Genomic DNA, 134,197 nt, shown 5'->3' with positions numbered 1-134,197 from the left:
CTCTAGCTGAGATCCCTATTTTCTGGTCCAGAACCCAGACGCCCTCCACCCAGCTGCTCCTGGGGATCATGGTTGGGAGGAAACAGGATTAATGGCTGTATTAGTCTTAACACCAGCTCATCCTCCCTGGGGGATGAAGGGAAGAGGATTATGGCAGATCCACTTAAGGAGTGCTCAGCAGCTGCTGCTGGGGGAAGGGGTCTGAGGAGTGGGGGCTGCAGGGAGCCAGGTGTGCCCAGAGGCTAGGAGGCCTACATTCTACTTCCAGCCCCGTGGATTACTATGAGACCTCAGTGAAATGAGTGTTGTTTATAAGACTATTTCCGGCCGGGCGCGGTGGCTCACGCCTGTAATCCCAGCACTCTGGGAGGCCGAGGCGGGTGGATTACGAGGTCAGGAGATTGAGACCATCCTGGCTAACACAGTGAAACCCCGTCTCTACTGAAAATACAAAAAAATTAGCCAGGCATGGTGGCGGGCACCTGTAGTCCCAGATACTCGGAGAGGCTGAGGCAGGAGAATGGCGTGAACCCGGGAGGCGGAGCTTGCAGTGAGCCGAGATCACGCCACTGCACTCCAGCCTGGGCAACAGAGCAAGACTCCGTCTCAAAAAAAAGAAAAAAAAAGACTATTTCCTCATCTGGACACCTTAGGGGTTGGTGGCTTCTAAGTTAGGACACTGGGGTTCAGGAGGAAACTGAGCTGAGCCACGAGGGTGCTAGGGGAAATACAAAGACTCAGGGCCCCTTATGCTAGGAAAGGGCGAGAGAAGCAGCTTACCTGGTTGACCCAGGGAGGACACAGGAGCCCCTGATGCGTGGCAAGGGCCACATCTTTAGAGTCAGCACCCTTCTGCCTAAAGTCCTGGCCTCAGGCCTGCACGCTGCCCTCCCTCCCCAACCCCATGCAGCCGGTCTTCTCCCAAAAGTAATGAATGATGTTTCCTGTTCCCTGCTCAAGAACTTTGCATGGCTTCCACCACACCATGCAAATCCCCAGGTCCTTCCTGCTTGTTCCAAATCTGACAAGTCCTTCACTGGAGCACCACTTCCACAAGGAGGATCCTCAAGCATCTCCCCTTTGGGTTTGGCCCCAGTCCCACAAAACTCCATTCTATTCTCACTTGGTTATTTCACTTTTCCCACTAAATCCTAGGGCTTAGCCAGGTGTGGTGCCATGCGCCTGAAGTCCCAGCTACGTGGGAGGCTGAGGCAGGAGGATCCCTTGAACCCAGGGGTTTGAGGCTGCAGGGAACTATGATCGTACAACTGCACTCCAGCCTGGGCAACCTGGCGAGACCCCATCTCTACTAAAAATAAAAATTAGCCAGGTGTGGTGGCATGCGCCTGTAGTCCTGCCTACTTGAGAGGCTGGGGTGGGAGGACTGCTTGAGCCCAGGAGTTCAAGCTGTACCACTGCACTCCAGCCTGGGAGACAGGGCAAGACACTGTCTCAATCAATCAATCCATCCATCCATCCATTCTGGGGCTTGAAGATAAGTTAAAGGGAATGAATTCTAACCTTCCTGATGACTTGAATTCTTCCTACAGTTTCCAAGGGATACCTCCCTATTTCTGGATCAGGTACTCACTACCTCTTCCAGACGGTTTCTGGAGAGTCTGCCTGATAATGTTCTTCCTTAATAAAAATGATAGGTTGGGCAAGGTTCAGTGGCTCACACCTGTATCCTAGCACTTTGGGAGACCAAGGTGGGTGGATCGCTTGAGCCCAGGAGTTCAAGACCAGCCTGGGCAATATAGCAAAATCCCATTTCTACAAAATACACAAAAATTAGCCAGGCATGGTGGTGCATGCCTGTACTCCCAGCTACTCAGAAGGCTGAGGTAGGAGAAATGCTTGAGCCCAAGGAGACTGAGGTTGCAGTAAGCCAAGGTGGTGCCACTGCACTCCAGCCTGGCAACAGAGTGAGACCTCATCTCAAAAATAAATAAATAAATAAATAAATAATTAAAAAGATAGCTCACATTTACTGAGCACTCGCCAAATACCAGGCAGTATCCTAAACTCCTTATGTGTATTAGCTCAGTTACCCTTCGTGGCAACCCCATGAGGAAAGTTCTATTATTCCATTTTCACAGATAAGGGAACCAAGGTCCAGAGAAATGGTTCAGTATTTTGTTAAGTGCCCAGTCCCTGAAGCCAGACTGTCTGGCTTCAGATTTTGCCTCCATCACTTCCCAGCTGATGTGACCTTGTGTAATGTACTGCATGTCTTAGAACCTCAGTTTTCTAATCTGAAAAATGGAGATAATGATAGTACTTACCTGACAGGGTTGGGTGAGGAATGAATGAGTCAAAAATAATTACTGTCCTCAATTATCAAAGAGTCTTCTCAGAGCCAGACACATTGCTGGGTGTGCTAGTTTATTTAATTTAATGTCTTATAGCTTCCTGAGATAGGGATTCTTGTCCCTACTTTACAGAGGAATAAATCGAGGTTCCAAGAGTTAAGTAACTTGCCCATGGTCTCACAATGGGTAACCTAAGCAGCTGGGACTTCAGTCCAGGTGTTTAATTTGCCTTAAGTTGCTGGGGTCTTGCTCAGTGGTCTGGGGCCTCTTAGGCTTGTCTGCTGCCTCGGCCAGCCCCACAGTGACCAGAAGCCTGAGCTCAGGTCATACCCGTGTCTTCTCTCATACTTGCAGAACTGCCTTGAGACCCTGGCCGGCACCCTTTATGTCTCTGCTTCCCTCTCAGAGGGCTTGGCCCAGTGGTTCTGAACTCTGGCCCTTCTACTGCCTCTTGCCAGCTCTGGGTCTCAGCCTCCCTATCTGCGAGTCAGACACCAGGTAGCTGGAGGGGAAATCCCTCCTCCCACGGCACTTCCCAGGGGAAAAGGTAGGGGAGTGCCAGGTTGGTCTCAGCATGGGCCCAGCTACACAAAGAGGCCAGGTAGGCTAGGTCTCTGTCTAACATCCCACTATTAAAAAGATTTTTTTTTTTTTTTTGAGATGGAGTCTCACTCTGTCGCCCAGGCTGGAGTGCAGTGGCGCGATCTTGGCTCACTGCAACCTCCGCCTCCAGAGTAGCTGGGACTACAGGCACCTGCCACCACACCCGGCTAATTTTTTGTATTTTTAGTAGAGACGGGGTTTCACTGTGTTAGCCAGGATGGTCTCAATCTCCTGACTTCGTGATCCGCCCACCTTGGCCTCCCAAAGTGCTGGGATTACAGGCGTGAGCCACCACGCCCGGCCTTTTTTTTTTTTTTTTTTTTTATTAAAGAGCTTGAGGTAGGCCTCAGGAATCTGTATTTTAAATACACTCTGGATCATTCCAGCCAATACTTTCGTTTGTTTGTTTGGTTTTGAAACAAGATCTCACTCTGTCGCTCAGGCTGAGGTGCAGTGGTGCAATCATGGCTCACTGCAGCCTTGACTTCCCAGACTCAAGCAATCCTCCCACTTCAGCCTCCCAAGTAGCTGGGACTACAGGCATGCACCACCATGCCTGGCTAATTTTTATTTTTAGTAGAGATGAAGTCTTGCTATGTTGCCTGGGCTGGTCTAGAACTCCTGGACTCAAGTGATCCTCCCACTGCAGCCTCCCAAAGTGCTGGGATTATAGGCGTGAGCCACCGTGCCTGGCCCAACCAATACTTAAGAACCAAACACACATCCTTAGGTCTCCACAAGTTCTTAGGAGAGGAGCATTTTAAGTGTTCACTACACCTCTTTTTCATATATTGAGATTAAGGCCCCCACAAAGGAAAAACTGTACACAAGGACACACAACTGGTCAAGGAGCCAGACTCGAACCCAGGTCTCCAGGCTCCTGGGCAGGACTCTCTCAACCAGTCTCCATTCTCTCCCTCAGGTTGAATCATGAGACTTCCCACTGCTCCCAGGAAAAAGACCAATATCTTTTCCATGGCCAGCATAGCCCCAAACCATCTAAATCCTGCCTACCTGGGCAGATCACTTGAGGCCAGGAGTTTGAGACCAGCCTGGCCAACATGGTGAAACCCCATCTCTACTAAAAATACACATACCCACACACACACACACCCACACACGTACAAAATCCTGCCTACCTCACCTCCCACTCCTCTCCCTGGCCCACTGGGCTCTACCCGCAGACGCCCCCTTTCTTCTCCTCAAAAAGCTAAATTCCTTCCCACCTCAGGGCTGTGGCACTAGCAGTTCCCTCTGTCTGAGCCACTCTTCTCTCAGGATCTTTGTGTAGCTGTCTTTTTTGGTGTTATTTGGATCTCAGCTCCCAGTCACCTCCTCAAAAAGGGCTTTCTTGACCACCTTTCCTTTTCTTCCCCCCTTATAATATTACAAATTTTTTCCTTTTTTAACCAACCAAGGAGCACTGAATGACTACCTTTCTCAATACTATCTTTAATCGCTCTCTATCTACTCTTTATTATTATTATTATTTTTTGACGGAATCTCACGATTATCTATCAAGCAATTCTCCTGCTTCAGCCTCCTAAGTAGCTGGGACTACAGGTACCTGCCACCACACCAGACTAATTTTGTTTTTGTTTTTTGAGACGGAGTCTCACTCCCCTGCCCAGGCTGGAGTACAGTGGCGCAATCTCGGCTCACTGCAAGCTCCGCCTCCCGGGTTCATGCCATTCTCCTGCCTCAGCCTCCCGCGTAGCTGGGACTACAGGTGCCCGCCACCATGCCCGGCTAATTTTTTTTATTTTTAGTAGAGACAGGGTTTCACTGTGTTAGCCAGGATGGTCTCAATCTTCTGACCTCGTGATCCACCCGCCTCTGCCTCCCAGAGTGCTGGGATTACAGGCATGAGCCACCGCACCCAGCCCGATCCCAGCTAATTTTTGTATTTTTAGTAGAGATGGGGTTTCACCGTGTTGGCCAGGATGGTCTCGATCTATTGACCTCGTGTTCCACCCACCTCGGCCTCCCAGAGTGCTGGGATTACAGGTGTGAGCCACTGCGCCCGGCCCTTTTTTTGAGATGGAGTCTCACTCTGTCACCCAGGCTGGAGTGCAGTGGCATAATATCTGCTCACTGCAACCTCCGCCTCCCAGGTTCAAGCGATTCTCCTGCCTCAGCCTCCCAAGTAGCTGGGATTATAGGTGCCCGCCACTACATCCGGCTTATTTTTGTATTTTTAGTAGAGAGAGGATTTCACCATGTTGGCCAGGCTGGTCTTGAACTCCTGACCTCAAGTGATCCACCCACCTTGGCCTCCCAAAGTGCTTGGATTACAGGCATGAGCCACCGCGCCCAGCCCTCTTTACTTTTTAAAAATTGTTTTTATTTTTATTTATTTATTATTTTTGAGACAGTTTCACTCTTGTTGCCAAGGCTGGAGTGCAATGGCATGATCTCTGCTCACTGCAACCTCCGCCTCCCCGGTTCACGAGATTTTCCTGCCTCAGCCTCCCGAGTAGCTGGAATTACAGGCATCCACTACCACACCCGGCTAATTTTTTGTATTTTTAGTAGAGATGGGGTTTCACCATGTTGGCCAGGCTGGTCTCGAACTCCTGACTTCAGATGATCCACCACCTCGGCTTCCCAGAGTGCTGGGATTACAGGCATGAGCCACCGTGCCTGGCTTATTTTTATTTATTTTATTTTATTATTATTCATTATTATTATTTTTTGAGACAGAGTCTCCCTCTGTTGCCCAGGCTGGAGTGCAATGGTGTGATGTCGGCTCACTGCAACCTCTGCCTCCCGGGTTCAAGCAATTCTTCTGCCTCAGCCTCCCAAGTATTTGGGATTACAGGCGCCTGTCACCACGGCCAGCTAATTTTTTGTATTTTTAGTAGAGATGGCCATGTTGGCCAGGCTGGTCTCGAACTCCTGACCTCAGGTGATCCACCCACCTTGGCCTCCCAAAGTGCTGGGATTACAGGCTTGAGCCACCATGCCCGGCCTATTTATTTTATTTTTATTTATTTATTTTCTTTGAGAGAAAGTCTTTGTTGCCCAGGCTAGAGTGCAGTGGCTGGATCTCAGTTCACTGCAACCTCCACCTCCCGGGTTCAAGTTTCTCCAGCCTCAGCCTCCCGAGTAGCTGGGACTACAGGCGAAAGCCATCACACCTGACAAACTTTTGTATTTTTAGTAGAGACAGGGTTTCACCATGTTGGCCACTCTGGTCTCAAACTCCTGACCTCAAGTGATCCGCCCGCCTCAGCCTCCCAAAGTGCTGGGATTACAGATGTGAGCCACCATGCCTGGCCTTTATTTTTACTTAGAGATCGGGTCTCACTCTGTCACCCTAGAGTGCAGTGGCCCAATCATAACTCACTTCAGCCTCGAACTCCTGCACTCAAGCAATCCTCCTGAGTAGCTAGGACTATAGGCACCCACCACTACACCTCGCTAATTTATTAAAAATTCTTTGTATATAGAGATGAAGGTCTCACTATGCTGCCAACAGTGGTCTTGAGAACTCCTGGCTTCAGGTGCTCCTCCACTTTGGCTTTCTAAAGTGCTGTGATTACAGGCATGAGCCACAGTGACCAGCCCCCTCCTCTCTAGTTTCCTTTATGGTGTCATCTGGACAATACTCCTTGCAAGCTTACCATGGGCAAGGTATCATTCTAAGCATTTTGTGCATAATACTCAACTACTCAAGCCAATTGCACAGCTGCCTAGAAGTTCATTATAAGTGAATATGTTCCCTGTCCATTCATATATTGAAATTCTAACTCTCATTGTGACTGTATTTGGAGATAAGGCCTTTATGGAAGTAATTAAGGTTGAATGATGTCATAAGGGTATGGCCCTGGTCCAACAGGATTAGCGTTCTTATGAGAAGTGACACCACAAAGAAACAAGCTAACTAGCCAGTATTCAAATCCCAAACACCTGCTCTCTGAGCCCTGACTATTGCTTTGCTAGCATTACACATCTTATGGTTTGGTTGTTAATTCTTCATCACCAGCACCAGAGTCCAGGCTGGCAAAGGGCTAGGAAACCGATCATCTGCCTCCTCTATACCCAGAACCCTGTGTGGTGACCCAAAACAAATGGAAAGAATCAACCTCAGATGAAATTTGAACCCAGGTCTGTAGCCTCTGCCTCCTCCACAGTAGGAGTTTGTGAGAATGTCCACCAATAACTGTTTATTAGCTAAATTCTTCCACCTTTCCAAGTCCACAAGGCCCAACTATTGCCCCAATATCCCACAGTGGGCTTCCTGCCGTGGCGATGAAGCCTTGCTTTGCCTCACTACTGGCTTAGGAAGGGGATGAAGTTCTGCTGTCTCACTAGGCAAGCAGAGATTCAATTTCCAAAAATCCTAGGCTAGGACCCTGGGGCAGGGATGAGGAGAAAAAGGAGGCACCTCAATCTTCCCATCTCTAAACAAGCAGTCACCACACAGGTCTCACGGCCAGGAGTGACCTAGTGAGCGGATGAACCCTGCAGAAGTGAGCGCTAATCATATCCTAGGCCTCCAACCGGGCCAGTTCACAACCTGATCCCAACCTACTTTTCCAGCCTCAGCTCCAGCGACAGAGTCCTCCTCCCGACAGCGACCGAACCTCCAGCCACAATTCTCAACCCTCCACCTCTAGATGCAGTTTCCTGGGCTCGGGAGCCCTTGCCTGCCTTCTCCAACGGGAAAGCCCCTTTACATCCTTCAAGAACCCCCCTTCCCCAGTGCCCTCAGAAATACTTAATGGCAGTAGAGAGGTAAGGGCCCCACGCCGCTCTGGGCCTCAGTTTCCTCATCAATAAAATGGGGTCCCTTAAGTTTGTGGGAGTTTGAAGGGCGGTGGGGCCTATGAAGCGCGCCGAGGAGCCAAGAGTTGCAGAAACCCGGAGCTCCTCGCTCCTCGCAACCGTCTGTACGCGGCGCCCCCGCCAGCCAGGCAGCCCCTGGAGGGCAGGACCCCGGTTATGAGCCTCAGAAAACGTGGCCTCGGAGGACGTGGCAAGGAGGACTGAACGAAGGATGAGGAGATGAACAAATGAATGGACGGAGGGCCGAATGAGGGACAAAGGCTTGCAAGATGGCGTTCTCTAGGACCGCGGGAGTGGTGGCCCGGCCTCGGCAGGGGAGGGGGGCTGCCGGCGCCGGGGATCTTGCAGCGCGTGCCGCGCGGCCGGGACAAAAACCCACAACATGGCGGGCTCTAGGACCCCCGGGACCGCACCGCACCGGGCCGGCAGCCGCGCGGGCCGAGCCTGGGTGTCCGCAGCCCAGAACCGCGGAGACAGCCGGCGGGTTCTAGGACCTGCTGGGCCCGCAATGCGCCCGGGGCCGCTCACCGCCCGCCCCGCCCGCGCTGCTCGCGCTGGGCCAACCCGGCCCGCCCTCGGCACCCGCAGGGAAACTGAGGCCAGCTCGGATCGCGGCCGCGTGGGGGCTGCCCGGGGCCCTCGCGGCTTCCCGCCGGCGTTTCCTACCCGATGAGACTTGTGCGGACTCCGTGGCGTCGGCGTCGTCTCCTCGCACCGAAGGAGCCCGGACCCTGCCAAAGAGGGGCCGGCGCTAGGACCCAGCGGGGGGCGGGGAGGCGGGACCGGTGGCCCGGCGAGCGGAAGTGAGGGATATTCCTCAGCTAGGAAGGAAGGGAAAGTTCCCGGGGAACCTCCAGCCTATGGCGGCAGAGAAGCATCTTGCAAGAGGTCTCTGTGCTGAGGCAAGGGGAAGCCGGGCAGGCTGACGGTATACGCCGGCCTCGTGTTAGTCTGGGGCCAGGTCACCGGCAATGTCTTCAAGAACCAGAAGGTGGGAGGACAAAAAGGCCATGCTCAAGCTCTGCAAAACCTAAGTCCAATTATATTCCACAACATTTCCTTTAATAGCAGGGAGTGGATTTCACGAAGTTTTCTCCATCTGCCTTGGGAAAAGTCCTCCAGGGAGCCCCACGAAAAGTGTCACCAAAGTACTGTGGCCAGGGCTGTAGAATCTTTTTCTCCCTCTTCTGCGCCTATTCAATATGCACCGGAACAATTCTAGCTGCTCTTTCCGGAAGTGTGGCTAGCATAGCGTTGCAAAGACGCCGCGTTGTGACCTACGTGGGCGGAGTCAGTCCTGCAGAGCTAGAACCTAGCGCCGGAAGTGTGTCTGCGTAAAACGGCGGCTTGGAGGCGGGGCAGGCAGTGCTCCCGAAGCGGAAGTTTCGCGGGGAAGCTTTTGCACCTAAGGACACTTCCTGTTTCCTAGTAACAATAGGAAGTGTCCGCAGAGCTGGGGGTAGACTCCTGGCTCATGCCAGCTGCGCCCTCTTTTCTCTACCTCCTTCCTCTTCTCCCCTTCTCCTTTCCCTCTTTCCCTTCCCTCCCACCTCCCGGGAACCCTGGCTGAGTGTGCGTGTGTGGGAGCGCGAGAGCCCCCCGACAGCCACCCCTTGCGGCGCGCGGCTGCAGTTAGGGTAAGGGTCCCAGTGCGCAAGCGCGCTCCCGTTCGCGGTCCCCAACTGACGCGCCCGCGGCGGGAAGGAGAGGGGGCCGCCGGTGCGAGGTAGGCGTCCTGAGAGGAAATTGGCAGAGGAGATGAGTGAGGTCAGAGGACTTCATTGGTGGTTGACTAGGGGAGGGGACTTTTGATCAAAGGGGCTTTGTGAGGTGAGAATTCCGGGGGGCAGGTTCAGTGAAGGGGTTTACGGTCGGAGACAGTTGTATTGGGGTCCCATGGGAAGAAGAGTCAGAGTTGGAGGACAAGAGGATGTAGGAGGTATGAGAGAGCAAGGGCTTTGGGATGAAGACCGCCTCAGTCAGTGGGTTTGCTCTTACGTGAACTAGGATAACGCATTGCCGTGTGTTCTGAGGATTGAGTGACACAATGAATATAGTTAGCACAGTGCCTGGCACATGGTAATATAATACTCTTCATGAGTTGCTGTCATCATCAGTATTAAGAGAGGAGGCAGAAGAAAAAAATGAGAAAGACCGGTGAGGGTAAGATCAGGAGGCATGGGAGAGAAAAGGTAGGCAATGAAGTGACATTACAACCTGATATTGATGTTATTCCCAAGATAGAAGATAGTTTGAGTTCAAGGGAAGTAGATAAAGGAAGTCGCTAAGAGAGTCTTTTGGGGTTTTTTGTTCTTTGTTTTTGTTTTTTTTGAGACGGAGTCTCGCTCTGTCACCCAGGCTGGAGTGCTATAGTGGGATCTCAGCTCACTTCAACCTCTGCCTCCCAGGTTCAAGCAGTTCTTCAGCCTCAGCCTCCTGACTAGCTAGAATTACAGGTGCCCGCCACCACGCCCGGCTAATTTTTGTATTTTTAGTAGAGACAGAGTTTCACCATGTTGGCCAGGCTGGTCTTGAACTCCTGAACTCAGGTGATCCGCCAGCCTCGGCCTCCCAAAGTGCTGGGATTACAGGTGTGAGCCACCACGCCTAGCCCAGTTAAGAGAGTCTTAATTCTCTTAACTCTCTTGTCACAAGGAAAAGAGACCTTGTGACACTGAAATGACTCGGGGTGGCGGGGGAACAAGCCAGCCCTTTCCCTGAAGGAGGCCTCTAACCTCTCCTCTCAGGTCCTCAGCTATTAACTGGAGGAACAGCTGATTTTTCAGTGCTTCTCAGCTACTCTGTTTAGCTGAGAGATGAAGGAGGAAGATTTGGACTTCTCTTACTGAAAGGCCTAGAAAAGGTTCTGGTGTCCTTTTAAGATGTCACAGAAAATTTTTGTTTCAGGATTGTAGGGAGCAGATTCGTACTGTTCTTAAAGGACAGTAATGCCTTTTGAGTCGGGTCTGAAGAACATGATAACAGGTCTGTGATCAGAAGTAGGTTGCATCTCTCTCGACTTTAATTTCCTTAGCTATTCCTGTAGGGATGACTTAAGCCTAGGGGAGCTCCTATATTTGGGAAGCTTGTGCACAGGGAGGCCTTAAATGATGGTGCCTGCAGATTGGATCTAGTAGAAAGCAGGTCTCTGGGCATGGATGCTTGGGGAACCTCTCAGTGACCTCAGGTGAACTTGTTGCTCGTAGAGCCAAGAGGCGAAGTTAATTCAGGCCTTCCTTTTGACCACTGCCCCCTCTTCCTAGGGCTCGGCCCCTCCACCAGAGGAAGGTGCTGCCACGTGTCTGCTCCTTCTGAACCTCCAGGTTTCTGCTACGTTGCCCCATGGAGGACACACCCGCCTCACTCAGCTGTTCCGACTGTCAGCGCCACTTTCCCAGCCTCCCAGAGCTCTCTCGGCACCGAGAACTACTCCATCCATCTCCCAACCAGGACAGTGAGGAGGCCGACAGCATCCCTCGGCCCTACCGTTGTCAGCAGTGTGGGCGGGGCTACCGTCACCCCGGGAGCCTGGTCAACCATCGTCGGACCCACGAGACTGGCCTTTTCCCCTGTACCACCTGTGGCAAGGACTTCTCCAATCCGATGGCTCTCAAGAGCCATATGAGGACTCATGCTCCTGAGGGCCGCCGCAGGCACAGGCCCCCACGCCCCAAGGAAGCCACTCCATGCCTCCAGGGTGAGACGGTGTCCACTGACTCCTGGGGCCAAAGGCTTGGCTCTAGTGAAGGCTGGGAAAACCAGACAAAACATACAGAAGAGACACCTGACTGTGAATCTGTACCTGACCCCAGGGCAGCTTCGGGTACGTGGGAAGATCTGCCCACCAGACAAAGAGAAGGCTTGGCAAGCCACCCAGGTCCTGAGGATGGTGCAGACAGCTGGGGACCCTCCACTAACTCTGCCAGAGCCCCTCCTCTCCCCATCCCAGCCAGCAGCCTCCTTAGCAACTTGGAGCAGTATCTGGCTGAATCAGTAGTGAACTTCACAGGAGGCCAGGAGCCCACCCAGTCCCCTCCTGCCGAGGAGGAGCGGCGGTACAAATGTAGTCAGTGTGGCAAGACCTACAAGCACGCCGGGAGCCTCACCAACCACCGCCAGAGCCACACGCTGGGCATCTACCCCTGTGCCATCTGTTTCAAGGAGTTCTCTAACCTCATGGCTCTGAAGAACCACTCTCGACTGCACGCCCAGTATCGGCCTTACCACTGTCCCCACTGCCCCCGTGCCTTCCGGCTCCCCCGGGAGCTGCTGGAACACCAGCAGTCCCATGAGGGTGAAAGTCAGGAGACACCCTGGGAGGAGAAAGGGATGCCCACCACCAATGGGCACACAGACGAGAGCAGCCAGGACCAGCTCCCCAGTGCACAGATGCTGAATGGCTCTGCGGAGCTCAGCACCTCTGGGGAGCTGGAGGACAGTGGCCTGGAGGAATACCGGCCTTTCCGCTGTGGGGACTGTGGCCGTACTTACCGCCATGCTGGGAGCCTCATCAACCATCGAAAGAGCCACCAGACAGGTGTCTACCCCTGCTCACTCTGTTCTAAGCAGCTGTTCAATGCGGCTGCTCTCAAAAACCATGTGCGGGCTCATCACAGGCCCAGGCAAGGAGTTGGGGAAAATGGACAGCCATCAGTCCCACCAGCTCCCCTGCTGCTGGCTGAGACCACTCACAAAGAGGAAGAGGACCCCACCACCACCCTGGACCATCGGCCCTATAAGTGCAGTGAGTGTGGTCGTGCTTACCGCCACCGGGGGAGCCTGGTGAACCATCGCCACAGCCATCGGACTGGAGAGTACCAGTGCTCACTCTGTCCCCGCAAGTACCCCAATCTCATGGCCCTGCGCAACCACGTGCGGGTACATTGCAAGGCTGCTCGTCGAAGTGCAGACATCGGGGCTGAGGGTGCCCCCAGCCACCTCAAGGTAGAACTCCCGCCTGACCCAGTGGAGGCAGAGGCAGCCCCGCACACAGATCAAGACCATGTGTGCAAACATGAAGAGGAGGCCACGGACATCACCCCAGCAGCAGACAGGACAGCAGCACATATCTGTAGCAACTGTGGGCTGCTCTTTGAAGACCCTGAGAGCCTTGAACGTCATGGCCTGACTCATGGGGCAGGGGAAAAGGAAAATAGCAGGACAGAGACCACAGTGTCACCTCCTAGGGCCTTTGCCTGCCGAGACTGTGGAAAGAGCTATCGCCACTCCGGCAGCCTTATCAACCACAGGCAGACCCACCAGACAGGAGATTTCAGTTGTGGGGCCTGTGCCAAGCACTTCCACACCATGGCTGCCATGAAGAACCACTTGCGCCGGCACAGTCGGCGGCGGAGCAGGCGGCACTGGAAGCGGGCTGGCGGTGTCAGCGGTGGGGGAGAAGCCAAACTCCTGGCAGCAGAGAGCTGGACCCGGGAGCTAGAAGACAATGAAGGCCTGGAGTCTCCCCAAGACCCTTCAGGGGAAAGTCCTCATGGGGCTGAAGGCAACCTGGAAAGTGATGGGGACTGTTTGCAGGCTGAATCTGAAGGGGACAATTGTGGGCTTGAGAGGGGTGAGACCCATTTCCAGGGTGATAAAGAGAGCGGAGGCACTGGGGAAGGACTGGAAAGGAAGGATGCCCGTTTACTTGACAACTTGGACATCCCAGGTGAGGAAGGTGGTGGGACTCGCTTCTGCGATGGCCTCACTGGGGTGGATGAAGACCAGAAGCCAGCCACTGGCCAGCCCAACTCCTCTTCCCACTCTGCCAACTCTGTCACTGGCTGGCAGGCTGGGGCCGCTCACACATGCTCTGACTGTGGGCATTCTTTCCCCCATGCCACTGGCCTGCTGAGCCACAGGCCCTGCCACCCACCAGGCATCTATCAGTGCTCCCTCTGCCCAAAGGAGTTTGACTCTCTGACTGCCCTCCGCAGCCACTTCCAGAACCATAGGCCTGGGGAGGCGACCTCAGCACAGCCTTTCCTCTGCTGCCTCTGCGGCATGATCTTCCCCGGGCGGGCTGGCTACAGGCTTCACCGGCGCCAGGCCCACAGCTCCTCTAGCATGACTGAGGGCTCAGAGGAGGAGGGGGAAGAGGAAGGAGTGGCAGAGGCAGCCCCTGCACGCAGTCCACCACTGCAGCTCTCGGAAGCAGAGCTGCTGAATCAGCTGCAGCGGGAGGTGGAAGCGCTGGACAGTGCAGGGTATAGGCACATCTGTGGCTGCTGTGGTCAGACCTACGATGACCTGGGGAGCCTGGAGCGTCACCACCAAAGTCAGAGTTCTGGGACTACTGCAGACAAGGCTCCCAGCCCCTTGGGAGTGGCAGGTGATGCCACGGAGATGGTCGTGGACAGTGTCTTGGAGGACATAGTGAATTCTGTCTCTGGAGAGGGTGGAGATGCCAAGTCTCAAGAGGGAGCAGGCACCCCCTTGGGAGACGGCCTCTGCATCCAGGGTGGGGAAAGTTTGCTGGAGGCTCAGCCCCGCCCCTTCCGCTGCAACCAGTGTGGCAAGACCTATCGCCATGGAGGCAGCCTGGTGAACCACCGCAAGATCCACCAGACTGGAGACTTTCTCTGCCCTGTCTGCTCCCGCTGCTACCCCAACCTGGCTGCCTACCGTAATCATTTGCGGAACCACCCTCGCTGCAAAGGCTCTGAGCCCCAGGTTAGGCCCATCCCAGAGGCAGCAGGTAGCAGTGAGCCGCAGGTTGGGCCCATCCCAGAAGGAAGCAGCAGCAAGCCCCAGCACATGGCAGAGGAGGGGCCGGGGCAAGCAGAAGTCGAGAAGCTCCAGGAAGAACTTAAAGTGGAGCCCCTGGAGGAAGTGGCCAGGGTGAAAGAAGAGGTATGGGAGGAGACCACTGTGAAGGGGGAGGAGATAGAGCCCAGGCTGGAGACCGCCGAGAAGGGCTGCCAGACTGAAGCCAGCTCTGAGCGGCCCTTCAGCTGCGAGGTGTGTGGCCGATCCTACAAGCACGCCGGCAGCCTCATCAACCACCGGCAGAGCCACCAGACCGGCCACTTTGGCTGTCAGGCCTGCTCCAAGGGCTTCTCAAACCTCATGTCCCTCAAGAACCACCGGCGCATCCATGCAGATCCCCGACGTTTCCGCTGCAGCGAGTGTGGGAAGACCTTCCGCCTGCGGAAACAGCTGGCCAGCCACCAGCGGGTCCACATGGAGCGGCGTGGGGGTGGGGGCACCCGAAAGGCAACTCGGGAAGATCGGCCCTTCCGCTGTGGGCAGTGCGGGAGGACCTATCGCCATGCCGGCAGCCTCCTGAACCACCGGCGCAGCCACGAGACGGGCCAGTACAGCTGCCCCACCTGCCCCAAGACCTACTCCAATCGCATGGCCCTGAAGGACCACCAGAGGCTGCACTCAGAGAATCGGCGGCGACGGGCTGGACGGTCCAGGCGCACAGCTGTGCGTTGCGCCCTCTGTGGCCGCGGCTTCCCTGGCCGGGGATCTTTGGAGCGGCACCTGCGGGAGCATGAGGAGGAGACAGAAAGGGAGCCAGCCAATGGCCAGGGAGGCCTGGATGGCACAGCGGCCAGTGAGGTGAACCTGGCTGGCAGCCAGGGACTAGAGGCCCAATTGGGTGGTGCTGAGCCAGTACCCCACCTGGAGGATGGAGTCTCAAGGCCAGGGGAGCGCAGTCAGAGCCCCATCAGGGCAGCAAGCTCAGAAGCCCCAGAGCCACTGTCCTGGGGCGCAGGGAAGGCAGGTGGGTGGCCAGTAGGTGGGGGACTGGGGAATCATAGTGGAGGCTGGGTTCCTCAGTTCCTGACCAGGTCAGAGGAGCCAGAGGACAGTATCCACAGGAGTCCTTGCCACACTGGTGACTGCCAGCTCAATGGACCTACTTTGAGTCACATGGATAGCTGGGACAACAGAGACAACAGCTCTCAGCTGCAGCCAGGGAGCCACTCCTCCTCTTGCAGCCAGTGTGGCAAGACTTACTGCCAGTCAGGCAGCCTCTTGAACCACAACACCCACAAGACAGACCGACACTATTGCCTACTCTGCTCCAAAGAGTTCTTGAATCCTGTGGCCACAAAGAGCCACAGCCACAACCACATAGATGCCCAGACCTTTGCCTGTCCTGACTGTGGCAAGGCCTTTGAGTCCCACCAGGAACTGGCCAGCCACCTGCAGGCTCATGCCCGGGGCCACAGCCAGGTGCCAGCCCAGATGGAGGAGGCCAGAGATCCCAAAGCCGGGACTGGGGAGGACCAGGTGGTTCTCCCTGGTCAAGGGAAAGCCCGGGAGGCCCCATCAGAAACCCCCAGAGGCCCAGGAGAGAGTGTGGAGACAGCCAGGGGAGGACAAGCAGTGACGTCCATGGCGGCTGAGGACAAGGAGCGGCCCTTCCGCTGCGCCCAGTGCGGGCGCTCCTACCGCCACGCTGGCAGCCTGCTTAACCACCAGAAGGCCCACACCACAGGGTTGTACCCCTGCTCCCTCTGTCCCAAACTTCTCCCTAACCTGCTGTCTCTTAAGAACCACAGCAGGACCCACACGGACCCCAAGCGCCACTGCTGCAGCATCTGTGGCAAGGCCTTCCGGACAGCTGCTCGGCTGGAGGGCCACAGGCGGGTCCACGCACCCCGGGAGGGGCCTTTCACCTGCCCCCATTGTCCCCGCCACTTCCGCCGCCGAATCAGCTTCGTGCAGCACCAGCAGCAGCACCAGGAGTGGACAGTGGCTGGCTCCGGTAGGGGGCATGAAGGGTCCTAGGAGGAGGTGGGCACACAGTGGAGGGTGAAGTCCGGCCCCAAAGTGGGTGGGGGAGCAAGGAGTGAGAGGAGAGAGCCCCGGGGATTCTAAGAGGTGGGTGGGGGCTTGGCTATGGGGTGAGAGAAGTAGTTTGAGGATGTGCTGAGCTGAGCACCCGCAGGTCAGATATAACAAATAGCAGGGTGGGTTGGGCAGCACATGGGGGCGTGGTCAGGCCGAGGTGCTGCCTGGGCTCCTCCATTACACTGTAGCCATAATGGAATGGTCTTTCTGTTCAGGGGAAGGTCGCTGGGTACCCCCTGGCTGCTGTGTCTGGAAACCCTCCTGAGTCAGCCAGTAAAGTAATGACTTCCAGAGAAAAAGAGGAAGCCATTGGTTTGGCCTAGGTTCCATTCTTTCCTAGAGCAGGCCGGGTGCCAGGGAACAAGGGATGGGGCATGGGCTCCACGGCTTCCCTGCTGACTTGGCCACGGAAACTGGGTCACTGGTTGGCACCCTACTCCCTGTCCCTCTTTCCTTGTGCCTTGTCTCTGCTGCTCCTCTCCTTGGAAACTAGACCTCTGGTCCTTCCCTGTCAGTGTTGCTCCCATCTCTTCTCTAACCTTTATTCAGCCCCTTCTCCCTCTGCTGCCAACGGCCTTTTTAGGATCTAACCAAACCACCCTTTCCACCTGCGCACCCTGCCACCCTCTGCACACCTTTAACTGGAGGACTGAGTCACAGATAATTGTTTCCTTGAAGTCCAGGCCCAGCTGCAGCAACAACAGTCATTAGCCCATGTCACATCGCTGATCAGAGGGCATCTCCGTGGGGAATCGCCTCCACCCAGCACTGCTGGAGGCCGCAGCTGCCAGGGAGTGGGGCGGCCGGTTCCCTCAGCAGGACCTGGGCTGGCCTCTCCACCTCCTCTAGTAGAGGCGGACCCATTCCATCTAGTGGCCACCGAGGGTGGGTGGCCCTGAGATGGTGGGCCCTTGACGGGCGTTGTCAGAGCAGGGGGCCAATGGGAGTCACCTGAAAGCTGAAGGAATGGCTTTAAGGATACAAGATTTCTCATGACCTCAAGGGATATGAGCGAGGAGCCAGTTTACCAGGGCTGGGAAAATAATTAGGAGGCCTAGAATCCCTGTTCTCATCTGGGCCTCCTGGGCCAGGGGTGGGAGAATGGCCTGCAGGGCTGGGAGGGGGTACACGCTGTGCGGGGTCTGCCCCTCAGTCGGTGACCTCTCTCTCTCCCCCCAGGAGCCCCAGTGGCACCAGCGACGGGCAGAGGGGACTTGCCATTGCCCCCTCCACCCACCCCCACGACCCCGCTCCTGGATCCTTCACCCCAGTGGCCTGCAGACCTCAGCTTCTCCCTCTGAACTTCAAGTCTCCAAAGAACAGAATCTGGGGGAGGGAGCGCGTGCAGGGAGGGGCTTGATCTCCACATTTTCTCAGGAGTAGTTCGGGCATCCCCATATCTTCTCCTCTCCCCTTGTGAAGAGGACCCAGATCTGGCTTCTTTCCCAAGGAGGGGGTGGGGTGTTCCTCGCATCCCTGTCCTTGAAGGACCTCCTTCCCCCAGCCTCATCACCGTGCTCTTCCCAGTGCCAGCCTCTGCCGAGATGCCGTGCCACCCTCAGCAGCCAGATTGCAACACCAGGGAGAGGCGGATGCAGAGCCCCACCGGTGGGAAAGTTGCCTGTGGAAGGGAGCCTTTTGCTACAATTTGTAACTTATTTTCTAAAGTCTATTTTGTAACAATTTATTTAAGTTTAAAAAAAGGAAAACTGCTGCCCCCCAAAAAGAAATTTTCAAAACACGTGGCTGGCGTGATTGTATCTGAAAGGGTAAAGGAGGAGGAAAGCTGGGACGCCTGCTTCGGAGCAGAGTTGGGTGTGGGAGTGTCCACAGACACCCCTGTCCTGCAGGGTGGGGAGTGGGCATCTGTGGCCCCAGGCAGGTTCCTTCCCACAGCTGCTGGGCTTCTGGGCCTGCCCTGGTGCGTGGAATCACACATGACAGGGTGGGGAGGACAGGGGCAGTAATGCTGTTTGCCTGCCTGCATTCTCTTGTCCTGAGAACGGCCAGGTCCCCTGTCAGCAGCTGGCTGGTTGGCCTGTGGGGAAGGAAGGAGGGTGGAGTTGTCCTCATCCTCATGGCTTTTGTCCCTCCCTCCCTCCCCATTCCTCGAAGGAACAGATGAGAATACTGAGGCTCAAAGCGGTTGAGCAGCCTGCTCCAAGTCACACGATGACAAAGAACCAGAATCTGAATCAAATGGGTCTGCCTGTTGCTCCACGCTACCCAGGGCAGCTGGAGTGGGCTAGAACGGCGCGTTCTCACTGGAGAGAGAAGAGTCCTGGAGAGGCAGGGTTTGGCAGGAGGCCCCAGGGCCACATACTCATGTTGGCCAGGCAGCTTCCAGGCTCAGCCTCGGGCTCTGGTTCCTCGGCAAAGTAGACCTGCCAGTCCAAACTGCTGACCCAGTCCTCGTAGGCAGGGAGCGCGGTGAAGACCGCCGGCCTGGCGGGGCCTTGGCAAGCATCTCCAAAGCTGTGCAGCCCGGCCAGGAACCATGTGCCCCTCACCTCATGCACCAGTGGTGCCCCAGACAGGCCCTGTCAGGGGTCAGGTGACACTGGGTGACTTTTTATAGGCAGCTGTGCAGGATGGTAGAGCAGGCTAGGGAAGCTCTGGCTGTTTGGGGGCTAATTGGCAAAAAGGCTTAGTTTCAGGTGGGAGGTGGGTCCAGAGGCCAAGCCTGGAAGGTCTGTTCTTGAGCTATTGGGTGCGGGGATGCCAGGGGCCTATTAGGTAAGGCGTGGGGGCCTGGGGCTCACCTCACAGCTGGGCAGCTCACCCACAGCACTGGTACACACCATCCCCGGCAGAATAGGGCTGCCGTCACCCCCAGGAGCTGCAAGCAGCCGGCTGCAGGCCCTAGGCCCCAGGAGGGTCACGGGCACTGTCTGGAGGGAGCTGATGCCTGTGGAGCAAGGGAAAGCTGACTGCCCCGGCCTGCAGGTTGGATGGACAGTGGCCCTGGTCCTGTGCCCACCTACCTGCTCCTGGGCGGGCCCATCCCAGGACCCAGCCGCGCTCCCCATCAGGCAGGTGGTGGTCAACATAGGGCAGGCACAGGGGCCGCAAGCTGGCTCCCAGTGTCACAGGCTGGGCCAGCAGCAGGAGGGCCACGTCATAGCCCCCCTCAGGGTGGGTGTAGGCTCCGTGCAGGATGAGCTGCTTCAGGCCCCACTCCTCCGGTCTGGTCCCCAGCCCTACGCTCCATTCCTCTGGGGCCTGGCGCCTGTGCAGAGGCAGTGTGGACAGCACCAGGTGACAGGGCTGCCGGCAGGGGCAGGGGACACAGCAGAGAGGGGTCCAAGACTCACCCAATGAAGCAGTGGGCAGCAGTTAGCACCGCCTCCTCTGATACCAGGGCTCCGCCACAGGCCAGCTGCCCCTGGTGCATCAGCCTGGCATCCCAGGGCCATGGAGAGGGTGCTCCTGCCTGGGGACCTGCTGTCCTCAAGGATCCACAGGCTGAAACAGATGAGTGCCTCATCTGACTTCTTGCTAAGCGCTTCCCACTTCCCATCAAATCCTCACAGTATCTTTTGAAATTGAATTTTGTTCCCCTCATTACTGAAGGTAACCAAAGTTCCAGAGAGGTTAAGAGACTTTCTCGCTCTGTAACTACAGGCAAGTGGCAGACTTGCGATTCACAAGCCAGGGCCTGAGCTTTTAGCCCTGTGGGTCTGATGGGACCCCCGTCCCAGCCTCATGGGAATGCCCCTACTTGTCACTCCCCTGCCCCACCCATCTGCACCCTCCAGGCTAGGCCTGCCTCCCGTATTCCTGGCTCATTAGTGCATCTCTTACCATCAAGACATAATATCCGTCCCAGGAATTACTTTGCATTCAATTTGCATGCTAGTCACTTAATGCTGGAATTCTGACTGGAAGCCCTACCCTATGCAGGCTTGCTGGGTCCCTGCTGGAAGCCTGCCACTTCCCCAGAAACTCAAGTCAGGTCTCAGAGATTCCTCTTCTCACCTAAACTCCCAACCTGTAGAGTTCCAAAGTGCCTGCGCCTCTCAGCTCTAATGGGGCTGTTCCCATCCCAGGGGGTGAAAGAGCCCCCTAATTAGGCTCGGCGGTGTGGATGCCTGTGCCAGTTCTCTAGTCCTAACTGAGGTTTTCTTCACAGTGGCTTCTACCCACTCCCAGCATGCCCCACTCGTACCTACACAGCTGTCCTCATCACTCATCTCCGGGGTCTCTGGGCTCTGGGCCAGGAAAGCCGCCCCCTGAACTCGAGCCTGCAGCCAGGAACTGTGAGCAGCTGTGTTGGTCAGCAGCACAGGAGCGTCCTCCTGGGCACAGCTTGATGCAAAGCTGATGATGCCAGCCTGAACCCAGTGTCCATCAGGCTCGAGGCACAGCACAGGGCCCCCGGAATCTCCCTGGAGCCAGGCAACAAAGCCAAGGACAGATGCCTGAGCCCAGCTATGGCAGACACCCTCTGATTGCAGCTCTTTCCCCCAGTCCTTTGAGTCCAACCCCCAGCCCAGGGCTAGGCCCCTCCCCTTCTGCTCCTTCTCTTCTCCCCATCAGACCTGACAGGGCCCCTGCACCCCAGGCTGGGGGCCCCCACATAGCATCCCAGGCCGGGCCGGGTTGGACAGGTGTCGCTGGTGCAGCTGGTTGTAGATACAGTTACATGTGGGGCGACTGATAAGACGCAGGCGCAGATTGCGTAGGGTCCCAGGAGCTGGTGAAAGAGACGGGGCTGGGGCTGGAGTCTGGGATCTGGGAAGCAAGGGAGACTGGAAGCCAGGACAGTTGGGAGCTGAGACTGTGACCTTGGGCAAGCAGAGCGCCTCTCCAAGCTTCAGTCTGGGCCAGCACTTACCACCACTGGTGTCCTGATCCCAGCCAGTGGCCCAGCAGGAGGCTCCAAAGGGGAAGCGATGGGCAGGCTGGGGCAGGCAGAGGGGTGTGTGGGTCGTGGGGTGGGCGAGCTGCAGCAGGGCCAGGTCTGAGCCCTGGCTGTAGTGGTTATAGGCCCTGGGCAACTGCAGGGCAGCTACCCCCACCTCCTCGGCCCCAGGGCTGAGTCCCTCACGCTGCAGAGAACCCAAGACCACTGACCAGGAGTTCAGTTCTGTTGCTGCTGCCCTGGAAGGGGAAGGACAAGGTCCAGGCCGCTGAGTGCAAGGGTAGACAGTGACACCATGGGAGACCCCACAGGTAGGTGGAAGATAGCAGAGAGCACTCCACGGCTTTTTCTTTTTGAGGTAGGGTCTCGTCCTGTCACCCAGGCTGCAGTGCAGTGGCATGACCATGACTCACTGCAAGCCTTGATCTCCCAGGCTCAAGCGATCCTCCCACCTCAGCCTTGTGAGTAGCTGGGACTACAGGCGTGCACCACCATGCCTGGCTAAATTTTATAGTTTTTGTAGAGACATGGTCTTGCTATGTTGCACAGGCTAGTCTTGAACTCTTGGGCTCAAGCGATCCTCCCTCCGTGGCCTCCCAAAGTGCTGGGATTACAGGCGTGAGCTACTGTGCCTGGCCTCAGTCTGTGACTTTAAGAAAGGTCATTCCCTTGCAACCTAAGTTTTCTGATTTGTAAATCTTCTACCATGAAAGGTGGTTGTTACAATTAACTTGACAATGTGTACCCAGTACATGGCAGAGTCTCAGTAAATGGTTCTTTATTATTACTCTAGAGGCAGGGACTAGGCTTGTGGGGCTTGAGACAAATCGTCCACCCCCCAGAGCCGGAGACCCTGCCTGATCCCAGCCATGACTTACTTTTCAAAGCAGTGGGCAGCAGTGAGGACCCAGGTGTCCGCCACCAGGGAGCCGCTGCAGATGTGGGCTCCCTGCTTCCTCACACTGGCCTGCCAGGGCCACTCGCCAGGGACTGTGTTGCCCTCCTGAGGCTTGGGGGGGCCGGGGCCATGCTGTCCACAGGCTGTGGAGAGGGGTGGGTCACACTGACAGCAGATCCCTGTCCTGACCTCACCCCAGTCCCGACCCAGACCCAAGTAAGGCCCAGGCCCCGTGTCCCCAGACCTTACCACGCTGAGCGGCTTGAAGACCTGGGAAGAGAGAGACACAGGTGAGACGCAGGGACTCCAGGCCTGCCTAGCTTTGGGGAGGGGAGGGGATGGGCTGGGGGGCGGGCCCAGGGTCCTTGCCTGTGACTCTGATTACCTCACCAGCCCCTCCCAGAATGAAAATATTTATATGAGGTCGAGACAGCTTTTATTGGAACCTATTCAGTGTGCACACGCAGTAATTAATTCTCCTTCAGCTGTGCTCAGCACTCCGGGGCTTGGAGTTCAGCTTGGGAGTAGGCCAGCCCTCCTCCAGGCTTCAGAACCCCCAACTCCTGCCCCTGCCACTGAGTCAGCCAGGCGGCCTCTGTGTGTAGACAGCATTAGCTTAATTGTCCTCTTAGTAGCAGAGGCCTAAGTAAGAGGAAGGATTAGAGGCCTGCGTCATTTCCAAGTGGGGAGGGCCCCAAGAAATGGAGACTTACCTCACGCTGGTTTAGAGACTCAGTCTTCCCCACCTTCCCAGAAACTGCCTGAGAGCCCGCCAGAGAGAGGGCCCCTGCCCACCGCCCCGCACAGGCACACAGGCACCCCATTACACAGCTGAGCCAGGCTGCCCAGAGGATGGATGAAAAGAAAGGGAAACTGAGGTCAGAGGAGCCCAGAGTTTGCCTGAGGTCATTGTGGAAGTCAGGGAGGCAGGCACAGGACACACACAGGCAGCACCACACACACACACACAAGACCACAGGCCCCGCCAACGCAAACTGCAGCTGGCCCGAGAAAATCTCATCCATGTTGACACAGGTGGCCACATATACTGCCCCACAGAGTCCCACAGAGTTACATCCCCACCGGTGGACTGTCGCCCACAGGCGGTCCCCCTACCAAGGAGCAGGGACTGCTGGGGCAGAGATGGCCCCTGAGCCCCCACCAGGCCACCCCCATACCCCAACACACGGCAGCTTACCCTCCATGAGGACCGTGGCACCCGCGATGAGCAGCACTGGGCCCCAGCACCACTTCATGCTGCCCCGGGCCACTCTGCCGCCCGTGCTCTACTCTGAGAGATGCCACCTGGGTCTCCCTGGCTCCACCTCTGCTCCACCTCCAGTTGGCTAGGAGTCAGCTGTCTGCTTGCCCTAGCCAGCAGTTCCTAGCTCTGGGGCTGTGGCTGTGTGACCCTGGGCTTGTCAACACCCCTCTCTGGGCCTTAGCCATGGAGCCAAATTATCTGGGTTTAAATCTGTTTCCTTACTACTTGAGTGGCCTGGGAGAGCTAACCTGCCTACGCCTTGTCTGAGAAACAGTTGTTGAATGGAAAACGCCTCAATGACAGCCTGGCACAGGGCAAGCTCACTCCCAGCATAAGAGCGCCATCCTGGAACCGTGGAGGGCACGTGGGCAGCTCCTCCCAGTACCCACTTTTCATTTCTACTCCCCCACTTCTCTTCCAGCCAGGGCTGGGTGGGTTTCACATGCCTTCTCCCAGGTCTGCTCAGAGACAGTGTGTGCCAGGCTGGGTGTTGAGGGGCCAGCGCCCACTGCTGCTTGCTCGCTGTGAGCCTTTGGCAAATCCCAGTATCTCCCTGGGCCTGCTGGCTTCCCGGGAAACAGGGTGACAGCGGTGCCCACCTTCCTCACAGGCGCAGAGGACTCGGTCAGGCGGGAAGAACACTTGGGTGCGTGCCTCCTCTTCCTCTTCCCACTCCTAACTCAGGCTGGCCCAGACCATTCAAGAACCCTGACCCCAAGACAGAGGCAGCTGTGGGTAGGGTTTAGCATATATTATAGATGCTGGCCGGGCATGGTGGCTCACGCCTGTAATCCCAGCACTTTGGGAGGCCAAGGCAGGCGGATCACCTGAGATCGGGAGTTTGAGACCAGCCTGACCAACATAGAGAAACATTGTCTCTACTAAAAATACAAAATTAGCCGGACCTGGTGGCGCATGCCTGTAATCCCAGCTACTCGAGAGGCTGAGGCAGGAGAATCACTTGAACCCAGGAGGCGGAGGTTGCAGTGAGCCAAAATTGTGCCATTGCACTCCAGCCTAGACAACAAGAGTGAAAATCTGTCTCAAAAACAAACCAACAAAAAAAGCATATAGATGCTAGAGCCAGATGGACCAGGTGGATTCAAATCCTGAGAGCCTCCTGCAGTAGCTGTGTGATCTCAGGCATACTAATTAGCCACTCTGTCCCTATCATCAAGATAGGCATAATAATAGTACCCACCTCATAAATCACTGTAAAAATTAAACGAGTTTAACACGTTAACACAAGTTTTTTTTTTTTTTTCTGGAGATGGTCTTGCTCTGTTGCTCAGGCTAGAGTGCAGTGATCATGGCTCACTGCAGCCTCAACCTTCTGGGTTCAAGCAATCTTCCCACCAGCTTCCCAATTAGTTGGGACTACAGGTACATACCACCATGCCTGGCTAATTTTTTTTTTTTTTTTTTTTTTGTAGAGACAGGGGTCTCACTATTTTGCCCAGGCTGGTCTGGAACTCCTGGCTTCAAGTGATCCTCCTGCCTTGGCCTCCCAAAGTACAGGGATTACAGGTGTGAGCTACTGCACCCAGCCAACACAAGTTCTTAAACAGTGCTTGGCATGTAGGTAAGTGGTCAGGGCATAATAGGCAAAACAAAACAAAAACCTTCACAACCTGGCCCTGGCCCTCCAGGGCTACCAATACTGGCTTGGGATGGTCAATAAGGCAACTGGAGGGGTTAAAGTTAAACTCAAGGAAGAACTTCCCAGCAAGCATTTACAGAACCAGAAGGGCAGCCTGCCCTTCCAGGTGTGTGCTCAGCCTTCCCAGGAGAGGAGGCCTGGCTCCTGCGGGCAGCAGGAACAAGCTGCCAGCCTGTTTCCTGGGGGTGGGGGCTGATGGCGCCCCAGGCCTTGCTGACTCCACACGCTGGAGATGAGACTACCCATAACCACCCTTCCCGGCAGGCCCTCCACTCTCCCTCTGACTCACCCTTCCCAGCTCCAGAGAAGCAACACCAAGGGAGGCCCAGCACCACAGTCCATGGCAGACACATGGTTCAGACTTGGCTGATTGATCTAAGAAACTTTATTGCTCAGAATCTTCCCTCCCTGGGCAGTGGAAAAAGCTTTGGAGACCAGCCCATGGGGACAGAGTCAGAGGCACTGGGTGTAAAAAAGAGCGAGCGTGTGGCACATTTGGTCCATTGTCGTGTGCGGGTATGGCAGGAGGAGGGGGTAATCTAGAAGCCCTGCATCTAGGGCCTTCTAGGGACCCAGATATGGCCCCTTGGGCAAGGCTCACATGCCAAAGCAAAGCAGATGAGGCCAGCCTGGCTTGGATTGAGGGCTCAGTGCCTCTTAGCCTTGCCCTGAGGTTCTTGGACCTTCTGGAAACTGAGCCACATCAGGCTCACGTTGATAGCATAGGTGGTGATGCAAACGATGCAGAAATCATAGAGCACGAAGAACAGGATCCAGGCCAGGTAGACAGAACCAGCGAGAGACACCAGGGAGCTCAGCAGCAGCAGGACAGAGGCCCAGCGTGTCCGCAGGCAACCTGCAAGGCAGAAGAGGGTCCGGTGTGGGCTTCAGGGACTGGCCACCTCCCGAACACTCCATGATGTCACCGCACCACCTAAATGCCAGGAGCTGCTGGGAAGGGTCTCTAAAACAAGAGGCTCCAGGGCAGATGTGGTGGCTTATGCATGTAATCCAAACACTCTGGGAGGCCGAGGTGGGAAGACTGCTTTAGGCTAGGAGTTCAAGACCAGCTTGGGCAACATAAAAAGACCCAATCTGTATCAAAAATTTAGAAATTCAGCTGGGCACGGTGGCTCATGCCTGTAATCCCACCATTTTGGGAGGCCAATGGGGGTGGATCACCTGAGGTCAGGAGTTCGAGAGCAGCCTGGCCAACATGGCAAAACTCCATCTCTACCAAAAATACAAAAATTAGCCGGATGTGTTGATGGGCACCTGTAATCCCAGCTGCTGGGGAGGCTAAGGCAGGAGAATCGCTTGAACCTAGGAGGTGGAGGTTGCAGTGAGCCGAGATCACGCCACCACAATCCAGCTTGGGCAACAAGAGCGAGACTTCGTCTCAAAAAAAAAAAAAAGGCCCAGTGAGGTTGGCTCATGCCTGTAATCCTAGCACTTTGGGAGGCCGAGGTGGACAGATCACCAGGTCAAGAGATTGAGACCATCCTAGCCAACATGGTGAAACCCTGTCTCTACTAAAAATACAAAAATTAGCTGGGCGTGGTGGCACGTGCCTGTAGTCCCAGCCACTTGGGAGGCTGAGGCAGGAGAATTGCTTGAACTCGGGAGGCAGAGGTTGCAGTGAACCAAGATCACGCCTGGTGACAGAGCGAGACTATGTCTCAAAAAAAAAAAAAAAATTAAAAATTAGTTGGGTGCAGTGACATGTGCCTATAGTCCTAGCTACTCAGGAGGATCGCTTGAGCCAGGAGTTCCAGGTTACAGTGAGCTATGATTGTGCCACTCCAGCCTGGGCAACAGAGCAAGATGATTTCTTAAAAAAAAAAAGAAGGCTTCGACAGGTCCCCTCCAAGGGACTGGTCTCTGAAGCTCTTGCCATTGCCCAGGGAGGGAAAGTTCTGAGCAATAAAATTTCTTAAATAAATCAGCCAAGTCTGAACCATGTGTCAGCCGGGACCATGGTGCTGGGCCTCCCTCGGTGATGCCTTCTCTGGAGCTGGGAAGGGTGACTCAAAGGGAGCGTGGGAGCCTGCTGGGAAGGGTGGTAATGGGTAGTCTCATCTCCAGCATATGGCATCAGCAAGGCCTGGGGCGCCATCGTCTCCCACTCCCTTGGTTCCTCTGTCTGTTCAATAATTCCTGGGACCAGATACAAATTTTCCTGCTGAGCACTAAATGAGATAAAAGCTCATGCTCAGCTTCTCCTTAAAAAGGAATTTCGGCATCTTTTCCACAAAACTGGGGTGTTGGTGGGGCATGGTAGCTCACGCCTGTAATCCCCCCAGCACTTTGGGAGGCTGAGGCAGACAGATTGCTTGAGACCAGCCTGGGCAACATGGCGAGACACTGTCTCTACCAAAAAAAAAAATACAAAAATTAGCTGGGCATAGTGGTGCACGCCTGTGATTCCAGCTACTTGGGAGGCTAAGGTGGGAGGATCACTTGGGCAGGGAGGGAGAGGTTGCCATGAGCTGAGATCACGCCAGTGCACGCTAAGGGCATCCTAGACCTCACTTTGGGCAACAGAGTCAGACCCTGTCTCAAAACAACAACAAACAAAAACCTGAGGACCTAGGATGTCTTTAAGGGCCCTTCAGCCTCTAACAGTACTTAAACCAATTAAAAGACTCCTGTTAGTTACCTCCCCACATCCCCACCCGCAGGATGCTCCGCGATGAGCAGCTAGCTGGCTGTCAGCTGTGTGGATCACCAAGATTGCATGGAATGGGGCTGAGCTGACCAAGGGGGATGAGGGGCGGGGCGGGCAGGGAGGGGGCGGGGCGGGCAGGGAGGGGGCGGGGCCACTCACCTAACAATAGCTGTAGTGTGTAGAAGATGCAACCGAATATGCTGTTGGATTGGTTGAGGATACTGTCCTGTCCCAGCACATGCTCCACCAGCCCGAAGCCCCTGCCCCACCTGGCAGAGGGGTGGGGTGGGGTGGGGTGGGGTGGAACCAGGTTAGGACTGTCAACCCAGTGCCTTGGACCCTCCCCGAGAAAGGTGATTTCCAAGAAGCCACCTGAGCTATCCTCTGTTCCCCCACCTCCCATCCTAGTCCAAGGGTCGATGACCTCCAGGCACCGGGCACCTTTGGCCACGTCAGGATTCCATGTCACTGACCCTATCCTCCCCTCTCCCCAGACCAGGCCCGGACGTGGCTACTCCGTAGGCCCTGCTTTTCATCTTAGACCTTAAGTAACTCTCTAATTCTCTTTTTTTTTTTTTTTTTTTTTTTTTTGAGACGGAGTCTCACTCTGGCCCAGGCTGGAGTGCAGTGGCGCGATCTCGGCTCACTGAAACCTCCGCTTCCCGGGTTCAAGCGATTCTCCTGCCTTAGCACCACCCCCCGCCCCCCGAATAGCTGGGATTACAGGCGCCCGCCATAGCGCCCGGCTAATTTTTCTATTTTTGGTAGAGACAGGCTTTCACCATGTTGGCCAGGCTGGTCAACTCCTGACTTCAAGTGATCCACCCGCCTCGGCCTCCCAAAGTGCTGGGATTACAGGAGTGGGCCACCGCGCCCGGCCCTTAAGTAATTCTTAAAATGGCAAGGCTGGTATAACAGTTCACTCGGTTTTGCATCACAGACTGGGAGTCGGAGGCAGATTATCTTTGCCCTGGACCCCAGAATCTCCAGCTCCCTGGCCACTCATTCGCCTCCTCTGTATTCCGTCATTATGCTACCGCCTGGCCATCACGCACAGCCAGACCGGGCCACCTCGTTCCTCGGCGCAGCCATCGCCAACACCCCCCCTTCACCTGCGCGCCGTCCTTGAGACCATCGTCAATCTCTGCCTCCATCCTGCCTCCCCGCCTTTCCCGGTCACCGTTATTCCTTGGCATCCAATTCACGTGCGAGTTCCCGGAATAATCCCAGTCCCCAACACTGTCTGGTCCCCTGCCTCGGACACTTATTTCGAACACCAGTATCTCTGGGTAGCTCAGCCCCTGTGCAACGACCCCGCGAGCAGTCCAGCCCCGTGTCCGTTCCCCAGGCACACCGATCCCAGACTCCAGAATAATCATCTGGCATCCTGGCCGCCCTGCTCCGAGGCCCCACGCCTTCCACTCCCGTGCACACCTGGAGGAGAAGACGCGTGAACAGCTGATGGCGGTGCCCACGTCGCAGAGCGCGCGGTAATCCCGGTCCCGGGCGCGCGCCGCCTTCACGTGCAGCGCATAGAGCGAGAGCACTAAGCCCGTCAGGCAAAGAGCGAGCCGCACCCAGCCAGGGCTCCCCCAGGTGCTGCCCATTATCTCCAGGTTCCGCCCGAGGCGCCCGCGGAGAAAACCAGCCACGGAGCAGGGGCCGGGTGGCGAATGGCCGCGCCCCTCCTGGCCCTCTGACTCGGCGATTGGCCGGCCGGACTCGCACTCCGCGACCCAAATGGCTGTTCCCGGGCACTAGTCAATCGGGCGAGTTAGGAAAACAGCGAAGAATGCCAGGACTAGTGAGGCGGGTAAGGGACGCGCGGAATCGCGGCCCCAGCGGCTGCCAGGCATGATGGGAGTTGTAGTCGGCGCGGCTGCAAGGCATCAAGGGAAATGAAGTCTCCACAGATTTAAAAACCGAGTTGGCCGGGCGCGGTGGCTCACGCTTGTAATCCCAGCACTTTGGGAGGCCGAGGCTGGCGGATTACCTAAGGTCAGGAGTTCGAGACCAGCCTCGCCAACATGGTGAAACCCCGTCTCTACTAAAAATACAAAAATTAGCCGGGCGTGATGGCACACGCCTGTAATCCCAGCTACTCGGGAGGCTGAGGCAGGAGAATTGCTTGAGCCGGGGAGAGGGAGGTTGCAGTGAGCCGAGATTGTGCCACTGCACTCCAGCCGGGCCGACAGAGTGAGGCTCTGTCTCAAAAAAAAAAAGTGTGTTAGTGTGGTAACAGCATTTGCGCTTACCCTATGCCAAGTCCTGTTGTAAGAATTGCAGCATCTAGGACCTAGAGACCAGCGGATCAGGGGATCCAGCAAATACGGCGATCCGATTCGGGAACCAAGCATTTCCCCTGAAACTATTTCAGGCACCATTCGGGCTGCAGCCTCCCATCCTCCCGGGTCCTGCTTCACCAGTGCTTCCTGCTAGTGGATCTCCCTTTCTCCCGTATATTCACAGAACCGCTCCTTTGGCCACACACACCCTTGACAGTATCCTAACCTGTCTACTGTCATGGCGCCCGCCTGGCAACACCTGATCTTGGATCAACTCAATAGTCAGTCTCTCCTTTCCAAGCTGTGGGCCAGCTGAGGTCTCTCCTTCACAGACGTCCCATCTGATGGTGACCCATCTCTCCTACACCTGCAACCTCTCCATCCTCCCCATCTACATTGCAACTTGTTTCTCTTTCCCATCTCAGAAACAGCAACAAATCTCCCTGCACTAAGAGGTCCTTCACCAGCCTCCCCTCCCTGCGTTATCCCACCTACCCCTCCACATTCAAGTTTTTGGAAAGATTCTACACTCCCAGTCTCTACTTCCTCACTTCTTCCTTGCTGCCCATGCCATAAACTAGCTGCTGCCTCCAGCACTGCCCTGACACCTAGTGGCTGGTGTCACCAAGATGTTAGACCCAATGGTTATTTATTTATTTATTTACTTATTTTGAGACGGAGTCTCACTCTGTCGCCCAGGCTAGAGTGCAGCGGTGCCATCTCGGCTCACTGCAACCTCCGCCTCCAGGGTTCAAGTGGTTCTCGTGCCTCAGCCTCCCAAGCAGTTCGGACTACAGGTGCCTGCCACCACGTCCGGCTAATTTTTGTATTTTTAGTAGAGATGGGGTTTCACCATGTTGGCCAGGCTCGTCTTAAACTCCTGACCTCAAGTGATCCACCCACCTCGGCCTCCCAAAATGCTAGGATTACAGGCGTGAGCCACTGCACCCAGCCAATGGTTGTTTTTCCGGTTTTCTCTTGCTTGACCTCCCAGAGGGATCCCTTACTGTTGCACACACCCTTCTGGGAACTCTCTTCCTCTGGCGTCTGTGATATTTCCATCTTCTGCTGGCTCCTCCCTCTCCAGATGCTCTTTCTCACATCTACTGTCTTCTAGAGAGTGTGGTAGACAGAATAATGGTCTCCAAAGATGTCCCTGCATGAATCCCTGGAACTTGTGAATATGATAGGTTAAATGGCCAAAAGGGAATTAAGGTTGCAGATGGAATTAAGCTGACCAATCTCCTGATTTTATTTTATTTATTTTTTTGTTTGTTTTTGAGGTGGAGTTTTGCTCTTGTTGCCCAACTGGAGTGCAATGGCATGATCTCGGCTCACTGCAACCTCCGCCTGCCAGGTTCGAGCGATTCTCCTGCCTCAGCCTCCCGAGTAGCTGAGATTACAGGCACCCACCATCACGCTTGGCTAATTTTTTAAATTTTTAGTAGAGACAGGGTTTCGCTATATTGGCCAGGCTGGTCTTGAACTCCTGACCTCGGGTGATCCGCCCACCTTGGCCTCCCAAAGTGCTGGGATTACAGGTGTGAGCCACCGTGCCCGGCCTAATTATTTATTTATTTATTTATTTTATTTATTTATTTTTTTTTTTGAGACAGAGTCTTGCTCTGTCACCCAGGCTGGAGTGCAGTGGCGTGACCTTGGCTCACTGCAAGCTCTGCCTCCCCGGTTCACACCATTCTCCTGTCTCAGCATCCCGAGTAGCTGGGACTACAGGCAGTCGCCACCATGCCCGGCTAATTTTTTTGTATTTTTGGTAGAGACGAGGTTTCACCGTGTTAGCCAGGATGGTCTCGATCTCCTGACCTTGTGATCCGCCCATCTCGGCCTCCCAAAGTGCTGGGATTACAGGCGTGAGCCGCCGCGCCCGGCCTTATTTATTTATTTTTGAGATGGAGTTTTGCTCTTGTTGCCCAGGCTAGAATGCAATGGTGCTATCTCGACTCACCGCAACCTCCACCTCCCTGGTTAAAGCGATTCTCCTGCCTCAGGCTCCTGAGTAGCTAGGATTATAGGCATGTGCCACCACGCCTGGCTAATTTTTTGTATTTTTAGTAGAGATAGGGTTTCTCCATGTTGGTCAGGCTGGTCTCAAACTCCTGACCTCAGATGATCCACCCACCTGGGCCTCCTAAAGTGCTGGGATTATAGGCGTGAGCCATCACACCAGGCTCTGTTGATTTATTTTTATTTTTATTTTTGAGACGGAGTCTCACTCTGTTGCCTAGGCTGGAGTGCAGTGGCACAATCTTGGCTTATTATAACTTCTGCCCCCCAGGTTCAAGCATTCTCCTGCCTCAGCCTCCCGAGTAGTTGGGACTACAGGCGCGTGCAACCATGCCTGGCTAATTTTTGTATTTTTAGTAGAGACGGGGTTTCACTATGTTGGCCAGGCTGGTCTTGAACTCCTGACTTTGTGATCTGCCCGCCTCGGCCTCCCAAAGTGCTGGGATTACAAGTGTAAGCCACCACGCCCAGCCTATTTTGTTTATTTTTTCAAAGACCTTTGACATCCAGGCTGGAGTGTAGTGGCACTGTCATAACTCACTGCAACCTCCGTCTCCCAGGTTCAAGCGATTCTTGCACCTCAGCCTCCCTAGTAGCTAGGAGTACAAGTACATCCCACCATACCTAGCTAATTTATTTTTATTTTTGTAGAGATAGGGTCTCACTTTGTTTCCCAGGCTGGTCTAAACTTCTGGTTTCAAGCAACCTTCCTGCCTCAAAGTGCTGGGAGTACAGGCATGAGCCACCACCACACCTGGCCTAATTTGCTGATTTTTATTTATTTTTTATTATTTATCTTAATTTTTATTTTGAGACAGAGTCTTGCTCTGTCATCCAGGCTGGAGTACGGTGGTGCAATCTCGGCTCACTGCAACCTCCCCCTCTCAGGTTCAAGCAATTCTTGTGCCTCAACCTCCCAAGTAGCTGGGATTATAGGTGCCGGCCACTAAGCCCGACTAATTATTGTAATTTTTTTTTTAGTAGAGACTGGGTTTCACCATGTTGCCCAGGCTGGTCTCGAACTTCTGACCTCGAGTGATCCACCTGCCTCGGCCTCTCAAAGTATGGGGATTACGGGTGTGAGCCACCATGCCTGGCCCAATTTTTGTATTTTCAGTAGAGATGGGGTTTTGCCATATTGGCCAGGCTGGTATGGAACTCCTGACCTCAGGTGACCCGCCTGCCTCCGCCTCTCAAAGTGCTGGGATTACAGGCATGAGCCACCGTGCCTGGCCCACAAGAGTCCTTAAAAAATGAAGAAGGATGGCAGAAGAAAGTCAGAGGGAGATGTGAGTAAAGAAAAAAGACACAGAGAGCTGCAATGTTTCTGGTTTGAAGATGGAGGAAGGGGATCATAAGCTAATAAATACGGGTGGCCTCTAAAGGCAAGAAAGCGTAAAGAACTGGATTCTCACCCTAGAGTCACCAGGAAGGAACTATCAACATCTTGATTTCAGCCCAGTGAGACTCTGTCAGACTTCTAAGCTACAGAACTGTAAGATAAATTTGTGTTGTTTTACATCATTAAATGTGCAGTAACTTGTTACAGCAGCAATTAGAAATCAATACAGAGGACTGGGCATTAGGCCTGTATCTCAGCTTTCTCTAGTCTGGTGTGTTCCTGTTATTTATTGTTGGCTTCCCCCAGAATGAGTGATCTAAGAGGAGGCAAAATAGAAGCCACAATCTCTTTATGACTTAGCCTCAGAAGACACACACTGGGGCCGGCTGCAGTGGCTTATGCCTATAATCCCAGCACTTTGGGAGGCTGAGGCAGGAAGACCACTTGAGCCCAGGAGTTTGAGACACCCTGGACAACACAGGGAGACCCTCACTCTATAAAAAATAAACAAAATTAGCCGGGTGTGGTGGTGCACACCTGTAGTCCCAGAACTTTGGGAGGCTGAGACAGGACAATGATTTGAGCCCAGGAGTTTGAGACAGGTCTGGGCAACGTGGTAAAACTCTGTCTTTATAAACATTTTTAAAATTAGACAGGGCATGGTGGCTCATGCCTGTAATCCCAGCACTTTGGGAGGCTGAGGTGGGTGGATTACCTGAGGTCAGGAGTTTAAGACAAGCTTGGCCAACATGGTGAAACCTCATCTCTACTAAAAATACAAAAATTAGCCAGGCATGGCTGGGCGCGGTGGCTCACGCCTGTAATCCCAGCACTTTGGGAGGCTGAGGCGGGCAGATCACGGGGTCAGGAGGTCGAGACCATCCTAGCTAACATGGTGAAAACCCGTCTCTACTAAAAATAGAAAAAATTAGCCGGGCGTGGTGGCCGGCGCCTGTAGTCCCAGCTACTCAGGAGGCTGAGGCAGGAGAATGGCGTGAACCCGGGAGGCGGAGCTTGCAGTGAGCTGAGATCATGCCACTGCACTCCAGCCTGGGCGACAGAGCAAGACTCCGTCTCAAAAAAAAAAAAAAAAAAAAAAAAAAAAAAATTAGCCGGGCATGATGGTGGGTGCCTGTAATCCCAGCTACTCAGGAGGCTGAGGCAGGAGAATCATTTGAACCCAGGAGGTGGAAGTTGTAGTGAGCCGAGATTGCCTTCCTCACTCCAAGAGTTATAAAAGATTTTGACCATATTTTCTTCTAGCATTTTATTTATTTGTTTGTTTGTTTGTTTATTTATTTATTTATTTGAGACAGTCCCGCTCTGCTGCCCAGGCTGGAATGCAGTGGTGCAATCTCGGCTCACTGCAACCTCTGCCTCCCGGATTCAAGCGATTCTCCTGCCTTAGCCTCCTGAGTAGCTGTGATTACAGGCGCCAGCCACTATGCACAGCTGATTTTTGTATTTTTAGTAGAGACGGGGTTTCACCATATTGGCCAGGCTGGTCTCAAACTCCTGACCTCATGATCCACCCTCCTTGGCCTCCCAAAGTGCTGGGATTACAGGCGTGAGCCACTGTGCCTGGCCTTTTTCTTTTTTTTTTTTTTTTTGTTAGAGACAAGTTGTTATGTTGCCTCTAACTCCTGGGCTCAAGCAGTTCTCCCACCTTGGTTTCCCAAAGTGCTGCTGGGATTACAGGAGTGAGCCACTGCCCCCAGCCTCTGACAGTTTTTGTGCACTAGGAATTTGGGAAGACAATTTTACCTGGCTATTTCTGGCTCATACAATTGCAGTCAGATAGTGGCTAAAGCTGGAACAATAAGCAGCTAAAACAGCTGAAAGATAACCTAGCACTCTCTCTCCCTTTCTCTGAGTAGTCTCCGGGCCTATCCATGTCGTCCTCTGCATGGGCTAGCTTGGGCTTCCTCACAGCATTAAAGCCTCAAGGCTTTAATAGTCAGCTTCCAAAATGGTCCTCAGTGATTCCTGCTTCCTGGTATTGATACCATTGTGAAGTCTTTTCTCACAAAGAAAGGGGCTGAACTGGCCCATTGGGATAATGCAGAAATGACAGTGTGTGACTTTAGAGGCTGAATCATGAAGATATTGTGGCTTCCATCTTGCTCCTTTGTAGATCACTCATTCTAGACGAAGCCAGCTACCATGATATGAAAGCACTCAAGTAACCCTAGGGAGAGGTATCCTTAGTGAGGAACTGAGGCCCTGTAAGAAACATGGGTGTGCTGCAGTCAAGTGGGCACAGGCCAAAGTAAACATCCAGAGTGACTCAGTGAGTTTAGAGTGCAGGCATACAGCTCCACTTGTTATCACAGCCGTGTAGCCATAACATGGGAAGGCTCATCACTTGGCTCTGAGCCACTGTTGTCTGTAAAAGGTATAATTGCCCTGCTGACACTGTGCACAGGGCTCGGCCCAACATGGCTTGACATGGGACATGGCTCTTGTGCAGGTGCTTGTGCCCAGAGAAAGAGAGAAAGCCAGAGCTGTCCGTCTCGGGGAAGCCAAGACACAGCTCAGCTCGCTCATGCCCAGAGGGAGAAAGAGTAAGGCTGCGGGGCGTGGTGGCTCATGCCTGTAATCCCAGCACTTTGGGAGGCCAAGGCAGGTGGATCACAAGGTCAGGAGTTTGAGACCATCCTGGTCAACATGGTGAAACCTCATCTCAACTAAAAATACAAAAATTAGCTGGCCATGGTGGCGCATGCCTGTAATCCCAGCTACTCAGGAGGCTGAGGCAGGAGAATTGCTTGAACCCAGGAGGCAGAGGTTGCAGTGAGCCAAGATCACACCACTGCACTCCAGCCTGGGGAACAGCGCAAGACTCCGTCTCAGGAAAAAAAAAAAAAAAGAAAAGAAAAGAAAAGAAAAGAAAGAGTGAAGCTGCTGACCCTGAAGGGAGAGCTGGCCACACAGCTGTGTGTGTGTGGGAGCTGCCGGAGTAAGCAGCTGAGACAGAGCAGACAGTGAGAGAGTAAGATGCTGATGATGAGAAAGCTGCTGAATAAAGCCATGTCTCATTTACCTGCTGTCTCTTGAGTGTTCTTCTAGCTCCCTGCCTCACGTCCACTGGTTCGTCTCACACCTCAGCTGGGGCTGGAACCCAACCCTGAGCATGACAGGACTGCCAACAACCAGCAGTAACCTGCTGGGCATGTGAGGGAGCTACCTTGGAATCAGATTCTGTAAAACAGTCACGCCTTCAGATGACGGTAGCATTGGCCAACATTTTGACTGCACTTCATGAGAGACCCTGAGCCAGAACCCCCTAGATTCCCGACCCAAGGAAACTGTGTGTGATAAGTGTTTATTGTTTTGTTTTTCTTTTTGAGATGGAGTCTTGCTCTATTGCCCAGGCTGGAGCACAGTGGCACGATCTCAGCTCACTGCAAGCTCCGCCTCCCAGGTTCATGCCATTCTCCTGCCTCAGGCTCCTGAGTAGCTGGGACTACAGGTGCCCGCCACCACGCCCAGCTAATTTTTTTGTATTTTCAGTAGAGACAGGGTTTCACCGTGTTAGCTAGGATGGTCTCAATCTCCTGACCTCGTGATCCGCCCGCCTCTGCCTCCCAAAATGCTGGGATTACAGGCGTGAGACACCGCGCCCAGCCAGTGTTTATTGTTTCAAGATATTGGCCAGGTGCAGTGGTTCACACCTGTAATCCCAGCACTTTGGAAGGCCGAAGTGGGAGGATCACTTGACCTCAGGAGTTCAAGTTCAAGAACAGCCTGGGCAACATAGTGAGACCTTGTCTCTATTTTATTTTTTTATTTTTTTTTATTTTATTTTTTTCTGAGACGGGGTTTCGCTCTTGTTGCCCAGGCTGGAGTGCAATGGCTCAATCTTGGCTCACCGCAACCTCTGCCTCCCAGGTTCAAGCAATTCTCCTGCCTCAGCCTCCTGAGTAGCTGAGATTACAGGCATGCACCACTATGCCCAGCTAATTTTTGTATTTTTAGTAGAGACGGGGTTTCCCCATGTTGAGGCTGGTCTTGAACTCCTGACCTCAGGTGATCCGCCCGCCTCAGCCTCCCAAAGTGCTGGGATTACAGGCGTGAGCCACCGCGCCCGGCTCGTCTCTATTTTAAAAAAATGTTTTTAAGATGTTATGTTTGAGCCGGGTATGGTGTGGCTCATGCCTGTAATCCCAGCACTTTGGGAGGCTGAGGTGGGTGGATCACCTGTGGTCAGGAGATGGAGACCAGCCTGGCCAACATAGTGAAACCCCGTCTCTACCAAAAATACAAAAAATTAGCTGGGTATGGTGGTGGGTGCCTGTAATCCCAGCTACTAGGGAGGCTGAGGCAGGAGAATCGCTTGAACCCAGGAGGCAGAGGTTGCAGTGAGCCAAGATCGTGCCATTGCACTCCAGCATGGTGCTATGTTTTGGAGGTAATTCGTTACACAGCAATAAATAATTCATACAGGGCACCAGCCTGGCCAACATGGAGAAACCCTTCTCTACTAAAAATTATCCGGGTGCAGTGGTGCATGCCTGTAATCCCAGCTACCTGGGAGGCTGAAGCAGGAGAATCCCTTGAACCCGGGAGGTGGAGGCTGCAGTGAGCCAAGATTGCACCACTGCACTCCAGCCTGGGTCACAGAGCAAGACTCTGTCTCAATTTTAAAATAAAATAATAATAATATAGGGCAGTCAGACTGCCCACCTGGCAGCTCAGGACTCTAGCACATGTGCTCCAGAAAGCCAGGTGGAAGCTACATATTTTATGATCTAAACTCAGAAGTCATATAGCATCCCTTCCACTGTAATCACAAGCCTTCCCAGTTCCAAGGGGAAGGAACATAGACTCCCTCACTTCTTGATACAAGAAGTGTCAAAGTTATATGGTAAGAAGTTGGCCAGGCCCTGCTTTTCTCCACTGCTCATGCCTGTAATCCCAGCAATTTGGGAAGACGAGGCGGTTGGATCACTTGAGGTCAGGAGTTTGAGGCCAGCCTGGCCAACATGGTGAAATCCTATCTCTGCAAAAATACAAAAATTAGCTGGGCACGGTGGTATGCACCTGTAATCCCAGCTACTTGGGAGGCTGAGGCACGAGAATTGCTTGAAGCTGGGAGGCAGAGGTTGCAGTGAGCTGAGATTGTGCCACTACACTCCAGCCTGGGTTACAGTGCAAGACTCTGTCTCAAAAAAAAAAAAAAAAAGAAGAAGAAGTTGGTTGGGCCCAGTGGCTCACGCCTGTAATCCCAACACTTTGAGAAGCTGAGATGGGAGGATCACTTGAGGCCAGAAGGTCCATTGATACCAGCCTGAGCAACACAAGGAGATCCCGTCCCTACAAATTTTTTTAAAAAATCAGCTGGGTGTGGTGGCAGGCACCTGTGGTCACAGCTACTCGGGATGCTGAGGTAGGAGGATCGCTTGAGTTAGGGAGGTTATGGCTGCCGTAAGCCATGAACATGCCATTGCATTCTAGCCTGGGTAACAGAGTGAGACACTGTTTCAGAAAAAAAAAAATAAATAAATAAAATAAAATAAAATAAAATAAAATAAAATAAAATAAAATAAAATAAATAATGTTGTAGGCCAGGCGTGGGGCTCACACTTGTAATTTCAGTGCTTTGGGAGACTGAGGCAGGAGGATTGCTTGAGAACAGGAGTTTGAGGCTGCAGTGAGCTGTGATCGCACCACTGCACTCCAGCCTTGGTGACATGAGCGATATCTTGTCTCGATAAATAAATACATACAGTTCTCTTTTACATCGAGTATATGTAAATTTTTAAAAATACATTGAAAGCGCTTAGAAAGCCACCTGACCTGTATACAGTATTCTGAAAAGGGGGTCGCGAGGTGCATGTCCAACCTCCGCCGCCGGGGGCAGCAGCGAGTCCGGGCCGAGCCGGGGCCTAGCGAGCCGGGTCAAATGGGGTGAGGCCTGTGCCAGACGTCTCCACCTCGGTGGCAGCCGCAGCCTCCTCTGCCTGCGGCTCCTGTCCACGCCGCGGCCACGTGAGCGCCGGATTCTGGCGCACAGACCACTGCCAGTCCTTTGCTGCTTTGCGCAGCCTGTCCTCCCTGCCAGGAGCACCCTTCCCGCTCCCTTCTACCACGGGCTCCAGCCGTGCCTGCCTCAGGGCTGCTGCCGCCTGGCTGTACTCCAGGACGTTGGGAAAGAATGGGTGGGAATGGTGTGGGTGGGGGGCAAAGAGGAAACCCAGAGATGCAGGACACCCCTTTCCCGTGGTCTGCCCCCACTTGCTCAGGCAGGCCAGTCACGGTGAGGGGTCCTCCCTCCAAGTTTATATTTATTATTATTTATTTTTTTTCACCTCCAAGTTTATTATTTATTATTTATTTATTTATTTTTGAGACAGAGTCTCGCTCTGTCACCCAGGCTGGAGTGCACTGGCGCGATCTTGGCTCACTGCAACCTCTGCCTCCTGGGTTCAAGTGATTCTTCTGCCTCAGCCTCCCGAGTACCAGGGATTACAGGCGCATGCCACCGCATCCGGCTAATTTTTGTATTTTTAGTAAAGACAGGGTTTCACCATATTGGCCAGGCTGGTCTCGAACTCCTGACCTCAGGTGATCCGCCTGCCTTGGCCTCCCAAAGTGCTGGGATTACAAGCGTGAGCCACTGCACCCGGCTGACCTCCAAGTTTAAAGACAGCCACCAGGCCCAGTGGCTCACTCCTGTAACCCCAACAACTCAGGAGGCTGAGGCCAGGAATTTGAGACCAGCCTGGGCAACATAGTGAGACCCCGGCTCTAACAAAAATAGGCCAGGCACGGTGGGTTACGTCTGTAATCCCAGCACTTTGGGAGGCCGTGGCAAAACGATTGCTTGAGGGGGAAAAAATCACCCTGGGGATAGTGGTGCACACTTACAGTCTCGGCTACTTGAGAGGCTGAGGTGGGAGGATCACTTAAGTTGGAGGCTGCAGTGAGCTACGATGGAGCGACTGTATTATAGCTTGAGCAATAGAACGAGACCCCATCTCCAAATAAATAAAAAAAGATAGCCTCCAAAGATGTCACTTGCTTCACTTAGCACTTTTTATTGAACATATTTAGGAAATATATAACCATGGTAAAGAAAATTGCAATTAGTACAAATACACACTACACACATATGCACGTGCACACACTGAAACGTGTCCCTTCCAGCGCCTCCTGCCTGGATAATTTTTTTTTTTTTTTTTTTGCAACGGAGTTTTGCTCTTGTTGCCCAGGATGGAGAGCAGTGGCGGGATATCGGCTCACTGCAACCTCCTCCTCCCGGGTTTGAGCGATTCTCCTGCCTCAGCCTCCCGAGTAGCTGGGATTACAGGCGCCCGCCACAACACCTGGCTGATTTTTTTTTTTTTTTTTTTTTTTTTTTTTTTTTTGAGACGGAGTCTTGCCCTGTCGACCAGGCTGGAGTGCAGTGGCGCGATCTCGGCTCACTGCAAGCTCCGCCTCCCAGGTTCACGCCATTCTCCTGCCTCAGCCTCTCTGAGTAGCTGGGACTACAGGCGTGCGCCACCACGCCCGGCTAATTTTTTTTTTTGTATTTTTAGTAGAGACGGGGTTTCACCATGTTAACCAGGATGGTCTCGATCTCCTGACCTCGTGATCCACCCGCCTCGGCCTCCCAAAGTGCTGGGATTACAGGCTTGAGCCACCGCGCCCGGCCGGTTTTTGTATTTTTAGTAGAGACGGGGTTTCGCCATGTTGGCCAGGCTGGTCTCAAACTCCTGAGATCCGCCCACCTCGTCCTCCCAAAGTGTTGGGATTACAGGCGTGAGCCACCGCGCCTGGCCTAAAGTAATTGTCTTCTTACTGGTTTCTGTGCCTTTGGTCTCACCAAACGCCCCACTCTAAATCACTGCAGACAAGGGGTTCTGTCTAAGCGGGAGAGCCCACCAGTTAAAACCCTTCAGTGGTTCCTAACTACCCTAGGACAAATGCAGACTTATCCTTCGCTCTCTGCTGCCGCCCCTCTCCTTCCCAGATCCCATATGGCTCCAGCCACATCCTCAGACCATCTGGGCTGTTGTCTGTCCTGCCACACACCCTTCCCACCCCGCTCCCTTGCAAGTCCTACTCAGGCTGCACCTACACAGCTGTCTCAGTTCCTATCTGAGTCTCCCGCAGCCTCCTCTGAAAGTCCTCATCACAGCCAATGATACTGAAACTGTTTTCTTATGCAGGGCACGGAAAGATCTATTCAACTCACTGCCCGATCTCCTCTCCTGGTGCAGAAAAGACACCCAGTCAGCGACTTGCATTCTCTGCAGGCATGAGTGAATAATAATAATGCCTAACCGTTATATAGTGCTAATTCCACGCCTGGCACTGTTCTAGGCACTCATATAAATTCATGTAATCCACACAACCCCAAAACTGATGATATCTCTTCATCTTACCAAGCACTGAGCAGTTAAATAACTTGCTCCAGATATTAAGGGGCCGAGCTGGGGTTTGAAGCCTGGCTTCCCATAAATGAACCAAGAACTGGAAGGAGGACAAGACCTCCGAGAAGGAGTCAGGTAAGGGCGTGATCTGTGCGCTTTACATCTAAGATCTTCCAGCTCCCAGGGAGCCCGTTTCATAGAGCAGGAGATAGAGGCCGGGAGGGACACGGAGAGCCTCGGGAGCCGTGTGGAGGAAGCGGTGCTGTTTGGGGTCCGGGAGCAAGGGCGTGGCCTGGATGCGCGGGCGCCTGGGGCTGCACGTCCTCAGACCAAACTACAACTCCCAGGACCCAGCGGGCGCTGCCGCCCACGCGACGTCACGGCGGCGGAGGCCGCAGGCGGCTGGGCTCCCGGCGAGTGGACTGTTCGAGCCCTTCCACTGGGACCCGGGCCCTGGCTCCGGCCCCGCGGTAAGTGGGGCGAACCCGGCCTACTCAGTCCGCAGAGGCCCCGCGGCGCACATCCGCAGTCTCCATCACAGCGCGGGCGCGCAGACGGGGCTGGCATCTACCATATGGGGGGCATCCAGGCCAAGCCAAGTGACCCGCGTGGGGGGTCCCGCTGGGGACTCGGTGCCGCACCCTCCCGAGCCAGCCCCAGGGGCCCAGGGCTGGTGTCGCACGTCCGCTGGCCGCGCTCCCAGGGCCCGGGTTTGAAGGCGCTGGGCAGGCAGGGGCAGCCCCGCCCCCTGAGAAGGGTACCCGGGACCCCGGGGCCCTGGGGCGAGGTTTTTGGGCTGGAAGGGTCTGAGGGGCTCCTCCCCCAACAGCCCTCCCACCGCCAGTAGAGCCTCGGGTGGGGGAATAGAAGCCCCAGGAGGCCAGGTCCTTTGGGCGCGGCCTGTGTGCGTCTGGGGAGGCGGTGGGAGGGGTGGGGAGAGGTCGCCGGGGTCTGGGGAGACTGATGCACAGGTGGAGAGATGGTGCGGGCTCTGTGGATTCGGATCCTTACAACTTCCTCTTCCCTGCCCCGGTAGATGGGAGCTGCTCTCCGCGGGCTGAGCCTGTCAGCATCCTCGACGCACACTGGTCCCTGAAGTCGGAGAAGAGCCTCTACCCACCCACACCCCCTTGCCCCATTTTCAGTCGCCTGGGTCCTCAGCCCTAGCGGATCCTCAGCCCTAGCAGCCACCGGGTCTGAAAGGTGCAGGACGATGATCCTGGCGTCGGTGCTGGGGAGCGGTCCCCGGGGCGGGCTTCCGCTCCGGCCCCTCCTAGGGCCCGCACTCGCGCTCCGGGCCCGCTCGACGTCAGCCACCGACACACACCACGTGGAGATGGCTCGGGAGCGCTCCAAGACCGTCACCTCCTTTTACAACCAGTCGGCCATCGACGCGGCAGCGGAGAAGGTGCGCAAGGGGGCGTCGAGCCCAGGGTCCGGGATGTGGGCGCGAGGGAGAGTGTTGGGGGTTCTCTGCTCAAGGCCTCTCTCCCTCTCTAGCCCTCAGTCCGCCTCACGCCCACCATGATGCTCTACGCTGGCCGCTCTCAGGACGGCAGCCACCTTCTGGTAAGATTCACGCCCTCTATTTTCCTCGTGGATCCTGGAGCTCTCCCAGACACCCAGGCTCCAGCCCCGCCTTCCCTTCTCTTTTTCTCCAAGAAAAGTGCTCGGTACCTGCAGCAAGAACTTCCAGTGAGGATTGCTCACCGCATCAAGGGGTTCCGCTGCCTTCCTTTCATCATTGGCTGCAACCCCACCATACTGCACGTGGTAAGGTAGAGAGGACCTTAGGTCAGCGGGCTACCCTGCCCAGGGGGCAAGTCTGGGGCCCAGAGTGGCAGATGATTGCTTGCATAAAGGTGTCAGGGCCACACAGGATTCAACCCCAGGCCTTCAGAAGTCAAAGGTGTGTATTCATGGAACCTGGAAGGGTCGAAGTGGGGGTTTGATCACGTGGTCAACCAGCTCGGTGGTGATCCCCATGGGTAGGTGGGGGTGGCTGTTCTCTGCTCAGTGCCCATGCGGCTTTGTGAATTCCCACACCTCTTCCTTGCAGCATGAGCTATACATCCGTGCCTTCCAGAAGCTGACAGACTTCCCTCCAGTGAGTGCTGGGCCAGAGCAGGGTGAGGGGCTGAGAGGTTGGGCTTGGACCACCCTTCCTCATGACTGTGACCTGCAGATCAAGGACCAGGCGGACGAGGCCCAGTACTGCCAGCTAGTGCGACAGCTGCTGGATGACCACAAGGATGTGGTGACCCTCTTGGCAGAGGGCCTGCGTGAGAGCCGGAAGCACATAGAGGTTGGGGCAGCAAAGGAGAGGCCGGGCCTGCTGGGGGCTGGGAAGGGCACAGGATTCTGAGACCTCACTCTTTACAGGATGAAAAGCTCGTCCGCTACTTCTTGGACAAGACGCTGACTTCGAGGCTTGGAATCCGCATGTTGGCCACGCATCACCTGGCGCTGCATGAGGACAAGGTGGGGCTCTGGGACCTGAAACCCGCCTGGGAATGTTAAGTGAGACAGAGGAGACTGGGCTGGGGATCCGGGTCAAGGGCCTGGGGGCTGAGGCTGTGGGGCTGGTGCTTTGGGGCAGTTCTGAAGTTGCCAGCATCTTGGGGTGGGGCTAGGGGCGTGGATAGTCCTGACCTCCTTTCTCCGGCCAGCCTGACTTTGTCGGCATCATCTGTACTCGTCTCTCACCAAAGAAGATTATTGAGAAGTGGGTGGACTTTGCCAGGTGAGGCAAGAATGGCTCAGGGGGTGGGCAGACGTCTGGGGCAGGGAAGGCTTGGGTCTGAGCCCTTGCCCGGGGCATGGTTTGCAGGGAGCAGGGTTTCTCAACCATGGCATGATTGACATTTCCAGCCAGATAATTCTTTGTTGTAGAGGCTGCCCTGTGCACGTTAGGAAGTTCAGCAGCATCCCTGGCGCCAGCAGTACTGCTTAGTTGTGACAAACAAAAATGTCTCTGCACATTGCCATATATTACTTAGGGGGGCAGAGTTGTCTCCAGTTGCAAACCACTGGTGGAGGGGCCCCTGACTGAACCCTCGCTCCTGTCCGCAGACGCCTGTGTGAGCACAAGTATGGCAATGCGCCCCGTGTCCGCATCAATGGCCATGTGGCTGCCCGGTTCCCCTTCATCCCTATGCCACTGGACTACATCCTGCCGGAGCTGCTCAAGAATGCCATGAGGTAGGGTGGCTGGATGTGCTGGGTGGGGGGCGGCCAGGAACCGGGGTGCTTCTACCTACTGGTCTTTCCTCTCTGCATAGAGCCACAATGGAGAGTCACCTAGACACTCCCTACAATGTCCCAGATGTGGTCATCACCATCGCCAACAATGATGTTGATCTGATCATCAGGTTTGCCCCGCGTGGGAGTTGGGCTGAGGTGGATGGGATGGGGGTGGAGGCACTGTTTCTGACTTGATCTAGGACCTTGAGCCCCTTCCTGCCCCATTCTGGGACTTGGTCCCTGACCAGAGAAACTATTCTCTGGATCCTGAGATGGCCATGAGCTGCTTATTAATGGATCTGGGGCCAGCTGCAGGTGTAGGTATCCTGCCTTTGTCAGCAGTTGAGGAATTTGAAATTGAGAAACAGTCAGGAGTCGGTCTAGGATGCTGGGCCGAGGATAAATGTCACATCCTGTGAGAAGGTATAAGCAGTCAGTGGCCCTGGCAGAGGTGAGGATGATACAAACAAGGCCCAAGGGTCTAGGTGGACCACATTCCAGCTCTGGGTGGAAGGGACAGGAAGGCAGACTTTGCATTGTCTGCTTGGGGGGTGGTGAGTCCCCTGTCAAAGCTGAGCCAAGCCCATTGTTGTTGCCATCTTGCTAGGATCTCAGACCGTGGTGGAGGAATCGCTCACAAAGATCTGGACCGGGTCATGGACTACCACTTCACTACCGCCGAGGCCAGCACACAGGACCCCCGGATCAGCCCCCTCTTTGGCCACCTGGACATGCACAGTGGCGCCCAGTCAGGACCCATGCACGGGTGAGACCCTGCCAGGCCAGGATGGAGGGGTGGGGGACCCCAGGAGACTCAAGCCTCTGAAGCCTCCTGTCCTGTCCCCCTGCCCACCCCCAGCTTTGGCTTCGGGTTGCCCACGTCACGGGCCTACGCGGAGTACCTCGGTGGGTCTCTGCAGCTGCAGTCCCTGCAGGGCATTGGCACGGATGTCTACCTGCGGCTCCGCCACATCGATGGCCGGGAGGAAAGCTTCCGGATCTGACCCCACAGCCTTTGGCCTGCTCGCCCGACCAGCCTGGGCCACATTCCCTGCAGGACCTCCCGGGTCAGGCAGGGCAGCCCCCTGCTCCACACACTGCTGCATCTTGGGTCTCAGGGCCCCAGACAGATGGACTTACATGGAGCTGGGCACCGCTCCGCCTCAACAGGGTCCACTGCCTCCTCGCCTCCAGACCTTGGAGGGGGGACGTGGGCACCCTGAGGCCTCCAGCACCAGCTCCGTCATTCTCGTTCCTGGGGAACCCCCACTCTGTCCTGTTGTTTGTTATTAAAGTTCACATTTTGAATGCCCTCTTGGGCCCCGTGTGTGGGGAGGGCAGGTGAACTTTTGTTTCTGCCCCCATTCAGGTTCACTGAGCCCTTGGGTTGAACTGGTTCGTATCCCAGTCTCTTACCTGCCCTGAGAGCCTGGCAGGCCAGGAGTAGAATGGGCCCCAAGTCTGTTGCATGTTTGATTTGGTGGGAGTGGGATGACTGCAGCACCTTATACAAAGAGCTTTCATTCATCTTGTTGAACAAATGTTTCCGGTTCCCAGATAATATTGAAGGCCCAAATTGACCCAGCTTCAGGCATCAGTTTTGACTCTTCCTTTCCTGGCAGTCACAGTTTCTAGAGGTGAAGGTCACCAGACTGGGCAAACTCCTGAGCCAACTGCTTCCCGAGCCTGAGTAAGGTTAAAAATACTGTGTCTGCTGCTGCTGCCAAGGAAAAGAACATACAAGGTTGTGCCCTGGCAGACCCTAGCAGGGACTGGGTGCCCCACTGCAAGGAAAGGTGGGGCCCTGATAGTGAAGACCAAGGATTTGGGCAAAGATATCAGGTAGGCTCAAGGTTAGACTTGAATCAGAACTCCAGATGACATCTTAGGTGGGAACACCCTACCCACCTTGCCAGGGAAAAAGAAAGGCCTAAGGGCGGCCTGGTGGGGCTGGGAGGAGAACTGGAAAGTTCTCTTGCCTTCACATGTGAGCTCCCACAGCAAACTTCATAAGGCTGGCTCTAGGCCTGTACCATCTCCTACCCTTCATGGGGATGGAGGGGAAGTTGTATCTGGAAGCCAAATGGCAGGGGCTAGGAAACCACAGTGACTTGCTAGACTGAAAAATCCTGCCAGCTGCAGGGCAGGGCACTGAGGCTGGAGAGGCAGGCAGCAGTCAGAGGCCAGGGCCCTGAAACATGGGATTTATCTTGAGCCAGTAGGGATCCATGGGTGAGTTTTCATTTATTTAGAAATGGGGTCTTGCTTTGTTGCCCAGGCTGGAATATGGTGGCTGCAGAGTTCACTGCAGCCTTGAACTCCTGGGCTCAAGAGATTCTCCCACCTCAGCCATCTGAGTAGCTGGGACCATCACGCCGGGCTAAATTTTAAAATTTTTTGTAGAAACAGGGTTTCTACAAAACCCTGTGTTGCCCCGGGCTGAACTCCTGGGCTCAAATGATCCTTCCACCCCAGCCTCCCAAAGTGGTGGGATTACAGGCGTGAGCCACTGCAGCTGGCCCATGGGTGGGTTTTGAGCTGGGAAGGGATGTTTCTGGTTGGAGTCCCTGAGAGGATTCATGTCCACGTGATTTCTTAAGAAAGTGCTCCCAGAACAGAGTAGGGGAAGCAGGAAGGGTAAGGGGAGGGAGCCAAGCAAGGATGTGACCTCAGGCAAAAGCCCAGAACCAGTCAATTATGCCTCAGGGTTGAAGGTAAGAGAGCTAAACCTCAGAGTCACTGATTAATTTCTCCACTTGGCAGTCACTGGTTAAAGTCTGTTGGGAAAGCAAACAGCTCTATTAACCTAAGGATGGTTTTTTAAGAAGAGCCTCAGGTGCTGGTGTGGGCCTTTGAAAGCACATCAAAGGTAATCTGGGCACACAGAAACAGCAAGAACTCCCAGAGGATCTGGGTGGAGCACCTACATTGTTTTTTTGCTTTGTTTTGTTTTGTTTTAAACGGAGTCTCGGCCGGGCGCGGTGGCTCACGCTTGTAATCCCAGCACTTTGGGAGGCCGAGGCGGGCGGATCACGAGGTCAGGAGATCGAGACCACGGTGAAACCCCGTCTCTACTAAAAGTATAAAAAAAATTAGCCGGGCGTGGTGGCAGGCGCCTGTAGTCCCAGCTACTCGGAGAGGCTGAGGCAGGAGAATGGCGTGAACCTGGGAGGCGGAGCTTGCAGTGAGCCGAGATCGCGCCACTGCACTCCAGCCTGGGCGACAGAGCGAGACTCCGTCTCAAAAAAAAAAAAAAAAAAAAAAAAAAAAAAAAAAAAAAAATAAACGGAGTCTCAATCTGTCACCCAGGCTGGAGTGCAGTGGCTCGATCTTCGCTCACTGTAACCTCCGCCCCACCCCCCCAACCCCACGTTCAAGCGATTCTCCTGCCTCAGCCTCCCGGGTAGCTGGGAATTACAGGCGTGTGCCACCACACCCAGCTAATTTTTGTATTTTTAGTAGAGACAGGGTTTCGCCATATTGGCCAGGCTGGTCTCGAACTCCTGACCTCAGGTGATCTGCCTACCTCGGCCTCCCAAAGTGCTGGGATTATAGGTGTGAGCCACCACGCCCAGCCGTTTTTGTTTTTTTTTTTTTGACTGACACAGTCTCACTCTGTCGCCTAGGCTGGAGTGCAGTGGCATGATCTCAGCTCACTGCAACATCCGCCTCCCAGGTTCAAGCGATTTTTCTGCCTCAGCCTCCCGAGTAGCTAAGATTACAGGAGCCCGCCATCACGCCCAGCTAATTTTTGTATTTTTAGTAGAGATGGGGTTTCACCATGTCAGCTAGGCTAGCGTTAAACTCCTGACCTCAAGAGATCTGCCAGCCTCCACCTCCCAAAGTGCTGAGATTACAGGTATCATCCACCGTGCCTGGCCCGGCCTTACTGTTCTCGGAGAAACAGATTTGCAAACATGCAAGAAGATTCTTCTAACAAGAGTCATTGCTGGCCAGTGGATTGGAGGGAGAAGAGTATGGACGGTGATGCAGTAACCCTGGTCAGGGATTTCTAAGGCCTCGGCTAATCCCTAACTAGAAAGGACAATATCAGTAACCGACAATGTCAGGTAAAGTAAAAAGTGAGGTGCCAGAACCCTGGGTAGGTGGAATAACAACCTTGAAGACAGGGTGGTTGTAGTGGGAGAAGGCATTCGAATTTCAATTCTTTTCTTGCTTGACTTTTTTTTTAGAAGCTGGGATGGCCGGGCGCGGTGGCTCACGCTTGTAATCCCAGCACTTTGGGAGGCCGAGGCGGGCGGATCACGAGGTCAGGAGATCGAGACCACGGTGAAACCCCATCTCTACTAAAAATACAAAAAATTAGCCGGGCGTGGTGGCAGGCGCCTGTAGTCCCAGCTACTCGGAGAGGCTGAGGCAGGAGAATGGCGTGAACCCGGGAGGCGGAGCTTGCAGTGAGCCGAGATTGAGCCACTGCACTCCAGCCTGGGTGAAAAAGCAAGACTCCGTCTCAAAAAAAAAAAGAAGCTGGGATTACAAACACCTGCCACCACACCCGGCTAATTTTTGTATTTTTAGTAGAAATGAGGTTTTACTATGTTGGCCAGGCTGGTCTCGAACTCCTGACTTCAGGTGATCCGTCTGCCTTGGCCTCTCAAAGTGCTGGGATTACATGTGTGAGCCACCACACCCGGCCGCTTGACTTTTACTTCTTGTTTCTTATGCTGCCAGGCACCTGGCATTCACTGCCCCCTTCATTTCCCCAATGGCAAGTTAACAGCCCCTCCTACTGCCATCCTAACACAGATATTTCTTTTCTTTTTTTTTTTTTTGAGATGGAGTCTCGCTGTCACCCAGGTTGGAGTGCAATGGTGCAATCTCGGCTCACTGCAACCTCTGCGTCCCGGGTTCAAGCGATTCTCCTGCCTCAACCTCTTGAGTAGCTGGGATTACAGGCGTGCGCCACCACGCCCAGCTAATTTTTCTATTTTTAGTAGAGATGGGGTTTCACCATGTTGGCCAGGCTGGTCTCGAACTCCCAACCTCATGATCCACCCACCTCAGCCTCCCAAAGTACCAGGATTACAGGCATGAGCCACCATGCCTGTCGGATGTATCTTGATTTGTAACCTCTGAGAGACCCATCCTCAGGCCCTGAGCATTCCACTCCTCTCAGAATTGTTTCCAAGCCCAATAACCACATTATAAATCAAACAAGATTCAGAGAATGGCCAAAGGGAATGTTTACTGAGTACCTACCCTGTCTGGCACTTTGCAATACACTTGTTTATTGATAAGATGGATAGTTCAACCATTACATAGCTATATGATTGATAGTTATACCTACTTAACTGCTGGGGATTTGTTCCAGGACCGCCTGTGAATACCGAAATCTGCAGGTGCTCAAGTCCTACAGTTGGCCCTGCCAAACAGCAGATATGAAGTCAGCTCTTCAGATCTGTGGGTTCTGCATCCTTACAATATTTTCTTTCCTTTCCTTTTCTTTTCCTCCCTTCCAACCTCTTTTTTTTTTTCGAGATGGAGTCTTGTTGTGTCGGCCAGGCTGGAGTGCAGTGGCGCGATCTCGGCTCACTGCAACCTCCACCTCCTGGGTTCAAGCAGTTCTCCTGCCTCAGCCTCCCAAGTAGCTGGGATTACAGGCACGTGCCACCACCCCCGGCTGTTTTGTATTTTTAGTAGAGACGGGGTTTCACAATGTCGGCCAGGTTTTGAACTCCTGAACTCAAGTAATCCGCCTGCCTCGGCCTCCCAAAGTGCTGGGATTACAGGTGTGAGCCACCGCGCCCAGTCTTTTTTTTTTTTTTTTTTTTTTTTGAGGCAGAGTTTCATTCTTGTTGCCCAGGCTGGAGTGCAATGGCACAATCTTGGCTCACCACAACCTCTGCCTCCCAGGTTCAAGCAGTTCTCCTGCCTCAGCCTCCTGAGTAGCTGGGATTACAGGCATGCGCCACCACGCCTGGCTTATTTTGTATTTTTAGTAGAGATGGGGTTTCTCCATGTTGGTCAGGCTGGTCTCAAACTCCCGACCTCAGGTGGTCTGCCTGCCTCGGCCTCCCAAAGTGGTGGGATTACAGGAGTGAGCCACTGCGCCCAGCCTCCTTTTCTTTTCCCCCCTTTTTTTGAGACAGGGTCTTACTCTGTCACCCAAGCTGGAGTGCAGTGGAGGGATTATAGCTCACTCAGCCTCGACCTCCTGGGTTTAAGTGATCCCTCTGCCTCAGCCTCCCGAGTAGGTGGGACTACAGGCGAGGGCCCCCAGGCCCAGCTAATTTTTTTCCCCCCAAATTTTTAGGAGAAAGGAGGTCTCTATGCTGCCCAGGCTGGTCTTGAACTCCTGGCCTGAAGTGATCCTCCTGCTTGGACTCCTAAAGTGCGTGATTACAGGTGTGAGCCACCACACCTAAACACTGCATTTTCAACCCGCTCTTCGTTGAATCTTCAAAGGTGGGACACGCGAATATGGAGGGCCAATTGTATATGGTTGGACTATACATATACAAATAGCTTTAAACTTGACTGACTCTCATAGAACCCTCAGTGCAGTGGCGCGATCTCAGCTCACTGCAAGCTCCGCCTCCCGGGTTCACACCATTCTCCTGCCTCAGCCTCCCGAGTAGCTGGGACCACAGGGGCCCGCCACCAAGCCTGGCTAATTGTTTTGTATTTTTTTTTAGTAGAGACGGAGTTTCACCGTGTTAGCCAGGATAGTCTCGATCTCCTGACCTCGTGATCCACCCGCCTCGGCCTCCCAAAGTGCTGGGATTACAGGCGTGAACCACCGCACCCGGCCTTTTTATTTTTTTTTGAGATGGAGTCTGGCTCTTGGTCCTCAGGCTGGAGTGCAATGGTGGGATCTCGGCTCACTGCAACCTCCGCCTCCCGGGTTCAAGCGATTCTCCTGCTTCAGCCTCCCAAGTAGCTGGGACTACAGGCGCGTGCCACCACGCCCGGCTAAACTCCAGCCTGGGCGACAGAGCGAGACTCCATCTCAAAAAAAAAAAAAAAAAGTGGGGGGAGGTGAGCGACATTAGGCCAGCGCGAGTGTGCGGCTCCAGACCACCAGGGCGGCCGGTCTGGCTCTGCCCTGTTAAAAGTGGGGGCAGCGCCCGCTGAAAATTGGCACATCTTGGCTTCCTCAGGCACCAGGGCCTTTAAAAAGGTTCAGCTGGCGGGCGCGGTGGCTCACGCCTGTAATCCCAGCACTTTGGGAGGTCGAGGGTGGCGGATCACGAGGTCAAGAGATCAAGACCACCCTGGACAACATGGTGAAACCCAGTCTGTACTAAAAATACAAAAATTAGATGGGCGTGGTGGCGCGCGCCTGCAGTCCCAGCTACCCGGGAGGCTGAGGCAGAAGAATCGCTTGAACCCGGAGGCGGAGGTTGCAGTGAGCCGAGATCGCGCCACTGCACTCCAGCCTGGGCGACAGAGCATGGCTCCGTCTCTAAATAAATAAATAAATAAAAGGTTGAGTTAAGTCATCGCATGAGGTAAGTCTGTCTCCTCTCCTCAACCATAGGCTGCAGCCACAGGTCCTCACGGAAAACCAAGAGCTCCAAGACCGCCGCACACTCAACATCCAACTCGTCGCGGGGCCGCGGGGACAGCCACGGAAGCCAATCGGCTCCTGCTACATCACAGACCCCGCCCTCAAACCTTGAGGCGCCCGCCCCCACGCACTGCTGACCCGGAGCCAAAAGAGCTGCGTGGCGTCCGATTCTGGCGTCACTTCCCCTCCCGCGATGGCGGCACAGGGAGCTGCTGCGGCGGTTGCAGCGGCGACTTCAGGGGTCGCGGGGGAGGGCGAGCCCGGGCCCGGGGAGAATGCGGCCGCTGAGGGGACCGCCCCATCCCCGGGCCGCGTCTCTCCGCCGACCCCGGCGCGCGGCGAGCCGGAAGTCACGGTGGAGATCGGAGAAACGTACCTGTGCCGGCGGCCGGATAGCACCTGGCGTGAGGGCGGGGCCCAGGGCCGGGGGCGGGGCGGAGCGCGAGACCAGGGGGTGGGGCGGGGCCTGAGGACAGGCTCTCCGTGAGGCCAAGATCCGGGGGCTGGTAGTGGGGAGGAGGAGGGGCGGGGCTTGGGGAAAGAACGCCGCGTTCCGGGCGCTGAGAAACCAGCCGGGTGGTGGGAGGCTGTTGACCTTGGATTATGCTGATTGACGCCTACAAACCCACCACTCAGGCCTTCACCAGGATTGTTCCCATTCCACTTCCTTGCCCAGTCTTAGGCTTCATTCCTTCTTCGTGCTAACGCTGCTTCCTCATCCGTCTCTTGTCCCTGTGTCTTCTCTTTCCATTTGTCCCTGGCAGCCACCCGCAGAGAGACCTTCCAGAAACAACAGGCTTCCCTTTCCTAATGTTCTGCTGCCTTCTGTCATTTTCAAAATTAACCCCAAACTCCTTAGAGTGACATTCATTTTTGTGACCTCTCCAGTTTCTAGCCAACCCTAGCAAAGGGCATTGCCAGGCCAGAACACACTGCCCTCTGAAGACCACACGCCCTTTACCACCTGTGCCCTTTGCTTGGAATGCTTTTTCTTCCCTTTCTCCTTGTTTGCCTGCCTAGCTCCTACTCATCCTCTTAGCATCATATCCTTTGTGATGTCATCCTTGATTCCCCTTCAGGCAAAGTGAGTGGTTCCCTTCTCTGTGTTCCTGCAACATTTTTTTCATACCTCAGTCATAGTTTTTGTAACATTATGTTGTAATTTTCTCTCTCTGTCTGCCTCCATCATACTGGGAACTTCTGGAGGGCAGCACTTCTTGTGATTCATCACTGTGTCCTCTGTACCCGGCAACAACACAGCATAGGGCCAGACACAAGGTGGTTGCCTTACTCATTTATTGAATGCTCTGCTAATTGTCAGGTGCTCTGCTAAAAATTTTGGAGGCGTTAACTCACCTTCTAAGGTTGGCACTATTATCCCTTTTGTCTTTTTTTTTTTTTTGAGACAGGATCTCGCTCTGTCACCCAGGTGGGAGTGCCATGGCATGATGACAGCTCACTGAAGCCTAGACCTTCTAGGCTCAAGTGATTCCCCCACCTCACCCTCTCAGAGTGTTGGGATTACTGGCATGAGCCACTGTGCCCAGCTGTTATCCCTTTTCACAGATGAAGAGACTGAGGCTCAGAAAGATGGAATAACTTGCTCAGTTACACACAGCTAGGAAGTAGGGAGCTGGTATTTTATGTATATATATATTTTTGTTTGTTTGTTTGTTTTTTTGTTTGTTTGAGATGGAATCGCTCTCTGTTGCCAGGCTGGAGTGCAGTGGCGCCATCTTGGCTCACTGCAATCTCTGCCTCCCGGGTTCAAGTGGTTCTCCTGCCTCAACCTCCTGAGTAGCTGGGACTACAGTTGTGCGCCACCACACCCAGCTACTTTTTGTATTTTTAGTAGAGACGAAGTTTCACCATGTTGACCAGGATGGTCTTGACCTCTTGACCTCGTGATCCACCCACCTCGGCCTCCCAAAGTGGTGGGATTACAGGTGTGAGCCACGATGCCCAGCCCTGGAATTATACATTAATGTAGGCTATCTTAATCCAGAGCCAGCACTCATGGTCCCTGAACAAATGAACAACTGAAGGTATATGATAAAATGAGCATTGAATTTAGAGTCAGATTTAAATTCAGTTAAGTATTAGCTCTTATCACTTTTCAAATCTGTGACCCTGGGTAAGCCTCAGTTTTGTTTTGTTTTTTGGGGTTCTTTTTTTTTGAGACAGGGTCTTGCTCTTGTCACCCAGGCCACAGTGCAGTGATACAATCTCGGCTCACTGCAACCTCTGCCTCCCGCGTTCAAGCAATTCTCCTGCCTCAGCTTTACCTCCCGGGTTCAAGCAATTTTCCTGCCTCAGCCTCCGAGTAGTTGGGATTACAGGTGTGTGCCACCACGCCTGGCTTTTTTTTTTTTTTTTTTTTTGTCTTTTTGGTAGAGATGGGGTTTTGCCATGTTGACTAGGCTGGTCTCAAACTCCTGGCCTCGTGTTCTGCCCATCTCGGCCTCCAGAAGTACTGGGATTACAGGTGTGAGCCACACACCCAGCCAGTTATTTTCTCATTCATAAAATAAGAATAACAGCCCCAACCTGATCCACCTCACAGTTGTGGCAGTGATTGAGTAGAATGGCAGAGGTTGACCAGTGAGGTTAGCTGATGTGTGGCCCTGGACTCTGGAAACTGCTTCTCAGTGTGCAGGATTCCTTTTGTTCCAGCCTTACCTTCCTGATGACCCTAGCCTTTTTCCATCACAGATTCTGCTGAAGTGATCCAGTCTCGAGTGAACGACCAGGAGGGCCGAGAGGAATTCTATGTACACTATGTGGGCTGTGAGTGGCTTGGCACATCTGGGTGTGGGTGCGGGGAGTTGGGTGCCCTGGCAGCACTCTCATGGCCCATCCTTACAGTTAACCGGCGGCTGGACGAGTGGGTAGACAAGAACCGGCTGGCGCTGACCAAGACAGTGAAGGATGCTGTGCAGAAGAACTCAGAGAAGTACCTGAGCGAGCTCGCAGAGCAGCCTGAGCGCAAGATCACTCGCAACCAAAAGCGCAAGCATGATGAGATCAACCATGTGCAGAAGGTCCGGATCCCTTCCCATCCACGGGCCCGGGAGGCCCAGCTGCCTGTGCTAGCTCCCTTGGGTCTCTCGGGCCCCAGTGCCAAAACCACAGCAAATCCCATTTCTTAAGCTCCTGTAGCGTGTCAGGGACTTTACGTACTTCCTCTTACTTACTTTTCATAGGTAAGAAAACAGACTTAGAGAGGGTAAGGGCTTCGCTGCAGTCTCACAGCAAGGAAATGGCACATCTGGGACTAGAACTCAGGCCTCCTGCACCAGTAGTCTCTTTTGCCTCCCAGTGGCTGTGTCTTAGTAGAAAAAATGACTTGAAGTTCAGTGGGAAAGACGAGAATGTTACTCGGCAGTTCCTATAGCCAAGCACCCTGCCAAGTCCTGTGTATGTATAAGCTCCTCAAATCCTTCCCAGCAATTCAACACACAAAAATCGTTACTTTTTTGGTAGAGGAGGAAGCAGGCTCAGAGAGATTAAGTAACATGCCCAAGGTCACACAGCTAGTAAAACGGTGGGCTGGAATTAAAATAATAATGCCAAACACTTGTTAGCCAGTGAGCAAAAGTATTAAGCTAATTTTTTTTTTTTTTTTTTTTTGAGACGTTGTCTTGCTCTGTCTCCCAGGCTGGAGTACAGTGGCATGATCTCGGCTCACTGCAACCTCCGCCACCTGGGTTCAAGCAATTTTCCTGTCTCAGCCTCCCAAGTAGCTGGGACTACAGGTGCCCGCCACCACGCCCAGCTAATTTTTGTATTTTTAGTAGAGACGAGGTTTCACCATATTGGTCAGGCTGGTCTCGAACTCCTGACCTCAGGTGATCCACCTACCTCGGCCTCCCAAAGTGCTGGGATTACAGGCGTGAGCTACTGCGCCCAGCCTAAGCTAAGTGTTTTAATACATGACCTCACTGACATTTCACAGCAGGCCTGTGAAGTAAGCATGCAGAAGAGCTACAGATAAGTTTAGGGACCCAGACAGGAATTAGATCTACCAGCTAGATCGTGCTACCTCAGAGCCAGAGGCCTTAGCAATGATTTTGGTTTTTTCTTAAGAGATGGGAGTCTTGCTATGTTGCTCAGGCTGGACTTGAACTCCTGGGCTCAAATGTTCTTCCTGCCTCAGCCTCCTAAGTAGCTGGGACTACAGGTGTTCATCCCTGTACTTGCCTTGGTTTTTTCTTGTATTGATACATAATAGTTGTACATATTATTGTTTTTTTTTTTTTTGAGACAGGATCTTTATCGTCTAGGCTGAGTGCAGTGGCACAGCCATGGCTGACTTCAGCCTCAACCTCGTGGGCTCGAGCAATCCTCCTGCCTCAGCCTCCTGAGTAGCTGGGACCATAGGCAAGTGCCACCATGCCCGGGTAATTTTTTTTTTTTTTGTAGAGACGGGATCTGCTATGTTGCCCAAACTAGTCTCAAACTCCTGGTCTCAAGCGATCCTCCTGCCTTAGCCTTCCAAAGTGCTGGGATTACAGGTGTGAGCCACTGCGCCTGACCAAGTCTCAGTTTCTTAATTTATAAAATTAAAATCAGGAGTGCAAACCAGAGCAAGATTTGTCGAAGTCTCTAGACACCCAGACATTTGTTACTTTCAGCCATTGTAGCTTCATCCTTCTGAGTACATGAGTTCAGTGGGCAAGCCCAACATTTAAATTTCTTTAAATGGAAGAAAGAAAGTGGATAAGATAGAAAAATCAGGGTGTTACACTTTATTAAGGGTAGGTATTGTTTTGAGAAGCTTTTATTTGACACCCAATAAAAGTGTGCAGGATTCCTCTTGTTCCAGCCTTACCTTCCTGATGATCCTAGCACACACTTGTGTGTATATACAGACATGTCAACAGGTTTACAGTGCCAAGTGTACTTCCTACTGTGGTGTGATTTAAAAAATTGAAATACCCTAAACTGGAAGAACTCCTCAAGGTCTAAACTGCCCAGTCGAACTTCCTATTATAATGGAAATGTTCTATAGCTGTACTATCCAGTACAGTAGCCACTAGCCACATGTAGCTGTTGAGCACTTGAAATGTGTCTAGTGTGACTAAGAATTAAGAATTTTAGCCGGGTGCGGTGGCTTACGCCTGTAATCCCAGCACTTTTTTTTTTTTTTTTTTTTTTTTTTTTGAGACAGAGTCTCGCTCTGTCGCCCGGGCTGGAGTGCAGTGGCGCAATCTCGGCTCACTGCAAGCTCCGCCTCCCGGGTTCACGCCATTCTCCTGCCTCAGCCTCCGAGTAGCTGGGACTACAGGCGCCCGCCACCGCGCCCGGCTAATTTTTTGTATTTTTTAGTAGAGACGGGGTTTCACCGTGGTCTCGATCTCCTGACCTCGTGATCCGCCCGCCTCGGCCTCCCAAAGTGCTGGGATTACAAGCGTGAGCCACCGCGCCCGGCCTTTTTTTTTTTTTTTTTTTGAGACGGAGTCTCGCTCTGTCGCCCAGGCTGGAGTGCAGTGGCGCAATCTCGGCTCACTGCAACCTCCACCCCTCCAAGTTTAAGCAATTCTCTGCCTCAGTCTCCGGAGTAGTTGGGATTACAGGCGCATGCCACCATGCCCGGCTAATTTTTTGTATTTTTAGTAGAGACGGGGTTTCACCATCTTGGCCAGGCTGGTCTTGAACTCCTGACCTCGTGATCCACCCGCCTTGGCCTCCCAAAGTGCTGGGATTACAGGCGAGAGCCACCGCGCCCGGCCCATCCCAGCACTTTGGGAGGCCGAGGTGGGTAGATCACGAGGTCAGAAGATCGAGACCATCCTGGCTAAAATGGTGAAACCCCGTCTCTACTAAAAAATACAAAATAATTAGCCGGGTGTGGTGGCGTGTGCCTGTAGTCCCAGCTACTCGGGAGGCTGAGGTAGGAGAATGGCGTGAACCCGGGAGGCAGAGCTTGCAGTGAGCCGAGATCGCGCCACTGCACTCCAGCCTGGGAGACAGAGCAAGACTCCGTCTCAAAAAAAAAAAAAAGAATTTTAAAATTATGGTGAGGTGCAGTGCCTCACACTTGTAATCCCAACACTTTGGGAGGTGGACGTGGGTGTATCACTTGAGGTCGGGATTGAGACCAGCCTGGCCAACATGGCCAAATCCCATCTCTACTAAAAATACAAAAATTAGCCAGGTGTGGTGGTGCACACCTGTAGTCCCAACTACTTAGGAGGCTGAGGCAGGAGAATCGTTTGAGCTCAGGAGATGGAGGTTGCAGTCAGCCAAGATCACGCCACTGCACTCCATCCAGCCTGGATGTCCGAGCAAGATTGTCTCAAAAAAAAATTTTTTTTTAATTACAATTTTTTTAAAAATTTTATTTATTTTTATTTTTTTGAGACAGTCTCACTTTGTCAACCAGTCCGGAGTGCAGTGGTGCGATCTCAGCTCACTGCAACCTCCGCCTCCCAGGTTCAAGTGAGTTTCCTGCCGCAGCCTCCCAAGTAGCTGGGACTACAGGCACGCACCACCATGCCCGGCTAATTTTTGTATTTTTAGTACAGACAGGGTTTCACCATGTCTGACCTTGTGTGATCTGCCTGCCTCGGCCTCCCAAAGTGCTGGGATTACAGGTGTGAGCCACTGCGCCCAGCCAAAATTTTCATTTTTTGAGACAGAGTCTCACTCTGTCACCTAGGCTGGAGTACAGTGGCGAGCTCTCGGATTACTGCAACCTCCGCCTTCCTGGCTTAAGCAATTTTCGTGCCTCAGCCTCCCAAGTATCTGAGATTACAGGCATGTAATTTTTAGTAGAGATGGGGTTTCGCCATGTTGACCAGACTGGTCTGGAACTCCTGGCCTCAAGTGATCCTCCCACCTTGGCCTCTCAAAGTGCTGGAATTACCGGCGTGAGCCACCACGTTTGGCTGAGTATAATTTTAAATAGCCCTATGTGACAAGTGGCTACTCTGTTGGACAGCGTAGATCTAAGGTTAATTCCTCAACTATTTTGCACTCAACAAAGACGTACCTCTGAGCTGGCAACCAGCAGGGTGGATAACGGGCCAGTGGTGATAAAATCAAAGAATAGGTAATGAAACAATCATCCAGTTAACAATCAGCAAGGTTCTTCAGAGCCTAATTAATGTTTAATTCTAAATAAATTGCAACAATTAAGAAAAGTAGTGTTTTTGTAGTTCTTTATTGCATTTGCAGAAGAGTACTGTATTTTGTGAGAATTGGGAAATGTGTTTTAAAGAGACGTGTGAGGAGGAAAATCTTTATTCCTCATCTTTACAGTGGTTAGGTTCAGAATTGGGCAGACCAGGGGCCCATGCCCGACTCTGCTGAGTACCAGTTCTGTGACCTTGGGCAAGTGACCTCACCTCTTTGTGCCTCAGTTTTTTCTCTTACACAGCAGGTACAATGAGCACTCTTATTTCAAAGGCTCACTGTGAGGACAAAATGAAATAATGTTGGCTGGGTGCAGTGGCTCATGCCTGTAATCCCCGCACTCTGGGAAGCTGAGATGTTTGGATCATTTGAGGTCAGGAGTTTGAGATCAGCCTAACCAATATGGTGAAAGCCCTTCTCTACTACAAATACAAAAAGAGGCCAGGCGCGGGCTGGGCATGGTGGCTCATGCCTGTAATCCCAGTACTTTGGGAGGCTGAGGCGGACAGATCACAAGGTCAGGAGTTGGAGACCAGCACGGCCAACATGGTGAAACCCCGTCTCTACTAAAGATACAAAAAATTAGCTGGGTGTGATGGCACACACCTGTAATCCCAGCTACTTGGGTGGCTGGGGCAGGAGAATTGCTTGAACCCAGGAGGCAAGGTTGCAGTGGCGTGAGATTTTGCCATTGCACTCCAGTCTGGGCGACAGGGCGAGGCTCCGTCTCAGAAAAAAAAAAAAAAAAAAGGCTATGGCTCGTGCCTGTAATCCCAGCACTTTGAGAGGCCAAGGTGGGTGGATCATCTGAAGGTCAGGAGTTCAAGACCAGCCTGGCCAACATGGTGAAACCCCATCTCTACTAAAAATACAAAAAAATTAGCCGGGCTTGCTGGTGGGCACCTGTAATCCCAGCTACTTGGGAGGCTGAGGTGGGAAGATCACTTGAACTCAGGAGGTGGAGGTTGTAGTGAGCCAAGATTGCACCATTGCACTCCAGCCTGGGCAACAAGAGCAAAATTTCACTCAAAAAACAAAATAAATTAGCTGGGCATGGTAGCAGGCACATGTAGTCTCAGCCACTTGGGAGGCTGACGAAGGAGAATCACTTAAGCCTAGGAGGCAGAGGTTGTGGTGAGCTGAGATCTCACCACTGCACTCCAGCCTGGGTGACAGAATGAGAGTCTATCTCAGAAAAAAAAAAATAATAATGTTTATGCCATGCTTGCCACTTGGAATAAATGGCAGCTCGCTAGTCCCTGAGGGTAAGGGACCTCACCTTGCCCTGCCTGTTTACTACTCTGTAAAACTGAAATAACGCAGCTGGGCACAGTGGCTCACGCCTGTAATCTCAGCACTTTGGGAGTGCAAGGCTGGTTGATCACCTGAGGTCAGGAGTTTGAGACCAGCTTGGCCAACATGGTGAAATCCCATCGCTGCTAAAAATACAAAAATTACCTGGATGTGGTGGCATGTGCCTGTAGTCCCAGCTACTTGTGAGGCTGAGGCAGGAGAATTGCTTGAACCTGGGAGGCGGAGGTTGCAGTGAGCCGAGATGGTGCCACTGTACTCCAGCCTGAGCAACAGAGTGAGACTCCGTCTCAAAAAAAAAAAAAGAACACTCTATGTAAGGGTTACTGAAAGGATTAAATGAGGCCATATAAGCACAGTGCTTTGTGGAGGGGGTTCTGGGTAAAGCGCTGGCTCCTTCCTCCCTTCTCAGCTACAGGGCAGCGCCTTGTCTGCCCCTGGTGTAGGTCATGGGCCGTCTTGGGTCCCTCCTCCATTGTCAGGCTGTACTGGGTTCCTCCCACAGGGTCTGGCCTAGGAGCAGGATGTGTTGTGAGTGTGGTGTGACTCTTAGTCTCTGCTTTCCAAGGACTTGAAAAATAGAGGAACCCAGGTGGGCATACTTGGACAGTGTTGCCCTGTTGACCACTTCTCACTGAACTTGGGAAGGAGGGAATGTTTTCTGGATGGGAAGAATCCAATCAGGCCTCCTGGAGAGGGTAGTAAGAATCTCGAGCCTTGAAGGATGGGAAAGAGCACAATAACGACAGTGACACAGGATAGATCACAAAGCATCATGGACTCACCTGACTAATGCTCCGTGCCAGGCTGAGGAAGCATTTTCTGCTGGCAGTGAGAGAAGGAAGGGCATTCTCCAGGTGGAAGGAGCTGTTTGTGCAGAAGCATGAAGGCCGCAAAAAGGGGGCTTCTGATAGCAATGAGGAGGCTGGGGCTGGAGGCAGGGAATCTGAGGAGGCCTAGTAAATTATCCAGACCTGAGATGGGGCCATGACTACCTGGAGCAGGACAGAGAGGAGAATTCCAGAGAGGGCCCAATTCCAGAGATGGCCCAATTCCAGAGATGTCAGAAGTAGAGTCGACATCCACTGTATTAGGACTTGGCCAGGCCGAGGGAGAGGGAATAGTCTGAGGCAAGCCTAGTTATGGGTCTTGGACATTGGGATCAAGGGTGATGTTCCCAGTAAAATGAGCAACCCAGGAGGAGGCACAGGTTTGTAGGGAGGAGTGTTGAGGTCCTTTCTGCACATCTTGAGTCTGCTGTCCCTGTGGGAGGGACCTCTGGGGCAGTCCCATGGACAGGCAGGGTCTGGTGCTCAGGAAAGGGGTCCAGGCACGTCAGGGAGGTAGTAACAGTTCTTATGGTGGGCCTTGAAGGCAAATCTGTTATTTCATTTGAGTCTCACAACTTTGGCAGAGCTGGATTGCCCCCCATCGTGCAGCTGAAGCCCCTGTCCTGATCCTAACCCTGTTCATCTGGCAAAAGGTCCAAACTTGGACATCAGGGATGTCTGGGATATCTGGGGGTGGGGCGGGTGGGTGTGAGAGGAGCCTGGACCGGCCAGCTTCAGAACCAAGTCAGGTAGGTTAGCTATTGGTGTGGTTATTATTGCCATCCAGGAATGAGTTCTGGAAGACAGCAGGGAAGCCTTGTGGGTCCTGACAGGGGAGGGACAGCCTGGTCACAACTTCTGTTCACCTCTGCCCACTTTTCTTTCCTGGCCCAGACTTATGCAGAGATGGACCCCACCACAGCGGCCTTGGAGAAGGAGCATGAGGCGGTAAGCGGGGCTGGGAAGCTGCCTGCAGGTCCCCTGTCTCCCCTTGCCGAGGAGCCCCTGCTGAGCCGTGCACTGTGCCCCACTCCCACCCTGCCTGCAGATCACCAAGGTGAAGTATGTGGACAAGATCCACATCGGGAACTATGAAATTGATGCCTGGTATTTCTCACCATTCCCCGAAGACTATGGGAAACAGCCCAAGCTCTGGCTCTGCGAGTACTGCCTCAAGTACATGAAATATGAGAAGAGCTACCGCTTCCACTTGGTGAGGCTAGGCCGGTCGGGCTGAGCTGGGCAGGGGCCTGGTGAGAGGCAGAGGCAGGCATGGAGGCTGAGGGCAGCTGCACTGGCAGCTCCGTAGAGGAGACAGGCCCAGAGGAGCGAGTACAGGGAAGAGCTGCTGGGGGTCAAGAGGCCTGGATTCCAGGCCTGGCTTTGCTGTTGCTGGCAGGGTGACCTTGCCAACTCCAGACCTCAGCTTCCTCTTCTCTGGAATGGGGACAGTAACTCACCCCCTTCAGGTCTTTTGCCAAGGCCAGCCCCATCCCAGGAAGCACACATAGCCCCTGGCAGTGGGACCTTAAGTGTGGACGAAATTGGGGGCTGTCAGGAAGGGGCGCTCTCATCACTGATACAGTGGGCTGCTTCCCGAAGTGTGGAATCTGAAGCAAATAGGTGTGGTTTAGGGAAGCCATTGTCATGGACAGGTCCCTCCAGAGCCAGGCCCACAAAGACTCAAAACCCCACCGGGCTGTGTGATGTTTGCATCTCTGTGCCTGGGCCTTGGTCTGTAAAAGCAGGATCGCTTTCCTAAGGCTGCTGGGAGGATTACTCAATGTAGGTGAAGTGTTGAGGGGGGAAACAGGCAGAGACTTGCTCCAAAGCATGCAGCAGTGGGGTGGGGGCCTCCTAGCAGAGAACATACGGCAGCGAACCTGTTCTCTTGTCCCCCACCAGGGTCAGTGCCAGTGGCGGCAGCCCCCCGGGAAAGAGATCTACCGCAAGAGCAACATCTCCGTGTACGAAGTTGACGGCAAAGACCATAAGGTGAGTGGGTGGCCAGGGGCTAGGGGAGGCCGGGGAGGCCCTGGGCACCTCCCAGATGATCCTCATCACCACCAAAGGGGAGGGGGCAGCCTTAGCTGAGCCTCCATGGGCAGAATGCCTCTGAGGGGCCGGGCACTGCAACTCACACCTGTAATCCTAGCACTTTTGGAGGCTGAGGTGGGCAGATTGCCTGAGCTCAGGAGTGCGAGAGCAGCCTGGGTCACATGATGAAACTCCTTCTCGACTAAAAATACAAAAAATTAGCCGGCGTGGTGGCGGGCATCTGTAATCCCAGCTACTCGGGAGGCTGAGGCATGAGAATTGCTTGAACCCGGGAGGCAGAGGTTGCAGTGAGCCGAGATTGTGCCACTGTACTCCAGCCTGGGCGTCAGAGTGAGACTCTGTCTCAAAAAAAGAAAAAAAAGAAGGCCTCTGAGGGCCTCCTAGCCTAGCACTAGGCCTATGATTGGTGCATAGGAAACACAGGGCCGTGTGGTGGCCCCAGGACTCTTCTGCGGGTGGGGTTAGGTTCAAACTTGGGTTGTTCTGGAACCCAGAGGAGATTTTCTTGCCTGAGGCTGAAAAATTTAGAAGTGCTTTCTCCTTCCGTTGGAAAGAAAGGTGTTTGTTTTTGCCTGGGAGGGGACTGCTTTGTGTGAAATTTCCTGCTGAGAGAACTCTGTGGCTTTCAAGGGCTGAGTTCCTTGTTCCTGGCCCCGAATGACTTCAGCGGGGCAGGTTGGGGAACTTTGGGACCTGCCCTGCTGTTGTAGAGAACTTGGCCTTTGCCTTGTCAGTCTGGGAGGGTCTCGCCAAGTGTACTGGTTTCCCGCAGATGGGCCATATAGCATAGGACGGAGAGGGCGGGCTTCAGAGTGGCTCCACTCACTACAGGGTTGCTCATGTTACGCTGTCACTTCCTCACTGACCACAGACAAGTTACTTAACGTAGTTTGTTCCTGTTTCCTTGTCCATAAGACGGGAGTCATAATATTTACCTAGTTGTGTTGTTAGTGGAATAAATGAGACAGCAAATGTCAAGTGTTCAGTGCAGTGCTTGGCACTAGTATGTGCTTAAATAAACACGGGCCTTGTTATTATCGGTGACCTCTCGGGGCTTGATTAGCCTTGGACTCGGAGAATACGCAGGCTGAGCCCAGCCCTTGCCCCTGCTCTGCCTTCCTGAGCATAGCTGTGTGGAATAGCAGAAGGGCCCCCACTGGAGATGTGGGGGTGCTTTCCAGCTGCACTCTGCCAGCTTTGAGGCCCTGGGCAAGCACTTCCACTCTGGGAGCTTCAGCTTCCTCCTGAGTGAGATGGGCCTAGCAGTGCTGGGCTCGCCCAGCTGCCAGGTTGGATGAGAGAGTGGTTGTGGTGTCATAAACCAGGGAGCCCCTTAGTCTGTGCCGTGAAGCCAAACTCGGTCCCATTGTCCCCCTCCTGGAGTGCGACCAAGTGGACAGACAGGGCTTGAGGCTCCTCCATTCAGCAGACATTTACCAGGCACCCAGCTTCATACTTAGCCTCGTGCTAGGTGCTGGGGACACAGCCATGAACAGGACTGTCTGAATTCCTGCCTCGGAGCCTCAGTCTCCCGAGCTGAAACAGAGTTAATGTCTGTGAAGACTGAAGCAGATCCTGCATGGAAGGCACCCAGCTCGTATTTGGCACTCAGAAGGGGTGGCTGGGCTTCGTCCAGCTCCGCTGGCACCTCCGAAGTGCTGTTGCTCTCTGATTTCCAGTTCCCTGTCCATCAGAGGCTGACTGAAGACTCCTTCCAGTGTGAAATCCTTTCGGCCTGGCGAGGCCCCCACTTCCCGCGGGCTGGTGCTGGCCGCTGGAACCAGCTGGGTGGGGCCTGTGCCTGCCCCCTGAGCCTGTTTCTCCCGCTCCTCAACCTTAGATTTACTGTCAGAACCTGTGTCTGCTGGCCAAGCTTTTCCTGGACCATAAGACACTGTACTTTGACGTGGAGCCCTTCGTCTTTTACATCCTGACCGAGGTGGACCGGCAGGGGGCCCACATTGTCGGCTACTTCTCCAAGGTGCTGGGTCTAGAAACTCGGGACAGGAGAGGGTGGGGAGGGCAAAGGTGGGCATGAACAGAGAGGGGGCAGAGCCTCCCCAGCGGCCCTGAGCACCCACCTCCTGCAGGAGAAGGAGTCCCCGGATGGAAACAATGTGGCCTGCATCCTGACCTTGCCCCCCTACCAACGCCGCGGCTACGGGAAGTTCCTCATCGCTTTCAGTGAGTGGTTCCTGGCCTGTCTGGGAGGGGGAGACCTGTGGGGCAGGGGTGCCAGGGCAGACTGGATCCTAAGTTCCTCTTTCAACTGCTGCCAGGTTATGAGCTCTCCAAGCTGGAGAGCACGGTCGGCTCCCCGGAGAAGCCACTTTCTGACCTGGGCAAGCTCAGCTACCGCAGCTACTGGTCCTGGGTGCTGCTGGAGATCCTGCGGGACTTCCGGGGCACACTGTCCATCAAGGACCTCAGGTGAGGGGGCCTCCCAGGCCCTGGGGGCAGGACTTGTCCTGAGATGGGCCACAATCCTGCCTCCTCATACCCTGTCACCATCCTGGCCAGATCCCACAAGGGCACCATGTCTGGCATTTGCTCTCATCCCTTTTTGCAGCCAGATGACCAGCATCACCCAGAATGACATCATCAGTACCCTGCAGTCCCTCAATATGGTCAAGTACTGGAAGGGCCAGCACGTGATCTGTGTCACACCCAAGCTAGTGGAGGAGCACCTCAAAAGTGCCCAGTATAAGAAACCACCCATCACAGGTGGGTGGGGGGCTGCCATGTGTCCGGGGCGGTGGGGGAGTGTCAGTATATGGATTGGTAGGAGTCAAGGCCTCCTTATTGCTGTCACATGATCCCAAACCAGTCAGACCAGCTCCCAGGTTGGAGCCCGGGGCAGGCCTCTCATTCCTGGGCTTCCCTGCCCCTCCCCAGCATAGCCTGCCCTTTTGTTCTCACCTGAAGGAGGTGAAACTGGCCTGAGCCCAGAGCAGGGCAGCCAGGTGTGAGCTGGCCTGGCCCAGGCCCAGCCCTGCCTCCCGCCCCTTCTCCCCACAGTGGACTCCGTCTGCCTCAAGTGGGCACCCCCCAAGCACAAGCAAGTCAAACTCTCCAAGAAGTGAGCGGCCTGGCCCCTGCTGTCGGACTCGAGCCTCCTGGCTCCCAGCCTGTAAATATGTATAGACCTGTTTTGTCATTTTTTAAATAAAGTCAGTTCTGCTGGTGGCCCTGGACTTTGGAGGGGAAGGGGAGGCCAAGAGCGGATGTTCTTCATTTCACTTCACACACGCACAGCAAGTTGTGCTCAAACATTTTAATCATTTCTGCCCTGTTACTCCCACCCCAGATCCAAGCGCCAGCCCAGTTCCGGTGGGGGCTCAGTCCTCCGGAGTCCAGGAGTCAGGGCTCGGGGGCGCTCAGCAGCCAGTGGGCAAGATTGGGGCCTTTCCTATCCTTGAAGCTGCACAAAGGCGGCCCCAGCCCAGAACACAGGGAGAGGGCAGAGAGATGTGCTCATCAGGCTGGGCAGGCGGACCGGGAGCAGTCTTCCAGAAATAGGTGGGAGCCAGGGCTCATCTTCATAGCCAAGGGTCTCAGGAGCTCCCCAGGGGCTCGGCCAATGGGCTGGTCCACGGTGGGTGAGGGGCCAGAGGACCTGGCCATTGCTACAGGCAGTAAAACTCCTGACCCTCGGTTGTGGTCCCAAAGAGTACACCCAGAAGAATGGGCTCAAAGATCAAGATGGGGCCCCAGCCTCCCGCAGAGTCCTGAAGGAAGGAGTGGCTCAAGTCAGGCCCTGGGTCCAAAGGCCATCAGGGAAGGACCGGGCTCCTGTCCTTGAGTGTGACACATCCATCCTGGAAGCAGGGCCAGCTCAGTGCTCGCTGAGCCATGGGGAGAGAAGGCCCAGAGGCAGGAAAAGGATGGGCCTCAGCAAGCCCTGGGCTGGGGCAGAGCTGAAGGCCAGGTGGCTGCCACAGAGGTTGCTGTCGGGCTGGGACTCCTGAGTTTGGGGCACCACACGAGGCTGGAGTTCTTTATCCTGGCTTTGGATCCAGGAGGCATAGCTGGAGGCCAGAGTGTACACACCAGGCCTGTTGCGGGCCCCACAGGCATCGCCCCAGCTCACAATACCAGTCAGGTACCAGAGACCCTCCACAGGGCAGGAGAGTGGGCCCCCAGAGTCGCCCTGAGGAGAGAAGCCACACAGCAGCCATTAGGACCGGGCCAGGCCTCCTTTCCCAAGTTGCACTGGTCATCTGCCCCCCGGGCCTGTGCTTACCTGGCAGGCGTCCTTGCCCCCTTCCACGTAGCCAGCACACACCATGTCCTCCTGGACAAAGTGCGGCTCCTCAGGCTTGGCGTCGATGTTGTACAGGCAGTTACACGTCTCACGACTGATCAGAGGCACTTCGAGTTGCTGCAGTGGCCTGGGCGTCAGGAGGCTCACTGTGGGGATAAAAGAGGCTTACCCTGGGCCCCTCCCTGAGTTAGGTGCCCCTCCACACCTCTAGGCACCCAGCGTCCCACTTCACCTGAGGGGGCCACATGGCCCCAGCCAGTGACAGTGCAGTGGAGGCCGTTGGGGAAGGAGGCATTGGCTGCAGGGAGGCAGATGGGCCGGATGTAGCGGGAGAAGGTGACGGGGCTGCTGAGTTGGAGGAGTGCAATGTCACCCTGGGAGCCCTCCTGGAGATAGCTGGGGTGGGGGATGATGTTCTCCAAGGTGCTGACCTTGGCGTCCTCAGAGTAGGAGTCCAGCTGGTGGGCCCCCAGCTTGACTTCATAGCCTTCCTTGCTGTGCTCGCTGCAGGCAGGGGGCAAAGGCTGAGACCCGGGAGACCTCTCCTTGTTCCCCAACCCGATTCCGATCAGCCCCTTTTAGGTCTCAAATTGCACCTTAGTTTTATCCTGTAACCTCTGACCCCTCACCTTCACTCCTAACTGGTCCTTCCAGACTTAACTGACACTTTCAGACCCAACCCAAGAACCCCAACCTCTGACCTGGATTGACCCATGAACTTTGACCTCCAGCCCACTTTTGGCTTTCACCATTTGGTACCTGGGGAAGCAGTGAGCAGCTGACAGCACCCACTGCTCAGACACGAGAGAGCCACCACACACATGGACGCCGTCATAGGTGATGCTGACCTGCCAGGGCCACTGACCAGGTTCTGCACTGCTGCCACCTGTGATGCGTGCTTGGGGGGCCACACCGCAGGGGGCTGCCCAGGGAAGAAGGGAAGGGGTCAGGTTGTTAGCCCGGCCACTCCTATGCAGCCCAGGAGCTCTGATATAGAGCTTGGGAAGTGGGTTCACAGGAGTCAGCACCCCTTTGTCCCCTTCCAGGCGTGGGCAGTTCTGCCCCTTCTGTCCACTACTCATTACCTAATTCAGGTCTCATGGCAGCTTCTCTCCTTGCAAGTCTTCCGTCCATCCTGCCCCTTACAAGTCTGAAGATTTTCATAAACCCCCAATCTGACCAGGCCACAGCCCTGCTTAAACTCTTCCTTGGCTCCACGCGGCCCTTAAGATACATTCCAGACAGACCATGGCACCGCCATCAGACCCAGCCATCCCCTCTGGACCCTTCAGTCATGTACATCAGGCCACACACTTGTTACCCGGGACCTTGGCTGATGCAGGTCACTCTACCTGGTATGCCCTTCCCCATCCTTACTGTCTGGCAAACTTCCCTTTGCCTGTGGATGCTTGATTGGAACAGCAGCCCCTCCATAGACAGGCGGGCTTCTGCTGGCTGAGTTGGGCATTGCCTCTGAGCCCAGCACCCCCCCCCTCCACCGTGCTCCCCGATGCTGCCCAATCTCACAATTGTTCCGGAGTCCACAACTGTGTCTGTTTCCACCACACCAATCTGGGCATTCCCTAGGGGCAGATTCCCATTTCTGCAGTGCCCGTGGCATCGTGGACATATATTCAACAAACGAACAGCAGAACTGGGCTCCCGTGACGTCAATGTCTAGTTTCCAGGACAGCCCCGGCCCCACCCCCATTGAGGCCACTTTGGAGTGGAGCCCAACTGCTCTTCACAAAGTCATCTAGGAGCAGAGAAAACTGCAGCCCAGATCCTTCTCTCCCTTATCATCATGACAATAGCCACTATTTAGAGAGCCTGGCGGCTGTGCCAGGCCCTGGAGGGGCTTTCGCTTCCTCATCTCCCTGCATCCTCTCCACAGCCCCAGGAGATGGACATGACCAGCTTCATTTTAGAGGTGAGGAGTCTCAGGCTTAGAAAAGTGGGGGCACTTGGCCAATGACACACAGCCAGTGCATGGGGAAGCCAGGATTGAAAGCTGGTCTGACTCAGAGCCGGGTTGGGTGCCTTCCAAGAAAGGAGACCCTTGGTTTGGTTCCCTCAAAACCACCTCGAGGACGGGAAGGGTGGCTCACACCTATAATCCCAGCACTTTGGGAGGCTGAGGCAGGAGGATCGCTTGAGCCCAGGAGTTCAAGACCTGCCCGGCCAAGATAGTGAGACCCACATCTCTACCAAAAAAAACCACAAAAAAACAAAACACAACTAGCTGGGTGTGGTGACATGCACTTGTAGTCCCAGCCACTAGGGAGGCTGAGGTGGGAGGATCACGTGAGCCCGGGAGGCTGGATCACTGAGGCTGCAGTGAGCTGTGATCGTGCCACTGCACTCCAGCCTGGGCCACGACAGACCCAGACCCTGTTTCAAAAGACAAAACCAAACCAAAAAAAACCACCTCGATTGCCCCACTTTGGGAGTCAGACGTGGATCTGAATCCCAGCTGCACCTTCACTGGCAGTGTGCCCTGGGCAAGTCCCTGCTTCTCTGCCCGTAAGGTGAGGGCTACAACTCCCCACTCTGGGAGCCCTAAGAGAATCTAGTTGGAAGGCAGCCCAGCTGAAGGCCAGGCACTGGTTAAACCCCAGGGGAATCCGATCCAAGTCACCTCCCCCTCCCCTCCTCCCTCTCTGAGGAAAGTCTCACCTTCTGCCCCTTCCGCTCCTAGAAAGAAAGAGAAAGAGGAGGGGTGAGTAGGGAAGACTCGGGTTCCCTGACCCCTAGTACCCACCACTGCTCCAGAGGGCTGGCCCCTTCCCTGGCAGAGCCAAGGTGGGAAAGGGAGGCCAAGAGCTGGGGAGGCCGCGGGTTTTCTTGGGCCCCAGACAAGGGCGCACCCCAGAAAATGATCACGCCGGCTCCCTCCAGTGCATTGTCCCCACCCTGCCCCCACGTCCTCACTTACCTGTCCCTGACCGGAGTAATCCAAGATAGAGCAGAATGGCCACAGTCCCCAGCTGCCCAGGCCCCAGGATCCCCTTCTGGGCCATGGCCCAGGACAAGGGCCCCTGGGGCAGACTCCAGGCACACAAGGTAGGAAGCCTAGGGGTGGTGTCGAAGGCAGGACCCAGATGTTGGCTCAGAGGGAAGGATCCCAGAATCCGGGCTGGAAAGGGGCAGTAAGTGTCCAAGGCTGGCCTCTAAGGCAGGAAGCGGCCGCAACGGGAGACGCCTGGAGTATCCGCAGTGAGCAGTGTGGACGAGTCACCAGCACCGTCTGGCCACTCAGGGTCCTCCCAGGAGTGGCTGCACCTACCTGCCCGCCCCTCCCCTGGCCCCGCCCGCTGGCTGGGCTCTGCCAGCTCCTCTTGCCACCAAAGTCATGAGTCCTTTCAGAGCTGCAGGCCCTTGTGTGTGCATGTATGTGTCCGTGTGTATGTGTGTGTACGTGCATAGGCCGTTTGTGTGTGTGTCCCGGTGTGTAGTGTGTATGTGGTGTGTGTGTATGCGTGTGTAGGCTGTGTGTGTCCCCTTATGTGGTGTGGTATGTGTGTGTGTGCATGCACAGGTTGTGTGTGTGTGCACATGTGTAGGCTGTGTGTGTCCCTGTGTGTGTAATGTGTGTGTGTCTGAGTGTGTGTGCACGCACGTGCATGTGGTTTGTGTGTGTGCGCAGTCTCCCTGGAATGTGATGACTCTCCTCTGCCTCAGGTCTTTCAGGTTATCTCAGGCCAGTTATGCCCCCCAGGGCCTGGCCCCTGCTTTTATTATCTAGAGCCACAGCCACTCCTCCCTTCTTCCCTCCCTCCTTAGTCTGGGTATGGGAGCTTAAGACACTAGGGTCTGTCCCCTGCCAGGCCCTTTCTGCGAAGCCTGCACCTCATGGGCGGTGGCGAGCTTGTGGAGCAGCACCAATCATTCCACAGACATTTCCTAGGTGCCTATGATGTTCCTAGGTGTCCAGGACAAAACAGGCACCAGCCCCATCCCCCTTGAGCCCTGAGCTCATGGTGAAGTAGGGGTGACACACTTCAATCAAATAATCACAAACAGGCTGGCAAGGTGGCTAGTCGGCTTTGGGAGGCTGAGGCTGGAGCATCGCTTGAAGCCAGGAGTTCCAGACCAGCCTGGGGAATATAGCGAGGCCTCATCTCTACAAAGAAATGTAAAAATTAGGCAGGCATTGTGGCGCACGCCTATAGTTCCAGCTACTTGGGAGGCTGAGGCAGGAGGATTGCTTGAGCCCAGGAGTTCAACGAAGCATTGAGCTATGATTGCACCACTGCACTCTAGCCTGGGCAACAGAGGGAGACCCTATCTTAAAAAAAAAATTGCAATTACACAATAATTTCAAGCTAGGAATACTGATGAAAAAGAATGGCATGAGCACACCACAGCCTGGCAAAGGCTGGCATTTTGAAAGGGTCCTCAAGGAATTGCCTTGGAAACTGAGACCGAAACGGATTATAAAAGGTGGTGAGATGAAGATGGGGGGACGGAGTGCAGAGGGCAGAGGCTCAGGGAAAGAAGGCTTGCCGTGTGGCTGCGATGGGGGTGAGGCATGTATCCTCTTTGAGGGCCACTCTGGCCGTTCAAAACACCTGTTGAGGCTGGGTGTGGTGGCTCATGCCTGTAATCCTAGCATTTTGGGAGGCCGAAGAGGGAGGATCACCTGAGGTCAGGAGTTGGAGACCAACCTGGCCAACATGGCAAAACCCCGTCTCTACTAAAAATACAAAAAAAATTAGCCGGGCGTGGTGGCGCATGCCTGTAATCCTAGCTACTTGGGAGGCTGAGGCAGGAGAATCACTCGAACCCAGGAGGCAGAGATTGCAGTGAGCCGAGATGGCTGCACTGCCCTCCAGCCTGGGTGACAGAGCGAGACCCTGTCTCAAACAAAAAACAAAAGACGAAAAACAAAAAAACATCTGTTGGGTCTGAGCTTCAGGAAGAGCAGAGCCTCGAGTCCCCAACTGCTTTCTGGAGACCAGATGTCTGGGGCCCAGGCTGGAGGTCAGGTTATTCCTGGGGTGAGTGAGTGGGAGGGGCCTGACTGGAAGGAGTTACTTAGGTGGGAGGAGGGGGCAAGACATGGGGCCTGGTGGGTGGGTTTCAGTAGAGGATGGGGTATGTGCAGTGTTTGTGGGGATGGCATGGGATGACTGGCTGGGTATGGGAGCAGGTGGGGATGTACGCACTGTGAAGATCCTGGGAGTATTTTTTTTTTTTTTTTTTTTTGAGACGGAGTCTTGCTGTGTCACCCAGGCTGGAGTGCAGTGGCGCGATCTCGGCTCACTGCAAGCTCCGCCTCCCGGGTTCAGGCCACTCTCCTGCCTCAGCCTCCCGAGGAGCTGGGACTACAGGCGCCCGCCAACACGCCCGGCTAATTTTTTGTATTTTTAGTAGAGACAGGGTTTCACCGTGTTAGCCAGGATGGTCTCGATCTCCTGACCTCGTGATCCGCCCGCCTCGGCCTCCCAAAGTGCTGGGATTACAGGCTTGAGCCACCGCGCCCGGCCGATCCTGGGAGTATTATAGCTGGCATGTAGCTGCTAATGCTAAGCCTGGCTTCGTAAGAACCTCTGCCCTTCCCCTCAGCCGCCCAGTGAAAACATCCAGCTTCCCTTTAGGTCCTTTACCCCCTTCCTCTTCCTTCTCAAGCCAGAGATTGTGCCCAGCCCAAGAGGCGACCCCTCTTACACCCTTATCAGCTGGCTTTCACCCCCAAACCCATCCTTCCCCAGGTCCCCGTTTGTCCTTTTTCTCTTTTGGAGACAGGGTCTCACTCTGTTGCCTAGGCTGGAGTTTAGTGGCACAATCATAGCTCACTGCAGCCTTGAACCCCTGGGCTGAAGTACTTCTCTCGCCTCAGCCTCCTAAGTAGTTGGGATGACAGGTGCGTGCCACCATGCCCAGCTAATTAAAAAAAAAAAAAAAAATTGGCCGGGTGCGATGGCTCACGCCTCTAATCTCTCGGCACTTTGGGAGGCCGAGGCAGGCAAATCACAAGGTCAGGAGTTCGAGACCATCCTGAACAACATGGTGAACCCCCATTTCTATTAAAAATACAAAAATTAGCCAGGCGTGGTGGCACGCACCTGTAATTCCAGCTACTCAGGAGGCTGAGGCAGGAGAATCGCTTGAACCCGGGAGGTGGAGGTTGCAGTGAGCTGAGATATTGTGCCATTGCACTCCAGGCTGAGCGACAGAGCGAGACTCCATCTCAAAAAAAAAAAAAAAATTGTGGAGCTTGGATGTGGTGACTCACACCTGTAATCCCAGCACTTTGTGAGGCCAAGGTGGGAGGATCACTCTCGAGATCAGGAGTTTGAGACCAACTTGGCCAACATGGTAAAACCCCGCCTCTCCTAAAAAATACAAAGAAAATTAGCCCGTTGTGGTTGCGCATACCTGTAGTCTTAGCTACTCGGGAAGCTGAGGCAGGAGAATCGCTTGAATCTGGGAGGCCAAGATTGTGCCACTGCACTCCAGCCTGGGCAACAGAGGGAGACTCCATCTCAAAATAAATAAATAAAATAAATAGGCCAGATGCGGTGGCTCACGCCTGTAATCCCAGCACTTTGTGGGGCTGAGGCGGGCAGATCATCTGAGGTCAGGAGTTTAAGACCAGCCTAACCAACATGGAGAAACCCCATCTCTACTAAAAATACAAAAATTAGCTGGGCATGGTGGTGGGTGCCTGTAATCCCAGCTTCTCAGGAGGCTGAGGCAGGAGAATTGCTTGAACCTGGGAGGTGAAGGTTGTAGTGAGCCGAGATTGTGCCATCGCACTCCAGTGTGGGCGACAATAGCAAAACTCTGTCTCAAAAAATTAAAAATAAATAAATTAATTAAATAAAAATACAAAAATTAGTCAGGCGTGGTGTCTTGAGTCTGCAATCCTAGCTACTTGAGGCTGAGGCAGGAGGATCGCTTGAACCCAGGAGATGGAGGTTGCAGCGAGCCGAGATTGCTCCAGCCTGAGCATCAGCGTGAGACTCTGTCTCAAAGAAAAAAAGTGGAGATGAGGGTCTTGTTTTGTTGCCCAGGCTGGTCTGGAATGCCTGGCCTCAAGCAATCCTCCCAAAGTGCTGGGATTACAGGCATGAGCTGCCGCACCCCGTCTCTGGTTTTACTTTACTTTTTAATTGTAGATTCATTGGCTGGAAACCACCTTCCCTTTTTCTGTGCTCAAACATCACTGCTATGACCTCTTCCCAATCCCAGCCAGGGATGTCCACGTGTCCCCACTAGATTGGGAGGACTTTGTGGGCTTATATATCAGACCCCAATTGTGCCACGACTTAGTAGCCACCAGGGAACACGGGTTGAATGAATGCAGGGAGGTGCAGGTAAGCAGTGGGTGAGGGAGTGAGGTTCACATCTAAGGGACCCAAGTTCTGGGCAGAACGTGAAAGTGGCAGACCCTTGAAGGGCCTAAGTGTTGTGTGTGTGCGGGGGATACATCGGAGCATCACGCATCAAGGTGTGTCTGCGGCGGGCATCGAGGGCAGCAGGTCTGAGCAGGGGTTGAGATGTCCAGCACGTGCTGAGGGTGCTGACTCCACTGGGCAGGTGACACACAGCCAGCTGGCCATCCAACTTCCCTGCCCTGGGACAGGAATGAAGGAATCGCTGCCAGGTTATCAGGGTACATTTCCTGAGAGCCCAAGGCCTGACTCAGAGGCCAGAGGAGGGAGGAGGGAGGGGGCTTAGCTTCTGATGCCAAGCCCCTCAGCCTGCCCACAGCGATGCCACAAGGCCACACAGGTACCTGTGTTTACACCTTTATTGTCCACTCCTCCCACCACCCCCAAGGATTCCTGGGTTCAAAATAGCCCGGGCACTGAGGCCCAATTAGCCAGAGCCGCTGCAATCTCGGTGGGTGGGGCCCTTGAGGTTCCAGCCGGCTGGGCCACATTCCAGCCCCACTGGGCGGGAAGTAGAGGGCAGAGAAGGAGGAAGTGGCGCTGGGACCCTAGCCCCTCAGCTCTGGATCAGGAGAGTCAGCAGGAGCAGGAAGTGGACTGCACGCGGGGATCCCGAGGCCTTGGCCAGTTCTGGGGGGCAGAGGTTGCTGCCTCCAGTGGGCCAGTGTGGGGAGCCACTGGGGGGCAGGAAGTGGGCCTCTCCCACTGTCTGGGAGATCCAGGCCTCTTCAGGACCAATGGCAGCAAACAGCTCACGGCTCCCTTGAACAGCCATGCCCACGAGGACCCAGGAGCCTTCCGTCGTCTGGCACAGGAGGGGCGGTGCTGAGGTCATCTGCAGAGTTGGAACGAGGCCACGTGGGTCTGCTGCCCTTCCTCTTGGTCCCCTCCCCCTTTCCCCAGGGTCTGGCCATGAAGCACTCTGGTCTGCATCCCTAGACATCCAGGTCCCTGGTTTCTCTCCAGGGTCCAGCTAGGGTCCCATTTGGGGCCAAATACCCAGTAATTCCAATCCTGGCCAGGCGCAGTGGCTCACGCCTGTAATCCCAACCCTTTGGGAAGCCAAGGTGGGCAGATCATTTGAGGTGAAGAGTTCGAGTCCAGCTTGGCCAACATGGTGAAACCCCGTCTCTACTAAAAATACAAAAATTAACCAGGTGTGGTGGTGCATGCTTGTAATCCCAGCTACTAGGGAGGCTGAGGCAGGAGAATTGCTTGAACCCAGGAGGTGGAGGTTGCAGTGAGCCAAGATCATGCCACTACACTCCAGCCTGGGTGACAGAGCGAGACTCAGTCTCAAAAAAAAAAAAAAAAAAAAAAAAAATTCCAATCCTGCTCTCTCTCTAGGGTACAGTAGTCCAACACTGCCTTTCCCCTGCCTACTCCAGGACGCCCAGGCCCCTGTACCTCACACCTGTTCTCCTGCTCCTCTGCATACAGGACACAGAGGGTTCCAGGGGGCAGGATGCCTTGATAGAGGCAGTGGCAGATTTGTTGTGTCAAGATGGAGACAGCGGCAGCCACAGGGACTGGGGAGAGGAGACAAAGTTGTTCCAGGGCTCTGGCCTCCAGCCACTCCTCATTCCCGTGACCCAGGGGTCTCACCTCGGTCCTGGGGTTCTTTCCAGCCCAACACCCAGCAGCTGGCCCCCGGGGGGACACCCGCCGGGTGGAGACAGATGGGCAGGGCTGATGGGGAGGGCTCCACCCGGGAGCTCAGCTCCAGGAGGGCCAGGGGGGGCCTGAGTCCCAGGTGCCGGGGCAGCCGGATGCTGATGACCAAGCGGGATACCTGGTGGCCCTGTGGGAGGGAGCTGGCCCCTGCCCGGCCCAGAAACACTTCAATGTAAGGCACTGTTGTAGAGCCTGGCCTGTTGGAACAAGGCCCAATGTCACCTTCTGCTCCTCCCATTGCTGGCAAAGTCCTTCCCAGCCCAGGGGAAGGATGACTCTCTGGGGTCATGCCACTCACTCCTTCATCATCCCTCCTTCCAAATCTCCCTTCTAGATCAAAACATCTCCCAGTGCTGTAAGATTCTTCCCTCATGCCCCACCCCGGACAGAGTCTTGCTCTGTCGCTCAGGCTGGAGTGCAGTGGCGCAATCTTGGCTCACTGCAACCTCTGCCCCCCCGGGTTCAAGCGATTCTTCTGCCTCAGTCTCCCAAGTAGCTGGGGTTACAGGTGCCTGCCACCACCCCTGGCTAATTTTGGTATTTTTAGTAGAGGGGTTTCACCACGTTGGCCAGGCTGGTCTTGAACTCCTGACCTCGTGATCTGCCCGCCTCGGCCTCCCCAAGTGTTAGGATTACAGGCGTGAGCCATTGCGCCCAGCTGTAAAATGCTCAAAGGAGAATATCCCACTATTTTAAGAGTCCTTTGGGCGAGGCACAGTGGCTCATGCTGTAATCCTAGTACATTGGCCAAGGCAGGAGGATTGCTTGAGGCTGGCCTGGGCAACACAGCAAGATCTCATTGTTAATTTTTTTAAAACAAACAAACAAACAAACAACAAAAACAAGTCTTTGGCTGTGTTCCATTCTCCCCTCCCGCCTGTCGCCTAGGAGACGAGTGAGACCCACCTGAGGACACAGTGAGTGGCTGCCAGGACCCAGCCTGGGGCCAGGAGGATCCCAGTGCAGACTCGATCACCAGCCACATGTACCTCTGCCAGCCAGGGCCACAGGACCCCCACTGGAGCAGCCTCCGGCCGCAGGCCACAGGCTAGGGAGAGGAGGTGGCCACCTCAGTTGGGGCCCCATGGCTGACCCCTGAGCCCCTGCCATGGGTCTGTGCACCCCCAGGAGCCCCTAGGGCCCAAAAGCGTCCTGCTCACCACCATGCTCTGTGTGTGGGGGACAAGTCTGTGTCTCAGTCTCCTCCCCATCAGGGCCCCAATCCCAGGCTAGCTGGTCTTCCAGGTAGGCTCCCCGAGTCACATGGCTGATCCATGGGCCATGGGTCTGCAGAGGGAAGAAGGCTCGGGGACGTAGACAGCCACTGGGGAAGTCTCTGATTCCAGCCAGAAACCAGGTCCCCTCCTCCCGGCACAAAAGGCTCCAACGCGAGTCATTCTGCAGCAACAAAGTGCGTGTGTTACTTGCCTCTGCGTGTGTGCAGAGAATATCAGAGCTCCTGGGGCTTTCCAGGACTCCAGATTTTCCCATTTGCGGAAATATCAAGTTCCACCTTCTCCAAATCAGACTCCAAATACTAATTTGTGTAAGAATTCAGCCCTCACTTTAGGATTCTCCTTAAATCCGAGATAGAAACCATAGCACCGGCTCAGAGCCCGCCTCAGCTCCCTCCCAAAAGTTCTCTAGGGGCAGGCCCCGCCCCCAGCTCCTTCTGGCCCCGCTTCCACCCCGGCTCCGCCCCATTCCCAGTTCCGCACGCCCCGCCCCTTCCTAGAGCCCACTCGGACCCGCCTTCCCCAGGCCCCGCTCCCTCCCTAGAGCCCACTCGGACCCGCCTTCCGAAGGTCCCGCTCTCTCCCTAGAGCCCACTTGGACTTGCCTTCCACAGGCCCCGCCCTCTTCCTAGAGCCCTCTCGGACCCGCGTTCCTCAGGCCCCGCCCCTGCCGCTTACCCAGCAGCTGCCCACCTCCTCCTCCTCCTGGTAGGCAGGGCAGAGCGCGTGCGGCGGGTCTCCCGGCAGCGGCACTGCCGCCCACTGGCGGCCGTACAGGCAGTGGCACCACCAGCCGCCTAACAGCTCCGCCTCCAGCAGAGCGCCTGGGCCAAACGCGGGTTCTGGAAGGGAAAAGGCAGGGAGCCCGCGCTGCGGCCCAGACGGCCCCTGCACCGCCCGGTGCCGCCCGGCCCAGCGCCGGGCCCCAGCTCACCCCCGCGGCCCCAGCGGGCCAGGCGGCAGCGGCTCCCGGGCAGGAAGTAGTGTTCTGGGTGGGGTAGGCACACGGGCAGCGGAGCCGCGCTCAGGTTCACGGGCGTGCGCAGCTGCAGCAGCGCCAGGTCCGAGGCGTTGTCCCACGAGGCGTTCTCGTGCTGCACCAGGCGCGCCACCCGCTCCGCGCGCGGGCGCGAGGGCAGCAGCACGCGCCAGGCGTCGAGGTCGCGGGGCGGGCTGTCGGAGCTGCTCGGGCTGCGGGATGGGGGGCGAGGGACGTGGGCCGGATCCCGCACACGTGGCTGGAAACCTCGCACCCCTGGCTTAGACTTGCCAGGCGAGGATCCTGCATCCTGGCGGGATCCCTACGCCACCCCCATTCCAACGGCTCACTCACACCCTCGCCTCCGGGATCGAACTTCTACCATGGCTCTACCCACCCCTGCCAGGCCAGGACCCCTCTTTTTGTGCTGGATCCTACACCTCCGAATGGGACCCCGCCCCCCCCCACTCCCTGGGGAGGGGCTGGGGCCAAATAGATGGTGTCTCAGGCTGATGTAGGGAGGGGCAAGGATCGGCTTGAAACGTAGATTTTCACTCACTCCAGAAAGCAGCTGGCAGGTGCCAAGACCCAGCTTTCAGACACCAGCGCCCCATGGCAGGGTCTGGATCCTGGCACTATCACCTGGGCCTCCCAGGGCCAGGCCCCTGGCTGCCGGGCCTTCCCGCACTCTGAGGGGTGAGAGGCCTGGGTCACTGGGCCTCCTGCACCCCAATCACTCCCAGCAGTCTCCATCCCAACTCACTCTCCCATGTCCCGCTCACATCCAGGGGTGCCACCCACTCACCAGGCAGGGCAATGGTGCAGTTCTCCTCCCTGGGCTCCTGGGGATCTGCCTGGGTCTTCTGGGGCTGGGTGGGAAAGGCAGGCCCAGGCTCTGAACCCATCACCTGTTCCCGTATCCATGCCTCATAGGTAGCCACGGCAGTGAAAACTCCAGGGCGGTTTCTCCGTCCACAGCCGAAGCCAAAGCTGGTGATTCCTGCCTGGAACCAGCGGCCGCCTTCCTCACAGACCAGGGGCCCCCCAGAGTCACCCTAGTGACAGATGACTGCATGTCAAGACATCAGCCCAGGGACCCACCCATTTATACTGGCCTCCTCGAAAAGGTCCTGCACCTCCTTTTGGCCCAACATACACCACCTTCTCCTTTCTCCTAGAAACCCTCCTTGGCTGGGCCTTGTCCTCTGCATTCCCTGTGGCTCTAAACAGAAGAAAACCCTGTAAGCAGAAGGCCTATGGCAGCCAGAGCCAAGAGCACCAGGGGAGTGCATTCAAGGCCACGCAAGATAATCCTGCAGTTGTCATCAGAGCCAAGTGATTCTTGTCGTTACTAGCTCAAATAATTCCCCTCCCTCCCTTCCTTCCTTCTTTCCTTTCTTTTTCTTTCTTTCTTTCTTTTCTTTTTTGAGACGGAATCTCGCTCTGTCTCCCAGGACACTGCTCTGGAGTGCAGTGGTGCAATCTCAGCCCACTGCAACCTCTGCTTCCCGGGTTCAAGTGATTCTCCTGCCTCTGCTTCCCGAGTAGCTGGGACTACAGGTGTACACCACCACAGCCGGCTAATTTTTGTATTTTTAGTAGAGATGGGTTTTCGCCATGTTGGCCAGGCTGGTCTCAAACTCCCGACCTCAAGTGATCCGCCTGCCTAGGCCTCCTAAAGTGCTGGGATTACAGGCGTGAGCCACTGTGCCCAGCCAGTTCCTCTCTTTTTTTGAGATGAGGTATCACTATGTTGCTCAGGCTGGTCTCAGACTCCTGGGCTCAAGTGATCCTCCCGCCTCAATTTTCTGATTAGCTGGGATTACAGGCATGAGTCACTGCTCCTGGCTATGCTGTTTTTAAATTCACTTGGCCTTGGCTGGGCATGGTGGCTCATGCCTATAATCCCAGCTACTTGGGAGGGTGAGCCAGGAGAATTGCTCGAACCTGGGAGGTGGAGTTTGCAGTGAGCCGAGATCGTACCATTGCACTCCAGCCTGGGCAACAAGAGCAAAACTCTGTCTCAATAAATAAATAAATAGCCGGGCATGGTGGCTTACGCCTGTAATCCCAGAACTTTGGGAGGCCGAGGCAGGCAGATCATCTGAGGTTGGGAGTTCAAGACCAGCCTGACCAACACGGAGAAACCCCATCTCTACTAAAAATACAAAATTAGCTGGCTGTGGTGGCACACGCCTGTAATCCCAGCCACTTGGGAGGCTGAAGCAGGACAATAGCTTGAACCCGGGAGGCAGAGGTTGTGGTGAGCTGAGATTGTGCCATTGTACTCTAACCTGGGCAACAAGAGCGAAACTCTGTCTTGGCCGGGCGTGGTGGCTCACTCCTGTAATCCCAGCGCTTTGGGAGGCAGAGGCAGGTGGATCACGAGGTCAGGAGATCGAGACCATCCTGGCTAACATGGTGAAACCCCGTCTCTACTAAAAATACAAAAAAAAAAAATTAGCCGGGCGTCGTGGCGGGCATCTGTAGTCCTAGCTACTCGGGAGGCTGAGGCAGGAGAATAGCGTGAACCCGGGAGGTGGAGGTTGCAGTGAGCTGAGATCGTGCCACTGCACTCCAGCCTGGGCGATTGAGCAAGACTCCGTCTCAAAAAAAAAAAGGAACTCTGTCTCAAAAATAAATAAATAAATAAAATAAATAAATAAATACATAAATAAATTCACTTGGCCAGGCGCAAGTGAATGCAAAACTAGCAGGCTGTGGTGGTGCATGCCTGTAATCTCAGCTACTTGGGAAGCTGAAGCACAAGAGTCGCTTGAGCAGTGGGGGTGGAGCGGGGGGAGGTTGCGGTAAGCCGAGATTGCGCCACTGCAGTCCAGCCTGGGCAACAAAGTGAGGCTCTGTCTCAAAATACAGAAACAAAAAACTTCACGTCAACCCTATCCCTTGGCAATCTTGCCCTCCTTTTGCAGATGAGGCTTGAAGAGATGTCATTTGTCACCGGTTAGGAGTCTGGCCCTGCCAGGCAGGTGCTGGGGCCTTCCCTCACCTGGCAGGTGTCCCTGCGGCCCTCTGGGTAGCCAGCACACAGCATCCCTGGCAATATCTGGAGAGTGAGGTTGAAGGGACCCGGCTGGCTGTAGAGACATTGACAGGTGGCCTCGCCCAGCAGCCTTAGCTCCACTTCCTGTAGCACCCAGGGGAGAGGCAGAGGATCTGGGGGCAGAACCAGAGAGCAGGTGCTGTGAGGCAGATATGGTGTCCCCAGTTCCCAGGGTTCAGGTTTGCCCCCTGCGGCTGCTTCTTGGACATCAGCTAGATGCCCCATGGCCTCTCAGCCCACCACATTCACCACATCTCCTCCTGCTTCTATCTGTTCTTTCTACTTTTTCATCTCAGGAATGGTCCCATCAAGCTCCTAGTGAAAGCTGCCGTGCATGGTTGTGCAGGTTGTGCACTGCAACAAAGGATGCAATGTAGGGACTAAAACCATTAAGTTCTGAGCTCTCATGTGGAGCTGTGTTGGTCCAGAGACATCTTTTCACAAAGATGCCATACGGACTTGACATGGTCCTGTCCTGAGTTGCCAAGCATGGAATCTGGGTGTCATCCCTGTCTCCTCTCTCAACTTCCCTCCTCCAGCCAGTTCCCAGTTCATGAAAACCTCTCATTTGTGACTTCTTGGCATTCTAAACAACTACCCTAGTTGAGGCTGCATAGCTTTGGGCCTGGATAACTGACCCAGCCTTCTGATGCACTCTTCACTTCAGCAATGAAGAGGAATGTTACTCAAGTTCAGTTCTGATCTCACCAAGAAAAATAAACGGATCGCACTGTCTAAACCTGGTACCGCAGCCCCATCCTGCTTTTGATGGAAACAGCTTCAGGATCCAGAAAGGCTTAGAGGGTGGGGGGAAGTACAGACAGAACTCCTTCCCCAACTCACTCAGAATCTGAGGTCAAAGTCGCGGTGGCTCACACCAGCACTTTGGAAGGCCGAGGCAGGTGGATCACCTGAGGTTAGGAGTTCAAAACCAGCCTGCCCAACATGGTGAAACCCTGTCTCTACTAAAAATACAAAAAATTAGCTGGGCTTGGTGGTGGGTGCCTATAATCCCAGCTACTTGGGAGATTGAGGCAGTAGAATCTGCTTGAAGCTGGGAGGCGGAGGTTGCAGTGAGCCTAGATCGCGCTGTTGCACTCCAGCCCGGGCAACAAGAGCGAAACTCCGTCTCAAAAAGAAAAAAAAAAATTAATTAAAAAAAAGAATTTGAGGTCAGGTGATGGCTGAAGCTGTACTTGGGGCTCACCAGGGAAGTTGGGGATTGTCCTAGGCGTCCCTGGAGCTGGTGGGGTGCTCTGGCCCTCAGTCTGATCTTAAGGTCTTCATGGTCGGGCCTCAGCAGCTTTTGCAGCCCAGGTGTCTGCACCCCTCTCACTCCAGCCTGGCATCCTGGCCCTTCTTCATCTAACATGCCTTATCTGGGTCCACAGAGTGGCCTTCATCTCCCCCCGTCTTCCTGCAGTGTACCTTCTCTTCGAAAATCTCTGCAGAAATCTCCCTCTCTGGGTGCCCATTGTCAGGATGGCCTGGCCCCATTCACACAGACTTCCTGGGGCTCACAGTGATGCTTCCTCATCACCTCTTGCCCTGATGGGACCTCCACAAGCAGAGGCTGTGGCATCTTCCCCTGTAGCACCTTCCCAAAGCCCCCAGGATGGGCACAGGTCTGACCACGGCTGATGTGGATATTTGTAGGGGCCCTGGGAGCATGGAAAGCTTGGGTGATGGGGATGGAGATTTGGTCTGTTCCCCCCCGCCACTTTCTAATATAATGCGTGCTTATTTATTGAATTTATTGTTTGTCTATCTGCTAGGATGTAAACTCTGAAAAGGCAGGATTTTGGCTTTTTATGTTCACTGGTGTTTCTCTAATGCCTAATACGGTGCCTGGCATGTAGAAGGTGCTCAAGAAATATCTTGAGTGCAAGAATGACTGAATGAATGATGGTGGGTAGGAAGAAGAGAGGAGGTGGGGAGTAGAGAGATGAGTGGGGGTGGATGGAATGGGAGGAAGGTGGATGGGAGGCACAGACTGGCATTTGCTGAACATCTATTATAGGCCAGCCTTATGCTGTAGTGCTTTACTATAGATTACCTGAGGTGAAATATCTAAAGTGCATTGGTTATTGCTATGCCAGGCACTGTCCTATGAACTTTACATGGATTTTCTCATTTAATCCACCCAACCACCCCTTGAAGTGGGCATGGCTAGTTTCCTCGTGTTACAGAGGAGGAAATGTACTGGGTGAAGTGCTTTGTCTGACATGGTAGAGCTGGGATGGGAACCCTAGTCGGAGCCTAAACCCAGGAAAGAAAAAACTGGAAAGAAAGGTGAGGAGGGAATGGGGTGCGTGTGGGTGATTCCGTGGTCTTAGTTTGAGAATCCTTGGGGGGAGAAGGCTATATGGAGATCGATGTGGGATTCATCTACCAGCCCGCAGAAACCTACCCTCCAAGGCTCCCCCCAGGCTCCGCTCCGTGGCCCCACCTCCTGAGGCACCGCCCTAGGAACCTCACCTCCCTACCCCCCGCCCTAGGAACCTCACCTCCCGCGGCCCCGTCCTAGGAACCTCACCTCCCGAGGCCCCGCCCTAAGAACTTCACCTCCCGAAGCCCCGCCCTCCCCGAGGCCCTCCCCTCTTGTCCCGTCCCACTCACCTGCCTCCTGGACGTCTCCCCAGCCGGTGGCCCAGCAGGCGGTGCCGTGCGCGAAGCGGTGTGAGGCGCGGGGAAGGCAGACAGGCCACACGGCGGGGCCCAGGCTGGCGGGTGAGGCCAGGCGCAGCAGGGCCAGGTCGGCGCCCAGCTCCACTTGGCTGTAGTTGGCCGGCACCACGATGGCGGCCACTGTGCGGGTGTGCGCGCCGTCCAGGGGCCCGTCCCGGGAGTGCACGCCCAGCAGTACCGACCACTCGGCCGCGGGCTCCAGCGTCCCATTCCTGCGCTCGACCCGGGCAGTAGGAGGTTAGGTTGACCCTATGGAGGGGGCAGACCCTCGTGGGGGGGCAGGGCTCAGAGCCAGAGGGGCAGGTGCTATCCGATCCAGATTTAGTGCTGATACTCCTCAAAGGGGAAGAGCAAATCCGATCTGGAACTGGTGGTGGGGGGGTCATTGGAAAGATGGGATTCAGACCCGGATATTGAGTGGAGTGGTGGGACCAGTCCGGCAGCCTTGCCCCACTCGGAACCATGATGCCTCGAATAGCACCTCGGTTTGGGGACAGCTTGGCTCCAAATTATCCTTGAGGACGGAAGTGGGGCGGGAGGAGGGGACCAACTGCGGGGGCGGGGCTGGCTTTTGGCGGAGAGGGGCCGGGACCAGGGCGAATACTCACGTCACGAAACAGTGAGCAGCGGAGAGGACCCAGGAGGGGGCGATGAGGGAGCCCCCGCAGATGTGGCCACCTCCATGGTGCAGGCTCACTTGCCAAGGCCAGGTGCCCGGCTGCGCGTTTGAGCCCCCCACGATGCGGGCCGAGGGCTCAGGGCGCCCGCAGTCTGCAACGGGGAGCCGTGGAAGCCAAATCCCCCCTTGGGTTCCCCACTCCAGGAGCCCAGGTAACTCAGGACGAAGCCCCGGCCGTCCTCCACCCGCTTCAGTTTGCCCCTCTGAACAAAGAACATAGAGGACCCAGGCTTGTCTACATTTCTGGTCTTCTCCACCTCCCTCATGGCCTGACCAGCCTTAGCCTCCTTTAAGGTCTGAGGGTGCCAAGGCCTCTTCCTTACCCAGATCTTTAGGTTCTTCCTGGGTAGGACTGAGAGCTGGGAGCCAGAGGGGAAAGAGAGGAGGACACTTGTGACTTCCAGGCCTGCACTGCCCAGCCCCATTTCCTGCTCTCCAACCCCTGACCCTATCTTCCCAATTCCCTGTCCGTTCAGCAACCCCTGCCAGCACGCATGCCAGTCCTCTGGTCTTTTCTGCCTCTGCACATGACTTTCCCCCAGTCCGGCTACCTTACCTGAGTCCTGGAAGGCTCCTGGGATGGGACTGATGACTGGAAAGACAGAGGCAGGCAGGGAAGAGGCTGGCGACTCACACTCAGTATGTGCCCTCCCTGACTCCCTCCTCCAGCCTCCTAGCCTCCGTCTCCCCAGGGCACCCAGGCCTCCCTCTCCCTCCTCTGATACACCCTTGCCTTCTACTGCCTCACTTCCTTCCCTCTGACTTCCTGCTCCCCACACAAAAACCAGGAGTCCTGCTCTCCAGCCCCCCAGATGCCAGGACTCAGGCCCTTTGCAGCCACTCTTGTCCCCCGAGGTTACCAAGCATCACAAGGGGGAGGAGCAGGTGCCGGGCCATGGCGCTAGAGTCAGCGGAGGCAGGGCCAAGTGAAGGTCTGCTCCCTGCAGGGATCTGTCACTGCCCAGGCAGCCCGTGACTCCTGACGGTCCCAGGGGCAGCCCCACCCTCCCTGGCTGGAGCCCATCTCTGGGAATCTGAGAGGATCTGGGGCTGGAAGAGGAAAGCTGGGGAGCCTGAAGTCCCCACCCAGAGCCCTGCGCACATCTCACGTCTCTGGAGGCCCAGGGTGGGGGTGGGGGACAGGTGTCCTAGCTCCTGGACACCTGTTGGGTGGGAGAGGGAGGGATGAAAAACACTGTAGGCAAAGGTCAAAGAGGAGGACAGTGTTCTGGGTCCTTGGTGAGCAATGGCCCTTAGGACAGGGGAAGTGGCCCCTCACGGGCATGACTCATCGGAGACCTCACCTCTGTTTGGGGTGCAGCTGCCCCAGTGGCTTGGCCTTTTCTTCTCACGCAGCTCTGGTTACTAGAGCTGCTGGCCAGGTCCAGGACAGGAGCCCTAGGGAATTCAATCCCATCCCAACAAAAGGATCACAGATTCCAGCAGGTTGGGCAGGGCATAGGGACCCTGGGAGGGGGCTGGGCAGGCTGGTGAGGCTGAAAAAGCCTCCACCCTGCTCTATGTCCCAGTGACAATGCACTTAGCTGCCCTGTCACTTACTCTGTGTGACTTTGGGAAAGTAACCCAACCTCTTGGTGTGTATCAGTAAGAGCCCGTTTAAGGGACATATGACTTGGCCGAGCACGGTGGCTCACTCCTGTGATCCTAACACTCTGGGAGACTGAGGTGGGAGGATTACTTGAGGCTAGGAGTTCAAGACCAGCCTGGGCAACATAGCAAGACCCCGTCTCTACAAAAAATTAAAAAATACAAAAATTATGAACTGCAGGGCGTGGTGGTGCACGCCTGTATCCCAGCTACTCGGGAGATGAGGTGAGAGGATTGCTTGAACCTGGGAGGTTGAGGCTGTAGTGAGCTATGATTGTGCCACTGCACTCCAACCTGGGTGACAAAGCGAGACCCTGTCTCAACAACAACAACAACAAAAAAAAAAAAGAAGAAGAAGAAAAAGAAGAAAGAAACAGGGCTCTTCAAAGAGGAGTTGAAGAGAGTTTAAGGAAGAAACTATTTATAGAAGTGTAGGCAGGGTCAAAGGAAACCAAAGAGGCCGGGTGGCTCATGGCTGTAATCCCAGCAATCTGGGAGGCCGAGGCAGGCAGATCACCTGAGGTCAGGAGTTCAAGACCAGCCTGGCTAACTTGGAGAAGCCCCGTCTATACTAAAAATACAAAAATTAGTCGGGTGTGGTGGAACTCACCTGTAATCCCACCTATTAGGCTGAGGCAGATAAAAACGCTTGAACCCAGGAGGCGGAGGTTGCAGTGAGCCAAGATAGTGCTGTTGCACTCTAGCCTGGGTGACAAGAGCGGAAAAAAAAACAAAAAAAAGCCTGCCTGCCTGCCCGCCCGCCCGCCTGCCTGCCTTTCTTCCTTTCTTTCCTTTCCCTCTGTGGCCCAGGCTGCAATCTACTCGGCTCCCTGCTGCCTGCGCCGTGGACTACCTGGGACTGCCTGCGCGCGCCACCGCTGCCTGCTTTTTGTCCTTTGGCTGCAGGCACGCATTCGCCATCTTGGCCACGCTGCTCGCCAGCTCCTGACGCCGAGTGCTCTCCCCGCCTCAGCCTCCCGAGGTACTGGGACTGCAGACGGAGTCTCGCTCACCCGGTGCTCGGTGTTACCCGGGCTGGAGTGCGGTGGCGTGGTCTGGCCTCGTGGCAGCCTCTGCCTCCCAGCCGCCTGCCTTGGCCTACCAGGGTGCTGGGATTGCAGCCCCTGCCCGGCCGCCGCCCCGTCTGGGAGGTGGGGAGCGCCTCTGCCCGGCCACCCATCGTCTGGGAAGTGAGGAGCGCCTCTGCCCGGCCGCCCCGTCTGGGAAATGAGGAGAGCCTCTGCCCGGCCATCCATCGTCTGGGAAGTGAGGAGCGCCTCTGCCCGGCCACCCATCGTCTGGGAAGTGAGGAGCGCCTCTGCCTGGCCACCCATCGTCTGGGAGGTGAGGAGCGCCTCTGCCCGGCCACCTATCGTCTGGGAGGTGAGGAGCGCCTCTGCCCGGTCGCCCTGTCTGGGAGGAAGTGAGGAGCGCCTCTGCCTGGCCGCCCCGTCTGGGAAGAAGTGAGGAGCGCCTCTGCCCGGCCGCCCCGTCTGGGAAGAAGTGAGGAGCGCCTCTGCCCGGCCGCCCCGTCTGGGAAGAAGTGAGGAGCGCCTCTTCCCGGCCGCCCCGTCTGGGAAGTGAGGAGCGCCTCTGCCCGGCCGCCTAGTCTGGGAAGAAGTGAGGAGTGCCTCTGCCCGGCCGCCCCGTCTGGGAAGAAGTGAGGAGCGCCTCTGCCCGGCTGCCCCGTCTGGGAAGTGAGGAGCGCCTCTGCCCGGCCACCCATCGTCTGGGAAGTGAGGAGCGCCTCTGCCCGGCCACCCATCGTCTGGGAAGTGAGGAGCGCCTCTGCCCGACCACCCATCGTCTGGGTAGTGAGGAGCGCCTCTGCCCGGCCGCCCCGTCTGGGAAGTGAGGAGTGCCTCTGCCCGGCCGCCCCGTCCGGGAAGAAGTGAGGAGCGCCTCTGCCCGGCCACCCATCGTCTGGGAAGTGAGGAGCGCCTCTGCCCGGCCATCCATCGTCTGGGAAGTGAGGAGCGCCTCTGCCCGGCCACCTATCGTCTGGGAATAAGTGAGGAGCGTCTCTGCCTGGCCGCCCCGTCTGGGAGGTCTACCACGGAGGCCAGAAGCAATGTGGGGGCTGGTCGTGGTGGCTCACGCCTGTGGTCCCGGCACTCTGGGGGGCGAGGCGGGTTGATCACTTCGGGCTAGGAGTTCGAGACCAGTCTGGCCAACTTGGCGAGACATGAAAAATACAACAGACAAACCAACCAACCAACTCAGTGACAACAAAACAGGTCTACCCTGGAGTCATACTCTAATTCTTTCTATTTTCCTCCCTTTCTGATCCTTTATCCCACTTTCTTTTTCTTCCTCTTCCTTCTCCCTCTTCTTTGTCAAATAGAGGATTGAGTTATTATCACTGATCCACATAAAGTCCCTCTCTAATTTATTTTAACTCCCACCCCCCATTTTTATTCCCCGACTTCCCATGTGCAACCTTCCTAATATGTTTGATACGCATCTTTTTGTTTGTATGTATTTTTAGAAAAGGTTTATTGTTTTTGTGTGCAAAAAAAATTAATAAAAAAAAAAAAAAAAAAGGAAACCAAAGAGAGGGATGGTAACGCACCATGGGGCCAGCAATAATGGAGAGCCCTTGCTACCTGCTGGCCTGAAGAGGCAGAGAGGGGGCAGTTACTGGAACCCAGCAAGAGCTGCAGCTGTGGAAGAGATAGCTGTTAGGAGCCATGGCCTTCAATAGAGAAATGCAGCTACCAGCAGAGAGGGAGCTAGGAAAGAAAAATCCCCATCTCACTCTCCTCTCATCCTCTCTATTTTTAATTAAACCAATTAAAAAAATTTTAGAGACATGGTCTCACTCTGTCACCCCAGCTGGAGTGCAGTGCTGTGATTATAGCTCACTGTAACCTCGAATTCCTGGGCTTAAGCAATCCTCTGGCCTCAGCCTCCTGAGAAGCTGGGACTACAGGCATGCACCACCATGCCCAGCTAATGTTTTTTATTTCTGTAGAGATGGGGTCTTGTTGTGTTGCCCAGGCTGGTCTCAAACTCCTGTCTCAAGCGATCTTGCTGCCTCAGCCTTCCAAAAGTGCTGGGATCCTCCCATCCTCTGATCACCCACTGGCTCCTCTCATTGTCTGAAACTTCCCAGAGGCCAGAGTTCAAGGGAGCCCATTATATGGTCCATAAAAGTCACTCTTGGGGAACAAATCAGGGTGGACAGCAGAAATGCAGGGTCAACCCAGGAATATTTACACGTGTATCTATCTTCTTACTGATAATATCAGCTAATAATAATATTGGTCTATGAGTCTAGTTGCCCTGGAAAACAGGCCTAGGCAAAACCTGAATGCTTGTGCTTAATTGGGAGGTGCAATCCCAGGGAAAATGAGAAGTGAGCAGGAAGAGGGAAAATGCAAATTCAGCCATCCAACAACGGACTGGACTCAATTGATAAACCTGCTAGCCTTAGCCTGTCCACAGGAAACGATGGAGGTAAATTGAGTCTTAACTTCAGATTTCTTCACAATCAGAGCCTCCTCAACCATTTGTTTAACTTGCTGCTTGGGTAGCTATTTGCCCTTCAAAGGGTAAATAACCAATCATTTAACAAACACTCAGATAAATGAGGGGCAAAGGTAGGAAAGAAGAGAGTGCGGGTGTCATTGACGCAAAACCTGCATGCCCTGGAGACACTCACCGATACATTGCTTGCTCCAATTTAGTGGTTAATACACATTTTGGAGCTGGGTGCGGTGGCTCACGCTGGTAATCCCAGCACTTTGGGAGGCCGAGGCAGGTGGATCACGAGGTCAGGAGTTCAAGACCAGCAGCCTGGCCAACATCGTGAAAACCTATCTCTACTCAAAATTAAAAAATTAGTGGGGCGTGGTGGCACGTGCCTGTAATCCCAGCTACTCAGGAGGCTGACACAGGAGAACGGCTTGAACCCAGGAGGCGGAGGTTGTGGTGAGCTGAAATCGCACCACTGCACTCCAGGCTGGGCGATAGAGTGAGACTCTCTCTCAAAATAAATAAATAAATAAATAAATAAATAAATAAATAAATAAAATTTTTGGGCCAGGTGCAGTGGCTCAAGCCTGTACCAGCACTTTGGGAGGCCAAGATGGGAGGATTGCTGGAGGCCAGGAGTTCTAGACCAACCTGGGCAGCATAACGTGATCCTATGTGTGGTCGTGTGCACCTGCAGTCCCAGCTGCCCAGGGGTTTCTCCATGTTGGTCAGGCTGGTCTCGAACTCCTGACCTCAGGTGATCCACCTGCCTCAGCCTCCCAAAGTGCTGGGATTACAAGCATGAGTCACCGTGCCCAGCCAAGACAATGATTCTTAACCCTTTCCCCAACCCAACAGACACGAGGAGTAGGACTTGCTCATCTAAATAGCACAGATGTTGGCCAGGCGTGGTGGCTCACGCCTGTAATTCTAGCACTTTGGGAGGCCGAGGCAGGTGTTATCACCTCAGGTCAGGAGTTCAAGACCAGCTTGGCCAACATGGCGAAATCCCGTCTCTACTAAAAATACAAAAAATTAGCCGCGTGTGGTGGTGGGTGCCTGTAATCCCAGCCACTTGGGAGGCTGAGGCAGGAGAATCGCTTGAACCTGGGAGGCAGAGTTTGCAGTGAGCTGAGATTGCACCATTACACTCCAGCCTGGGCAACAAGAGCGAAACTCCATCTCAAAAATAAATAGATAGATAAATAAATAAATATTAAAAAAAAAAATAGCACAGAGGCTTGCCAAAGCAGTGGATCTTATGGGAGGAAGGAGAACATTTTCTTGTAGGGAGACAGATTGGAATTTCTGGAGGAGCAAGTGCAGTTTGCAAAAGCTGCCCAGGTGATTCTGATGGTTTCACCACTCTAAGATGCCCTTGATTGCAACTAGCAGCCAAGATAAGGAGGGAAACTCATGCAGGAGTCTCTCTCTTCCAGGTTCAAGGACAGAAAATAAATTTCTCCTTGGAGGAGCCAGGGGTGCCGGTGCGTGCCTGTAGTCCCTGCTACTCTGGAGGCTGAGGGGGCGGGGGATCCCTTGGGCCCAGGAGTTTGAGTCCATTCTGGGTAACAGACGTTGGGAGATCATGTCTCTTTACTTGGGTATAATAAAATCTTTCTTAACAACATCATGTTAAAAACAGCAGATAGTTTCATGAGGTTTTTTTTTTTTTTTTTTTTTGAGATGATGTTTCGCTCTTTTTGCCCAGGTTGGAGTGCAATGGCATGATCTCGGCTCACTGCAACCTCCACCTCCCAGGTTTAAGTGGTTCTCCTGCCTCAGCCTCCCGGGTAGCAGGGATTACAGGAGCCCACCACCATGCCCTGCTAATTTTGTATTTTTAGTGGAGATGGGATTCCACCATGTTGGCCAGGCTGGTCTCAAATTCCTGACCTAAGGTGATCTGCATGCCTTGGCCTCACAAAGTGCTGGGATTACAAGCATGAACCACCATGCCCAGCCTTTTTTTTTTTAGAGATGGAGTCTCACTCTGTCACCCAGGCTGGAGTGCAGTGGCATGGTCATAGCTCACTGCAGCCTCGAGCTCCTGGGCTCAATCGATTCTCCCATGTCAGTCTCCTGAGTAGCTGGGACTCCAGGCATGTGTCACCATGCCTAAGGTTGATTTTTATAGTGCTGCTTAATTTCAGCCTATGACACCATAAACAAACCACAGTCAATAAAATAAGGATATGTGGTGGTGCCTCTGGGTAAGAGAGGCGATACATACACAGTTCTCTACTGGTCTGACTAGTGGAAGGGGAAATGATAGGTGAACTAGTATATTAGTTTTCCATTGCTGACGTAACAAATTCCCATATACTTAGTGGATTAAAACAATACCACCTTATTATGTTACAATTTCAAAGATTAGAAGTCTGGCACGGGGCCGGGTGTGGTGGCTCATGTCTGTAATCCACCCCAGCACTTTGGGAGGCCGAGGTGGGCAGATCACTTGAGGTCAGGAGTTCAAGACCAGCCTCGCCAACACAGTGAAACCCCATCTCTACTAAAATTACAAAACTTAGGCCCGTCTCTACTAAAAATACAAAAAATTAGCTGGACATGGTGGCGGGCGCCTGTAATCTCAGCTACTCGGGAGGCTGAGGCAGGAGAATGACTTGAACCTGGGAGGCGGAGGTTGCAATGAGCTGAGATCACACCACTGCACTGCAGGCTGGGCGACAGAGTGAGACTCTGTCTCAAAAAAAAAAAAAAAAAAAAAAAGACCAGGTGCAGTGGCTCACGCCTTGTAATCCCAGCACTTTGGGAGGCTGAGGCAAGAGGATCACTTGAGCTCAGGAGCTTGAGACCAGCCTGGAAAACACAGTGAAAACTTCATCTCTATTCCTAAAAATAAGAATTAAAAAAAGATAACTGGCAGAATAGACGAAAGCTAAACATATGCCTGTATTTTGACCCAACAATCAAGATCCTAGGTATAGACCTAAGAGAAATGAGGGCACCATAAGGCATATGCAGAGCAGGGCTCTCATAGAAGGTCTAGACACAAGAGCCAAGATCCAGAACATAAATATGCGGCCCCAGGAAGATTGATAAATTGTGGCATAGTCATACAATGAAATACTATGCAGCAATAAAAAAGAATGAATTACTTATATGTGCAACAACATGGATGAATCTTACAGATTTTTTTCAACAAATATGTGTCATATTGCATGATTCCAATTATATGCAATTTAGGAACAAGCATAACTAATCCCCAGTGGTAGAAGTCAGATAGTGGCCGGACATGGTGGCTCACGCCTGTGTTCCCAGCACTTTGGGAGGCTGAGGCAGGTGGGTCACTTGAGGTCAGGAGTTCAAGACCAGCCTGGCCAACACAGCAAAACCCCGTCTCTACTAAAACACAAAAATTAGCCGGGTGTGGTGGCACATGCCTGTAATCCCAGCTACTCAGGAGGCTGAAGCAGGAGAATTGCTTGAACCTGGGAAGCGGAGGTTTCAGTGAGCTGAGATAGCACCACTGCACTCCAGCCTGGGTGACAGAGCAAGATTCCATCTCAAAAAAAAAAAAAGAGGAATCAGAATAGTGATTGCTTCTGGTGGAAGTATTATATTATGTGGGAAGGAGCACAGAGGAACTTGCTAGAGTGCAAGAAAGTTCTAGATCTTGATGTAGGTGTGTATATACACAGGTATATACATATGCAGAGTTTCACTGAGCCGTACCCTTAAGATCAGGACTCTCTATGAACTTAGCTAGAGAGGCTGAGGTGGGAGGATGTCTTGAGCCCAGGAGTTTTGAGACTAGTTTGGGCAGCATAATGAGACCCCATTTCTAAAAAAAAAAAAAAAAAAAGTTTACACCTGTATCCCAGCACTTTGGGGAGCCAAGGTGGGTATATCACCTGAGGTCGGGAGTTCAAGAGCAACCTGACCAACACAGTGAAACCCTGTCTCTACTAAAAAAAAAATACAAAATTAGCTGGGCACAGTGGTGCATGACTATAATCCCAGCTACCTGGGAGGCTGAGACAGGAGAATCGCTTGAACCCGGGAGGCAGAGGTTGCAGTGAGCTGAGATCGTGCCATTACACTCCGGCCTGGACAACAAGACCAAAACTCCATCCCAAAAATAAAATAAAATAAAAATTAGCCAGGCATGGTGGCACGCACCTGTAGTCCCAGCTACTCGGGAGGCTGAGGTAGAAGGTTCACTTAAGCCCGGGAGGTCGAGGCTGCAATGAGCTGTGATTGCACCACTACACTCCAGCCTGGGTGACAGAGCAAGACTCTGTCTCAAAAAAGAAAAAAAAAAAGAAAAGAAAGAAAGAACTATATGGTTATTCCACATGAGTAAAAAGAAATAAAAAGAGACAAAACGCACTTTGCAAATAAATGGATTCCAGGGTCAATTAAGAAAAGACCAAACGAACTAGCTCCAGAAATGCTTTCCTGGACCAAAAACGTTGGGAAAAGGTGCAGCTTTATATCCGATAACACCAGGGCATGTGTGTAATGTCATTTCTGAAAGCTTAGCTAAAATAATGAAACCCTTCAGCATTTGGAAAAACAAGAAAAGCACGCTTAACCGAAGATGTTGATATTATGTTTCCTGATAAGAGATCATGTCGTTTAAAGGATTTTGGTAACAGGTTACTTTCTTCTGAATTGGCTTTGTCACTAAAATGGCTGGTTATCACTGACCTAGAAAAAAAGGCATTCTTCAGATAATCCTTGATAGTATTGTTGCTCTCACCAAACTTTCCAAAGGTGCTGACCAGAGGGAGCAGAAGACTGTTTTACAGCTCAAGCACACAGCCACATGCGCTCCACACCAGCGAAGCCCAGCAGTGCTGCATCTCATCATGAAAAGAGAAAGCCAGAAGCTGGGAGTCACTCCACTTCTGGTCAGGGCTGTTCTGTGGAATATATTGTGGGCAGGGCCACATGTCTCCTCGAAAAATAATCTGGGCTGTCTGTCCTCATGCACACCAGAATGGGTGCCATGACAGAGAAAGCTGCATTTGATTTTCATTTTTTATTTGAGACGGAGTCTCACTCTGTTGCTCAGGCTGGAGTGCAGTGGTACCATCTCCACTCACTGCAGCCTCTGCCTCCTGGGTTCAAGTGATTCTCCTGCCTCAGCCTCCCAAGTAGCTTGAATTACAGGCGCCCACCATCATGCCCAGCTAATTTTTGTATTTTTAGTAGAGACAGAGTTTCATCATGTTGGCCAGGCTGATCTTGAACTCCTGACCTCAAGTGATCCACCCGTCTCAGTCTCTTAAAGTGTTGGGATTACAGGCGTGAGCGCAGCCACTGCAAACATCTGGTTTGTAAAACTCTTTTTTTTGAGACGGAGTTTCGCTTTTGTCCCCTAGGCTGGAGTGCAGTGTCGCGATCTCAGCTTACTGCAACCTCTGCCTCCCGGGTTCAAGTGATTCTCCTGCCTCAGCCTCCTGAGTAGCTAGCATTGCAGGTGTCTGCCACCACGCCTGGCTAATTTTTTTGTATTTTTAATAGCAATGGGGTTTTGCAATTTTGGGCAGGCTGGTCTCCAACTCCTGACCTCAGGTGATCTGTCCACCTCAGCCCCCCAAAGTGCTGGGATTATAGGCATGAGCCACCACATCCAGCTGGTGTATAAAACTCTTAAAGCATGTGTCACTCCTTTTGGAGTGCCTGCTAAAATAGAGAATACTTAGCTCAGTCTGAATTTGAGATAAACAATGATTTTTTTTTTTTTTTTTTTTACTGTAACTAGGTCTCAGGAAATATTTGAGTTGTATTGAAAATTATTTGTAGGGCCAAGTGCAGTGGCTCACACCTGTAATCCTAGCACTTTGGGAAGCTGAGGCAGGTGGACTGCTTGAGCTCAGGAGTTTGAGATCAGCCTGGGCAATATAGCGAGACCCCACCTCTATGAAAAGTTTTTTAAAAAATTAGCTGGATGTGGGTCGGGCATGGTGGCTCAAGCCTGTGGTCCCAGCACTTTGAGAGGCCGAGGCGGGCGGATCACGAGGTCAGGAGATTGAGACCATCCTGGCTAACACAGTGAAACCCCGTCTCTGCTAAAAAAAAAAAAAAAAATACAAAAAATTAGCCGGGTGTGGCCGGGCGCGGTGGCTCAAGCCTGTAATCCCAGGACTTTGGGAGGCCGAGGCAGGCGGATCACAAGATCAGGAGATCAAGACCATCCTGGCTAACATGGTGAAACCCCGTCTCTACTAAAAATACAAAAAATTAGCCGGGCAAGGCGGCGGGCGCCTGTAGTCCCAGCTACTCGGGATGCTGAGGCAGGAGAATGGTGTGAACCCGGGAGGCGGAGCTTGCAGTGAGCTGAGATCTCGCCACTGCATTCCAGCCTGGGTGACAGAGCGAGACTCCGTCTCAAAAAAAAAAAAAAAAAAAAAAATAGCTAGATGTGGTGGTGTGCACTTGGGAGCTACTTGGGAGGCTGAGGTGGGAGGATGGCTTGAGCCCAGGAGGCAGAGGTTGCAGTGAGCTGTGCCACTGCACTCCTGCCTGGGCAACAGAACTAGACCCTATCTCGAAAAAAAATTACTTGTGATTCCAATAGGCACAGTGCTCACATCTGTAATCCCAGCGGTCTAGGAGGCTGAGGCAGGAAGATCACTTGAGACCAGGAGTTTGAGACTGCAGTGAGCTATGATTGCACCATTGCATTCCAGCCTGGGTGACAGAGCAAGACCCTGTCCTTTTTTTTTTTTTTTTTTTTTTTATTAATTTTTTTTGCATACAAAAACAATAATCACTTTCTAAAAATACATACAAACAAAAACATGCGTATCAAACATATTAGGAAGGTTGCACATGGGAAGTCGGGGAATAGAAATGGGGGTGGGAGTTAAAATAAATGAGAGAGGGACTTTATATGGATCAGTGATAATAACTCAATCCTCTATTTGACAAAGAAGAGGGAGAAGGAAGAGGAAGAAAAAGAAAGTGGGATAAAGGATCAGAAAGGGAGGAAAATAGAAAGAATTAGAGTATGACTCCAGGGTAGACCTGTTTTGTTGTCATTGAGTTGGTTGGTTGGTTTGTCTGTTGTATTCTTCATGTTTCGCCAAGTTGGCCAGACTGGTCTCGAACTCCTAGCCCGAAGTGATCAACCCGCCTCGCCCCCCAGAGTGCCGGGACCACAGGCGTGAGCCACGACGTCCAGCCCCCACATTGCTTCTGGCCTCCGTGGTAGACCTCCCAGACGGAGCGGCCAGGCAGAGGAGCTCCTCACTTCTACCCAGACACGGGGCGGCCGGGCAGAGGGGCTCCTCACTTCCCAGACGGGGCGGCCAGGCAGAGACGCTCCTCACTTCTTCCCAGACGATAGGTGGCCGGGCAGAGGCGCTCCTCACTTCCCAGACGATGGGTGGTCGGGCAGAGGCGCTTCCCACTTCCCAGACAATGGGTGGCCGGGCAGAGGCGCTCCTCACCTCCCAGACGATGGGTGGCCGGGCAGAGGCGCTCCTCACCTCCCAGACGATGGGTGGCCGGGCAGAGGCGCTCCTCACTTTCCAGACGATGGGTGGCCGGGCAGAGGCGCTCCTCACCTTCCAGACGATGGGTGGCCGGGCAGAGGCGCTCCTCACCTCCCAGACGATGGGTGGCCGGGCAGAGGCGCTCCTCACCTCCCAGACGATGGGTGGCCGGGCAGAGGCGCTCCTCACCTCCCAGACGGGGCGGCCGGGCAGAGGCGCTCCTCACTTCTTCTCGGACGGGGCGGCCGGGCAGAGGCGCTCCTCACTTCTTCCCGACGGGGCGGCCGGGCAGAGGCGCTCCTCACTTCTTCCCGGACGGGGCGGCCGGGCAGAGGCGCTCCTCACTTCTTCCCGGACGGGGCGGCCGGGCAGAGGCGCTCCTCACTTCTTCCCGGACGGGGCGGCCGGGCAGAGGCGCTCCTCACTTTTTCCCGGACGGGGCGGCCGGGCAGAGGCGCTCCTCACTTCTTCCCGGACGGGGCGCCCGGGCAGAGGCGCTCCTCACTTCTTCCCGGATGGGGCGGCCGGGCAGAGGCGCTCCTCACTTCTTCCCGGATGGGGCGGCCGGGCAGAGGCGCTCCCCACCTTCCAGATGGGGCGGCGGCCGGGCAGGGGCTGCAATCCCAGCACCCTGGCAGGCCAAGGCAGGCGGCCGGGGGGTAGAGGCTGCCGCGAGGCCAGACCACGCCACCGCACTCCAGCCCGGGCAACACCGAGCACTGGGTGAGCGAGACTCCGTCTGCAGTCCCAGTACCTCGGGAGGCTGAGGCGGGCAGAGCACTCGGCGTCAGGAGCTGGCAAGCAGCGTGGCCAAGATGGCGAACGCGTGCCTGCATCCAAAGGAGAAAAGGCAGGCAGCGGTGGCGCGCGCCGGCAGTCCCAGGCAGTCCGCGGCGCGGGCAGCAGCAAGCCGAGTAGATTGTAGCCTGGGCCAGAGAGGGAAAGAAAGAAAGAAAGGAAGAAAGAAAGGAAGGAAGGAAGGAAGGAAGGAAGGAAGGAAGGAAGGAAGGAAGGAAGGAAGGAAGAAAGAAAGGAAAGAAAGAAAGAAAGAAAGAAAGAAAGAAAGAAAGAAAGAAAGAAAGAAAGAAAGAAAAAGAAAGAAAGAAAGAAAGAAGACCCTGTCTTAAAAAAAAATTATTTGTGTTTATCTGAAATTCAGATTGAATCGGGCACTTATTTTATTTGCTAAATCTGATTGGGAGTGGTGGCTCACGCCTAAAATTCCAGCACTTCAGGAGGCTGAGGTAGGAGGATTACTTGAGTCTAGGAGTTTGAGACCTGCCTGGGCAACATAACATAGACCCCGTTTGTACAAAAAAAAAAAAAAAGGAGTAAAATAAAATTTTTTGCTAAACCAGAAAACCCTATTCCCTATTCCATAATATTATCTTGCTAAGTCACTATGTTGTTGCATATCTGCTTGGAAGAAATAACTTTTTTTTTTTTTGAGATGGAGTTTTGCTCTTGTTGCCCAGGCTAGGGTGCAATGGCATGATCTTGGCTCATTGCAACCTCCACATCCTGGGTTCAAGTGATTTTCCTGCCTCAGCCTCCCCAGTAGCAGGGATTACAGGTGTGTACCACCACGCCCAGCTAATTTTGTATTTTTAGTAGAGACGGGGTTTCACCCTGTTGGCCAGGTTGGTCTCGAACTCCTGACCTCAGGTGCTCTGCCCGCCTTGGCCTCCCAAAGTGCTAGGATTACAGGCATTAGCCACTTCGCCTGGCCAGAAATAACTTGTTCTCAGAAAAAACTTGGAGTTAAAATGTTATTCTGTGAGGGACGCTCTGAGTGGGAATATTTGAGAGACTTGATAAAATTGGGAACATGTTGTGTGTTGACTCCACGCTTGACTGATATTCAAGACATCCCCTTGGTGCTCCCTCTTGTGGCAAGAAGAGTAACTGCTCCTTCAATTTCACTCTGCCAGACTCTGCCCCCACCTCCCCACCCACCTCCTGGTCTCCAGGGACCATGCTGGTACCCTGAGCCTATCGGAGCCAGAGATTGCCCCAGGACTCAGCACTTTAGGCTCAAATGAGTTGCCCTACTTCAAGGGGACCTCACTTTGTGAGATGCACTGTATGGAATTTTTTTTTTTTTTTTTTTTGAGATGGAGTCTCGCTGTGTCACCCAGGCTGGAGTGCAGTGGCATGATCTCAGCTCACCGCAACCTCTGCCTCCCGGGTTCAAGTGATTCTTGCCCCAGCCTACCGAGTAGCTGGGATTACAGGCATGTGCCACCACGCCCAGCTAATTTTGTATTTTTAGTAGAGACAGGGTTTCTCCATGTTGGCCAGGCTGGTCTCGAACTCCCGACCTCAGGTGATCTGCCCGCCTCGGCCTCCCAAAGTGCTGGGATTACAGGTGTGAGCCACCGTGCCTGGCCCTAATGTTTGTATTTTTAGTACAGAGGGGGTTTCACTATGTTGGCCAGGCTGGTCTTGAACTACTGACCTCAGGTGATCCACCTGCCTCAGCCTCCCAAAGTGCTGGGATTACAGGCATGAGCCACCGTGTCTGGCCACGGTATGCAATTTGGAGGGTGGTTCCTGAGACACAGAGAGAACAATCCAAGTTGGAGTCTGAGGAGGTGGCAGCTCATTGCTGGGAGAGAGATGACCCCCTGCTTCTGAGGGGAGCAGTTTTGGGGTGCTCCTGCATAAACTGTATGGGGTCCGGAACAGCTCTTGGGGGCAAGAGAGGAGGTCAGGATGGAATGGGGGTGAGGGTGAGGTTTTTGAGTCATGGCTGGAGGCAACAAGGCTTATGGCCCTGACTTGGAGGCCTGAGCACAGCGAGCTTTCTGAACCCCTCTGGAAAACCAAGGAGGTGGGGTGCTGTGGGACCTCAGGTACTCAAGCTGAGCAGGTTGTTTGTATTTTCTGAATTCTGAACATCTGAAACAAGAGTGCGTATGAGAGGGGAAGCTGTTTAGATAATGAAAACCCATTGAGATTAGTTTAATCAAACACACAGGGACAGGGCCAGGCATGGTGGCTCATGCCTGTAATCCCAACAGTTTGGGACGCCGAGGTGGGTGATCACCTAAGGTCAGGAGTTTGAAACCAGACTGGCCAACATGGTGAAACCCTGTCTCTACTAAAAAAAAAAGCACAAAAAAGTGGCAGGCAGTGGTGGCTCACACCTGTAATCCCAGCATTTTGGGAGGCCGAGGCAGGTGGATCACCTGAGGTCAGTAGTTCAAGGCCAGCCTGGCCAACATAGTGAAACCCCATCTCTTCTAAAAATACAAAAAATTAGCTGGGAGTGGTGGCGGGCACCTGTAATCCCGGCTACTAAGGAGGCTGAGACAGGAGAATCGCTTGAACCCGGGAGGCAGAAGTTCCAGTGAGCCGAGATCGCGCCATTGCACTCCAGCCTGGGCAACAAGAGTGAAACTCCGGGCCAGATGAGGTGGTTCACGCCTGTAATCCCAGCACTTTGGGAGGCCGAGGTGGGCAAATCATGAGGTCAAGAGGACGAGACCAGCCTGGCCAACATGGTGAAACCCCCTTTCTGCTAAAAATACAAAAAATTAGCTGGGTATGTGGTAGTGGCAGGTGCCTGTAATCCCAGGCTGAGGCAAGAGAATTGCTTGAACCTGGGAGGCGGAGGTTGCAGTGAGCTGAGATCACGCCACTGCACTCCAGCCCTGGCAACAGAGTAAGACTGTCTCAAAAAAAAAAAAAAAAAAAAAAAGTAGCCGGGCATGGTGGCAGGCACCTGTAATCCAAGCTACTCGGGAGGCTGGGCAGGATAATCGCTTGAACCCGGGAAGCGGAGGTTGCAGTGAGCCGAGATCGCGCCACCGCACTCCAGCCTGAGCAACAAGAGTGAAACTCAATCTCAAAAAAAAAAAAAAAAAAGTGTTTGTCCCTGCTTAAAAGTCTCTGTGGCGGCTGAAGGCTCTTATAATAAACTCAAGCTCTCCTTGGTCGCTGCTCACTGTCCCAGTCCCCGCCTGCTCCCTGTGTGCCTTGTTGCCATGCCTCAGAAAATTGAGGAAATCAAGGTCTTTCTGCCCACAGCCTGACAAAAGGATGCTAAATCTGTCAAGATCAAGAAAAATAAGGACGGGGCCGGGCGCGGTGGCTCAGGCCTGTAATCCCAGCACTTTGGGAGGCCGAGGTGGGCGGATCACGAGGTCAGGAGGTCGAGACCATCCTGGCTAACACGGTGAAACCCCGTCTCTACTAAAAATACAAAAAATTAGCCGGGCGTGTTGGCGGGCGCCTGTAGTCCCAGCTGCTCGGGAGGCTGAAGCAGGAGAATGGCGTGAACCCGGGAGGCGGAGCTTGCAGTGAGCCGAGATCTCGCCACTGCACTCCAGCCTGGGGGACAGAGCAAGACTCTGTCTCAAAAAAAAAAAAAAAAAAAAAAAAGAAAAGAAAAATAAGGACAATGCACTGGGTGCGGTGGATCACGCCTGTAATCCCAGCACTTTGGGAGGTCGAGGCGGGTGGATCATGAGGTCAGCAGTTCAAGACCAGCCTGACCAACATGGTGAAACCCCATCTCTACTAAAAATACAAAAAATTAGCTGGACGTGGTGGTGGGCACCTGTAATCCCAGCGACTTGGGAGGCTGAGGTAGAAGAATCGCTTGAAACTGGAAGGCGGAGGTTGCAGTGAGCCGAGATTGCACCACTGCACTCTAGCCTGGGCAATAAGAGCAAAATTCTGTCTCAAAATAAAAAAAAATAAAAAAAGAAAAAAGAAAAAGAAAAATAAGGACAATGTGAAGTTTAAAGTTCAATGCAGCAGATACCTTTATACCCTGGTCATCACTGACAAAGAGAAGGCAGAGAAATTAAAGCAGTTCCTGGTCACCATGCCCGGCTAATTTTGTATTTTTAGTAATTCTGTATTTTAGTAATGTAGTATTTTGTATTTTAGTAATTTTGTATTTTAGCTTCCAGAGTAGCTGGGACCAATTGGATGCCACCACGCCCAGCTAGGTTTTTACATTTTTTGTAGAGATGGGGGTCTTGCTATGTTACTGAGGCTGGTCTTAAACTCCTGGCCTCAAGGAATCCTCCCACCTTGGCCTCCTGAAGTTTTGAGATTACAGGCGTGAGTCACTGCTTCCAGCCATTGGTAAATTTCCCACAATTTTTGTACTGGCCCAGAGAGTTTTGCACATCATCAGCCATAGAAAAAGTAGCAAGTAACAATTATGTTACACAAAGAGCCACATAACTGTCCCTGGTAGACTAAAGTAAACCATATCTGTTTCTCCAATTTTACACTCTGTTATGGTTAGGTTTTTTGGCGATGCGATAATGTGTTTCTTCTTCTGCCACCATGGAGAAAAAACACATATTCACCTAAAAATCCTAAGGCCAAATTTACTAATAAAAATGTCTTCCTATTTCGATACACATCATCAGGTTAAAAATCCCTCTGAGGCTGGGCGCAGCGGCTCACGCCTGTAATCGCAGCACTTCGGGAGGCTGAGGGGGGCGGATCACCTGAGGTCAAAGAATTTGAGACCAGCCTGACCAACATGGAGAAACCCTATCTCTACTAAAAATACAAAAGTAGCCGGATGTGGCGGTGCATGCCTGTAATCCCAGCTACTTGGGAGGCTGAGGCAGGAGAATCGCTTGAACCCAGGAGGCAGAGTTTGCAGTAAGCCGAGATCGTGCCATTGCACTCCACCCTGAGCAACAAGAACGAAAACTATCTTAGGAAAAAAAGAAAAACAGCCAGGTACGGTGTGGCTTACACCTGTAATCCCAGCACTTTGGGAGGCCGAGGTGGGTGGATCACGAGGTCAGGAGTTCGAGACCAGCCTGGCCAACATGGTGAAAACCCGTCTCTACTAAAAATACAAAAATTAGCCAAACGTGGTGGTGCACGCCTGTAATCCCAGCTACTCAGGAAGCTGAGGCAGGAGAATTGCTCGAACCTGGGAGGTGGAGGTTGCCGTGAGCCGAGATCACCCCACTGCACTCCAGCCTGGGCAAGAGAGGGAGACTCCGTGTCAAAAAAAAAAAAAAAAAAAAAAAAACCAAAAAAACCCTCTGAGGCTGGGCGTGGTGTCTCATGCCTGTAATCCCAGCACTTCGGGAGGCTGACGCATGAGGATTGCTTGAGTCTAGGAGTTCCAGACCAGCCTGGGCAACACAGCAAGACCGTCTCTATAAAACAAACAAACAGGCCGGGCGCGGTGGCTCACGCTTGTAATCCCAGCACTTTGGGAGGCCGAGGCGGGCGGATCACGAGGTCAGGAGATCGAGACCATGGTGAAACCCCGTCTCTACTAAAAATACAAAAAATTAGCCGGGCGTGGTGGCGGGCGCCTGTAGTCCCAGCTACTCGGAGAGGCTGAGGCAGGAGAATGGCGTGAACCCGGGAGGCGGAGCTTGCAGTGAGCCGAGATAGCGCCACTGCACTCCAGCCTGGGCGACAGAGCGAGACTCTGTCTCAAAAAAAAAAAAAAAAAATAAAACAAACAAACAAACCCCTTCTCAAATGAGAAGGAAATCTTCTGGCTTTATTATGTAATGTTTTCCCACAGCCTGTTTAATTATTATTTTTAAAATTGGGGGCAAGATGGTCTCACTATGTTGCCCAGGCTGGTCTCGAAGTCCTGGGCTCAAGCCATCCTCCCACTTCAGCTTTCCAATTTGCTGGGATTACAGGCATGCACCACCATGCTCAGCTCCTTGTTAATTTTTTTTTTTTTTTTTTTGAGGTGGAATTTCACCCATCGCCCAGGCTGGAGTGCAATGGCGCATTCTCGGCTCACTGAAACCTCTGCCTCCAGGGTTCAAGCGATTCTCCTGCCTCAGCCTCCTGAGAAGCTGGGATTACAAGCACCTGCCACCACACATGGCTAATTTTTTTGTATTTTTAGTAGAGACGGGGTTTCACCATGTTGGCCAGGTTGGTCTCGAACTCCTGACCTCAGGTGATCCGCCCACCTCGGCCTCCCAAAGTACTGGATCACAGGCGTGAGCCAACGCGCCTGGCCTAATTTTTGTATTTTTAATGGAGACAGGGTTTCACCATGTTGGCCAGGCTGGTCTCAAACTTCTGACCTCAGGTGATCTGCCTACCTTGGCCTGCCAAAGTGTTGGGATTACAGGCGTGAGCCACCGCACCTGGCCTCCTTTTTAATTTTGTAGGCAAAACTTTCCAGAATAATTTCTTATGAAGTTTCCACTAAATAAAGAAAACAGTTGCTAAATTCTGTGGTTTCTAAACAGCTAATAGACAGGCGCCTTAGGGCAAAATTCTTACTTTCCTTCTTTCTTTTTTCACCATGCAAGCTGGTGCTGAGGGCAAAATTCTTATTTATTTATTTATACTTTAAGTTCTGGGGTACATGTGCAGAACGTGCAGGTTTGTCACATAGGTATACATGTGCCCTGGTAGTTTGCTGCACGCATCAACCTGTCATCTACATTAGTTATTTCTCCTAATGCTATCCCTCTCCGAAATTCTTTTTTTTTTTCTTTGAGACAAGATCTCTCTGTGTTGCCCAGGCTGGAGTGCAGTGGCGCGATCATGGCCCACTGCAGCCTCGACCTCCTTGGCTCAGGTAATCCTCTCACCTCAGCTTCCCAAATAGCTGAAGTAAAGGTGCACACCACTGCACCCAGCAAATTTTTGTATTTTTTGTAGAGACAGCATCTCACGATGTTGCCCATGCTGGTCTCAAACTCCTGGCCTCAAGTGCTGAGATTAGAAGTGTGAGCCACCTCACCTGGCCACAATATTCTTTCACACACACACACGTACACACACATGCACGCATTCATGCACACACACACACACACCAATAAACACAACAAGAAAACTTCTTAGTTGGAAACAAAAATCAATCTTGGAAATTCCAAGAGATGTCCTTCCAGGGGTGTGTGTGTGTGTGTGTGTGTGTCTGTGCATTCTTGGTCTAGCCTGGCCAGGATCATCTTGGCGACCCACCGGACTTTGAAGACTTAGTATGAAAAAAAAAAAGGCTGGGCATGGTGGCTCACGCCTGTAATCCCAGCACTCTGGGAGGCTGAGGCAGGTGGATTGCTTGAGTCCAGGAGCTCCAGACCAGCCTGGGCAGCATAGCAAAACCCTGTCTCTACTAAAAATACAAAAAATTAGCCAGGCATGGTGGTGTGCACCTGTAATCCCAGCTACTTGGGAGGCTGAGGTGGGAGGATTGTTTGGGCCCAGGAATTCAAGGCTGCAGTGAGCCATGATCCCACCACTGTACTCCAGCCTGGGTGACAGAGTGAGACCCTGTCTAAAAAAAAAAAAAAAAAAAAAAAAAATGACGCCAGCAAGGTGACTTCTAAGGGGGCAGGGCTCTCGAAGACCTTTGTGGGCCAGAAGAGTTCCTTCCTGGTAGACTGCAGCAAAGCCGGCTCCAACATGCTGCTGATCGGGGTCCATGGGCCCACCACCGCCTGCGAGGAGGTCTCCATGAAGCATGTAGGCAACCAGCAATACAACGTCACATACGTCGTCAAGGAGAGGGGCGATTACGTGCTGGCTGTGAAGTGGGGGGAGGAACACATCCCTGGCAGCCCTTTTCATGTCACAGTGCCTTAAAACAGTTTTCTCAAAAAAAAAAAAAGTAGCTCCTAGAAAATTTAAAATTATGGCTGGGCGCGGTGGCTCACACCTATAATCCCAGCACTTTGGGAGGCCGAGGCGGGCGGATCATGAGGTCAGAGTTCGAAACCAGCCTGGCCAACATCGTGAAATCCCATCTCTACTAAAAATACAAAATTAGCCAGGCGTGGTGGCACAGGCCCGTAGTCCCAGCTACTCAGGAAGCTGAGGTAGAAGAATCACTTGAACCTGGGAAGTGGAAGTTGCAGTGAACTGACATCATGCTACTGCACTCCAGCCTGGGCGACAGAACAAGACTGCGTCTCAAAAAAAAAAAAAAAATTAATATTACATAAGTAGATCATGCTGCTCAAAATAGTTCCCTTGAGGCATCCATTTAAAACAAATTTAGGCCGGGCACGGTGGCTTATGCCTGTAATCCTAGCACTTTGGGAGGCCGAGGTGGGTGGATCACCTGAGGTCAGGAGTTCGAGACCAGCCTGATCAACTTGATGAAACTCCGTCTCTACTAAAAATACAAAAATTAGCCGGGCGTGGTGGCATGCACCTGTAATCTCAGCTACTTGGGAGGCTGAGACAGGAACATGCTTGAACCCGGGAGGCAGAGGTTGCAGCAAGCTGAGATTGCACCATTGCACTCTAGCCTGAGCAACAAGAGTGAAACTCTGTCTGAAAAAAACAAAAAAAACAAAATTTAAAAAATATGTGTAGGCTGGGCACGGTGGCTCACACCTGTAATCCCAGCACTTTGGGAGGCCGAGGCGGGCGAATTGCCTGAGCTTGGGAGTTCAAAACCAGCCTGGGCAACATGGCGAAACCTCGTCTCTGCTAAAAATACAAAAAATTAGCCAAGTGTGGTGACGGGCACCTGTAATCCTAGCTACCTGGGAGGCTGAGGCAGGAGAATCGCTTGAATCCGGGAGGTGGAGGTTACAGTGAACAGAGATCATGTCATTGCACTCCAGCCTGATGACAGAGCGAGATTCTGTCTGGAAAAAAAATAAAAAGAATAAAAAAAAATAAACATGTGTAATTTTTTTTTTTTTTTTTTTTTTTTTTGAGATGGAGTCTCTGTCACCCAGGCTAGAGTGCAGTGGCGTGATCCTGGCTCACTGCAACCTCCACCTCCCATGTTCAAGTGGTTCTCCTGCCTCAGCCTCCTGAGTAGCTGGGATTACAGGCACCCACCACCACGCCTGGCTAATTTTTGTATTTTTAGTAGAGATGGGGTTTCACCATGTTGGCCAGGCTAGTCTCGAACTCCTGACCTTGTGATCTGCCTACCTCGGCCTCCCAAAGTGCTGGGATTACAGGTGTGAGCCACTGCGCCTGGCCAAACGTGTGTAATTTTTGTTTTACCTGTCCCACAGAGAAAGTCAGAACTCTTCTCAGTAGTTTTACATGTATCTTCCTGGAAATATTTGCAAATTAATCTGGAAAAAAGTATACATACATATTTGGCATGTTAGGGTTGAAATCACCTTGCAGGGTCAAACATAAACAAGTTTCTTTTTTTTCTTTTCTTTGAAGCAGAGTCTCTCTCTGTCGCCCAGGCTGAAGTGGCGCAATCACGACTCACTGCAGCCTTGAACTCCTGGGCTTAAATGATCCTCCCTCCTCAGCCTCCCCAGTAGCTGGGACTACAGGCATGTACCACCGTGCCCAGCTAATTTTTGTTTTTTTTTTTGAGACGGAGTTTCAGTCTTATTGCCCAGGCTGGAGTGTAATGGCGCGATCTTGGCTCACCGCAACCTCTTCCTCCTGGGTTCAAGTGATTCCCCTGCCTCAGTCACCCAAGTAGCTGGGATTACAGGCATGGGCCATCATGCCCGGTTAATTTTGTATTTTTTTAGTAGAGACGGGGTTTCTCCATGTTGGTTAGGCTGGTCTCCAACTCCCGACCTCAGGTGATCCTCCCGCCTCGGCCTTCCAAAGTGCTGGGATTACAGGCATGAGCCACTGCGCCTGGCCTAATTTTTTAAAGTTTTTGTAGAAACTGGGTCTGGCTATGTTGCCCAGGCTGATCTCGAACTCCTGGGCTCAAGTGATCCTCCAACCTTGGCCTCCCAGAGTGCTGGGATTACAGGTGTGAGCCACTGAGCTTGGCCTTAAGCATAAAGAAGTTTCTTCGTTCTTTTGCGTATTTATTCAGAAGCCCCTGTACTGATACCCTCTCTCACTCTTCTCCCTTCTCCTATTTAGAGCTAGGGAATCTATAGCCCAGAGTCCTTGAAAAAGGCAAATGATATGGAATTGTTAACAGATCCTTTTACTTCACACTTTTTTTTTTTGAGACAGAATTTCACTCTTGTTGCCCAAGCTGGAGTGCAATGGCGTGATCTAGGCTCATTGCAACTTCCGCCTCCCGGGTTCAAGTGATTCTCCTGACCCAGCCTCCCAAGCAGCTGGGATTACAGGCGCCTGCCACCATGCCCAGCTAACTTTTTGTATTTTTAGTAGAGACAGGATTTTACCATGTTGGCCAGGCTGGTCTCAAACTCCTGACCTCAGGTGATCTGCTTGCCTCGGCATCCCAAAGTGCTGGGAAGACAGCGTGAGCCACCGCGCCCGGCCTAAGTTACACTTTTGTTTTGTTTGTTTGTTTGAGACAGTGTCTCCGTTGCCTAGGCTGGAGTGCAGTAGCGCCATCTCGGTTCACTGCAACCTCTGCCTCCCGGGTTCAAGCGATTCTCCCACCTCAGCCTCCTGAGTAGCTGGGACTACAGGCACGCGCCACTACGCCCAGCTAATTTTTGTATTTTTAGTAGAGACAGGATTTCACCATGTTAGTCAGGCTGTTCTCGAACTCCTGAGCTCAGGTGATCCTCCTGCCTTGGCCTCCCAAAGTGCTGGGATTACAGGAGTGAGCCACAGTGCCTGGCACACTTTTGTTTTTGTCTTTGAGAAACAGAGTTTTGTTCTGTGGCCCAGGCTGGAGTACAGTGGTTCAATCATAGCTCACTACAGCCTTGACCTCCTGGGCTCAAGTGATATCCCCCATCATCTCAGCCTCCCAAAGCTCTGGGATGACAGGTGTCAGCCACTGTGCCTGGCCACACTGCATTTTTGCAAACCAGGTACCAGGATGCTCAATTTGTTTCCCTGGCACTTTTGACCTGTTTGGAAATAGACCTGGCACAATGATTGGTCAATTTCCCATCTATCACTGTGACTATTGCGTACCTTGCCCCAGGCCCTTTTCCTGCCTCCAGGGGGACTTTCTGCAGTTTTCCCTCAGACCCAGCACTGTGTTGCTCTTTTCCAGCTGGTCCAAGCAGGTCTTTTCTTAGCACAGGCCAATTATCTGCCCAGCATTTACTTTCCCAGTCTGTTTACCATGACAACCTCTCCTAGAGACACAAAATCTGAGTTGGCCCCATGCAGACAGGGGCACTTCCTGTCCTGGGCACTGCCCAAGCAGATAATAAAGCAATTATTTCTTGCTTGAAGCAGTACATCTTGAAGGACGAGTGAGAGAGAAAAGGTCATTTATTCATGCCCACTATGTTCTAGGCCCAGTTATGGGTAATTTGCAGATGGAAATGTCATTTAATATTCCTAGTAGAAGTTGCTTTTTTTTGAGACAGTTCTTGCTCTGTCTCCCAGGCTGGAGTGCAGTGGTGCAATCTCTACTCATTGCAACCTCTGCCTCCGGGGCTTAAGAGATCCTTCTACCTCAGCCTCCTGAGTAGCTGGGACCACAGGCGTGCACCACCAAGCCTGGCGAATTTTGTATTTTTTGTAGAGACTGGTTTTGCCATGTTCAAGACCAACCTGGGGTCTTGAACTCCTGGACTCAAGAAATCCACATGCTTTTGCCTCCCAAATTGCTGTGATTAGAGGTGTGAGCAACCCCACGCCTGTCGTTTTGAGTGATGTGAAATAGCAGGTTGTCTCATACCTCAGGGCCTCTGCTTAGGAGTGTGACCGTTTTGTCCTGCATGAAATCCTCTGTCCAGAGCTGAAATGGGGCCGAGTAAAATTCAGCTCCTGCTCTCCTCCCCAAGCCTTGGGCCCTGGGGCAGAGTGCGGGGGGGGGGTTCTGCCTGGAGGAAGCGATGCCTTTTCCTAATTTGCACAAAGATGTGCAGCAGGCTAGAGGTGGGGCCTGGGTCTGGCCCGAGCCACTCTCTCACCATCCCTCCATGCTGCTCCCCAGGCCAGAGTGCTCCTGAGGGGAGGGCCTTGCCTGCTCTTCCTCCCTTGCCCTTTTACATGTCTGCTCTTCCTCCCTTGCCCTTCTACAGGGACACAGCTGGGGCAGTGGCACATGTCTGTGGTCCCAGCACTTTGGGAGGCTGAGGTGGGAGGACTGCTTGAGGCCAGGAGTTCGAGGTTAGAGTGAGCTATGATTACACCATTGCACTCAAGAAGCCCGGGCAACAGAACGAGGTCCTGTCTCTAAAATATAAATACATACAAGAACCCAGCTAAAGTGCCTGGCCAGGACAGGCTCTGGGTCAAGCTTGCTCCCTTCTGTTCATACAGTTTTTGTACTGAGAAATGCTTCATTCATTCAGCTGAAATGTCAACTCCTCACTGGGCACAGTTGCTCAGGAGGATTGCTTGAGCCCAGGAGTTTGAGACCAGCCTGGGCCCAGTCTCTACAGAAAAACAAAAATTACTGGGGCGTGGTGGTGTGTGCTGCTGGGGAGGCTGAGGTGGGATGATCTTTTGAACCCAAGAGATTGAGGCTGCACTGAGCAGAGATTGTGCCACTGTACTCCAGCCTGGGCGACAGGGAGAGACCCTATCTCAAAAAAAAAAAAAAAAAGCCTGGCGCGGTGGCTCACGCCTGTAGTCCCAGCGCTTTGGGAGGCCGAGGCGGGCGGATCACAAGATCAGAAGATCGAGACCATCCTGGCTAACACGGTGAAACCCCATCTCTACTAAAAATACAAAAAATTAGCCGGGCTTGGTGGCAGGCGCCTATAGTCCCAGCTACTCCCTACCCTTGGGAGGCTGAGGCAGGAGAATGGAGTGAACCCGGGAGGCGGAGCTTGCAGTGAGCCGAGATCGCTCCACTGCACTCTATCTAGCCTGGGCGACAGAGTGAGACTCTGTCTCAAAAAAACAAAAAAAGTCAACTCCTCAGTGAAGGCTGACCCACCCTACTCACTGCAAAAGTAATCACTCTTCCCCTGTGGCTGGTCTTACCCTGTATAATACCCTCCTCACCTACCATGCTGTGGTGCATTGTAGGAGTCAGTTTGCTTTTAAATTGGTCATTATATGCACATAATGAAAAATTAAAATATAAAAGGATCTAGGAAAAGTGAATTTCCTTCAATCTTTGACCCCAAGTTCCCCAGATTCCTTCCTCAGAAATAGGCTATGACTTGTTTTTCTTCTTCCAGAGATATTTTATGCATAAGTAAACATATATATATATATATATCCCTAACTGTTCTCCTTCTCTTTTCTTTTTTCTTTTTCTTTTTTTTTTTTTTTTTGCGACAGGGTCTCACTCTGTTGTTCAGGATGGAGTACAGTGGCACAGTCATAGCTCACTGCAGCCTTGACCTCTTGGATAGTACCCCACCCCCCTGCCCCCGACTCAGCCTCCCAAGTAGCTGGGACCACAGTCACACACCGCCAAACCCAGATGATTTTTTATTTTTTTTTGTAGAGACAGGGTCTCACTATGTTATTAAATGATCCTCCTGCCTCGGCCTCCCAAAGTGCTGGCATTACAGGAATGAGCCACTGGGCCTGGCCCTCTTTCTTTTTTAGAAACCCAAATAGGGGCCGGGCGCAGTGGCTCACGCCTGTAATCCCAGCACTTTGGGAGGCCAAGGCGGGCGGATCACGAGGTCAGGAGATCGAGACCATCCTGGCTAACACGGTGAAACCCCGTCTCTACTAAAAAATACACAAAAAAAAAAATTAGCCGGGCGAGGTGGCAGGTGCCTGTAGTCCCAGCTACGCGGGAGGCTGAGGCAGGAGAGTGGCGTGAACCCCGGGAGGCGGAGCCTGCAGTGAGCCGAGATCGCGCCACTGCACTCCAGCCTGGGTGGAAGAGCGAGACTCCGTCTCAAAAAAAAAAAAAAAAAAAAAAAAAGAAAAAAAAAGAAACCCAAATAGAGGCCGGGCACAGTGGCTCACACCTGTAATCCCAGCAATTTGGGAGGCTGAGGCGGGCAGATCACGAGGTCAGGACATTGGGACCATCCTGGCTAACACGGTGAAACCCCATCTCTAATAAAAATAAAAATACAAAAAAATTAGCCAAGCGTGATGGTGGGCGCCTGTAGTCCCAGCTACTCTGGAGGCTGAGGCAGGAGAATCGCTTGAACCCGGGAGGCGGAGCTTGCAGTGAGCTGAGATCGTGCCACTGAACTCCAGCCTGGGCGACAGAGCGAGACTACGTCTCAAAAAAAAAAACAAAAACAAAAACAAAATCCCAAATAGAGGCTGGGCATGGTGGTGCAAGCCTGTAGTCCCAGATGCTGGTAAGGCCAAGTTTGGAGGATTGCTTGAACCCAGGAATTTGAGGCTGCAGTGAGCTTTGATTGCATCACTGCACTCCAGCCTGGGCGACAGATTGAGATACTAACTCAAAAGAAAAAAAAAAAAGAGGCCAGGCGTGGTGGCTCACGCCTGTAATCCCAGCACTTGGGAGGCCGAGGCAGGCAGATCATGAGGTCAGGAGTTCGAGACCAGCCTGGCCAACATGGTGAAACCCCATCTCTACTAAACATAAAAAAATTAGTTGGGCGTGGTGGCACGTGCCTATAATCCCAGCTACTGGGGAGCCTGAGGCAGGAGAATTGCTTGAACCTGTGAGGCGGAGGTGGCAGTGAGCCGAGATCGCGCCACTGCACTCCAGCCTGGGTGACAGAGCAAGACTCAATCTCAAAAAAAAAAAGGCTGCTGGCCGGGTGCGGTGGCTCACGCTTGTAATCCCAGCACTTTGGGAGGCCGAGGCGGGCGGATCACGAGGTCAGGAGATGGAGACCATGGTGAAACCCCGTCTCTACTAAAAATACAAAAAATTAGCCGGGCGTAGTGGCGGGCGCCTGTAGTCCCAGCTACTCGGAGAGGCTGAGGCAGGAGAATGGCGTGAACCCGGGAGGCGGAGCTTGCAGTGAGCCGAGATTGCACCACTGCACTCCAGCCTGGGCGACAGAGCGAGACTCCGTCTCAAAAAAAAAAAAAAAAAAAAAAAAAAAAAAAAAAAGGCTGCTGTCGTCACCACCGAGACCAAGATGGCCACGAGACTCAGCACCTTCCTCGAGATTTCCTGGGCCAAGGAGCCAGTGCTGGTCATGTCCTTCGTCATCCGGAGCCTCACTGTAATTCTACCCCCACTTAGCCCCTACACCAAGTACTCCATCATGATCAATGAGGCAATGCCCTATAACTACCCAGTGCCTGTCTGCAATGATGGGAACACGCCCAAAGTGCCCAGCCACCCCCAGGACCCCCAAGACCCCAGTTTGGAGTGGCTGAAGAAATTGTGAGCACCTCCACTGACAGAGGAGGACCCTCCCATGGCTCCCACTAAAAATGTGAAAACCGGCTGGGCGCTGTGCCTCATGCCTGTAATCCCAGCACTTTGGGAGGCCAAGGCGGGCGGATTACGAGGTCAGGAGATCGAGACCATCCTGGCTAACACGGTGAAACCCTGTCTCTACTAAAAAATACAACAAATTAGCCGGGTGAGGTGGCGGGTGCCTGTAGTCCCAGCTACCCGGGAGGCTGAGGCAGGAGAATGGCGTGAACCCCGGGGGGCGGAGCCTGCAGTGAGCCGAGATCGCGCCACTGCACTGCAGCCTGGGTGAAAGAGCAAGACTCTGTCTCAAAAAAAAAAAAAAAAAAAAAAAAAAATGTGAAAACCAACCCCTTCCCCCTCAAAAAAAAAAAAAAAGAAAAAGAAAAATTGCATTAAATATCTGATCTAGGCCAGGCACAGTGGCTTATACCTGTAACTGTAACTCTAGCGCTTTGGGAGGCCGAGGCAGGAAGATTGCTTGAGGACAGGGGTTCAAGACAAAACTGGCCAAGAAAATGAGACTTCGTCTTTAAAAAATAAATTCCGGGGCTGGGCGCAGTGGCTCATGCCTGTAACAGCACTTTGGGAGGCTGAGGCGGGTGGATCACGAGATCAGGTGTTTGAGACCAGCCTGGCCAACATAGTGAAACCCTGTCTCTACTAAAAAAAAAAAAAAAAAAAAAAAATTAGCCAGGCGTGGTGGCGGGTGCCTGTAATTCCAGCTACTTGGTGGCTGAGGCAGGAGAATCGCTTGAACCTGGGAGGTGGATATTGCAGTGAGCCGAGATCGCGCCATTGCACTCCAGCCCAGGCAACAGTGCGAGACTCCATCTCAAAAAAATATATATAAATATAAATAAATAAATATATATATATATATATGTAACTTCCTGGCACGGTGGCACATGCCTGTAATCCCAGCACTTTGGGAGGCCGAGGCGGGCAGATCACGAGGTCAGGAATTCAAGACCAGACTGGCCAAGATGGTGAAACCCTGTTTCTACTAAAAATACAAAAAATTAGCCAGGCGCAATGATGGGCGCCTGTAATCCCAGATATGCGGGACGCTGAGGCAGAGAATTGCTTGAACTCTGGAGGTGGAGGTTGCAGTGAGCTGAGATCGTGCCACTGCACTCCAGCCTTAGTGACAGAGCGAGACTCCATCTTAAAAAAACAAACAAACAAACAAAAAAATTAAATAAATAAATTAAAACTAACTAACTAAATAAATATCTGGATATCTGAGCCGGGTGCGGTGGCTCATGCCTCTAATCCCAGCACTTGGGAGGCCAAGGCAGGCAGATCATTTGAGGTCAGGAGTTCGAGACCAGCCTGGCCAACATAGGGAAACCTCATCTCTACTAAAAAAATTAGTCGGGTGTGGTGGTGCACATCTGTAATCCCAGGTACTCAGGAGGCTGAGGCAAGAGAATTGCTGGAACCTGGGAAGTAGAGGTTGCAGTCAGCTGAGATTGCACCACTGCTCTCCAGCCTGGGTGACAGAGTGAGACTCTGTCTCAAAAAAAAAAAAAAAAAAAAAATCAATATCTGATATACATGTTTTTTTTTTTTATTGAGATGGAGTCTTTTTTTTTTTTTTTTTTTGAGATGGAGTCTCACTCTGTCGCCCAGGCTGGAGTGCAGTGGTGTGATCTCAGCTCATGGCAAGCTCCGCCTCCTGGGTTCATGCCATTCTCCTGCCTCAGCCTCTCCGAGTAGCTGGGACTACAGGTGCCCACCGCCACGCCCAGCTAATTTTTTTTGTATTTTTAGTAGAGACGGGGTTTCACCGTGGTCTCGATCTCCTGACCTCGTGATCCGCCCGCCTCGGCCTCCCAAAGTGCTGGGATTACAAGCGTGAGCCACCGCGCCCGGCGAGATAGAGTCTTGCTCTGTCGCCCAGGCTGGAGTACAATGGCACAATCTCTCCTCACCACAACCTCTGCCTCCCTGGCTCAAGCGATTCTCCTGCCTCAACCTCCCAAGTAGCTGGGACTACAGATACGCGCCACCACTCCCGACCAATTTCTGTATCTCTAGTAGAGATGGGGTTTCACCACGTCAGTCAGGCTGGTCTCGAACTCCTGACCTCATGATCTGCCCACCTCAGCCTCCCAAAGTGCTGGGATTACAGGTGTGAGCCAACACACCTGGCTCAATATCTGATATACATGTTAATTGAAGCTGGGTGTGGTGGTCACACCTTTAATCACAGTACTTTGGGAGGATCCCTTGAGCCCAGGAGTTCAAGACCAGCCTGGGCAACATAGCAAGACCCTGTCTCAAAAAAGAAAAAATTAACATTGACTTTCCTGTCAGAGATAGGAAGTAAATAAGACATTTATGGTGAACTTAAAGCACATATGGCAGCTAACGGTGACAGTGTCTCACTTCAGCTGACCCTTGCCCTATGGAAGTGGGCCTGGAATGGCCCACTATTGTTAGTGTTGGCAACTAGTTAAAAAAATTAAAACATTTGAGGCAGGTGGATCACTTGAGGTCAGGAGTTCCAGAACAGCCTGGGCAATATGGTGAAACCCCGTCTCTACTAAAAATAGGAAAATTAGCTGGGCATGGTGATGCATGCCTGTAATCTCAGCCACTCGGGAGGCTGCGGCACAAGAATTGCTTGAACCTGGGAGGCAGAGGTTGCAGTGAGCTGAGATCACGTCACTGCACTCCGGCCTGGGTGACAGAGCAAGACTCCATCTCAAAAGAAAGAAAGAAAGAAAGAAAGAAAGAAAGAAAGAAAGAAAGAAAGAAAGAAAGAAAGAAAGAAATGGCCATTTGATGTAATCTTTCAGAGTCACAATTTTTTTTTTTTTTTTTTGAGACCGAGTCTCATCTGCCACCGTGCCCGGCCCAGAGTCACAGTTGGAGCCTGAACTCTGCCTCAGTGTCTTCCCCACTTGTGCCTTTGTCTTTGCAGTTCTGCCTATTATAGCTTTTCCTCCCTTGCTGCTTGGCAAACTTCTACTTATCCAGTAAGGCTTGGCTTCAGTGTTACCGTCTCTCTTTAGTGTTCTGTGGCTGTCCACCTGATGGATGACTTTCTCTGCTGGCAGGGTTTCCAGTCTTTGATTCCATGTGATGGCACTTACTACACTCAAGTACACTTTGTGGTCTGTGTGTCTCACCCACATTTACCCACTGGCTGGTCCTGTGGTTTAGGAACTGAGCTTTTTTTTTATTCACATCCATCCAGTCGGCCCCATGATTGGAACATACTATGCAGTGCTCAGGCAATGTTTGCTGAAGCACAGGGGTTAAGAGCAGGCTACCTGGCTTGGGAACCTAGCTTTGCCACTTCCTGTGTAGCTTCAGCATAACTTTCTGTCTTTCTTTTTTTTTTGAGACGGAGTCTTGCTCTATCATCCAGGCTGCAGTGCAGTGGCGCGATCTCGGCTCACTGCAACCTCCGCCTCCCGGGTTCAAGTGATTCTCCTGCCTCAGCCTCCTGAGTAGCTGGGACTACAGGTGCGTGCCACTATGCCCGGCTAATGTTTGCATTTTTAGTAGAGATGGAGTTTCACCATGTTGGTCAGGCTGGTCTCGAACTCCTGACCTTGTGATCTGCCCTCCTTGGCCTCCCAAAGTGCTGGGATTACAGGTGTGAGCCACTGTGCCCAGTCAACTGTCTTTCTATGCTTATTTCTTCATCTGTAAAATGTCATCCTTAGCAGGGTGCGGTGGCTCACACCTGTAATTCCAGCAATTTGGGAGGCCAAGGCAGGAGGATCATCTGAGGCCAGGAGTTTGAGACCAGCCTGGCCAACATGGTGAAACCCCGTCTCTACTAAGAATACAAACATTAGCTGGGTGTGGTGGCACACACCTGTACTCCCAGCTACTTGGGAGGTTGAGGTGGTAGAATCGCTTGAACTTGGGAGGTGGATGTTGCAGTGAGCCGAGATGGCGCCCCTGCACTCCAGCCTGGGTGACAGAGTGAGACCGTGTCCCCCCCCCCAAAAAAAAGATAAAATGTCATCCTCACATCAGCCTTTTGTTGTGAAAAATAAAATCAAGAGTTTACTCAGTCAGAACAGTGCCTGAGCGGCCGGGCGCGGTGGCTCACGCTTGTAATCCCAGCACTTTGGGAGGCCGAGGCGGGCGGATCACGAGGTCAGGAGATCGAGACCACGGTGAAACCCCGTCTCTACTAAAAATACAAAAAAATTAGCCGGGCGTGGTGGCGGGCGCCTGTAGTCCCAGCTACTCGGAGAGGCTGAGGCAGGAGAATGGCGTGAACCTGGGAGGCGGAGGTTGCAGTGAGCTGAGATCGCGCCACTGCACTCCAGCCTGGGCGACAGAGCGAGACTCCGTCTCAAAAAAAAAAAAAAAAAAAAGAACAGTGCCTGACTGTAAGTCTTGTTAAAGTGTTAGCTATTACATATTATAGATGAGCACAATATATATCATTATTAAATGTCGGCTTTATTATTATTTGTTTTGAGACAGTCTTGCTCTGTCGCTCAGGTTGGAGTGCAGTGGCACGTCTTGGCTCACTGCAACCTCCGCCTCCTAGGTTCAAGCGATTCTCCCATCTCAGCCTCCTGAGTAGCTGGGATTACAGGTGCGCGGACCACGCCCGGCTAATTTTTGTATTTTTAGTAGAGACGGGGTTTCACCATGTTGGCCAGCTGGTCTCAAACTCCTGACCTCGTGATCCACCCGCCTCGGCCTCCCAAAGTGCTGGGATTACAGGTGTGAGCCACCGCGCCCGGTCAGCTTTATTATTAAATGTTAGCTTCATCTGCTTTGTACATGAATGCATACCCAGTGCCCAGAACAGTGCCTGGAACATACTAGGTGCTAAATAAGTATTTGTAACTTAATGCATGAATAAGGGTGGACTTCCTTTCTTTTGCTCTCACTGGAGAGTTGAACTCTCCTTCCAATGGCGGTGGAGTGGATATTGGCATATTCAGGGCCTTTAGGGCTTAAGTCAAGGGCTTAGTGGGGCTTAATTTGTGGGCGGGCCCAGCGCATAGCCCTCATTGTTTCTCTAGAAAGACGTGTCCAACCCTCAAAGGACCTTCTGAAATCCCGCTGAAAGGTTAAGTTGGGAAGGAAAACCTGCATGCCTATGTATCAGGAATTAACGTCTTTTGTCTTGTTTTATTCAGTAGTTCCAAATTGCCTTCTCCAGGCAAGGCTGATAAAAGTGCAAGTTGCAAGTTAATTTGAATGTTTCTTTTTGCTTTTGCTCTCACAGGAAGTGAAAAGGCAACCAAACACTCCAGCATTCATGCCACCAAAAAGAGGAGAGTGTTTTGCAGTTACAAGACCTGGATTCGAATCACGACTCCTCTTAGCTGCCCTGTATCAGGCACAATTGGGTCTCTGAGTCTCACTTTCCTTATCTAGAAAACGGAGATGTCTTTACTTCCTTCTTTTTTTTTTTTTTTTTGAGATGCAGTCTGGCTCTGTTGCCCAGGCTGGAGTGCAGTGGCGCGATCTCGGCTCACTGCAAGCTCCGCCTCCCGGGTTCAGGCCATTCTCCTACCTCAGCCTCCCGACAGCTGGGATTACAGGCGCCTGCCACCTCGCCCGGCTAATTTTTTGTATTTTTAGTAGAGACGGGGTTTCACTGAGTTAGCCAGGATGGTCTCGATCCCCTGACCTCATGATCCACCCGCCTCGGCCTCCCAAAGTGCTGGGATTACAGGCGTGAGCCACCGCGCCCAGCCTGTCTTTATTTCCTTCTTAAGACTGATGAGAAGGAAATTATCTGTGCATTTTGAAACCACTTAAGCCTTATACACGTTTTATTTCTGGGATCGCCCTGGTAGGCCTTCAGAAAAATAAAAAGGAGGTCCCTGAGAAAAGCCTGGTACCCTCCATCTGAGGTCAACCCTCTCTGGTCCCAAGGATGGCCCGGGCTGTTCCGTCCCGTGCCTCCCCAGGGGCAAAACCGTGAGGGTCCGGGTGAGAGACCAGCGCTGGACGAGCCCAGGGCTCAGGGGTCCCGGCCGAAATCCCTGCTGTCTTTCAGGTCAAACGTCATAATCCCCGAACCCCAGAAAGGCCGAAAGGCAAAGCAACCCCGAAAGACGACGAAGTCAACCCCAGGGCGCAGGAGAGGGAGGGGCCAGTGTGTTGCCGACGAGGGAAGCTGGAGCCGCGGGGACGAGACGCCCCATACAGCGGCAAGAGGGCGGAAGGCAGGAGCTCGCCATCCTGGGTGAAAGCGGGGCCCAGCGAAGGGGCCCGGCCACAGCAATCTCGGTTCCACCCCGCTACTCCCGGCTGTGACTCCAGTTTCGTCCCCAGCCGCCCGGACAACACACCCCGCCCCGCCCCGCCCCCAGCAGGCACTCAGGCCGTACCACTGTGCCTTCATGGGGGTGGAGTTAGATCGTGGGCTAGTCCTGCCGAGGAGAGAGGGATTCTTTCTCAAAAAATATGATTATGTATAGTATTCGCATGATTCTAGTTAACTCGTTTCCCTTCTGCCCGCTCGGACCCTCTACCTGCCCTAGGAAGGGGGCGGAGTGCGTTCCTGCCTCCCCCTGCTCTTCCGCGTTTGGTGCGCGCCTGCGCGGTGCGTAGGCGGCGGTGCATACTTAAGCTTCGACGCAGGAGGCGGGGCTGCTCAGTCCTCCAGGCGTCGGCGCTCGAAGGTGTAGGAACTTCGTTGCTTGCTTGCCTGTGCGCGCGTGCGCGGACATGGCCTCAAACGGTAGGTAAGGGCGCGAGGCGACGGCGGCGGCGTACCGGGCCGAGGTCTCCCAGCTGGGCTTTTCATTTTCAGTGGGACCGGGGCGGCGATCCCGTGTGGGATTCTTTGGAGCCCCTGAGGCGGGAAGCCGCGGAGAGGGGTAACTGGAGGAGGCTGGTGTCGCCATTTTGTTTCGCTCCTCTGGCCCTCGCGCGTGGGGCGGGAAGTCTTCTCTTCGCAGTCAGTTTGCTGGGGGTGGGCGTTGGGAGGGACGCTTCTTAGGGGTTTGAAGCGTCAAGTGAGGGTGGAAAACGCCCATTCTCCGTGGCCTCGCCACCCCCAACTCCCGGCCCGGCGCTCGGGCCCGCTTTGTCGCAGTGCTGCATCCGGGCATTCGCGGCGCGCACGCGCTCTGCGGGCCCCTCCCCCTTCGCGGCGCGGGTACCCCTTCCCCGTCTCGTGTTGATTTAGCTTTTTGTCGCGAGACCCTTCGCGGAAGACTCGGCGGCGCGCGTCCGGTGTGAGCCTTGTCCCTCAGTGGTCCGCGAATGGGCGGGACCGTTCCGTTCCCGCCTCGGTTGCCACGCGGCTGGGGGCGGAGGCTCGGGATCGTGGCCGCGCTCCCGCTTAACGGTTTGGCGGCGGCGGTCAGGGTTCGACCAACGGACTTGGGGACAGGCCCCGAGAGTTTTTCCCGCCTAAATTTTTTTCTTTTCTTTTTTTTTTTGACACACGGTCTTACTCTGTCGCCCAGGCTGGAGTGCAGTGGTGCGATCTCAGTTGACTGCAACGTCCGCCTCCTGGGTTCAAGTGATTCTCCTGCCTCAGCCTCTTGAGTAGTTGGGATTACAGGCGCCCGCCACCACAGCCCGGCTAATTTTTGTGTTTTTTAGTAGAGGTGGGGTTTCACCGTGTTGGTCAGGCTGGTCTCGAACTGCCGACCTCAGGTGATCCGCCCGCCTCGGTCTCCCAAAGTGTCGGGATTACAGGCGTGAGCCACCACGCCTGGTCTAAATTTCTTTTTTCTGTGATAGGGACGGAGAATAACGGCCGCCCGAGGCCATACTCTCTCCTGGTCCTTTCCCTTTTCCTGCGGGGCAAGCGCCACGTTTCCTGTGCTGGGAGGATGAGTTGATGTTGTTCGTATATCTTAAATGGGGCGTTTCAAAAGCGCTTTTGTTGCTTTTGGTTCGCTGGGGGAAGGCAGGGTAGGTGAGAAAACGGAACCATCTGGAGCCCCAGGGCTGGGGACTCCAGTACCTGTTGAGTTTCGTTTCCTAAGGCGAGCAGTTGGATGATCTCTTGTCATTTGGGGTCTAAGGGCTCTTTTGATTCTCTGGCTTTGCACTGAAAAGCCCACTTCATCTCCGGGATTGGTCAAAGAGTGAAGAATGGCCTTTTTTGAGACTTTCTTATTCTGTGGGTGTGGGCTGAGAGAGCAGAGGCCACAATCTGAACACTGTTCGAATTCAAACCTGTGCCACTTGGTAGCTCTGCGACGTTGGGCGAGTTAGTCTCTTTTGACTCCTGGCATTAATGGCTTTCTCATAGGTGGATGAAATGAATGCGCGATGTTTTAGAGCAATCACTGACATGAATTGGGCTTGCAGAAAATTGTGGATGTCCACAAGACCGTGGTTTTTCCAGTGGTTAAGGCTTCTGAGACTCTGTAGAAACTTGCATTTTCTTCACTTTTTCTTTATTGTAAGAACACTTGGCTGATAACGCCAGTTTGCTCCTCTTTTCAACCAGTGTCTCATGGAGGAATTTTATGCCCTTTGTTGCAAAATGGTCCTATTTTTATTTATTTTTTTTGAGATGGAGTCTTCGCTCTGTTGCCAGACTGGAGTGCAATGGCGCGATCTCGGCTCACTGCAACCTCTGCCTCCCAGGTTCAAGCGATTCTCCTGCTTCAGCCTCCCGAGTAGCTGGGATTACAGGCGTGCGCCACTATGCCTGGCTAATTTTTTGTGTTTTTATTAGAGATGGGGCTTCACCATGTTGGTCAGGCCAGTCTCGAATTCCTGACCTCAAGTGATCCACCCACCTCGGCCTCCCAAAGTGCTGGGATTACAGGCATGAGCCACCGTGCCTGGCCTACGTGGTCCTATTTATTCATCAGTGCTTGAGTTAAGGAATTTAGCTTTAATTCAACTCTTTCAGAGTGGCAGCTGAAGATAATGTGATTGTATTTTTCTTTTGCAGATTATACCCAACAAGCAACCCAAAGGTGAGTGCTATTTTTGGGCTTCCAGAGTTTGTAGAGGGCAAGGGTGGTCAAGCCATGTTTTCTGATCACGCTGGTTTTCCTTTTATCTAGCTATGGGGCCTACCCCACCCAGCCCGGGCAGGGCTATTCCCAGCAGAGCAGTCAGCCCTACGGACAGCAGAGTTACAGCGGTTATAGCCAGTCCGCGGACACTTCAGGCTATGGCCAGAGCAGCTATTCTTATGGCCAGAGCCAGAACAGTGAGTCTCTCTCAGCGGGTCACCTCTTCTACTGTTTATGAATATTGCTTTTCTTTTTTTTTCTTTTTTTTTGGAGACAGAGTCTGGTCCTGTTGCCCAGGCTGGAGTGCAATGGTACTGTCTCAGCTCACTGCAGCATCAGCCTCCCGGGCTCAAATGATTCTCCTGCCTCAGCCTCCTGAGTAGCTGGGATTACAGGCACCTGCTGCTACGCCCAGCTAATTTTTGTGTTTTTAGTAGAGATGGGGTTTCACCGTGTTGGACAGGCTGGTCTGGAACTCCTGACCTCCTGTCTGCCTTGGCTTCCCAAAGTGCTGGGATTACAGGCCTGAGCCACAGTGCCCTGAATGTTGCTTTTCTTACACCTGAGCAGCACTGAAATGTTGACACCGTTCCATATTTCTTTTCCCTGAAACAGTGTATAATTCTTTTTTTTTTTTTTTTTTTTTTTTTTTTGAGACGGAGTCTTTCTCTGTCCCCCAGGCTGGAGTGCGGTGGCGCGATCTCGGCTCACCGCAACCTCCACCTCCTGGGTTCACGCCATTCTCCTGCCTCAGCCTCCCGAGTAGCTGGGACCACAGGCGCCTGCCAGCACGCCCGGCTAATTTTTTTTGTATTTTTTAGTAGAGACGGGGTTTCACCGTGTTAGCCAGGATGGTCTCGATCTCCTGACCTCGTGATCCACCCGCCTCGGCCTCCCAAAGTGCTGGGATTACAGGCTTGAGCCACCGCGCCCGGCAACAGTGTATAATTCTTAAAACTCTTTGGGGTCTGAGTCCTTTACAGGGCATTGTGGCACCTGTAGTCCCAGCTACTGAGGAGGCTGAGGCGGGAGGATCCCTTGAATTCAGCAGTTTGGGGCTGCAGTGAGCTATTATCATGCCTGTGAACAGCCACTGCATTCCAACCTGGGCAGTGTGTTGAAGCCCCATCTCAAAAACAAAACAAAAAACGCAAAAATGTTTATTGGTTTGTGATTCTGTTGCCATTTATTTTCTTTGGCTTTTAATTTTTTTGACTCTTTTTATTTTCCATCAGCATGAAAGAGAGCATATTTTCTAAAGGAAGAACCAGTTTTAGGCCAATTCTGAAATGGAGAAAATGGTTTTGTTTGAAAATGTATGGAATCGTGATACATAAGGTGGCTTTTGTGACTCCCTTTTTCTTATCCTCATAGCAGGCTATGGAACTCAGTCAGCTCCCCAGGGATATGGCTCGACTGGCAGCTATGGCAGTAGCCAGAGCTCCCAATCGTCTTACGGGCAGCAGTCCTCCTACCCTGGCTATGGCCAGCAGCCACCTCCCAGCAGCACCTCGGGAAGGTACAGTGGTGTTGATGTCGGGGAATTGATGAGGAATGATAAAGGGACCAGCAGTAGGAGCAGTTCAGAGGTGTAATTGGGGTAGGGGAGCCTGTGTTGGGTACAGAGAATGGAATCCACTAAAAGTGAAAGGAAATTGGGGGCTATGCTGGGATTGTGATTGTGTTTTTTGTTTGTTTTCCTTAGTTACGGTAGCAGTTCTCAGACCAGCAGCTATGGGCAGCCCCAGAGTGGGGGCTACGGCCAGCAGCCTAGCTATGGTGGACAGCAGCCAAGCTATGGACAGCAGCAAAGCTATAATCCCCCTCAGGGCTATGGACAGCAGAACCAGTACAACAGCAGCAGCAGTGGAGGTGGAGGTGAGATGTCCTCAGCTTTGTCTGCAGCCCATTTTTTTTTTTGAGACGGAGTCTCGCTCTGTCTCTCACCCAGGCTGCAGTGCAGTGGCAGGATCTCGGCTCACTGCAAGCTCCACCTCCCGGGTTCGCGCCATTCTCCTGCCTCAGCCTCCCGAGTAGCTGGGACTACAGGTGCCTGCCACGGCGCCCAGCTAATTATTTGTATTTTTAGTAGAGACGGGGTTTCACCGTGTTAGCCAGGGTGGTGTCGATCTCCTGACCTCGTGATCCACCTGCCTCGGCCTCCCAAAGTGCTGGGATTACAGGCGTGAGCCACCGCGCCCGGTGTCTGCAGCCCATTTTCTATAAGGATTTGTATTCTCCTGTTTTAGCCTAAAAGAGGGTTCCTGTCTTGTTTCCTAGCTGTCTTTTTAATTTCTTTTGTCCTTTATTACCTGGCACTTGTCAAACGTTTTTGTGCTACTTTACAATCTTTTTTTTTTTTTTAACTATTCTTTCTTTTCTCACAGGTAACTATGGCCAAGATCAATCCTCCATGAGTGGTGGTGGCAGCAGTGGTGGTGGTTATGGCAGTCAAGACCAGAGTAGCGGAGGTGGCAGCGGCGGCGGTGGTGGTTACGGACAGCAGGACCGTGGAGGCCGTGGCAGGGGTGGCGGTGGTGGTGGCGGCGGCGGTGGCGGCGGCGGCGGCGGCAGTGGTGGTGGTTACAACCGCAGCAGTGGTGGCTATGAACCCAGAGGTCGTGGAGGTGGCCGTGGAGGCAGAGGTGGCATGGGGTAGGTGTCTCATGAGCCAGGGAGTATATCTTTGGTGGGGAGTGTGGAGGATTGCATGAATCTCCCTGAAGCCAGTCCCTAGTGCATGGTTTAGTATTCTTGTTGTCTAGGGATCTGTGGGGGCTTTGATTTGGGGGCAGTGACTTTCTTTTTAGATCCCCATTTTATTTTTGTGAGAACTTGGGAGCCTGAACTCCCATCCATACCACTGAGTAGAGATTTTGAGTAATGATACTTGTTTCCAAAAAAAAAAAAAGAAAAAAGAAACCATACATAGATACCTATGGATTGGAGTCATTGATATCCTAGGCAAGAAACATGGAAGTGAAGACTTCTTTCTCTGCAAGGGAAACCGATGATCCCACTCCTGGGAAATAGTAGGGAAACTTGGTATGTGTATTCCCATGTGTCCTCCAGGGAGTTGGTAATGGTTAACCTGACTTCAGCTTCCAGGAATTGGTTACTCTTCCCGTTTTCTATAGTCATTTGAATCCATGAGCTTGATTTGCACTAATTTGACCGACATTGATTTTGTGTGTGACTTGGTTTATGGGGCCAACTGACTGAAGTGTGCAGACCTTTTGGGCAAAAATAGGCTTGACAGTGGTCTCCCACCTATTTGTTCCACTGTCTGCCTTCCCCTGGTTACTTAAAATTCATCAGCTTGTCCAACTGGACCTTCTTTCCTTCCTGCTGAAGTTGATTTGAAGTAAAACCTTAGATTTGATGTTAAAACACTTGTCAAATCTGTTGGTAAATAAGATTTGAAGGACCCTACTCTGTCTCCCTTGAAAAAGGGGAGGAATGTCAGTGTTACTGTTTTTGGAAAAAGTAGATTTTTAAACCGAGTTTGGATATGGTAAGTATGCAGAGGTGGGTGGGGGCAATCTCAAAAACGTACAAAAATGAGGAAAACAAAATTGAGGAAATGTGTGCGTGTGTTTAATGCAAAACTTTAAAAAGAAAAACAACTGTTATGTGACTGTTAACTTGCTCTGCATTTTATGTGCCACAGGTATGAAAGGTGACATTGCAAAATACTCCGCTCTTCTCGCAGTGTAGAAGGGGTGACCCCGGGGGTCGGGGGAGATCAAAAACAGCTCAGTAGTTAGGACAGAGCTTAGCTAAGTTTGTCTTGCTTTAAGGGGAAGTTGCCTTTGGTTTTGACTTTTTATGGAATGGGGTTGGGTCTGCTTGCTGCTTTCAAAGCAAAAACCACAAAAATGTGTTCAAGGCTACCCCAGCCTGGTGTGAAATGTCTTCTGGGTAAATTGGGTAGGGTTTTTAAACCAACTACTTGGTTGTCAACCACTTGCGACAAGAGGAAAAAAAAACATCTGCTCCATCGGAAGAACGACCAAGGAAAATGGGTCATTTTTTTTTCCAGAGGAAATAGATACATAACCTTTTAAAGCAAAATCTTTATAAACTGTGTCTGAGAAATTGCACACGTGTGTGTGACATGCTCAAAGGTCAGACAAGGGGTGGTCAGGAAGGGATGTATTTTAGTAGCCACTTGTATCTTTTTCCAAAAACACCTACCCATGTTTGGGGAATGTTAAACAAAATCAAAAAACACCCTTTTGTAGCCGTTGGAAGCTTCATGTCCTTTCTTCTAACTTGTCTTCTCCAGCGGAAGTGACCGTGGTGGCTTCAATAAATTTGGTGGTAAGTGAACAGAGTTTCCAAAATTCCCAACTCCCAGCAATGCTTTGTCTGATTGTTCATTTGCAGATGTCTTAGCGTGTTAATTTAAATGTCAAAGGTTTTGAGGTGTCCAGAACCACCTCCAGAAAGGGGTAGGGTAGAATGCCACCTGTTGCCTGGTGTGTGCTAACCTGGAGCAGGCAGGGGTAAGACTCAATAGTCGTCTTTTACCAAATGGGTTTGCCCCAGGTTAATAAGAGGGGTCTAGTAGGCCTGGGACAGGGCTGTCGCCACACGTGGCACTTAGTGACCATCATCATGAGAAACTGGAGTGTGTGTGCTGGAACACGTGGTGCCTGCCATCTTGGCTTTAGGATCCTTTTGATCATTGTGTCCAAGGCTTGTGTGTGTGTGAGTGTGTGGGAGACAACCTCCAAATGTTTTAATTCTGGAAGAGGGATGTAACATTGCCCTGAGGATGGTGAAGTTGGTATACACTTACAAAGTACGGAATGGTGTCAATGAATGCAATTTTATGTATATGGACTTAACTGAGATGGGCAAATAGAAACTAGCTCTGGGAAGGAACATGTGCACTACTTCAAGAAAGATTGGAAGCATGTGTGGCTCATGGGAAATAACCAGGTCTTAAACAGCACAAACTGAATTCATGGACCAGGAAGGTCTTAAACAGCACAAACTGAATTCATGGAAAAATGACAAAATTTGAGAAGTCTACCAGTAAGCTGGAACTTTTCTGGTTTGGTTAACTAACAAAAGGTTTCTTGATTTGTTTCAACATTTAAAGCCAAAGGCTTGGGTTCATGACTTAGGTGTCATTGTGTGTGGGTACAATATTTATATATGGCGAATTCAGATAAACATTGGTCAAAGATGGTCTCTGGAAAAACAAAATAGAGGCTGCATTATGGAAATAAGATTTCTGGTCTGTTCCCTGGGACATGCTTAAAAAATACAATAGCTATTATGTATGGTTTTTATTTTCATGTGGTTTCGGGGAAACATAACACGGTTTTAAGGATGGTTTCTAAAGATGAAATTAAAAATTGTTCCACAAGGGATAAGTGTCTGGTGGTAAAGTTGGGAGAAACTGGATGGATGCACATCGCATGGCTGGTGGCGAGCCCATCTCTCTTCTCTCGGGTGAGAGAATCGGGCCAAGCTGAGTTGGTTTGTTCACTTTAATGGGTCTCCGTTTCCCCTGCCATCTGTGCTGAGGACGTTTCCCAGCCTGAGCTGGGGGAGGCAGCATTTTCTGAAGTGTGGAGTTGTCTCTGTGGAGACTCAAGTTACAGATCTTAAGGGGCCTGCCTAGAATTTTCTCCTCTGGGCAGGCGACCCAGGAAAGGGTTTGGAGTGAGGCTGTGAGCACTTACATGATATTTTACAAGTTTGGATTTGGTGTTAATTTTTTTCCTTGTCCGTTTTTTCCTGTTGACTAATGGCTCCTCTTTTCCTTGTTTTTGTTTTTTTTTTGTTCTTTTTTTCCATGTCACTTAAGGCCCTCGGGACCAAGGATCACGTCATGACTCCGGTGAGTTCACAGGTGGTGGCATGAAAAGAGTGGCTAAAGTGGTACCAAGACTGCCTGGATGTTCTTTGAAACTATTATAAAAAGGAAACTGAAAAAAATGGGGGTAGAGAAGGAAGGGAGTTAGGTGTATCCTTAGTTAGCAGTGAGAAGTATTTCATTATGAAGTATTTCTCAGAAATGCCTGGCTTGTGGGTTCCACCCCCAGTGATTTAGGTCTGAGATGACCCTGAAAATCTACCTTTCTAACAAGTCCCAGTGATGCTGATGCATCTGGACCACACTCAGATGGTTTACAGCAGTGGTTTTTTCAAAATGTGGATCATGTCCAAGTTGGTGAACAAAACTAGTGAATGAAAGACCTGACTACATGAAGTAAAGCATTGAACTCTTGTTTAGATTGTATTGATGTTTGTGTACTAAATTTGAATGTAAAATGGGTTTCTTATTTAATTCGGGGACCTTCAACTGAAAGTTGATAAATACTGATGGACTTTTCTGTGTGGTCTTGGGCATTTCACTCCTGAGCCCTGGTTTCCATACTGTATACTGTGTGTTAACATGTTTCAAAGGATAATTGTCAAGCTAAATCTGAAATTTTTCAGCATGGCTGGCATATAGGGACTCAAGGGATGTGGATTTCTTCTCAATTGTCTTCCATAAACCAAATGATACCAGTTGCTTGATGGATACTAGGTGCTTTATTATTTTTCCTATGTCTTTTATTTTACCTTTTCACATTTGCATTTTCTCTGTTCAACAAGCAGAACAGGATAATTCAGACAACAACACCATCTTTGTGCAAGGCCTGGGTGAGAATGTTACAATTGAGTCTGTGGCTGATTACTTCAAGCAGATTGGTATTATTAAGGTACTTGGGGAGAGGAGTGGGTGCTTTCTGTCAGTGTTGCAGGCTTGTGGATTTCACACATTAGTAAAAGCAAGTCTTTAATGGTTGCCAGCAGTAAAAACAAGTTTTAATGGTTGTTGCCAGTATAATTTGTTGAGGAAAGAGCCTTAGTTACAAAAGAAGTTCTATCTTAACACAAAAAGTATAACTGATAAGAGTGCCCTAAACTCTGAGATTGGAACTCTATAGTAACTTTTAGTTTTATCTTTCAATATTGGAGTGAGAGACAGTTTTCTTTAATGGCGGTGTTTGCATGTGAGGTAGGAAGAAGTAACTGGGAAGAGGGGAGCTGAAGTTTGGGAATGATAAACCTCATGTTCTAGAGGAAGAAGATGGAAAGGGAGTACTGTAGCCTTTAAAATTGATGTTACCTCATTTTGCCTTCTTCAGACAAACAAGAAAACGGGACAGCCCATGATTAATTTGTACACAGACAGGGAAACTGGCAAGCTGAAGGGAGAGGCAACGGTCTCTTTTGATGACCCACCTTCCGCTAAAGCAGCTATTGACTGGTTTGATGGTATGTATGAGAAGGCTGGCAGAGGTGGGGCTGGGGATATAAGGCAGCAAGCCTTAGGAAACAAGCCATAGTTTGAGGGTTCTTTTGAATCTTCTAACACTTACTTTAGCTGCGGTTTCAGGTAGTCTCATTTTTGCTTATGTGTCAGTAGATTATAAACCGTTTGAGAAAGGCACACTTCTCTTGTATTTTTGGATTAATGTGTCTTACATTTAAAGTCTCCTGATAATTTTTTATTTCTCTAGGTAAAGAATTCTCTGGAAATCCTATCAAGGTCTCATTTGCTACTCGCCGGGCTGACTTTAATCGGGGTGGTGGCAATGGTCGTGGAGGCCGAGGGCGAGGAGGTGAGGAGCTACCTGCTGGTGGTGCAGAGGGGTGATAGGGAGAGTGCAGAAGATGGTAAAAGTTTGCATGGAATGGGTTAGGTTTACCAAACTTGAAGGGGGAGCAGACCCATACTTGTTCTATCTGCATTAGGACCCATGGGCCGTGGAGGCTATGGAGGTGGTGGCAGTGGTGGCGGTGGCCGGGGAGGATTTCCCAGTGGAGGTGGTGGCGGTGGAGGACAGCAGCGAGCTGGTGACTGGAAGTGTCCTAATCCGTGAGTGAAACAATTTTTTTTTTTTAGTTTTCTTACATGCGTGCTCTTTGATATTATGGTAATGAGGTATGTGCGTGTTTTCCAAAGAAGAAAATGTCAAGGCCACACTGTTGGGGTCAGATTTAGTCAAAAGCTTACCTAGGTAAGGTTGATGTAATGGGAAAGGTAATGGATTGGGTTCAGTAATAATGATTTTTGTTCCTGACTCTGAGAAGCAAAGCCATTTTGTCTTTCTGAAGCTTCAGTTTCCTCACTGTATCTCTAAAGTCGTAGTAGTTTCTTCCTAGTTCTAGGTCTTGCCTATTCCCCATCACTCCAGACTAATTGTCTTCCTTCTCCTTAGCACCTGTGAGAATATGAACTTTTCTTGGAGGAATGAATGCAACCAGTGTAAGGCCCCTAAACCAGATGGCCCAGGAGGGGGACCAGGTGGCTCTCACATGGGTAAGAAAGGCAGACCTGGTGCTAGGGAGCTGGGACCAAAGAATCCTTAATTTTTTAGTGGGGAGGCTTGGGGAAGACAGGGGAATGGGAATATGATAGATCTTGTTTCTTTTGTCCTAGGGGGTAACTACGGGGATGATCGTCGTGGTGGCAGAGGAGGCTATGATCGAGGCGGCTACCGGGGCCGTGGCGGGGACCGTGGAGGCTTCCGAGGGGGCCGGGGTGGTGGGGACAGAGGTGGCTTTGGCCCTGGCAAGATGGATTCCAGGTAAGACTTTAAATCAGAATAAAAAAGTAGAGCAGTTGAACAGAGGCCATAGGATAACAAGGTTTTGTTGAGAAAGTGGTTTCATTTTGAGGGCTAGATGGAAAGACCTGAGGTAACCAGTAGTGGAAAGGGAAGGAAAATTAACTCGGGGGGAGTGAATCTGTAGACCCACTTCAGGTAAGGTACTCCCTGGGTTAGGAGGGGCAGACAGGATATCTAGGCTTGGAGAGGCTAGTAACTCAAATATAATGGATACTTAATTTTTTTTTCTTTTTGCAGGGGTGAGCACAGACAGGATCGCAGGGAGAGGCCGTATTAATTAGCCTGGTTCCCCAGGTTCTGGAACAGCTTTTTGTCCTGTACCCAGTGTTACCCTCGTTATTTTGTAACCTTCCAATTCCTGATCACCCAAGGGTTTTTTTGTGTCGGACTATGTAATTGTAACTATATCTCTGGTTCCCATTAAAAATGACCATTTTAGTTAAATTTTGTTCCTCTTCGCCCTCTTCACTTTCCTGGAAGATGGATGTCCCCATCAGGAAGGTGGGGAGTTTTCCTGTTCAGATTACCCTGCCCAGCAGGAACTGGAATACAGTGTTCCAGGGGAGAAGGCCAAATGATACCCTTGAGAGCAGAGATTAGACTTCTCTGTCATGGGCAAAGTTGGATGTATAAAAGAGAAATGAAGAACATGGGATGTCATGAGTGTTGACCTAAATTTGCCCAGCTATAGGGAATTTTTCCTTTACCACATTTATTTGCATACTGGTCTTAGTTTATTTGCAGCAGTTTATCCCTTTTTAAGAACTCTTGGATATTTTGGCCCTTTTAATGGTGAGGCTCAAACAAACTACATTTAAATGGGGCAGTATTCAGATCTGACCGTGGTGGAGAGAGCTTAGCCACTGTGGGTCTTACACAGGAAGGAGAGTGACTGAGTGCTGCAGAGTTTGTGGAGTGGAGTCAGGATCTAATCTTCAACCCTGGGAGACCAGGCAGTTGACGGCTGAGAAGGAAGTACATGAGTTAATATGGCTCTCAGAATCAGAAAATGGGAAAGCCGGAAGTGAGTCCTACTCAAGATTTCTTGACTCCATTTCCGTTTTATGGCATTTTGATTCTGAAACCATCATGCAGGAGGTCCTGAAGGGGCCAAATTCCTATCCCAGACTGGTTTACTTAGGTCTTAAGAGGATGCTACAATGAGAAGAGACTTGGGAAATGGAGATGGTAAAAAGGGGGAAGGTTTTCTGGGAAAGGAAGGTAGAGGTAGTTGCTTGTATTTAAAGGAGGCGAGTGACTCCCTTCCTAGCTGCCCTGGTGAACGGGGCTTGGGTAGATAGCTGCTATAAGGAGACTGGTCTGGCTGGGTGACTTTCACATCCTGCCTGTACTGAGAGGGCTTGAGGTCATTGACATTTCAAGATTTTAGGCTTGATCCCTTTTTGATTGGAGGGTGGAAGGCCCTCCTAAGGGAATGATGAGTGATAGAGGGGGAAGGGGTTGCAGCCAATGAGTTAAAACCTTAGAGCAGTGCTCCTCAGCCTCTTAAACCATGTGGTTGTAAACTTGGCACATACCTGCCAACCAGTTATTTAGCATGCTTTTTATTTTAGTTACACAGAGCATAAAATTAACCCAAGAGCAAAAAGGTTTTAGTTATGGGGTTTTCAAACTTGGTTTGTAAGACAGCTGCCATCACAAGTATAGCTTACAAAATGTTCTGGGGACCCCTAATTGGGAAGTGCTTTCCTTTCAAATTTTTATTTTTTTATTTTTAGAGACAGAGTCTTGTTCTGTCATCCAGGCTGGGGTGCAGTGGCGTGATCTCGGCTCACTGTAGCCTCCGCCTCCTGAGTTCAAGCGATTCTCCTGCCTCAGCCTTCCGAGTAGCTGGGACTACAGGCGCAGGCCACCATGCCCACCTAATTTTTGCATTTTTAGTAGAGGTGTGTGGTTTCAGCGGGTTGGCCACGCTGGTCTGTAACTCCTGATCTCAGGTGATCCACCCGCCTTGGCCTCCCAAAGTGCTGGAATTACA

The 134,197-nt window shown here is 52.9% G+C and overlaps 11 protein-coding genes across 32 annotated transcripts in view; 6 read left to right on the top strand and 5 right to left on the bottom strand.

Annotated features, from left to right (window-relative positions):
• The window catches only part of ZNF668 (zinc finger protein 668), a 12,858-nt gene extending 4,356 nt beyond the window's left edge, over nucleotides 1–8,502 (bottom strand). Inside the window, exon 1 of one of the 2 annotated variants that reach the window (XM_055298828.2) lies at nucleotides 8,373–8,502. The gene's annotated coding sequence lies outside the window, so the exon portion shown is untranslated. Of the gene's footprint in view, nucleotides 387–8,372 lie in introns of those variants that run through there. The other variant, XM_055298827.2, reaches the window with a different exon arrangement.
• Nucleotides 8,503–8,550: 48 nt separating this feature from the next.
• On the top strand, nucleotides 8,551–18,255 carry ZNF646 (zinc finger protein 646). Of its 7 annotated transcripts, none has more exons than XM_063611925.1 (3): nucleotides 8,551–8,697; nucleotides 10,970–16,428; nucleotides 17,694–18,255. In XM_063611925.1, the coding sequence occupies exons 2-3, from the start codon at nucleotides 11,049–11,051 to the stop codon at nucleotides 17,813–17,815; spliced, it is 5,502 nt and encodes a 1,833-aa protein (XP_063467995.1). In that variant the 5' UTR covers nucleotides 8,551–8,697; nucleotides 10,970–11,048; the 3' UTR covers nucleotides 17,816–18,255. The 7 variants fall into 7 exon arrangements, with proteins under 7 accessions (XP_063467995.1, XP_055154772.1, XP_055154770.1 ...); XM_055298797.2 differs by lacking the exon at nucleotides 8,551–8,697 and adding an exon at nucleotides 9,137–9,343; XM_055298795.2 differs by lacking the exon at nucleotides 8,551–8,697 and adding an exon at nucleotides 9,314–9,432.
• Nucleotides 18,183–25,604, bottom strand: PRSS53 (serine protease 53). Of its 9 annotated transcripts, none has more exons than XM_063611938.1 (11): nucleotides 25,490–25,604; nucleotides 22,526–22,546; nucleotides 22,257–22,419; nucleotides 21,352–21,617; nucleotides 21,056–21,210; nucleotides 20,683–20,902; nucleotides 19,829–19,979; nucleotides 19,499–19,743; nucleotides 19,277–19,422; nucleotides 18,838–19,054; nucleotides 18,183–18,552 (listed from the first exon to the last, which is right to left on the bottom strand). In XM_063611938.1, exons 1-11 carry the CDS (start codon nucleotides 25,551–25,553, stop codon nucleotides 18,533–18,535), a joined length of 1,668 nt encoding a protein of 555 aa, XP_063468008.1. In that variant the 5' UTR covers nucleotides 25,554–25,604; the 3' UTR covers nucleotides 18,183–18,532. The 9 variants fall into 9 exon arrangements, 8 of the variants coding, with proteins under 8 accessions (XP_063468008.1, XP_055154800.1, XP_055154798.1 ...); XM_055298825.2 differs by lacking the exon at nucleotides 25,490–25,604 and adding an exon at nucleotides 23,475–25,467; XM_055298823.2 differs by lacking the exon at nucleotides 18,838–19,054.
• Nucleotides 25,568–29,745, bottom strand: VKORC1 (vitamin K epoxide reductase complex subunit 1). 3 transcript variants are annotated; one of them, XM_055298894.2, is made up of 4 exons: nucleotides 29,303–29,732; nucleotides 28,028–28,137; nucleotides 27,487–27,570; nucleotides 25,568–26,056 (listed from the first exon to the last, which is right to left on the bottom strand). In XM_055298894.2, exons 1-4 carry the CDS (start codon nucleotides 29,473–29,475, stop codon nucleotides 25,848–25,850), a joined length of 576 nt encoding a protein of 191 aa, XP_055154869.1. In that variant the 5' UTR covers nucleotides 29,476–29,732; the 3' UTR covers nucleotides 25,568–25,847. The 3 variants fall into 3 exon arrangements, with proteins under 3 accessions (XP_055154869.1, XP_055154870.1, XP_055154871.1); XM_055298895.2 differs by lacking the exon at nucleotides 27,487–27,570 and having other exon boundaries at nucleotides 29,303–29,745; XM_055298896.2 differs by lacking the exons at nucleotides 27,487–27,570; nucleotides 28,028–28,137 and having other exon boundaries at nucleotides 29,303–29,740.
• A 12,490-nt stretch (nucleotides 29,746–42,235) lies between these two features.
• Nucleotides 42,236–46,453, top strand: BCKDK (branched chain keto acid dehydrogenase kinase). 2 transcript variants are annotated; one of them, XM_055298115.2, is made up of 12 exons: nucleotides 42,236–42,368; nucleotides 42,935–43,306; nucleotides 43,399–43,467; nucleotides 43,561–43,671; nucleotides 43,958–44,005; nucleotides 44,084–44,203; nucleotides 44,281–44,379; nucleotides 44,568–44,641; nucleotides 44,971–45,099; nucleotides 45,180–45,269; nucleotides 45,749–45,907; nucleotides 46,001–46,453. In XM_055298115.2, the coding sequence occupies exons 2-12, from the start codon at nucleotides 43,112–43,114 to the stop codon at nucleotides 46,143–46,145; spliced, it is 1,239 nt and encodes a 412-aa protein (XP_055154090.1). In that variant the 5' UTR covers nucleotides 42,236–42,368; nucleotides 42,935–43,111; the 3' UTR covers nucleotides 46,146–46,453. The 2 variants fall into 2 exon arrangements, with proteins under 2 accessions (XP_055154090.1, XP_055154092.1); XM_055298117.2 differs by lacking the exons at nucleotides 45,180–45,269; nucleotides 46,001–46,453 and having other exon boundaries at nucleotides 42,246–42,368; nucleotides 45,749–45,911.
• Nucleotides 46,454–51,114: 4,661 nt separating this feature from the next.
• KAT8 (lysine acetyltransferase 8) lies at nucleotides 51,115–67,194 on the top strand. 2 transcript variants are annotated; one of them, XM_055298114.2, is made up of 12 exons: nucleotides 51,119–51,567; nucleotides 52,643–53,076; nucleotides 55,385–55,459; nucleotides 55,538–55,713; nucleotides 62,845–62,898; nucleotides 62,999–63,163; nucleotides 63,856–63,945; nucleotides 65,849–65,989; nucleotides 66,099–66,192; nucleotides 66,288–66,438; nucleotides 66,578–66,732; nucleotides 67,027–67,194. In XM_055298114.2, exons 2-12 carry the CDS (start codon nucleotides 52,866–52,868, stop codon nucleotides 67,089–67,091), a joined length of 1,377 nt encoding a protein of 458 aa, XP_055154089.1. In that variant the 5' UTR covers nucleotides 51,119–51,567; nucleotides 52,643–52,865; the 3' UTR covers nucleotides 67,092–67,194. The 2 variants fall into 2 exon arrangements, with proteins under 2 accessions (XP_055154088.1, XP_055154089.1); XM_055298113.2 differs by having other exon boundaries at nucleotides 51,115–51,567; nucleotides 66,578–67,194.
• Nucleotides 67,195–67,267: 73 nt separating this feature from the next.
• On the bottom strand, nucleotides 67,268–71,521 carry PRSS8 (serine protease 8). Its single transcript, XM_055298118.1, has 6 exons — nucleotides 71,208–71,521; nucleotides 70,949–70,966; nucleotides 69,032–69,194; nucleotides 68,505–68,776; nucleotides 68,252–68,418; nucleotides 67,268–68,158 (listed from the first exon to the last, which is right to left on the bottom strand). Exons 1-6 carry the CDS (start codon nucleotides 71,290–71,292, stop codon nucleotides 67,844–67,846), a joined length of 1,020 nt encoding a protein of 339 aa, XP_055154093.1. The 5' UTR covers nucleotides 71,293–71,521; the 3' UTR covers nucleotides 67,268–67,843.
• Nucleotides 71,522–76,013: 4,492 nt separating this feature from the next.
• Nucleotides 76,014–121,315, bottom strand: PRSS36 (serine protease 36). 2 transcript variants are annotated; one of them, XM_063611915.1, is made up of 18 exons: nucleotides 121,190–121,315; nucleotides 90,206–90,262; nucleotides 88,210–88,304; nucleotides 86,852–87,389; nucleotides 86,548–86,583; nucleotides 86,315–86,350; nucleotides 85,921–86,083; nucleotides 85,244–85,524; nucleotides 82,571–82,737; nucleotides 80,366–80,615; nucleotides 80,120–80,249; nucleotides 79,516–79,772; nucleotides 79,260–79,423; nucleotides 78,507–78,744; nucleotides 78,253–78,394; nucleotides 77,278–77,543; nucleotides 77,080–77,201; nucleotides 76,014–76,507 (listed from the first exon to the last, which is right to left on the bottom strand). In XM_063611915.1, the coding sequence occupies exons 4-18, from the start codon at nucleotides 86,886–86,888 to the stop codon at nucleotides 76,229–76,231; spliced, it is 2,568 nt and encodes an 855-aa protein (XP_063467985.1). In that variant the 5' UTR covers nucleotides 86,889–87,389; nucleotides 88,210–88,304; nucleotides 90,206–90,262; nucleotides 121,190–121,315; the 3' UTR covers nucleotides 76,014–76,228. The 2 variants fall into 2 exon arrangements, with proteins under 2 accessions (XP_063467985.1, XP_055155629.1); XM_055299654.2 differs by lacking the exons at nucleotides 88,210–88,304; nucleotides 90,206–90,262; nucleotides 121,190–121,315 and having other exon boundaries at nucleotides 86,852–87,739.
• On the top strand, nucleotides 106,823–107,135 carry LOC129492648 (filamin-B; the record flags this gene model as incomplete). Its single annotated transcript, XM_055297871.2, has 1 exon — nucleotides 106,823–107,135. A coding segment is annotated over one exon (282 nt), but the record flags the coding sequence as incomplete, so codon positions are not given.
• LOC129492593 (NADH dehydrogenase [ubiquinone] 1 alpha subcomplex subunit 3-like) lies at nucleotides 114,302–114,624 on the top strand. Its single transcript, XM_055297853.2, has one exon. The coding sequence runs from the start codon at nucleotides 114,337–114,339 to the stop codon at nucleotides 114,589–114,591; it is 255 nt and encodes an 84-aa protein (XP_055153828.1). The 5' UTR covers nucleotides 114,302–114,336; the 3' UTR covers nucleotides 114,592–114,624.
• Nucleotides 121,207–132,642, top strand: FUS (FUS RNA binding protein). 2 transcript variants are annotated; one of them, XM_055297847.2, is made up of 15 exons: nucleotides 121,207–121,305; nucleotides 123,490–123,514; nucleotides 123,605–123,753; nucleotides 124,934–125,075; nucleotides 125,262–125,434; nucleotides 125,944–126,211; nucleotides 127,845–127,879; nucleotides 129,381–129,413; nucleotides 130,178–130,281; nucleotides 130,711–130,840; nucleotides 131,086–131,187; nucleotides 131,321–131,444; nucleotides 131,788–131,888; nucleotides 132,009–132,156; nucleotides 132,436–132,642. In XM_055297847.2, the coding sequence occupies exons 1-15, from the start codon at nucleotides 121,293–121,295 to the stop codon at nucleotides 132,473–132,475; spliced, it is 1,587 nt and encodes a 528-aa protein (XP_055153822.1). In that variant the 5' UTR covers nucleotides 121,207–121,292; the 3' UTR covers nucleotides 132,476–132,642. The 2 variants fall into 2 exon arrangements, with proteins under 2 accessions (XP_055153822.1, XP_055153821.1); XM_055297846.2 differs by having other exon boundaries at nucleotides 124,931–125,075.
• Nucleotides 132,643–134,197: the final 1,555 nt, after the last annotated feature.

The sequence above is a fragment of the Symphalangus syndactylus genome, chromosome 11, assembly GCF_028878055.3.
Source record: "Symphalangus syndactylus isolate Jambi chromosome 11, NHGRI_mSymSyn1-v2.1_pri, whole genome shotgun sequence".
Taxonomy (NCBI): domain Eukaryota; kingdom Metazoa; phylum Chordata; class Mammalia; order Primates; family Hylobatidae; genus Symphalangus; species Symphalangus syndactylus.
Note: the sequence above shows the minus strand (reverse complement) of the source record. Positions and strands in the feature narration are given on the sequence as shown.

Bases quoted from the DNA above. Each gene is read 5' to 3' on its own strand.
- BCKDK (XM_055298115.2), top strand. From the start codon at position 43,112: ATGATCCTGGCGTCGGTGCTGGGGAGCGGTCCCCGGGGCGGGCTTCCG. The intron at 43,468-43,560 runs GTAAGATTCACG...TTTTTCTCCAAG, and splicing joins AGGACGGCAGCCACCTTCTG to AAAAGTGCTCGGTACCTGCA. The intron at 44,642-44,970 runs GTGAGGCAAGAA...TCCTGTCCGCAG, and splicing joins AAGTGGGTGGACTTTGCCAG to ACGCCTGTGTGAGCACAAGT.
- LOC129492593 (XM_055297853.2), top strand. From the start codon at position 114,337: ATGGCCACGAGACTCAGCACCTTCCTCGAGATTTCCTGGGCCAAGGAG.
- KAT8 (XM_055298113.2), top strand. From the start codon at position 52,866: ATGGCGGCACAGGGAGCTGCTGCGGCGGTTGCAGCGGCGACTTCAGGG. The intron at 55,714-62,844 runs GTCCGGATCCCT...TTCCTGGCCCAG, and splicing joins AGATCAACCATGTGCAGAAG to ACTTATGCAGAGATGGACCC. The intron at 62,899-62,998 runs GTAAGCGGGGCT...CCCTGCCTGCAG, and splicing joins TGGAGAAGGAGCATGAGGCG to ATCACCAAGGTGAAGTATGT.
- ZNF646 (XM_063611925.1), top strand. From the start codon at position 11,049: ATGGAGGACACACCCGCCTCACTCAGCTGTTCCGACTGTCAGCGCCAC. The intron at 16,429-17,693 runs GTAGGGGGCATG...CTCTCCCCCCAG, and splicing joins GTGGACAGTGGCTGGCTCCG to GAGCCCCAGTGGCACCAGCG.
- FUS (XM_055297846.2), top strand. The intron at 123,515-123,604 runs GTGAGTGCTATT...CCTTTTATCTAG, and splicing joins ACCCAACAAGCAACCCAAAG to CTATGGGGCCTACCCCACCC. The intron at 123,754-124,930 runs GTGAGTCTCTCT...TTATCCTCATAG, and splicing joins TTATGGCCAGAGCCAGAACA to CAGGCTATGGAACTCAGTCA.
- PRSS8 (XM_055298118.1), bottom strand. From the start codon at position 71,292: ATGGCCCAGAAGGGGATCCTGGGGCCTGGGCAGCTGGGGACTGTGGCC. The intron at 68,777-69,031 runs GTACCAAATGGT...CCCTGCCTGCAG, and splicing joins GCTGCTCACTGCTTCCCCAG to CGAGCACAGCAAGGAAGGCT. The intron at 68,419-68,504 runs GTGAAGTGGGAC...TTATCCCCACAG, and splicing joins GGGCCATGTGGCCCCCTCAG to TGAGCCTCCTGACGCCCAGG.
- PRSS53 (XM_055298819.2), bottom strand. From the start codon at position 25,553: ATGTGTCTGCCATGGACTGTGGTGCTGGGCCTCCCTTGGTGTTGCTTC. The intron at 22,547-25,489 runs GTGAGTCAGAGG...CTCTCTTCCCAG, and splicing joins CTTCTCTGGAGCTGGGAAGG to GTCTTCAAGCCGCTCAGCGT. The intron at 19,744-19,828 runs GTGAGTCTTGGA...GCCTCTGCACAG, and splicing joins GCTGCCCACTGCTTCATTGG to GCGCCAGGCCCCAGAGGAAT.
- PRSS36 (XM_063611915.1), bottom strand. From the start codon at position 86,888: ATGGCCCGGCACCTGCTCCTCCCCCTTGTGATGCTTG. The intron at 80,616-82,570 runs GTGAGGGAAGGC...ATCTGTCACTAG, and splicing joins GCCGCAGGGACACCTGCCAG to GGTGACTCTGGGGGGCCCCT. The intron at 79,424-79,515 runs GTGAGCTGGGGC...TTTCCCTTCCAG, and splicing joins GGCCCGCTGGGGCCGCGGGG to AACCCGCGTTTGGCCCAGGC.
- VKORC1 (XM_055298894.2), bottom strand. From the start codon at position 29,475: ATGGGCAGCACCTGGGGGAGCCCTGGCTGGGTGCGGCTCGCTCTTTGC. The intron at 28,138-29,302 runs GTGTGCACGGGA...CCCCTCTGCCAG, and splicing joins TCACGCGTCTTCTCCTCCAG to GTGGGGCAGGGGCTTCGGGC. The intron at 27,571-28,027 runs GTGAGTGGCCCC...TTTTTTTGGTAG, and splicing joins CACACTACAGCTATTGTTAG to AGACAGTGTCTCGCCATGTT.